Source organism: Diceros bicornis, chromosome 16, assembly GCF_020826845.1.
Source record: "Diceros bicornis minor isolate mBicDic1 chromosome 16, mDicBic1.mat.cur, whole genome shotgun sequence".
NCBI lineage: Eukaryota > Metazoa > Chordata > Mammalia > Perissodactyla > Rhinocerotidae > Diceros > Diceros bicornis.
In genome coordinates, this window is record NC_080755.1 from 14863405 (window position 1) to 15007583 (window position 144179).

The 144179-nt window shown below is 40.8% G+C and overlaps 1 protein-coding gene and 1 long non-coding RNA gene across 15 annotated transcripts; both read left to right on the forward strand.

Moving 5' to 3' along the window:
- The first annotated feature begins 6664 nt into the window (after positions 1 to 6664).
- On the forward strand, positions 6665 to 11550 carry ADCYAP1 (adenylate cyclase activating polypeptide 1). The gene is made up of 5 exons (XM_058556557.1): positions 6665 to 6828; positions 7159 to 7269; positions 9432 to 9563; positions 10013 to 10111; positions 11182 to 11550. Exons 2-5 carry the CDS (start codon positions 7160 to 7162, stop codon positions 11369 to 11371), a joined length of 531 nt encoding a protein of 176 aa, XP_058412540.1. The 5' UTR covers positions 6665 to 6828; position 7159; the 3' UTR covers positions 11372 to 11550.
- Positions 11551 to 36104: 24554 nt separating this feature from the next.
- Positions 36105 to 96321, forward strand: LOC131415313 (uncharacterized). Of its 14 annotated transcripts, XR_009222404.1 has the most exons (8): positions 36105 to 36265; positions 53410 to 53547; positions 56493 to 56582; positions 88606 to 88764; positions 88967 to 89237; positions 89622 to 90455; positions 91739 to 91795; positions 92639 to 96321. It is a non-coding gene; the product is annotated as an uncharacterized LOC131415313 (long non-coding RNA). The 14 variants fall into 14 exon arrangements; XR_009222403.1 differs by lacking the exon at positions 53410 to 53547; XR_009222405.1 differs by lacking the exon at positions 53410 to 53547 and having other exon boundaries at positions 56496 to 56582.
- Positions 96322 to 144179: the final 47858 nt, after the last annotated feature.

The window sequence follows — 144179 nt, forward strand, 5'->3', positions numbered from 1 at the left end:
CACAGAGCATGTCACTGCTATCAAGGAGGAGCCCAATAAATGTTAATTTTACTTCCTTTATACTGGTCTAGGATCTATTGTTTGTAAAACATTTTCATATACATCATCTCATTTGACTCACAAAAGTCATGACTCACGGCAATCATAAGGTTTCTGTGGTACTGAATTACATGATGATTTAATAAGATATGATGATGATATAATGGCTATTAAATGGTGATCTTACAAAATAATGATTTTTTTTTTACTTAAATACATCACTGAAACTTTTGCTACATTCTTAAGAAGTCATTTTAAATCATGCCTTGAGATGGCAATATTTTTTACCTTTTCAAATTGTTGAATATAAGAATATGTGCACTATTAATGCACATATTTTTAGAAGCATATCTATTCTATAAAGCAAAGCCCATAGGTATGCGATATGTTTGTAACCAGTTTCTACTGTGTTAATAGCATTTTATTCCTAGTACATTAAACATAATTTTTAATTTGAAAATTAATAAGAAAGCTATTTTCTTCTCAGTTGAATCAAATCACAGATTAAAGCTCATATTAAATTAGTAATTTGTATTTAAAACAACTCTAGAGAAAATAAATATGTAAACCAATGTAATATATGATGGTCACTAAGATTGAGTCATTGAGACTTGAATTTGAATCTCTGTATTATACTGTAGCAGCTGTGTGACTTTGAATATATTACCTAACCACTTTGAACCTCAGTTTCTCATTAGTAAAATGGAATAACGACAGTATCTAGAAAGAAGGCTGTTTGAGAGTAAAGAAAATAACTCTAGTCAAGCATTTAGCACAGTAAATTTTCAGTAAACAGTTGTTATTGCAGTTGTTATTGCTGTTATTAACTGGTGAGTAGCAAAATCATGCAGCCCTATTGGAAGGAAGAATTTAAAGAAATAATAATTGAAGTTTTCAAATAGTAAACTCATGGCAAATATAACTGTATTCCAAGTAGATGTGAACTTTTTTTTTTTAATCATGCCTGTGTATATTTGGGTAGAGGGAAAGATTAGTTAAAAAGGTTTTGCAGAGTTATTATTATTACCACAAAGTGCTAGTAATAAGGATAATGAAAAACAAAGGCTCCAAAATTATTACAAATAGACCTATATTTGCAGATAGATAAGGCTGAGTCTGAACCCAGAGGACAGAGGTCTGGGATGCTATGAACTCATAGAGCAATATCCCTTTTTGATTTGCACATAAAAACCATGTTGTATTTTGTACACAGATCTTCCAACATTTTCGGAAGCTGTCACAAAAAACTCATTTAGGATGCTCGGTTTCCTGGGTCCTCTCCAAGCTGTTCTTCCTGCATTTAAGCCTTATATGAGCAGGGGATTTAGACTCAAGTAGGGAGAAGACTTTCTTCTCCTTGGCTTTTAAGAGGGTATGTTCTGGAAATCTCAGGAGATTTTGGCAGATGCTGTGCAGGGAAGTCTGGGATATATATTTTTGTACCCAGTAAACTAATGTTCAGAGAACAAGGCCTTAGAAGAGCCATATATGTGAGGTAGTTGAAATCACTCAAACCTGCAGTCAAGGTTTAGATTCTAGTTTTCGCTTCTTGAGTGTCTGCTTTGTCTTGAAACTACCAGCAAAATTTCTTGGCTCTATGCACATGCAATTCTGTTCTTGAATTAGAGAGAGATGCTTTTGCTCATGGGGTTTGGAAAGGCTTCTTTTGCCAGTTGTTTTCAGAGTGTGTGAAGCACTAAATTCTGAAGGTCAGAGAAGTCATGATACATTATGGGTAAGCTCATCAGCTCCTCACTTCACAGTGAGTTCAGAAGGGCATGATGCAGGCAGACCAGTAAGTGATGGTCACGACGTTCTGCTGCAGAACATTTGGGTTTCCTTACAGGTGTAATCGGTATGAAGTGAGTCATTACTCATCACATTTTCTGGAAGACTCAGAAGAGAAAAAGTTTAGAGTGAAATTGAATACAGTGTTGTAATTTACTTTTGTTACTCATAGGAGAGGATGATGTTTTGCATCAAGCTTGTTCACTGAAAAAGCTTACTATAGCCTGGTTCTTATCCTAGGTACTGTACTGACTAGAAGTGAATAGGATGAGAAAATAAGACGTTTCCAATGTGATTTGGTATTATTTATACTAGGAATGTATGAAGATGATGTGTGCAAATATGTCTTTTCATAAGGTAAAAAAAAAAAATCGATGGAGGTAGGGGCTGGGGATGGTGGTGGTATGGGCAATGGTGAGAGCTATACAGCCAAAGAAAAGACAAGTGAACACATGTGTGGGATGAGTAGAGGCCAGAAGGAAAGTAGCGACATCTCCTTACCCTGGGGAACTGAGTCTTGTCTATGCCAGGTGTTTGCTAATGTTGTGAGGCCATCTGCAAATTCAAACTCTCAATAAATATACTAGACATATTCCTCATGTTTCAATTAAAAACCCACTTTTTCAAAGGCTAAAGAGTTCTTTAAATCGAGTGTTGATTGAGCGTTCAAAGCTTGAAACTTCAATGAAGACTGACGTGTCAGTGACCAGGAAAAACAATTCAGGGAAGTGCTAGTTTCACTTGTAGCTATCATTCATCATTTCAGACTAAGAGTCACGTTTTCATATCTGAAGGACAGACAGGATAAAAAGGAGTTGATACATTAGGGACTTGAAATTCAGAGTCTTTTATTATTTCCAACAAATACTTCCAAACAGCCTCTTCTGGGTAGGTCATGGCTTACCCCGGGACTGACACCTTCTGTCCTTCTGCCTCACAGAGGACATAGGCAAGACTTTCTATTCTGAAGATTTCCATGGTTTCCCTAGCTTTTCTAACTGAAGGTGATTCCACTTACATGCCATTCTTCGCTTCCATAGCCTGGAAAGAAACTTTGCTGCCTGGGAATTCTTCTACTTCCTCTGTCGAACTTTAGAGGGAAGGGGTGGGACTGTTGGAACGAAGACTTGAAATTCCTTTGCGTTTTCTGCAAACAGGAAGTTCTAACTCTCGGGTCCCTTCTTCATCCCCTCCCTCTTCTCCCCACGTCATTTTCAGTGATGTATGGGAGATCTGAACGGTTCTCTCTCGCTCTTAACCTCAGTCACTTTAGGAGGATGTAAAAATCCCTTTGGGAGAGAAACCAGGTAAGAACAGGATAAAATTGGAAGGCTCTGCTCCCTTATCCTGCCCCTCCCCAATTCTCCTCTCATTCTACCTCTTTTTCTCCCTTCTCTTCCCACAAAGGGGGCGTTGGTTCAGGGTCCTTCTGATCCTCTGCCCAGGGCCCATCCCTCGCTTTAAGCTAGGTTGGCGTCTGCATTTGTAATGAACAAGTCCGTACCGGCAGCGGTTCCCTCTGCGGCCCTGCCGAGACACCTGGTGAGTGCATTCGGGGTGGCTCTGGGCCTCTCCAGCCCAGCGTTTCCGCCTGATGCGTCCCTCCTCCTCGCCGCTCCCCAAAGGTCCCAGACACAAACGCCCTCTGAAAGCAGCGTTAACGCTCGAGTCAGAACGCACTCGAGATTAGAAGCAAATTATCACTCTCGGGGGCACTTGGGGATAGTTTTGGTCTTTGAGACATCAGTCGCCCCATATTCCCCTCCATCCAACAGGAAGCAGACGGGCCTGCGCTCACGCAGCGGGGTTTGGCGGGGCAGACAGAGGTGCAGCCCCAGATTCTCGCAGTTCTCAAGCCCCGTCCTTAGCTTCTTGTTCCTCAGCCTTCTCGGCATTTCCTGGGCCAGGGGCCAATGGCCAGAACTTTTGAGAACAGGAAAGCTTCCTTGCCCACAGGACGCCAAACTCGTCTAATCAGAGACGTCAGTGGTTTGAACGACCTGCGAGACGATCCGGTCCGGGGTTCGATTCCCCCGGGCAGCTGTGCGTCGGGGCTGGGTGGGTCTTTAGATTGTCCTGAGCAACGGATGTGTCTCGGAAGCTTGATTTTCTGGAGTTCAATGACGGAGAATCTCAAATTCAATTCTCTGCTTAGTCTTTCACTTCAGTGAATGGGCTCAGGCCTCGAGGCCAGTAATTTTGGAGCGCTGGAGTAATTTCGGAGTTCCGCGCTGAGAGTGCGTAGCCCGAGAAGAGTGGAAGTGGCACCGCCTTTGTAAGCCAGAGGCACAGTTCAGATTCCTGCGGGGCTGTGGAGCCGGCAGTTCTGTCTTCCTCCCCACCAAGTTTACGGTGTTTGTGGTTTTCCCCCTTCAATAGACCATGAAGTCAACAAACTCCCCACATGGTGGCTCCCTTTACTAAAGTTGAGTAGTGAATTTTTACAAGGAGTCTTGGAAATTCTCAAATATTTCTATAGATTGAACTCATTTCAGAATTCGCGTGGGAGGAAAGAGGAAGGATTTTAACCGGGTTCACCTTTGATGTGAAGCAAGGCGGAAGGCAGGAATGCCGCAGTCGGTAACAGCGTTGGCGCTTTAGTAAGAAAGGCATCTCTGCTTGACTATCCGGTCATGTGCACCAAGGGCTCTTTGTGCGCGAGCTTACTCCAGAGGAACACACGCATGTAAAACCCCAACACAAATCAGCGAACATATGCAGCGGAGACAAAGAGATACATCCCCACGTAGATGTGGTTTGAAGCTTTATTGCAAGCAGGCAATCTGGAGCATCCCCAGGAATAAACTAAGAGGAAGTGGGCAGTTACTGGCCATTCATGGCCAGGAATAAGCAAAACTTTGTCTTCTTGGAGGAAATATTAAATCTCAAATAATAAAGCGGGAAAGGCATTGAGAATGAGAAGCATTATAATTTTGCCTTAGAAAAAGCATGCAGAACTAATATAGCTTATTTAAATGTTAGATCCAAATCATAGTAACAGGAAACACTGCCACTAAATTGCCATTTCCTCTAATTTTTGTTTAAGATACAAATAATTGAAATGCACACTAATGGTTATTGATGGCTCTATTTCCCTTTTAAAAGAAATAGACCCGAGTTCTCTTACTGGAGTAGAAATTTATGAATCTTCTTAAATTACCCAGGGACTTGGAAGCCTCCGGATGGATGTGGTCTTCCCTTATTGCTTTCCTCTTCCCACATCATTTTCAGCTAAAAAAAACCTAACCATTCCCAACGGAGGGATTCCCGTTAGGAACCCTCAGCAAGTAAACTTGTACTGGGAATCCTCGTGCTTTCCCAGTCTGTCTGTATTTCCCCAAACAGAACTCAAGTTGTAAATAAAAGGAAAAACATATTTCTCTCTCCTAAATTCTCAAAATTTCAATTTTTGTGGAAAAGAGAATTTTACAATTTCAGTTTTTAAAATCAGTAAGACCCATAGAAAGTGTGGAGATGTCCACATAGGCCATCTGGCCACCCAAAGATCAGGACTAACGGGAGACACAGAATGCTCTTTACTCAAATCTAAGCAGGGGTCGGACTGTTCTCAGCATCAAGGGCATTCATGAACACTGCAAGGGGGGAACCTCTCTGAACAGCGGGGTGACTTGGACAATGAATTTCCATGTTAATGGCACCACTGCCAGATCTTCAGATTTAGAGGCTCTGGTGAAAAATTAAACCAGTGGCAATTTTCAATGTTGGTAGCATCTGTGACCAAACAGTTCAGCACTCAGAGCCTGAACAGCTCCACAGGCCACTCTCCGGACCAGCTTTAACTCAAATCCATCTACTCATAGCCAGACTGTCAACGACAGCCAGACTCATTAGTGATTTACTGAAAATCCTCTAAGACTTCCCTTTAAAAACAAAACGACTTCCACATTTAATTGTCTATCTGAAAGAACATACGCAAGAAATTAGGGGATCTAAATTAAATTTATTAATAGGAGAGCTTGATGGTGCTTAATTCCAGAGACCAGAGCTCAGATTGCTGGGGCTTGATGAAAAGTAAAGAGAAATAGTAGGGACATAGTTAAAAACATGACTTTTACCATCCTTCAAATTCTATGAATTCTTTACCTATCCTTGAGAAATGGGTAAAATTGAAAACCATCAAAATAATTGGACTTCTTAAAAATTGGATTGTATGAGTGAAAGGTGTTTATGAGAAGTCGATGACTCCGGATCTTATCATCCAAGAGGACAGCACAGAATAGTTAATATGTTCCTTGAGGGACTAGGATGCTGACGTCTTTTTCTGATACCCGATCATTACGTGACTGAAAAAAAAAAAAAAGGGGGAAGTCATTCCATGAATAAAAATCGGAGCGCAACAGTGCAACAAAATATTCTGTACTTAAAGGCCATAGGCAGACAGATGTTGACAAGGAAGTCTATTCTGAAACCATGTTCGGATAGATTTCTGCTAACTGCATATATAAATAGGAGCAGAGGGCCAGTCACCTCTGTAACCACCGGCAGCAGCTGAAGAAGCCGCAGCTTCAGACGCAGCCAGAGGGACCTCAGAGCAGAGAAGGCGCTGCCGACTCGCGCGGCTGCCTGACCCGGCGGCTCCCACAGAAGCCGGCTGCGCCGCGGCCCTCTCTTTCCTTCTTCGACTTTCCCTCTTTTCCTTAATCACTTACTTCTTTCTCCCAGTGGACTTAACGGCCACTTTGTCCCCCACTCCCACTTTAGCTGGTCGCCTCCCTTCTTCTTTCTACATCTCTCTCCTCACCCCCTTCTCTCGGTGTCACGCTCCCTCCTAGTTCTGTGGGTCTACAAACTTTTGAACAGAATACTGGCTTCAGCAAACAAGTCCTCCAGCTCCTCCTGCCGCTCCTGCTCGTTCCTGCGGCTTCTCCTCAGACACTAACGCCAGACGGTGATGCCTCTTGGGTTGTGACTCCAGCGCAGAAACTTGGAGAAGCCCTTTGCCCGCCGTCCTACTTGGCAGCAAACCCTCTCCTAGCAGCGGTAAGAGTTGAATGGTAAGGGGGAAAAAAATCTTACCAAACCAAACGATTCAGTTGACTGCCGATTCTTTCGCCGGCATCAGGGTACCGGTTAGCTTGTCTTCGCACCAGCCTGGCGAGTTATTGGGCTCCGGGTGTATACATACATATATTTTCCAACTATAGCGGGAGGGAAGTGGCGGGGCGCGCGCGGGCTGTCATGAAGTGGCATTCAACACTGGGAGCAGAGCTCGCTCGGGCCCTCCCCCAGCTCGGGGAGTTTCCAGGGGTTGGAGGGTGGAAGGCCAGGGGCGTTCTGACGGCTGTGTGCCCTCTTTCCCGTCCTGCGCAGAATGACCATGTGTAGCGGAGCGAGGCTGGCCCTGCTGCTCTATGGGATAATAATGCACAGCAGCGTCTACTGCTCACCTGCCACCGCCGGACTCCGGTTCCCTGGGATCAGGTAGGTGCTGGCAGCCCAGGCTGAGCTGAGGCCGGGGCTTCCCTTGCCCCGACACCTCCTGGTGGTCGCCCTCCTGCAGTTCCTCGGTCCCGGCTACGACCATCTCCCCATGTGCCCCCAGTGCGCCGCCGCCAGCCAGGGTCGGCGGCTGGTCCCTGGCTCAGCCCAAGGGCCAGGTGGCTCCACTGCGGCTCGGCGCCCCTCCCCCAGCCCGCGGCAGCCGAGGGGCCCGGGTGGAGCAAGCGCGCCTCAGCCGGCTGGAGAAACCTCCCCTCCCCCAGCCCCGCCCGCGGGAGGGGGACAGGGCTGGGCCCGAGCTTGACTTCTCCCTTTTCTTAGCTTGAGTTAGGAGAACTTCGGCTCCCGGAGCCGGGTTGGGGGCTGAGAGCGAAGCTCCGTGGACTTCGCTTTGTTACAGCTTCTTCTGGACTATCCGGGCGGGGTCTCCCTCTCTCTCCTCCGCTCTCCCTCTCACCTCAATTCGAATTCTTTCCCCTGAAGAGCTTTCTCTCAAGTGATACGTTTTCCAATTGCATTTTGAGGTTCAGGCTGTCTTAGGGAGGAGGAGTGTTGGCCGGGTACGGTTGAGGAAAAGCGATTTGAGAGAAGGAAGAACAAGAATGAGTCTGAGAGGGAAGGGGAGAAACGGATGCAAGGAAGGAGGAAGAGAAAGCAAGCAGGCAGGCAGGACTAGGAGGACAGCCCTGCCCATCCCAGGCTGGAGTAATCCTGGCTTTTTCCTTAGCCCCTGGTTTCTAATCGGTCGGCGCTGCCCGGGTTCGCTGCCGCAGCCCCAGAGTCCCGGGCGGGTCAGCCGGAGAGTGGAAGCTCGCTTTGCAGCGCAGCGTCCGCGCCCCGCGATGCACCCGGCTCCTGGCAGCGAGGAGCGCGCATTCTGCCAGCAAAGCTGCTCCTCCCAGCCGCGCCCAAGAACGTTCGCCTTGGGGGCCACTGACCATTGATTTGGCCAGTGATATGGGGTCCGGCTCCAGTATTATGATTCCAGCATCTGGGCACGGGGGAGGGATGGAAGTGGCCAGAAAGACCCGGGGATTCCAGGCAGCCGGACCAGGGCAGAGGCGCGTCGCCGAGGAAAGGCTGGGTGCGGGGCGGGCGAGGGATGTGTTTGCTTTTCCCTTACCTCTCCAGGGATGGAGAAAAGGCATGTGGAGTAACGAAGTATGACTCTAACCTCTCCTAGAGATCGCTACTTGCTCTGGCCACTTTCTGAGTATCTCCAATGGCCCACAGCGAGGGGTTTTGTGTTTTAACCCACCTCTCCCCATCCTATATCAAGGATAGAGGCGGTAGGCAAAGGCGACTGCGAGACCGCTGCGCTCCTGCTGGCTCTCGGTCCCCTGTTGACTCTTTCCCTGAGCCCCAGGGTTGAGATGTGGTCCCGCCGCCCCGCCATCGCTAACAGATCAACGCAAACTATCTATTTAGTGCACTTTAAAGCCGTATTTCACCCTCAGCTATTTTCAAAGTCCCGAGTGCCTGGCACTTTCCCCGGGCGAGAGGCACCGGAGGGCGCGGACACGCCACAGAATGAGCCGCCGCCAAACCGGCTAAGTTTAGGGGCATCTATTATTCATGTTCCTGCCAGATCCTCTCTTGCCCAAAATAGAAGCCGGAGGTTCTCCGTGACCTACATCTGCGCAGGGAAGGGCTCCCCTGGGCTTGGAAGCTGGGTGGGGGTGGCTGCCGGAGTTGGCCACCCCACCCCCCACCCACCCTCCCTTTCTGTTTCATTCCGGGCCTCCCCCATCGGGTTTTCGCGTTGGCCAGCGTGTCGTCTCCTAGGGCCTTGCTCGTCCCCGCCCGTTGCTGCTTGTGGGGGGAGGCTCAGGCCGGGAGGGGGGCGGGCCTCTCCGGTGGCCAGGCGTGGGAGGTCGGCGGAGTGCCTCGGCTTCCCAGTGCTCGTTGAGGCCACAGGCCTGCAGGGCGACTCTTACCCCACGAAAAGAGGGACGGGAATTTCTGTTGGGTTTAGTTTTCTCCTTCTTACCTCTACCCCCACCCCTGTCCGGGAAGAAGAGGTAATTCTCCGTGGGGACCCTTAGGAAGAAGGAAAATCAGTGCGAGGCCCCTTCTTTGGGTCCTCGCAGAGCCGGGGAGGGACTAGCACTGACCACTCCTTCTGCCCCCGGCTGCCCCGGCAGGCCGGAGGATGAGGCGTACGACGAGGACGGAACCCCGCTGCTGGACTTCTACGACTCGGACCCGCCGGGCGCAGGGAGCCCCGCCTCCGCGCTGCGCGACGCCTACGCGCTCTACTACCCCGCGCAGAAGAGGTACTGCCGCGCGGCCTCCGTGCCGGCCCGGGACGGACATGGCGGGAGGGGCAGGGTAGTGGCCCACCAGCAGGTTTTTTTCCATAAAAGCCCTGAAGTCTCTCTTCTCCCTGGCTGGTTCCCAAGAGAGCGACAGAAAGTAGCGGGCCGGTCCACGTGGACATGAGGGCCGTGTGGTGACCAAAAGGTCGGTGGCCCAAGGAGTGGCAGTGAGTGCGCGCCCCGGCCAGACTGCACACCTGCCATATCCGGAGGGCAGGAGGGACTCCCGTTCCTGTCATTCACTCACGAGAACATCCCAAGGGAGTTATTCGCGAGTTCTGTGACTCTGGGGGTTTCCCCGTCAGCCTCCCGAGCGTGGAGGAGCGTGCGTGCCCAGTGGGAGGCCTGGGGCGGCCACTTGGGGACACAGTCAGTGACCCTGGGCGCGCACTTTGCCTCCCCGTTAGAGATGTCGCCCACGAGATTCTTAACAAGGCGTACCGCAAAGTGCTGGACCAGCTGTCCGCCAGGAAATATCTGCAGACGCTCGTGGCCAAGGGCGTGGGGTAAGAGTTTGCTAAAGAGTTAACCGGCACGTGACGGCGCGCGTGCGCCCGGGGCGGGCGGCTTGCCTTCTGCGTCCGTGCGTGCACGTGGGGCCTTGGGTGCGTCTGCGCCGCTGCAGGCTCTGCGGGGCCAGCGGTGCGCCGCAGGCGAAGGTTCTGAGGCCGTGCCTCAAGTTGGGCGAGAGAGCTCGGGACCCGGGAGAGAAAAGGCGAGGGCAGGAATACCGGGAAGTTTGATCCGTTTTGAATGAAAAAGAGAGAAAGCGAACAAACCCCTCAGCCATTCAAAACCTTCAAGCTTTTCCGGACGACTAACTATAATTTCCTCTAAGCTTGACTTTCTTTTTTTTTTTACATTTACTGTAAATTGAAATCGAAACAAATCTTAAATTTGGACACTTAGGGAAACAGCTTTTTCTCGTGCCAGACAAACCCAGAGCACAGGGCTTTCGTGGAGCATCTCTCAGCAGAAGGCAACATTTTAATAAAGCCCATGGGAAAACAGATTACATTTTTCGCAATGAATAATTCATGCGATGAAAAATATTGCCTACAGCCTGTCGACTTATATTATTATCACGTTTTTCAACTTAGCGTGCGGAAGGAGGAGTGCTCGTGTCTGACTAGGAATTGCGGGATCGATGTAAACTCCACGGCAGCAGCCAGCATGGCACTTAGGGCTCTTTGGTTATTTTCTGTGTGCATGGGGGCGTGAGAGGGACAGTGAGGACAATTCAGCGCAAACGCATGGATGGTCATTTCTCAAAGGGCAGCGTTTGGAGAAAGGTTAGGGTTAAATCGCGTGCCCTTGGCCCAGACTTCAACCGGGCCCCTTCGGTAAGGACTTAGTGCCTGGAAATCCCGGTGGGGAGGGAGGAGTGAGGAGTGAGGGGTTTCCATCGAAGCCCTCCCTCCGGCTGCGTACGGGCAGAGCAGGGCGGCGCGGTGGGCAGTGCGAGCCCGTGCCCTCCCCGAAGGCTCCCGCGTGGGGTGGGGCCCACCTGCTCCCCGCTGCTATTGAACCTGTGTCTCCCGCCCCGCCACCCTCTTCCCGACCCCTGTCCTTGCAGTGGGAACCTGGGCGGCGGCGCGGAGGACGACTCGGAGCCGCTCTCCAAGCGCCACTCGGACGGGATCTTCACGGACAGCTACAGCCGCTACCGGAAACAAATGGCTGTCAAGAAATACTTGGCGGCTGTCCTAGGGAAAAGGTATAAACAAAGGGTTAAAAACAAAGGACGCCGAATAGCGTATTTGTAGCGATGAGTTACCAGCTACCCTATGTATACAATCCTGACACAATGAAAAGTCGTTTTCCCAACTGAGTGAACAGTCATCGCTCGTGTGTTCTATCCAAATATGTATTTATGTATGAAGTAAAGCCATTAAATGAATATTTTGATAATAATATTGTTTTTCTTTTTACAAAGCACTAGAGAATGCACAGATATACTTTGTGGACCAGTTATTGGTATATATATAAAATAAATATATATATTAAGAATACATATATAAGTATAATAGAGAGTTCATACAAAGTGTGCACAAGGATTGAAAATTTGCCTGAGCTGTTTATGTTTTTATATAAAATAAATAGAAAAATAGACAATCATTGTTTTGAATATTAGTCCTATTTTTGTAAACCAGAATTAAAAGGATAGTATTTTTATCCATGACAGGCCTGAAGATATTAATACTGACCATTTGCTACTGTACATAAACAATGATGCCCTGCTCCAGGGAGATTTGGAGGTAATGATTTGGGAGAGTTGCTGAAGGGCATTCTTTCCTAGTGAGTCTCCGGGGGCAGGCTGCTTCAGTCCCAGCCTAACTCAACGAGGCACTGTCCCCCTTGCTGGGTGGCAATTCCAATATTTCTGCTTTCTTTGATTCTACTTTTATGTGTATTTGTCTCTCTTCAGACTCTCAGCCCAGAAGGAAATTCTCCTGATAAAACAACAGCTCGATCCAAACTGTGCTTCTCCCCAGAATTCACACCACTTCCTGGGGGAAGAGTTGGGGGATTGTACCGAGAAGGGAGGCTTGCGTAGGAAGCTCCCTTTTCTGTATTTCCAGGGAACCCAATATCCCAGGTTAGGGCAATTGGAATAAAGTGAAGGAAATGTAGGTATACTGGAAGAGACAGAACATAAGGCAGTAGGAGGAGGACCCTGGTTTGGGGCTGCCCCAGGTCTGGGACACTGGGGGCAAGCCAAGTCCCACCAGAGGTCCCCTGCCCGGTTGACTTTGGGTGCTGGGTATTGGAAATGGATGCAAAGTACGATGTGTTTTTCTCCAGTGCTGTCCATGCTTCTCATCTTGTGAAATGGCCAGGATCCTCCCCTTTGAACCCTGCACTGTAAGAGCCACCCTTTTCTTTTGTGGTTTTCTGAAGACATCTCCTTCCCACTCTCTTGCACTATTTAAGTACCGTTTACCATTTTTTATTCACTTCTCTTAAACTTGTGAATGCTTCTTTTTTTGTTGTTTGATGCAAGCACTTACTGTAAAGTTTAGGAACCCCTGTGTAGTTATCACTCAGTAATTATGCACTAAATATGAACCTTTTGTTTCTTGTTTATTGAGTTTGTAGGTAAAATGTATTTTTCTACATTATGGCTTATTGCTTAGTAAAATTTATTTCATAAAACCAACCTTTGTCATATTAGAATGTGTAGTGTTCACATGTTGCTCAGATTTACTAACTGATAAATCGTTTAAACCTCGTCTTCATATGTATGAGTACTATCTTATATTTGTGGTCAAGAGTGAGGTAAGCAAGCCCCAACAGACCCTGAGAACCTTCCCTTGTATCCTTTCTTGGCTACAGAAAGCACGTCTGTCTGTTTCCTATCAATTTCTTGAACCTGTCTAGTAATCTCTATAAACAAAAGAACCTTCACCCAGCAACCAGATCAAGCAACAACAGGCAAACCAGCCAAACTCCCAAATTTCAGACACAAATTCTTTTGAAAAGAAAAAAAAAATTACAAAAAAAGATTAAACATTAGCTTGTAGGGTTTAAAGGATCTTTCCTTTTCCTTTACGGATTTGATCAGTACGAAGTCATAAATCAAAGAAAATGGAATTGGATTTGCATTCCCAGGCGGGATGGATGCTGCCAGGAGATCACATTGCAAACAGGGAAAAGCACAGAGGCATTCGATCTATGCCTGAGTCCTGTGTGCGGGATCAATCTTTCTCTAATTCTGCAGTCTCAGGCAATGTGACACGAATGCAGTTTGCAGCGTTAGTGCCTTTCTTCGCCTTTTAAATCGCCACGAATCACAGATGGCTATTTAGTGGCCCTACAATGCTGCAACACATCGGCTTGCATTTTAGTCTTAATTATTTGTTTCTTGGATAATGGGCAGAGTTTTCTGTATTTGTGTTAGCTGTTAGTGGTGAAACAGGGCTTTAGTTAACCTTTTATTTATGAAGCCTAATTTAGTGTTCCCGTGGCTAGTTGCAAGCATTTACAGTGATCACCCAGTTTAATCTTTTGTATACTTTTTAGAATTGCCAAGAGCCTTACTAACCTGGAGCAGATTTATGATATAGTGATAATTTAGGTAGATGTTAGTCTCGAAGCTCTTATTTTGTGTGCAACTGATTATAAAATCATCTTAACCAAGTATTATTACACACATGATATCTATAACTAGGACTTTGATAACTGTTACATAAAGTGTGTAAAATTTGTATGAATAAATTTTTGTAAACAATGCAACTTCGTCTAATGTTTGGAGAAAAAAAGACATTCAGGAAATAACTACTTTAAAATCTCTTAGAGTATTCTATTTTCTTTAGCAACCATAAGATTTTTCATGTCTGGAATCTATATCTAAGCATCCATGTATTTTCATAGACTGTATTGTAATATCTGCTTGATGGGTTACTGGAGTCAACTAAAAATCTAAAGTAGCTGCTCATGCGGAGATGCCTCAGAAGACATCAAGCTCATAAATAGGCACGGAAGCTGAAACATTTATAGGACGCACAGTTCAGATTAACTTCCATCCCCTAGTGTCCATATACCTTGCTTAGGATTTGGAAAGTTACCGTCCAGTGGTGGGAGACAGTACCTGGGTATTAGTTATACTTCTAAAATAGCAATCTAACATTGTTCTTTTACAAGTAACTCTGCAGACTAAATTGGTCTTGATAAAATTCTGTATAAAATAATAATTCTGATAAATAAGTAATTCAATAAAACTCTGATTTAAATAATCAGTTTTGGAAGTTTTAAAATATGTTTAGAGATCTATAAATGACTATCTCTGAAGAAAAAAGAACATGAGTAGGCAAAGAGTTTACTCTATATCTTTAAAAGAAAATGTGCTTTGAAGCCTAGGACAAAATGTGAAAAGACATTTGTTTTATTAATTCATATTAACAAACTTTAAAGCAAAGCTTTCATATGAAAGTCCCATAAATTTCGCAGTGGTGTTTATTTTGGAGCCCTTGATGATTTCTGGCTTAAAAAAATGTACTGAAAGTCACTTATATAAGTCACATACCATTTACTATAAACTGCCAGATTTTCATCCTAAAAATTAATGCAGTCAATTTGTAAATCAATAAATACATCATAGCAGTATTAGAGGACCAGCAAAGATCAGCAAGGATTCAAAAGTTATCTTCAGAACTTAGCTCAGTATTTAAGGCCTAGAATCATATAGGGAGGAGCTTATGATTTAGAGATCCCATTTGTAGTAAATTAAAAAAAAGTACAGTACAATTCATATTTATATTGGATTTTATTGGATAAGGAGTTTTTCTTCTCTATCTTGAACCCTCCCCTCCATGGAGTCACTGAGTATATATATAGTATGCTAGTGTGGTAAATGGAAGAATGAAGAAAGATAAAGATAATTTACTTGGTTGGGGGTAATGACTTGTGGAGAAAGTAGAATCACACCCCAGACTTGGCTCACTTCAAGTGAAGTTCATGTATATAACAACTTGCTATATTCTCTTATGTGGGATAACTCAAATGATGGCTTTTCCCTGGAAGGCTTGATATATTTAGGTATCCAAGAAGTCATAATATATGCCTTATTGCTGTTAGGGCTGGGAACACATTGATTCAATACAATACACCTAAAATGGATCAGGCACACTGGTTGAGAGTGTTTAACACCTGAGAGTTAAGGTAGTATTTCTGCAAAGAATATTTTCTGCAACAGGATCACTTGGGGACTTGTTAATAATGCAGATTGCAGGGCTCCACCAGAACCACTGAATCTGTGTTTTAAATGAAAACCTAGAATAATGGACACTAAAGTTTGAGACTGCCTAGATTTAGAATTTGGTGACATATGTAGCACATATGTGTACTGGGGCTGTGTGTTTTTTCCATATTAAATAAGCAACAGGTCATGCTACCTGTACACAGATAATAAATACATCGATAAGCCATATTCTCCCAGGATGGACATTAGGTTCTTCAAAAACTGCAATAGTTCCTGAAGTCACTAAGGCCATAGTTAGCATTATTTTACTTATACATTCTGGTTGGACCTCTATGTTAAAGGAACTTCGGGAAGGAGAGTGATCCTTTAGAGTAGAGTAGAGTCCAAGAAATTCAATCACGTGACTGAGAGATTAATGAAATAATAGAACCTGTGCAGCTAACTGGTAGTAATTTTGTTGACCCAGAAGTCAACTTCCTATTGCATTATATCCAGATTTGGCTTGAATGTGTCCCCCTAACTGTTTACAAGATGATTTCACTTGGATGCCCAACTGTGATCTCAAACTCAACCGTACTGTTTACACTGTTAGAAGATTGGGAACCAAGATCGTGTCTGAGCTCTTCTCTTTCATTGTGGCCTTTCTCTGGAGAAGGGAGAAGCCCGCTCCTCTTGCTGCTGCCTGTGGCCTCCCCACTGGCTTCCTACATTGGTTTGTAACTGATCAGCCTGCCTTTGGTCGTTCTCCCTTCAACCAGGTAGTTTTAGCTCCTTTTTATTATCATAACCGTCTGATCAGATGTTCCAGAGTAGGCTCCATTGTCACAGGGCTCAAAGTTCTTTGTACTCTGGACCCACTTTGTAGCCAGTCTTACCTTTCACTGTTGCCCAGAATGATCCTTCTTCTTTAGAAGGACAGGTTCTTGTCAGTCTTTGAAACACTAATGTTCATTTTCATCTCCCAAGAATCCCTCTGTGGTCAGAATGTCCTTTCTCTACCTACACAATCTGAGTATTCTCTAAGGTCCAACTGAAGCCCTCCTCTCCTAGGGATCTTCCTCATCCTCTCAGAGTAACTGTATCTTCTCCCTCCCCTCCCCCCAAATCTTTACACTGTTTTACTGTGACCCTTACTCTGTAGCATTACTACTTCTGGTCTTTAATTCCACACTGCTCTGCCCTGTTCCTTAACTATTTTGTAAGTGCATGGCTCATCTCCCCAGCTGGATGACCTCCTGGAGGATGTGGATGATACATTGCACTTTAATGCTTAACATACTTCTGGGAACATAATAAATATCTCTTTTGAGTGATTGAAATAACCAGAGGACTTGCAGAATTCACCATGAGATTTCCCCCTTATTCTAATAGGACAGCTACAGTGCATATGTAGGAAGCGAAATTAACTCTTTAATTAGGTGTTCATCATAAATCAAACTAGATCTCCCTCCAGGAAAAGCTACATAGGAAAGAATGCCAAGTTAATTAAGTGTGTTTCTGCCATAAGATAAAATGAACTTTAAATTTGCATATAAGCAAAAGGCTGCAATAGACTCAAGCCACTAGGCCTTTATTTTTTCATTCTGATAAAGAAAAGAAGGATTGTATTTTCAAACTAAAGAGAATTCACCTTATGCCTCAAGATAGTACTACCTTTTCCTAGAATAAAGGAAAAAGGATTCTGGAGATGCAGACTGGGAACTGGACTGCCCTCGAGGTGGTAATAGAGCAGTTATCTGTAGCTGCCAAAGAAACTTCAGCCTTCAACAGAAACGTGAGTTGAAACATGAGTTCATAGATAGGAAAAAGGACGTAACGAAAAATATTTCTTAACAGGGGAAGATTATAGTAGGTGATGTCATCTGGTTTAAATTTATTTTCTTCTTAGCTATATCTTTGCTGTCTATTACAGAGTCCTAATTCAGGGAGGAATATTACCTGTAAACCTAAAAGAAAACAGACAGTGTGATGTGTATCTGTGCATATTTTGCCTTTGTTAACTACCCTGAGTTTTGCTCTGTTGACCACACCTCCTTCACGCAGGACGTGGCTTTTGTGGGATGCTAACTCCACTTCTAGATATAACTGATAAGGATAATTGTGCCCCCTGACCACAGTTCAGGGCTTGGCATATGATTCATTTCAGGATAGTGGGATTAGAGAAGAATTTTTTTTTGCTGGAAGCTTCTGGAAAAGAAGTTCTTTCTTCTGAAGGATGGGGAATATAATGTAACACACCATTTGAGAAGCCAGCCTCACAGTGAAACTGACACCATGAAAGACAGAGAGGAGTGACAGGTTTCTACTTGTCCTTGACAACATCCTTGAGCCCTGGAATCAGAGCAGCCCTGAAGCCTGAGCTGCCGCTGGACTTTCCTGTCGCGTAAGCCAATAAATCCCCTTCATTGCTTAGGCGGGTTCTTGTTTGTAATATCAGTTAGGACCTGTGTTGCAAGTAATGGAAAACCCAACTGGAACTGGCTTAGTATCTTTTCTTCAGAACACAGAGGAGAGTATTGAGACTGGTCTGCAGAGGTTCCAGTGAACAGAGAGTGTTATAAATATCAATGCCCAGTGTTCCAAAGACTTCACATCCTCTGCTAAAATTTTACTTTAACGTTTTAATATTTAAATATTAAAAGACACCTAAAAGGGACCCTTAGTAACTGCTTTTAACTATAGTAAGAAATATCCTGTGAGGAGCTCTCACCATCTTTTGCCATCAACTATGCTACTTCTTTCAATTACTAGCACCTTAGAACTGCTCTGCTCTGAAATTTTTTGAAATTCTGCTCTGAGTACAAACTACTGTCGTATCACTGCTGCCTATCATCGCCTACATCCATGAAACTTGTGATAAAACTCACTAGTGTGCCATTTTGGAAGATAGTTTGGCTGTTTCTTACAAAACTACACATACTCTTATCATAAGATCCAGCAGTTGGGCTCCTTGGTATTTACTCAAAGGAGGTGAAAACTTATATCCACACAAAAACCTGCACATGGATATTTGGTGCAGCTTTATTCATAATTGCCAAAACTTGGGAGCAACCAGGATGTCCTTCAGTAGGTGAATGGATAAATAAACTGTGGTGCATCCAGACAATGGAATATTATTATTCAGCATTAGAAAGAAATGTGCTATCAAGCCATGAAAAGACATGGGGGAAACTTAAATGTATACTACTAAGTGAAAGGAGCCAATCTGAAAGGCTACACACCGTATGATTCTGACTATATGACATTCTGGAAAAGGCAAAACTATGGAGATGGTAAAAAGAGCAGTGGTTGCCAGGGGTGCTGAGGGAGGGGAGAGTTGAATAGGGAGAGCGCAGGAGATTTTTAGGGCAGTGAAAATACTCAGTATGATATTATAATGATGGATATATGTCATTACTTTTGTCCAAATGCATAGAATGTACAACGCTAAAAGTGAACCCTAAAGTAAACTATGGACTTTGGGTGTTTATTATATGTTAAAATAGGTTCATCGTTGGTAAAAAATGTACCATTCTGGTCAGTGATGTTGATATTGGGGGAGGCTATGCATGTGTGCGGGTAGGAGATATGTGGGAAATCTCTGTAACTTCCTCTCAATTTTGTTGTAAACCTAAAACTGCTCTAAAAAAATAAAGTCTTAGAAAAACAAGATAAAACTCAATGGAGACTCACTCCAGTCTTCTGGCACCTTGTCCTCCATTCTCCCAGGCTACTGCCTCCTTTCTCCCTTCACTGTTTCCTCACTCATCTTGCATCAGTTTAATGACCCTCCCTGGTTCCCCAAATGCTTTCATTCCCTGACTACTTTTGCCCCCATACTCACCTTAACACTCTCAAACGTGGATCAACCCAACCGTGTGTTTTCTCCCAGTTGCTGAAGGCTATTGGAAAAATCTTGGATCTGTTTTGATCCAGCTCTAGTATAAATTTATGATTACCTATGTCTGTTGGGTCTGTATTGCATTCACTTCTAATAATGCACGCACTTCTAATCAGTTCTCTTTTCCGTTTGCTATCCTTGTTCTCTTCACTCTTCAGGATCCTCAGCCCATCCTGACATCTAACTTCATTGTTGACTTTGCCTCCCGTTTTCTGAAAACAAAAACAAAACAAAGCTCCCTCAGTTTCTTTCCTCCACCGCCACGCATTTTTTCACTTTAAATTCCCATCTCAATTCCTTGCTGTCTTTCCTCTAAAACTTTACTGAAATTTCTTCATATTCAATTGTCCTATGTTTTCTCAAACCAATATCTTCTCAGTCCCCATCCTATGTTATCTCATTATAGCATCTCTTTCATTCCTAAAACTTTCTTTTCACTTCCAGGGACTCGATTCTACTGGCATTTTTTTTCATACCTTTCTGCTTCTTTTTCCAGTCTTTTACATTGCCGCCTCTTCCTTCTTAAATGTAGATGGACTCAAGTTCTGTCCTTCCCCCTTTCTCCTAGGGCTGTACTTTTACCTTGGATGATCTCATCTATGATAGTCTGATGATTCCCAGTCTCACAGCCCTGTGAATGAGTTCAAATGTCCGATTGACATATTCACCTGGATATCCAAAATGTACCTCAAGCTCAACATGTTCCCAAATGAAATCATTATCCACATTTATTCCTCCTCTGGGTTACTGGCATCGCTATCCACCATGCTACCCAATCTAAATACTTCAGAGTATTCTTCCCTTTCTTCTTCTTTACTCCATTCATTTAATCAGCCACTAAGTCTTATGGATTTTCCAATCCTATTTTCTGCAGAACTCCACATTCACATAATCTTTTGCTGTTTTTGCAATAGCCTCCTAGCACTTGGGCTCTAGTTCCTCTCTCCTAGGCATTCTCCTCTGCCTCCAGAATGATCTATCTAAAATAAGACTCGGGTCATGTTACTTCCCTGTGCTGGGTTGAAAAATTTTTTATGACTTCCTGTGGCCTTTTGGCTGGAGTCCAAAGTCTTTAGCCTGTCTTTAATAATTTCCCTCCAATCTACCCTTCTCTTCTAATCTAATACCTTCTATTTGTGGCTCTCTCTCTCTAGAGTGCTCTTCTATCCTTTTTTTTTCCCTGGTGAAATGCTACTGATCTTTCAAGGAAAGACCAGCTCCTTTTTCTGTTTTCCTGTTGCATTTATTCATACTACTAGTTTAGTACTTAGTTGCATACATGTCTTTTGCTGATAGGTTGAGAACCTAAGGACCATAACTATTCAACTTTCAATCCTTAGGGTCTGTAGTTTCTGGCGCATAATGGGCACTCAGTCACTATTTGTTGAACTGAAATTAATCCCATGGAAGTTGGTGAACAATTATTCTCCATATAGACAATAGGAGAAAAATAATTTAAGTTATAACATGAAGGATTTACTTAGATATTAGGAAGGATTTGGGCAGCAACAGGTATCTTTTGAACGATTGAGTTGAAGCTTATTCCTTTAAGTACCCAAAGTGTTTGTGTGCTGAGGTTGTTTTTCTCTCTCTGTTTTTCGTTTTCTTTTTTGATCCAAGCAGATCATAAATCTTATACTCTCAGGTGACAGCTGGGAATGGTAACATAGAACTTACACATAGTTAAGTGCTCACTACAGGTTGTAAGTAGACTAAATAAATTTGTTTTCTAAGAAAACTAGGCCACCAGTTTAGAGCCCAAATTCCTTCGAGTTACTTAAAGGCCCCAAGTATATTTGACCTTGTGCATTGACTTGTGTGTTTCCAAAATTTAACCTTTGATGAGAAATGAAAAAAGAAGCCATTCAAACAATAGACACAAGACTTTCTTGAGTGGTTGGAATTTTCCATCTTGCTTGTAGATGCAAGCAACATCCAAGATGTTGTTGGATGATCCCCTGCTAAGATCTCTTCTGGCTATTACACTTTGAGTATAAATAGGGATCATCAGAGAAAGACAGTCTGACTTCTTTGCTTTCATATACTTTCTTGCCTGTGGAAACCAGATGCCCAAACCTGCAGTGAGCTGGGGAAATAAATGATGCTCTTAGCATTAATTAGATGGAAGCTATCTTGGGATTGTGATTTTGCAGGGGGCATATCTTGTTCACATAACTTTTGTAATTATGGAAGGATCTGATGATCCTATTTACAGATTCTGTCTTCTGCTCACGAGATTATTTATTGTGCTTCAGTTAGAGAGAGGGAAGGAGAAGAAACAAAAATGTGAACCAGTTCAATTTGCTGATTGCTAGACATCCTGGTGGAAAGGCTGGTGAAAAAGGATATTGAAACTGCCAAAGCAAGGCCTCTGGATTTCCCATAAATCTAATCAGTGCATGCTTCCCTCTATTATCATCAGTAATGGAGAGAGGATCCTGTCTTTTCTTACTAGGATCTTTGTTTGAGATGGAGTAAGGGAGAACTCCCTTTTTTTGTGTGTGTGTGTGTGAGGAAGATCGGCACTCAGCTAACATCTGCCAATCCTCCTCTTTTTGCTGAGGAAGACTGGCCCTGGGCTAACATCCATGCCCATCTTCCTCTATTTTATATGGGATGCTGCCACAGCATGGCTTGCCAAGCAGTGAGTTGGTGCGCACCCGGGATCCGAACCGGCGAACCCTGGGCCGCCGCAGCGGAGCGCGCGCACTTAACCGCTTGCGCCACCGGGACGGCCTCTCCCCCGACTCCCGGTCTTTTTTTTTTTTTTAACAGTTTAAAGTTGACAATTTGTCTATCTTCCTGAGTAGCTTATGTCCCTGACACTACTATGAAAGGCATCCTCTCATAGCAGGGGAAAAATAAGCAAATTTATGGAGTAAGAGTTTGTCTGACTATACCTTGAAATAAATAATTTTTAGTCCTTTTTAATACATTATTTCTGTGTAGACTAAAGCTAGGTAGACTTTAGGTTCAGTTTTGCTTTTCAATCAAATTATCTAAAAACTGTAGGCAACTTGATCACCTGATTGTTGCAAGGATACTCAACTCAAGTCTCTGAAAGTATCTATTCTTTCTGGTTCCTTTAGATGACCCTGAAGAAATCCTTCAGAGAACTGAGCTAGAGACTTGATGAAAATGAGCACTTGGACACCTGCATATCTAGCAGTTACTGTTACTGTGATAAACACAAAGGATCCATTTTTAGCAAAGGATATCAGACGATATCAGGCTGGAGGAGGTTTGATGAGCATGGCTTCCCACGTCTTCCCAGTTTCTCAGGGATGTGCTCAGGTGGGTAGCAGTGGTAATTTGCCTGCCCAAGGGTGGGTCCTGTCAGGTAGAGGGAAGCCCAAAGTCAGGGATTTCCAAATCTCTTTTAGTCCCAACTACAATGCCCCCAACGCCCAGCTTAATTACTTTATATGGTTACAACAACTGTCTTCAGCAAGCCATCTGTGTCTAACATCCTGATAAATTTTCGTATTTTACAACCCTTTGCCCCATTGTGCACAAATTGTATAATAATGGTTGGATACCACTAATTTACAGTCACATGCAATGAACTATGTAAGGATGACCAGTCTGTGAACAGACACAATCAGTTCTGGGCAGAACCAACTGCATAATTTTTGGGACCCAGTGCAAAATGAAAATGTGGGGCCCTTTCTAAAGAAATTATTAAGAATCTCTAGGCAACAAGAGCAGAGTATTAAACCAAGTACAGGTTTGTTCTGAGCTCGGGGCCCAATGCGACTGTTCAGGTTGTATGGCCGTGAAGCTGGCCCTGGTTCTAGATCTAGGAGTGCTGAGTATAGTAAACCTGGCCAGAGCCTACCCCAAAACCTTGTATTCACTTGTTCTTAAATGCTCTATCCTTATTGTGTGTGTGTATGTGTGTGAGTGTTTTGATATGCACATTATTTTATTGTCAATTCAGTTTGCCATATATAGTGAAGTAGAGGAGAATAGCTTTTTTTATTGTGGTAAAAAACACAACATGAGATCTACTCTTTTAACAAATTTTTAAGTGTACACTACAGTATTGCTTACTATAAGCACAATGTTATACAGCAGATCTCTAGAACTTTCATCTTGTATGACTGAGAATTTAAACTCATTGAATGGTGACTCACCATTTGCCCCTCCCGCCAGCCCAGGGCGACCACTATTCTGCTCTCTGCTTTGGTGTTTTGACTATTTTAGATACCACATATAAGGAATCACAGTATTTGTCCTTCTGTGATGGGCTTATTCACTTAGTATAATGTCTTCAAGGTCCATACATCTTGTAGCATGTGACAGGATTTCCTTCCTCTTTTTATGGCTGAATAATATTTCATTGTAGGTATATACCACATTTTCTTTATCTGTTTATCCATCAATGCACATTTAGGTTGTTTCCACCTCTTGGCTATTTTGGATAATGCTGCAGTGAACATGGAAGTGCAGATATCTCTTATCTTCATTGTGTTTTAATTGGCCTAAGTATCACTAATAAATAACAGTACATTCTTTTGGAAGTAGACAGAGTTCAGCTATTAAATGAATATAATAGAATAATCTTACTGGTTTTGCAGACTCTCTATTGAAATGACCACCTTAGATTACCCAGCTGGCAATTCAGACATCAAGCTAACAACATTCCAGAGAGCTAAACTCATTCTAGGAGAGTGTGACATGGCCCAGGCCCCGTGCTGGACATTCTCTGAGGGTCAGTGGCACATGGTGCTACCTCACTGGCCCTCAGGGGCTGTGTTTCATCAGCAGAGTAAAGAAAAATACCACTCTGAAAAGGATGCTCTGAGACTGAGTAATATTTGCCAGCACGGCCTCAGCCCCTCCGGGCAGAAAGGCCTGGGGTATTCAGCTGTGAGGACGTTTCTATTAAGAGCTAAGGCTTGAGGTATAAGAGCTAAGGCTTGAGGTACGTGCGCTAGCAATGCCTCCAGGAGCGTCAGAAGGGTCTTTGCTGATTCTGGAATCTGTTTTCTTGTTTGCCTAAATCTTAGTTGTTGGAGGTTTAGTTCTCATTCTTGATTAGAATGTTTCTGGGGCTTTTACTTACACAATCTTGTTTTGCTTCAGGGAGAAAAATGGGAAAGTTCAGGTTGCAGCAGTTACGCTTTGTGAGGAACAAATAACTTGGTTTAATATGCAGACGGAAAAGGACAAGAGGAGAGGAAACCGGCTAAGTGACTGCAGGCCCTGTGTGATGAATTTTCTAACAAGCTCCAGGTACTTCTAGCTTTCTCAGGTTTGGTCTCTTTGCTGATCAAACCTGTGAGCTGGTGAATGAGGGTAATACTTCCCTTTATACAGACAGACTTAAGTGTGTAAATCAGCTACAAATGCTCTTAGGCTATTTGTACCTGTAGAGGCTTCATTGAGCACCTGTACGTATTGTGCTGCCTTCTCTCCTGTTGTGGTGCTGGATTGAACATTCCTTTTGTTCTAAAATTCTGTGACTTGCCAGTCACCTCTGAGAATGAGACGTGGCTTCTCTTATCGTATTTTAAACTTGTGAGCACCTGTGGGTTTCTCCTCTCTAGAGGTGCTGCTCAGGAAGGGGCAGGATAAAGTGTGTACAGGAGCACTCAACCTGGACTCCAGGGGTACAGCTGAAGCGGGAGGGCATGGCACCAGGCAGGGGGCGACATGTGGAGCACACGGTGAACGAATCAGCAGGGCGGTGCTATTGTTTATGAGTGATATTTGGGCATGAACGTGACCCTGGCTTTTATTGTGTGATCGTCTTTCAGGAGCTAGGAAACCAGCCTTTTATTGGTCTGTTCCTTAGAGTACTGCATCCAGGGTACTGTGTTTTGGTCTTCACAGTTTAGTGTGCATGTGATAAAATTGGAAAGGAACCACAGATGAGCAATGGAATTGATTAAAGGCATAAAAAATAGGACTTATGCCTTGTGAAGAGATATCAAAGGAGTTATGGCTGTTTTCCTGGAGAAGAAATACTGAACGGATTCTTAGTAGGCTTTAAAATATTAAATATATTATTTAAATAACACTGATGATCTCTTCTTGAGCAGACCTACGAAAGCTGATGGAAAACATTTAAATTAGGTACAAAAGAGCTCCTTTTTAATAGGAAAGATGACTGAACATGGGAATGGGTCTCTTAAGGAAATTGAAGAATTCCTCTTTTTCACTATTATGGATAGGCTGGATGACCACATGGGTTTGACAGTTGAGGTGTGGGCCTGCCCAGAGGCAGGATGAACCCTCGAGACCTCTCCACAACTTATATTCTGTGGTCTCAGGTCTTCCTTTGACCCCAAAGAAGATGTTAACAACATACTCTGCTGGATTAGGGAGGGTGGGATACCTTCCTTACCTATCTTAATATTTGCCTCCCTCTTAAGTTTTTCTTTTAGCCATTTTTCCCATGTTTAGAGTATGCTGGGTCCCCTGATATGAGCAGGCTGTTGATTCTTGCGAGGGAGCTTGGGTTAGTTCTGGCCACAGTAAGTGGAAACCCCGTAGTGGAGTATAACCACATCTGTGTGTATTGGAGGGGACAGAATCATTTGGCACAGTCACTGCTTGACCTGACACCTAGACAGGAAGGTGTAACATGGAGACTTGCTTGATTTTGAAGACCATGGTTTGCAGCCCAGTTCTGCCATTTACTAGCTGAGTGACCTTGGGTGAGCCACTCAGTTTTTCTGAATCTCACAACCTTCTATAAAATGAGGATGAAAATCACAATACTTAATTCACTGGGATTTTTTGAGATTCAAATGAGATGAGGAAGTTGTCTGTAAACTGAGTTTCCATGCAGCAGTCAGCCTTGGTCACTGGCCAGAGTTAGCCTGTTGCTCATGCTTACCTGTCTTCTGGTGTCCCTGTTACTCTCCTCTGCTACTTGCTCCCTTGTGCCTAGGATCCTTGTGTGACTGTTGGACTGTCCAGGTTTCTGACTTCCTTCTCCCAAGCAAGGGCTGCTTAAGTATCTCTGAATGTCACCTTCCTTTTCCTCATTCTTTCAGGATCCTAATCTCAAAGAAGTGACAATAAGTGGGCAGTACTGGGTTGATCAGATAAACTAGCCTCTCAGGTCACTCACATTTTAAATGCATAGCCTTTGCCAGATAACACAGTGTCCTGATCCAGGTAAAATGCATGAGCTCTTCAAGAAGGCCCTTAAAGAAGGAAGGAAATGCTGGTGATGGTTGGAACCTCAGGCTTCTCCGAGAAGCCTGTGGGCGAGTATTTCTGGTAGAGAGACCCTATTAATCCCCAGATTATACCATGTGGCATCTGCCTGCGTGGCTCAGTGTGAATCGCATTGTCTGAGGAGAAGCTGGGGACGGGGGAGGGCAGGTCTTCCTGTCATCCTCCCAACACGCACACTTACATACTCATGCACAGCCTCTCTGAGGAGAGTAGTCAACTCATAGAGGTTAGGCTGGGGGCAAGTCAGAGAGCTCAATTCTGAACATATGTCAGTAAAATAATGCTTTCTGTTAAAATAGCTCAAGGATGTTTCTGTGCAAGGTGCTTTCTGTGGATATTTGCATATATATTAATATATATAAAATCTATATCTGTGCATAAGGTATATCTTTAGCTACAGTATGTACAAAAACACATATTCAAGCACATGCCCAAATATAAGTCATGATATAAAAATGATTGAACTCACATAAGTTACAGTATTTAGGTCCTAAGGATGGCTAAACTTAGCTACAACATCTAATTTGCAGTGACGTCTTTCTTTAACAAGTTTTATAAGAAGGATGATTTAAGTCAAGCAAGAGCAGTGACTCATTCACATGGTGGGCCAGTGGCTGAGCTAAGTTTAGACTAGAAGGGATGCTAGGATCTTCTGGGGCTTAGAGTTTTATTGTGAAGTCATTTTGCTTTTCCACACTGTTTTTTTTTTTTATCATTCATTTAGGTAAAACCAGAAACTTGTAATGCAATAGCAAAATTCTCATTTTCCTTATTTAATTAGTTCACTTAATATGGCTCTCCATTTTAGGTTCTATTTTGGGATGCCATTCAAGTAGTTTGGGTTTAGTTTGGTTGTTTTGCAATTCATGGTATAAAATGTTACCAACTTGATTTTTACCTTTAAATTATGACAAGGTAAAGGCCTTCAGCAATTAGATATGGAAATAGAGAGACAATTGGGAAGAGTAAGAAATTCTTTTGCCCAAAAGGGTGGAGATTAATCTGATTAATACATTATTGTTCAATATTCATTCAAAAACCTTTCATTTAATACCTGGGCTAGGTACTAGGGCCATAAGGTAGAGAAATTACCTTCAAGAAGCTTACATTATTCTGGGAGGAAAATGGAAATGCAAACAAGTAATTGTGATACAGGGAGAGAAATGTAATAGGAGAGGTGTAGTTCAAAACATTACTGTGGGAACTGGAAGGAGGGACTGAGATGTTAAAGAGCTGGAGGGGCTGGGATCTAGAAAGCTTTAGAGAGGGGCAGATTGGAGCCTTATGGAGGAGTGGCCATTCCAGGTAGTCACAACATGGGCAGAGGCTTGGAAACAAGATGTTTGTGGAGTAGCAAGGCCTAAGTGAGTCTCCTTTGGATTGTAGTGGCTGGGGCTGTTTAAATGCAGAAAGGTTCCCTCCGACTGGAATTGCTCCAAGGGTGTCTGAGTGGATCTTAGTGCCCAGACTGTGATCTAGACCAGTTAATCAGAATGAGGATTAATCAGGGTGGGGAAGAACCTAGACCTCAGCATTTTTAAAGCTCTCCAGATGATTTCAAAGTGGAGCCAAGATTAGGGCATCCGTTAGGGTAAAGTGTGGTCCCGGGACCCGCAGCATCAGCATCACTTGGCACTTGTTAGAAATGCAAATTTCCAGTGTTCACCTGAGATCTACTAAGAACTTCTGGATGGGGCCCAACCATCTGTGTTTTAACAAGCTCTCCAAGTGAGCACACCAAAATTTGAGAATCATTGATTTGAGGAGACCATTTGTTTCAGGAACTTCGCTTTGTTAATTGACTCAGCAACTCCAGGCTTCACTGATTTTCTACCTGGGACTGACTGCTGCTACCATTACCTCACCTGGCCACAAAAAGCCTCTTCTTTTCTTGGCTCCCTGGTGTGGATAAGAGTCAACAATTCCTCACTTGTTCCAGCCTGGTCAGATTGGAATTTTCAAAGGGACCTTTACTGAGGGAAAGCAAAAAAGGGAACAAATGATATTCAAAAGCATGAAGGCCGTTGCTTGTTTAGTATACTGATAACTAAAAGTTAACTAAAGTCTATACGCTTATTTGTTTAACACATCTGCATTGAATATCAGAGACACAAAGATAAATTAGAAATGTCTCTAACATGAAGGGGCTCAGGGTTTTAGAGAAAGACAGATATGCAAATAAATGTGTGTAATGAAGTGTGAGAGGTACCATCATAGAAATCTGGTCTTCTTCATGGAACTCATCAACAGAGGTGGGACCAGGTTTGTGGGACACAAAGCTTGTACATTTTTGGGGGCCCATTTAAAGAAAAGAATTCAAATTATGCAAAAACATTAGATATAGACCTTGAAATGCAGACTGAAGCTGCACCTTCATTCACCTTCTGGAAAGTGTACTTCTCCTCATCACAGTGTAGGTGACACTGTCTTCAGGGCCGGGCCTGTGTTTGTCTTTCTCACTGACATCCTCTGAGTAGCACAGTGCTTCATAGGGGCTCAATAACTATTTGTTGAAAGAAAGAATTAATCTATACAGGAGGCACAAAGTAGTTCTGTCTTTACCCAGCCTGAGTAGCCCCCAACTGCAATAATTTTGTTTTGACCTTGGTCCTGTGGAAGGCCTGGAAAGATCTTTTTCATCCAGAGCCCACTGTTTCCTGTGAAGCCTGGAATGTCTATACTGATATTATTACCTAGTTCTCTCATTTTCCTCTGAAGCCTGGACCAGTGGGTGAGAATGGTCCACCCTATCCTAGTTTTAAAAGCCCTACTGTTGAGTAGTGGGTGTGTTTGTGGGAATGTTATTGATACATCTTTCATCTATCTAGAAGCTTCTTTGCTCTGTCCTCTGAAACTGTTCCACTTGTTTGTGATCTATATCTCAAGGTCATGCTTAATTTAGCTATGCTTGTTCATAAACCAGATGGTAATAGCTAGTTACACCGTTGGTTAAGCTTGGCCTTCTCGTTAGTGTCTTTGGCTATAAGCTGGTGTCATATTAATGTTCACTGTATGATTCAAAATGGTGGATTCCATCTTTTCTCAGCATGGAGGACTTATTTCTATATTTTCTATCCTCAGTCAGACTGCCACCCATATCTGCATCTCCCCTCTGTGAATGCCTACTCACTTTTAGCGTTGGGTTTATGGAGCACATCAATTTAGACCTCATTTGCATAACCACGACGCATGACCCAAACCGAATTTTTACTCAGTGCCTTTGCTGCTATGATTCTGCTAGTTATTCCTCATAAAGGTAAGTTGGCACAATTTCCCATTGGCTTGGCCACACCTCCAGTAATATACCTCTTGGAAGTCTGTAACTGTGGTCCAGAGGGATCTTCATATTTACTGCTTTGTCTCGTTGCCTATGGGACTTCTAGATGGCTTTGCTTAAATTGCTTAAAATTAGCCTAGTTTGTCCTATTTAAATTTTTCTCTATTGTTGGACATTAATTTGTTTCTGCTTTAAAAATCTATTATACTCCGGGGTGCTGATTATAATCTGCCTCTTTATTTGGGCGATGGTTACATGGGTAGTTCATTTTGTGAAAATATATTGAACTCTAGCCTTCTCTGTAAGTATGATATACTTTAATAAAAAGTAGAAAACCTATTAAATATTATCAAAGTGTGCATATTTGTACACAAAACTTTTTATTTATTTCAGTTTTATAAGCATAAAACTACTGGATTACAAACTTTTTAAAGGCTCTTGCTAAATTACTTTCAAAGAAATTTATGAGTTTACATTCTCACCATCGGCTGTAAGTCTTCTTTCTTAAAAAAATACTTTGATAATATATAAGCAAAACTGTTTCATTATTCTAATTTAAATTTCTTTGTGTCCATACAGTTGAACATGGTCCAATTTAGAAACTTCAAATTATAAAAGTAATCTCTTTGTATATTTACACATATATACATATATATTATATGCATGCATAAAGCACATATGGATATGCATATCTGTATACACACATATGTAAATATATATGTTATATATGTCCATATACCCATGTGGGAAAACTGGAAATGTAGAACACTAGAAAGAAAAAATTGGTCTAGATGATCTCTAAAGTCTGGATGCTATTACCATAATACTAGAAATTTTACGTCTAAGGCCATATAGCAAAAGTCATGATAAAGGAGGCTGGTCTCAAAAATCATTTCTAATTAGAGCTCCCTTATTTTTCATTCTTAAATAAAAACCCAAGTACATTTTATTCTCATTGAAAGTCACCCTGAAATAGTGGACACCATTGTTGCATGTCTACAAGTCGTATCTGCAAACAATTAAGCTCTAAGGATAGAGAGATTCTCTGAGATAGAATTTCATTAAGCATTCAAATGATGAGTATTTCACTCCTACTTAATTGTATTTCATTTAAAAGGTTACAATTTTTTTGTAATTTTGAGCACCTAAGAAAGCCTTGCTTATTCTGGCACATTCTGAATTTTGTTTAGGAAACATTTCATTTGGGAACAAGCAACAATGAAAAGTCTGATTACTCTAACTCAGGAGTGATTGCTGCCCAGAAGGTGCATCTTGTTCCAAAATGCATCACTGTGTTTACACTTCTCAACTCTAATAGTCCTCCATCTTTCATACTGAAGGACAAAATGCCTATTGCTACTCTCTTGAATTCTCAGAGAATACTAAAGCTTGTGTGTCAAGCCTTGCTAAGACTGAAACATTTCTTACCCAAGTGTTGTACTTCTAACCACGCTTTTAAAGCAAGTACTTGGGCCGGTTAACACTAGCCTGTCTTATGTTGGTTCCCCAGAAGCAGATACTGAGAAGAGGATTCTCGTGAAAGCGATTTATTTATTAGGAAGTGTCCCCTGGTAGAGGGTTGGAAAGTGTGACTTGGAAGGGGAAGAGGCCAAGCAAGGGTCTAGTATGAAGCAAAGTCCTGCAAAGGGGAGCACTCACTCAAGTTGTCTCCTTTAGGTTGCAGAGAAGCAAGGTTTTATCCTCTGCACCTGTCAGTCATGCATGGGTTAAGGCTGTCCCCGGGGCAGAAATTCGGGTTCAGGAAGCTGGAGGGCAGGCTGCCAGAAAAGAGACAGGTGTTTGCAGTTGGCAGTGAACGTGCACTGGGAGCCAGTGAGTATGAAAGTGGTGAAGGGATTCGAGGACATGCGAGTGGGTCATTGATAGTGTTTGCTGAGTCAGCCCATAGGTAACACATGAGAGAAAGGAGCTGGGTCAGCGTGGGAGGAAGAGGTAGACGTTTTTATTCAGTTGAGCTGACATGGCTTTAGTTCCATAATCTTTAGAGGCCACCATTTCCCATTGCCATCACAGGCCACGTCTGGGAGGACTTTTGGGTGTGGGTGGGAGGGAAATAATGACAATAGTAACGTGATTGAGAAAACTCATATTTATGTTACGTGCTGGTTCGACTACATGCTTTACACATATTTCTGCATTTGGTGAGGCCCATAGAATTTTAATCACTCATCCTAGGGCGCACAATTAGGTTGTAGCAGAACTGGGCCTTAAATGGTGAACTGAGAGCTGGTTCATGTGCTTGGTCACTGTGCAAAGATGTTCTCGAGCACATTATCTCAGGCCTGTGGATTAAGGCTCTGCCTTTGCTTTGCAAGAGAGAGAGTTCCAGAGGGCAGAATTTTTCATAAGGATGAGGACACAATTCTTTCTTAGGGCACTGTTTCCTTAACAACACTTATCAAGACTTGTAATTATATACATTTTCGCTTGTCTATGGTCTGAATGCCTCAGTGTGTAAGCTACATGGGAGCAAGGACCAAGCTGTTGGTTCACCGATGACTAGTGTGTCGTGAATCAATGAGTGGGCTGTTTAGCATTCCCTCCACTTCCTGCACTGTGGTGGACCACAAGGACGGGCTCCTTTTTTTACCTAACTGAATTTGAAGATTAGATTTTCCTTGATGACTGTGTGAACCTGGACCCGATATTAAACCTCTTCGAGCATTGATTTTCCTAGGGAAAAGTGGGGATAATTGCACCTACTTCAAAAAATGTTGAGATGACTAGATCTAATAATTATACAGAGGGTCTAGCATACAACAGGACTCAAAAATATTGAATAGGATCAGGTGCAAAATACAACTGCTGTGAGGGTGGCTGGGAGAGGGGCTTTGTTATTTTCTCTTTGAGTTGTACCGGGGATTCAGACTCTACAAAGGGTTCTTGGCTGTGTTTCCAACAAGCCTTGATTGTGGCCATGCCTAAGGTAGGCTGTGCACATGTCTGAGCCCATGCAGAGCCAAGGCCTTATGTGTCCTGGCTGCTGTTGAGAGGTGACAGAGGGCTCCCTGTGAGCCCCACCTGCTGCCTTCCACCAGGTAGAATTGGATTGAATGTGTTGTCCGTTAGCCACATAGCTTAGATCCTGGAGAGAATCAGGTTCCTGAAGATACTTCCTTTAACTGCCTAATACGCTTGGGAGCCAGTAACACTGGAAGCATCATGCCATCAACAAGAAAGTATTTTTCAAGTAGGTCGAAACATATTTGTTTCCCTACTCTTCCTGTCCATTCAGAGCAGATGCCTGTTGTCATGGTAACAGAAACAAGAGCAAGTAAGAGTTTCTGAGTGCCCTAGATGCTTTTGTATGGGAAGGAGGGTGAGGTTGAACTGAAATGTAGACTTAAAATGAAATATCATTTTCATCTCTTTCTGTCTATAGAGGGCAGATGTCATGATTGCACCTCAATGTGTTCCCCAAAAGTAAGCATATTCAGTTAGTGCATTTGAAGATGAAAGAAAAGAGAGAAAGGGAGATGGAGAGAAAAGAGGCTCTCCTCTTGTTACCCTGCTCCTTCCCAAACTATTTCATCTGGTGAAATGCTTCTGGGAACATTTTGCCTCTCTCTTGGGCTCACGGACTGTAACCCAAACACATACCAGTTTTGAGGAAATTTATAACTTTACCCCATCTGTGATCTCTATATTTCAAAAACACAAAGGTTAGGTTCTATTTTTTTAAATATAGATTTGATTTAACTAAACCAACAAATGAGTGGATTTGGTTTGGAATTTAATGAAGAAGAGTGAATTTCACTTATTTGTTCTGTCTGACCCAGACTGTGCTTTCTACTCCAGAGACACTCCTTCAGTGTAGATACGCTTTTCCACTTCAGCACTGAGGCTTGTGTCTGCACCCCTTCTCGGTTCTGTCCTTTTCTGTCCCTTCCTTTTCAAGGTGCAGCAGACACAGCAGACACTCCCTCACAGTACACTCCTGGCACCCGGGTGCACCATACATGCCCCATGCTCCAACTTACCACAACTCCCTTTGCAATCTCCGTGACTCAGCTCCAGTTCCCCCATCCCATCACGGGGCATAGCCTGCCTGATTCCCAGGTACCTCCTAACTCTAGGGTGTCTTTCCTTGCCTGTGTGCGTGTTGACAGTCATCAGTCCCTCAAAGTAATCTCTATGTTCAACACAATAAGCAATTATAACTAGAAACCTGAGGTTGGAGGCCTGAGGCCTGAGGCCTGGGTGGGACTGGGGAAAAGTGAGAATGAGAGGGCCGCAGGAAAAGAAGAGGCAGAGACCGAGAGAGGGTCATGCTGCTGGAGGCAGTGGAGTCAGTGGCAGGGAGCAGGCGCTCTGCCGGCTGCTGAGCCAAGCTGGCATCCAGGATATTGTCCGTTCTGGCTGTGGAAACTTGGACAAGTTATTGAACTTCTCTACACCATAGTTTCTGCATCTGTAAAATAAAATAATATAAAAAATACAATATTTACAATAATATAAAAAACCTTAGAGTTTTGAGGATAGAATGGAATAATGTATGCAAATTACTTGGAGCTATACCTGGCAGATGCTAAACACTCAGTAAACTTTATTATTATTTGTGAATATCGTTACCACCAGACATGGACTTAGTTCTTGTTCCCGGGCTGCCTCAAGAGAGCCCACTCATCTGGACCAAGCGCCTCTGTTGGTAAGTTTGAGAACATAAAAAATCTCAAAGGTTTAAGTGGGCAAGGTCTCACTTGTGGTACTTAGTTCAGCATATTCAGTATATTTGGATATTTGAAGTTCAAGAAGAGTTTGAAGAAAGCACTCCTAACATTTGCAAAGGTAGGGGCAGGAGTATAAATAGAGGTCCACAAACCATATGTCTAAATTCTGAAAGTTATACATCAAGCTACTGAACTGTAACTGCATACACTTTCATGGCAACCTGGAAGGCTGCTTTGTTTTAAAAACTGGATTTTAAAATAGGTTTTATTGTCTGTGTTCCTGGTTACACAATTAGTATACGTGTGTAATAATAATTATAGTTACAATTATTTTATTGAACATTTATCTTATGTCGGGTGCTTCAGACTTTACATGCATTATCTCATTTAGTCTTTATAAGTCATTTGATGAGGGATGTCCTATTATTATGTCCATTTTACCAACATGAAAACTGACACAGAAAAGTAAAGAACAGATAGAAAAAAATCACCCACAATTTCACTCTCTAAAGTTAACCAACATCCTGATGCAGATTTTTCCGGTAATTTTGGAAGGCAACTTTGAATTTAGAATTCTTGGCCTCCTTGGTGGTCTGTGCTGAAATATGGTGACACAGGGCAAGCAAGCCTTAGTCCCTAGCCTGAGGCCAGCTCTGTCTCTCCCCATCCCTGGCGCTATCCTGCATGCACTCATGTGGGCACCCCTACCTACTGTGTACCCCCGCCCCCCGCCCCAGGCTGAGGGGCGAGGACTCTAGGTGTGGTCCAGCCTCTGAAGGAGGCACCCTGGGAAGTGGTGTTGCACAGGTTCTGGAAGGAGGCTTGGGGTTGTTTGACCTGGGAACTCTGGGGTCCTAGATACTCAGAGTGTGTTCTAGAAGAGGGGGCGTGGGCTCTGGGTGTGCATATCCCTTTGGTCCTACAGACTCCCCCATTGCCAGGAGCGGGGGATGCAGCTGGACAAGTGCCAGAGAGGGGATCCAGGATGAGTCCCCTCTTGCCTGGGCTTAAGGGAGGTACATCCTACGGCTACTGAGGAAAGAGAAATCTGGTAGCTTAAACATATTAAAATTTCTGCACGACTTAATGAAGGGCTGTTTAAAGTATATTAATATCTGTATTTAACAAATAAGTCTAATAAGGCATTATTATAATTATATTCCGGTAGCAGAGTTACCTTTGTAGTGTCAGTATCTCAGTGCTTGCTTATATCTTAATGAAACACATTTAGAATCAATACCATATGTTGCTGAATTAATTAAAAATACCATTTGTATTTTTGCTGACTAAAATATGAGTCATAGATCTCAACAGTTCATTCATTCATGCAACAGATATTTATTGAATGCCTACTCAATAGATCCTTGCCAGGTACTTCACTAGGCACTCTAGATATTATTAAAAATTAAATAAAGAATGACTGGATCTGCATTTTTGCAAATGATTAACACAAGGCAGTAAATTGGAAATTCAGGCTGTGGAAATTAATAAACAGAAACCTCATTAAAATGGAGTCAGAGGCCAAAAGGGGGAGCTCTCATGCCCTAGACGATTGTAGAGCCCAACAGGAAGAAGAAAGGCTTCCTCTTCTTGACCGGCAAGAAGCTCAGCCAATGAGAGTCTGTCACAACTCAGCCAATGAAAAGCCACTACACTTTGAACTCCCAGTCTCCTCCAATGGACTCTTTGTTTACAATAGCCCTTCCAACTTCCCCTTCCCCTCTATAGAAGGGTTTCTCCTCCCCTTGCTGCTCTGGACTTGCAGGTGGCTCGCCATGGTTGCAGACCTTGAGTTGCAATTCTTTGCTGATCCTGAATACACCCATTTTTGTTGGAGAAATAACTGGCTGTCTATTTGTTTGAAGTCAACAAGGCTCAGAGGGGGAAAAGTCTAGGAGTTTTCTGGAGAGGATGGAGGTGAGTATCTGGTTAGAAAATGTTTCTTGATTCATAATATGCTCTTGTTTTCCAACACCACTACTCCATTTCCACTTGCTTAAAAAATGTTAGTTATGGAATTTAGAAGCATTCCTCTTAAAAATAGCTCTTCTTTGCGAATACCAAATCCTGCTTATCACTTATCTTATGTCTCTCTGGAGTCGTGTTTTAAACAGATAGACCTAGGTTGACTCTCCTATTTGTTCCACGACTAGACTGTGTGATGCTGCGGTCTAAGGGAAGATGTATAATGGCAGCCTGATTAAAGGCATTTAGGTGAATGCCAGCATCTCTCTCCAGGGATGAAGGAACTGGGACATGGCAGTAATTCTGAGGGTGGGTCTCAATGCTCTCCACTTAGTAGATGCTTAATAAAAGTTGGTTGGGTATTGTAATCCCACACTGTGCCAGAGATTCAATCATCAAGTTTTGGACCTCTATTAACAGTGGTACCAGACCACCAATGTTCTAATGACCGTAAACCTAGCTCCTGCTTTGTTTTTACTTTGTGGTTGTATGTATATATATGAGGCAATGGAAATGGAAAGCAAGAAGTGGTCTTAAAGAGAATGAGTATGTGGAGCCGGGAAGACTGTGAATGACAGGCTGTCATTTAGAGATCACGGCCATATATTCCAGCTAAGTTAGAATTCTTTCACCATTTATTTGAACATCAGTTTCTGGACGTTATTTTGGTATGACATTTGAAATACTGTCTGCATAAATACATACTTGTAATTTATTGGGATCTTGTCAATTTAGAAATAGGGAAAAAAGACATGATGATCAAACCACTCAGGGATCAAGGAGGGTGACTCACGGCCACCATCCTTAAAGCATCTTCTAGGTGCCATGAGGAGTCAAACAGTGAAGCTCCTGGCATCATGGGCAGTAGCCACCTTCTTCAAGAAGTGATAATAACATCCCTCTTTTTCCCACAGTACCGGAATTCTTTAATTTCCTTGGGCACACAGGCTGAAATCTGTATTTCATCTACTAGAAATTTATGTGGATAAGTAAGCTCTACTTTTAAAATATGACTACCTTGGAAAACTGATCTTAGAATGAATGCTTTTAGTCCTATTGCTTTCTTTCTGTTACCTCACTGAAGTCAGCCATGCTGAGAGTTTGGTGAGAGGAAGAGAGGAATGTTGGTCCTCTTGGTGAGAGGAGGGCAGGCCCGGGAAGGTCCTGAGTGCAGTCTTCTGGGAGGGACCAGGACAACTTCAGTGAGATGAAGGGAGAGAGGGTAGGAAAAAGGGAGAGAAGAGGGCACTAAAATTTTCATTTTGTTTCAAAGTGAATTGTCTGAAGAGGTCTAAATCCACTTAATACTTTGTTTTCCTGGTAGAGAAAGCACATGAATTAAACAGATGTTTATATATATATATATATATATATATATGTTTATATAATATAAATGTTAATATATTATCAGAAGCAATCAAATGACTCTGTGTGTGTATGTGTGTTTAACTTTTTCTGACTACGGGTGGCAGTAGTCTTATTTATTTATTTATTTTCCAGCTTTATTGAGAAATAATTGACATAACGTTGTGTAAGTTTAAAGTGTACAATGTGATGGTTTGATACACATATATGTTATGAAATGATTACCACAATAGGATCAGTTAACACATCCATTGCCTTATGTAATTACCATTTATTTTTGTGGTGAGAACATTTAAGATCTACTCCCTTAGCAACTTTCAAATATATAATACAGTGTTTTAAACTATAGTCACCACGCTGTACCTCAGATCCCTGGAACTTATTACCTTGTAACTGGAAGTTTGTACCCTTTGACCAGCATCTCCCTGTTTCCCCCATCCCAGCCCCTGGCAACCACCATTCTACTCTGTTTCCATGAGTTCAGTTTTTTTAGATTCCACATAGTATAAATGAGATCATACAGTATTTGTCTTTTTCTGTTTGGCTTATGTCACTTAGCATAATGCCCTCAAGTTGCATCCATGTTGATGCAAATAGCAGGATTTCTTTCTTTCTCGTGACTGAGTAATATTCCATTGTATGTATATACCACACCTTCTTTATCCATCAGTCAGTGGACACTTAGGTAGTTTCCATATCTTGGCTATTGTGAATAATGCTGCAAATCCATATAGTGCAGATATCTTTTTGATATCTTGTTTTCATATCCTTTGGCTATATACCCAGAAGTGAAGTTGCTGGATTACATAGTAGTTCTATTTTTAATTTTTTGAGGATCCCCCATACTGTTTTCCATAATGGCTGTACCAATTTATATTCCCACTATCAGTGCACAAGGGTTCTGATTTCTCCACATCCTCACCAACACTTGTTATCTTTTGTCTTTTTGATAATAGCCATCCTGACAGGTGTGAGGTGATATCTTATTGTGGTTTTGATTTGCATTTCTCTGATGATTAGTGGTGTTGAGCATCTTTTCATGTACCTGTTGTCCATCTGTATGTCTTCTTTGGAAAATGTCTGTTCAGGTCCTCTGCCCATTTTAAATCAGATTGTTTGTTTTTTTGCTATGGAGTTGTATGAGTTCCTTGTATATTTTGGATGTTAACCCCTTATCAGATAGATAGTTTCCAAATATTTTCTCCCATTCTGTAGGTTGCCTTTTCATTTCATTGATGGTTTCTTTCTTTGCCGTTTAAATGGGTTTCCTGGAAGGAGCAAGGTCAGGGTTTGTGAGTCCTGCGTGTGTGTTTAAGGCAGCGGCTAATGCACTCTCTTATGATTGAAGAGAATCTTTCAGACACTGAGAATTATTTTAAATCTTTGAGAGGGAGCGGTTCATAAGGAGAGATTTTATTTTCAAACACACATGGTGTGATGATCCAAGATGGGCCAAGTGCCTCTATTTACCTCCTACTAAACGAGTAACTTCCAGGAACTGCTGCAAATGTTTAACCTTGAAGAGGATTTCGAACTTTGGGGAAGTAATTTTCTAGCTTTCCCAAACTATTTTTGTGTGTAAGACCTCAGGACTAAAGGTTTTTTATAAACCCTAAATTGCAGTGATTTGCAGCAAGACATAATGGAAAGAACATTACAGCCCAGGGCAGACAGACCTGGGCTCCGTTGCTTGCTTGCTGCATGAGCTTAGGCACGTCTCTTACACTCTCGGAGCCTTAGCTTTCTCGTCGGTAAACGTGGATGGGAATCGCTACCCCACAGCCTTGTTGTAAGAATAGAGATGAAGTATGTGTAACGGACTGTGCGTTTGTGTCCCCCCAGATTCATATGTTGAAATCCTAACCAAGGTGATGATTTAGGAGGTGAGGCCTTTGGGAGGTAATTAGGTCATTCATGAGGGTGGAACCCTCTTGAATGGATTAGTGCCCTTATAAAAGGGACCCCAGAGAGCTCTCTCACCCTTTTTCTGCCTTGTGAGGTTATAACAAGAAGTCAGCAGTCTGCAAGCCGAAAGAGGGCTCACGAGAACCTGACCATGCTGGTATCCTGATCTTGGACTTCCAGCCTCTAAAACTGTGAGAAATAAATTTCTGTAGTTTATAAGTCATTTGGTCTATGGTACTTTGTGATAGCAGCCAGGACTGCTCAAGGCAGAGATGTAACTTATAGAGCAAGTGCCTGTTGCATAGGACGTACTGAACAAGCATTCACCAACGTCCCTCCCTTCCCTCTCTCTCCCCACAAAGATGCAGCACAGAGCACAAGAGAGAGTTTGCAGTTACTCATGAATTTGAGAATTGCACCATGGATTGGAACTGCTGAACATTTTTTAAAAAACAACTTTTTAATGAAGCATAACGTACATACAGAAAAGTGTGCAAATCATAATTGGAGAATTCAGTGAATTGTCACCAAATATTCACACTCATTTAGCCAGTACCAAGATAAAGAAATTACCACCACCAGAGGCCTTCTGCCACTACCTTCTTGCAAAGGTAACACTATCTGACTTCTAGCAAGATAGGTTGTCTGTTTTTTTAATATATATAAATAGAACCACACAGAATAAGCTCATTTGTGTCCATTTTCCTTCACTCAACATTGAGTTTGTGAGTTTAATTCACGTTGTTGCCTGCAGCAATGGTTTGTTCTGAATCATGGAATTTTCAAGCCGGTAGAGATCATAGAGATTCTCTCATTTACCAGAAAAGGGAAGTAAGGGCCAGAGATGATATATGATGTGCCCAAATTTACAAAACTAGCTAATAGCAGAGATGCAATTAGAGCCCAGGTCTCCCAATATCCAGCCCAATGCCCCTTCCTGAAGTGTCTGTAGCAGTAGCCTACACAGTTCAAATTCACAGCTCAATCACAAGAGGAGCGGGAAAACCAGCCTCAGCACTGATGGGTGTGTCCTAATCCTAGCGTTGGTGATTCTGCCATCATCTTTGGAACTGATCCTCTAGATGTGCTTCCTTTACATGAGAATGTCTAGACTGATCTTTGTTTGCCTGGGTATTCTTAAGGTATGAACCAAATGTACATCTTAGAGTGTCAGGGCCAGGGAGGAACACGTGAAATGTCTACACCTAAACTTTCCTATATTAATAAGACATTATCCTAATTTCAAAAGTTTCTAGAGAAGATTATAACTTCTCCTACTTTTGATAGTCATGAATTGGATCTGCCCATCTAATTCTGAATCTTCAGTGTACATTTTAAGGTTAGTTTACTTTTATTTAAGCCTAAAAATTCATTGGTGTTACTTTATAATATCATATATTTGCATCCATATATTACATAGTGCACACAACTCAGTATCATTCAGGATGCCCTTAATTAGATGAATTCCTCCACAGACCCTCTGTTCTTAATGCAGCTCCCCAAACCTGCCATGGTGCCTGCAATTCTGTAATTACAGTTGTCCCATTAGGTTCAAGCAGTATTCGAAGGTCTCTGTTAAAATGCACATGCGTTGGCTGTGAGCGGCATGATTTGCGTCATCAGTATACTTTGCTGCTGTAACTCAGAGAGAGGACAGATCCATTTGACTGGGATGGAAAAGGGAGGGGACTGCCTGGAGGGAAGCTGCAGTGGGGCGGGGGTAGGACAGTTTTCCCTGAGCAATAAAATACACTAGACTGCGTCTCCTATAACATAGAATCCTATTCAAAACCAGTATCCCTTCTTTAATCATGTCGTCCCTTAACAGAGGAAAGGGTTAAGAGTCCTTGTGCTGTGGAGGGGTGGGGGTGAGAATAAAAGCCAGGAGGACCTTAATTCCCCCTAATTCTTAGTAGTTCAGCGCCCAGACTCTGGAGTTTGAATGTTGGTTCTTCCATTTGCTCAGTGTGACCTTGGGCAAGTTCTGTGATTCTTTGTGCCTTAGTTTCTTCACCCATAAAATGGAGATGATCATAGTATCCTCATAGGATTGTTATGAGGATTAAATAAGTTACTTTATATAAAGTGCTTACAATAGTACATTAAATAATGATAACAATTATGCTTATTACAACTTCTCCTATTACTACTTTACTTCTTCCATCAAATAGTGGCTTCTCTGTAATTCTTACATCCCTTTAACACCCAAATATTATACTTTTCACATAAAGAAATTCCATGTAAATAAAACTACCCCCAAAAAAGATTGGGGCAGAGGAAAAGAATAGCCCCTACCAGGCTGTTAATATGTAATTTGATTTACTTGATTACATAGTCAAGTAAAATTGGGTGTCAGTTCTATTTTATCTTCAGGTCTAGTAGGGTGCAAATATGCCTTTTGCCAGAATCATGAAATGCAATTTTACTATAACAAAATAATAGGGAAGCTCCTTCCAGTGGGATTTTCGTTGGTTTGGGCCTTTCTGTATCTGTGTGCTTTATTCAAGAGGCACTTAGTAGCCATGTGCCCTTGGGCAAGTTACTTAACCCCTCTGAATCTCAGTTTCCTCATTTGCAAAATGGCAGTAGCAGTATTTACCTTGAAGACTTCTTATTGGGAATAAGTGGAATGATTTATGCAAAGCACTTAATCTAGTTTCAGACACATAGGAGGTGCTCCTCATATATGAGTTTCCCTAGTAAATTCTTAACAAATGGATGACATTTTCCTTTATGCATAGATGATGACAGTGTTATTTGTATACGTAATAATTAGTCTTCTCAGCTCCTGGAATTTAGGGAGTCTGTTTGATAACTGTGTTACTTTCAAGTCTATAAAATCACAAACTCGTCAGTTACCAAGTATCTGTTGAGCTTAAACTACGAGCACAGACTCACTTCAGCGATTTTACTGATGATGTTGAACATGTAAACGTGTGGATGTCTTTAAAATACATCTGTGGATGTATGTAAACATATATTCTAGGTTTGAGTGCAGCTCTAATATTTACATATTCTGCCCCTGTCTAACTCTAAGGCATCCTTATTTTAAATTTAAAAACCTATTTTACCGTGTATGAATTGCTGCTTCATCAAATGACACCTTTATGCTCTCCTCCAGTAATTAGCGCAAACTGTGCTGGGTACATCCTGAACTCGGGAGATTGGGCTGGGAACAAGAGGCTACTGAGATAACCACCCAGACTATGGAAATGACCCCTGAAGAAATAGCAAGTAAAATATGTATATATGTAAACACACACACACACACACACACACACACACACACACACTCAAGAGTTATGTAACTGCTTAGAGGAGAGAGTGTTTGGGATACTCCAGCCCATCTGGAATTTGCTTTATGGCTCTGGATAATTCTAGCTATAGTCCTGGGTTAGTTCCCTATCTATAATTCAGGAAGGAGAATAGAGTTGTTGTGAGGATAAGTCCGTAAAATAAGTGGAGGGCTTTATGAATTCAGAGGGAAAAAAATAGTAAAGCTCAGAGCCCATTTTTAAAAATTATCTTAAGGAGGCCGGCCCGGTGGCGCAAGTGGTTAAGTGCGCGTGGTCCGCTGTGGCAGGCGGCCTGGGGTTCGCCGGTTCGGAACCCCAGGCGCACACCGACGCACCGCTTGTCAAGCCGTGCTGTGGCGGCGTCCCATATAAAGTGGAGGAAGATAGGCACGGATGTTAGCCCAGGGCCAATCTTCCTCAGCAAAAAAAAGAGAAGGATTGGCAGATGTTAGCTCAGGGCTGATCTTCCTCACACACATACACAAATTATCGTAAGAATGCTTTGGAGGTCAGAAAGAATTTGGACTTTAGGTCTCACCCTAGGAATTATCAGATAAACAGTAGACTTGAGAAACTAGAAACATTTTGTCACCGTAGGCCATAAGCAGCAAATCACACACTGCCTTGCCCTGCTTCCCAAGTGCCGATGGCTGTGCAAAATGGTTGATGCTGAGCCTGGGTCCCCGGCTTCTGCCAGGGCTGTCGTGCGGCTCTGAGGGGGAAGAGAAAGCCCCTTCAGTTAGTCAGGCTAATTAGGCAGGCACGTCACTGGACAAGTAAAGCAATGCAGTCAACTGCTTCCACAAACACTTAAGGGGTGGTTCCGATGTGTGTGTGTGTGTGTGTGTGTGTGTGTGTGTGTATACGTGTCCCCGTTCACTTTGGTTCTCTGCCTGGCTCCTCTGCTTCTACTAGGGGTGAACAAGGATATTTTCAGAGCTGGAAACTCAGAGATCTTTTCTGTTTCCTACATCTTCACCCCTGGATGCTTGTAAACCTGGGCTGTAGCCCCCTGCATCCAGTTTTGTGTGCTTCTGAGATGGGCCCTGTATTAGTTTCCTGTTGCTTCGTAACAAATTGCCCCAAGCTTAGTGGCTTAAAACAACATGCATTTATTATCTCGCAGTTTCCTTGGGTTAGGAGTCCAGGCACAGCTTAGATGGTCCTCTGCTCAGGACCTCACGAGGCTGTAATCAGGGTGTAGTCCAGGCTGTGTTTTCATCTGGAGGCTCAGTCCTATTCTAAGCTCACTGACTGGGGGCAGAATTCAGTTTCTGGAGGTTGTAAAGCTGAGGACTCCAAGAGACTGCCCGCTCTTCCTTGCCACATAGTGCTCTCCACAACACAGCAGTTTACTTCTTCAAAGCCAGTGGGAAGTGTCTGCTGCAGCTTTGATTCTCTCTGATTTTTAAAAACGGCTCACCGGATTAGGTCAGGCCCACCAAGGATAATCTCCCTAGTTGACAGTCAACTCTTAGGGAATTTAATAACATCTGTAAAATCCTTTCACAGAAATACTTAGAAGGTGTTTACATCAGGAGGCAGGAATCTTGGGGCCTTCTTAGAATCTGGCATATCACAGGCACCTTGTTGAAATCTGCTCCACCCACAATGAACCCATTTCTCTGAGGACTGCTCTGTCACCAGTAGCTATGTTGGTGGCGTCCTTGGCCTCAGGTGATTGGATTCCAGACAGTCCAAAGGGTGATTTGCCTGTTGAGGAGGTAGGGGAAGGTGACAGGTCTTCACTTTTCTAGGATTGCTCCTGTTTCTCTTTACATTTCTTTAAATGCTCATTTAAAAATGTGTGGCTCTCTTTGCATGTGAGCACTTACATTGTTAATTCCATAGTTTGAAAAGCTGGAAGAGTCCTTTCAGGGTTATTTTGTATTTAAAAGCAGCAGTTTACTACCAAGTGGCACCCCAGCAACACAGAGCATTAGCATCCTTTCTCCAACAGGCTACTTTATTCCTGGGAGTAGGTTATACACCAGGAAAATCTGGTATATCCTCCAAAGCAGCCCAAAGTTCTTTAAAGAAAGAGCTGAAGCGTAGTTTGTGGCCTCTTTAAATTTCCCTTCAAGGTCCAGGTGACTGAGCAATTTCTAGACTAGTGGCTGAGAATGTTGGCTCTGGAGTCAGCTGACCTCGGTTTCAGCCCTGTCTCCTCTGCTTATTTGCTTTGTATCCTTGGACAAGTTTTATTTCTTTGGCTCTGTTCCGTGTTTATTAAATGGGGATAATAATACCAGTCGCACTGGATTATTGTAAGAATTAAACGAGATAATATACATAAGTGATTTAATTAACACCCAATAAATGGTGGCCATTATTATTCTCTCATTCAGAAAGAATTTTTTATTTTATAATGAGATATCGGGAGTTGGAAGTTGATAAAGTTTTCTGTGTTATTGATAGTGTCACATCAGAACGACTTTTGTGTGTGAAGTTAGGTCTTGACAGGAGCTTTCATCTGAAGTGTAATAATAGGCATGTGGCTAAATCAGCGACATATTTGTCTAATGTCAAAGTCATCTCTCTTCAAAGAAACAGAATTATTGGTTCTTAAAAATGAGCCTGGGTTTCCTTTTATCCTTACATCTAGCTTTGGGGATGCTTTCTAAAGAATATTGAGGGGCCGCCCCACGGCTTAGCGGTTAAGTGCGCACGCTCCGCTGCTGGGGGCCCGGGTTCGGATCCCGGGCGCGCACCGACACACGGCTTCTCCGGCCATGCTGAGGCCACGTCCCACATACAGCAACTAGAAGGATGTGCAACTAGGACATACAGCTATCTACTGGGGCTTTGGGGGAAAAAAAGAAAAAGGAGGAGGATTGGCAATAGATGTTAGCTCAGAGCCGGTCTTCCTCAGCAAAAAGAGGAGGACTAGCATGGATGTTAGCTCAGGGCTGATCTTCCTTACAAAAAAAAAGAATATTGAGAATTCTCATTCCAGGTTGTCAGACAGAATTCCCCAGTACAGGAGAGGACTATTTCTCCTTCCTCCAAAAGGAAAAGGGCTGGATCCCGTAGAGAGGCCTGGATGAGCCACTGCTGCCCTGGAGGTTGTTTGAACTTGTCTGTAGTCTACGACACCTTAAGTAGGTAAACCCAAATAATTACTCACTCCCACTGATCAATTTGATGATTTTTCATTCACTTTTGTGTGTGAAAACTTTGGATGATTTCTGTGTGCCTTGTCCTGTCTTAAGATATTTCTTAAGAGTGAAGGAAAGGAACAACAGACAGAAATGTCTGGCCATCATCCCAGTGATGAACCTCAGGGGGGATGTATAAAGGACTTGATATAGTGCCTGTTTGTATGCACGTAAGTGATAGCGGTCACCGTGTTGGTATTGACTTACTAATCTGAAGAAGAACAAATGATCTTCTAGGAAAACCGTGCATGGGTAGTAGGGTGCGTCTGGGCCCCTTCCCTTGAGTTCTGGGGAGGAATCAGTAGCCCTCTATCTCACTCAGATGGAGTTGCCTAGGAGACTTGTCTATGAGAGAGAATATTGTGTTGAGGTCACAAAGACCCCCAGGTTCAATGATTCACAAGGAGGATGCGCAGGACTCTGTATAGCTGTACTTAGGGTGATGATTTATCATAGTGAAGGATAGAAAGCCAAATCAGTGAAGAGAAAAGGCACATGGGGCAGGGTCCTGGGGAAACCAGGGGCAAGCTTCCGAGGGTCTTTTGCAGAGTCACACAGGATGCGTCTTAATTTCTTTAGTAAAGAGTTGTGACAACACGTGTGAAAATGCCAACCAGGGAAGCTCATTAGAGACTCAGCACCCAGGGTTTTACTGGGTCGTATAGGCAGCCTCTGCTTGTCACATACCAAAATTGCAGACTTCAGAACGAAAGCAGATGTTCAGCATAAGCTATTTTGTTTGTGCAAACAATTTAGGCTTAAAAAGCCACTCTTATCAGTTCTAGGAATGGTGGGAACCTTCCCGAAATCCAAGTTCCTAGACACCAGCCGAGGGCCGACATTGCAAGCAGGTCTTTCAAAGGTTAACATCAGGCCTGCCATGTTAACTTTTAAAAAATTTTTTTTTGTGAGGAAGATCAGCCCTGAGCTAACATCCATGCTAATCCTCCTCTTTTTGCTGAGGAAGACCGGCTCTGAGCTAACATCTATTGCCGATCCTTCTCCTTTTTTTCCCCAAAGCCCCAGTAGATAGTTGTATGTCATAGTTGCATATCCTTCTAGTTGCTGTATGTGGGACGCGGCCTCAGCATGGCCGGAGAAGCTGTGCGTTGGTGCGCGCCTGGGATCCGAACCTGGGCCGCCAGTAGCGGAGCACGGGCGCTTAACCGCTAAGCCACGGGGCCAGCCCCGACTACGTTAACTTTTTTCTGCACAGTGTTCCATAGGCTGCCACCTCCGGACAACTATTGTCTGTAATGTGAAAACAGTAGTTCTACTGCGTTATCCTCTCCACACAATTCATGAACTCTTCCTCAGGGTCATGCATATCAGAAAACTGACCTCACTTCCTTCTTAACAACATCTCTCACAGATATAATTGGGGGCCTGTCTGTTCAGACAGGTAGGCTATCCATTTGCACGGAGCCTGAGTTGTGGGTTGAGTTATATTAATGGGCTGGTGGCTCTGGTCTCAGTAACTCAGTGGTGAAGAGGAATTGCAAGTGAATTATCATTAAAGAGACTCTTCTTGTTCCACAGGAGTATGGAGACCATTTATTAGTGATTAGTTTAAAAGCAGTAATCTTAAGTGTCTATATAGGGAAAAAAGTTTTTCATTTTATACCAATGCTACCCAATAGAACATTTTGGCAATGATGGAAATGTTCACATTCTGTGCTGTCCAATATGGTAGCCACTAACCACACGTGGCTACTGATCATTTGAAACATGGCTAGTGTGACTGAGGAACGGAATGTTTAACTTTTTGAATTTAGTTAATTTTAAATAGACATATGTGGCTGGCTAGTGGCTACTAGAGTTCTAGTGTGTCCATTTTGTGATTAAATGATCTGTTGATAAAAAGGATAAGGGGTGATCATCAAGGTGATAGTACCAACTGAGGTCTTTTTCCACAAAATGTCCTGTATTTCCCCAAATCCTGCATCTCCTCCTGGGCTTAAATTCCTCCTCTCCCCACGGTTTAGTCCTCCAACCAGCAGCTTCCACATTCAGAGCAAGGATGTTTTCCTCAAGTCTTTTCATGGCCTAAATATCAATAACAGAATATCAGTAATCAATAAGAGGGACAGGAGGTTTCTTATAGCATATCATGCTTCAACATTACAGGCCAGGTGGGGGCATTTGGAACTTTTAATTATAGACTATCAGGTAAAACAAGTTCCTTGCTACAGAGAAATCTTGAGAATAGAATTTGTTGTGATAGTAGGTTATGGTAGATGTTGTGTTTCAGCTTCCCTGGGAAGCAGGATTTGAGATGGATTTGTGTGCAGGTGGTTATTGGGGCGTGGTCTTAGGAACAAGCTTACAAGGAACTGCACAAAGCAGGACTTGGCAAAGGGGAAGATGAACTGGGATGCAGTTGAAACAGAGGCCTCAGCTGATCCCATGGTACGCTCTGAAGCTGGGATAGCTTTTCAAAGTTGAGGCAAAAGGACCAGCCCTTTACATCATCAGCCGGTCACTGGTGCTGGCTGCAGCCCCTGCTTTGGCTGAGGGACAAAGCTGTGAGCTCTCAACAGACCTCACTCCTGGCAGCCCCGGAAAGGAGCGCGTCAGCTGTATCACAGCATCCACTGTGATGGATTTCGTTTTCACCTGGAAAGGAAACCTGCCTGCTTTCCTCAGGCTTTTGGGCTTTGCAGAAGGCAGAACAATGTCGTGGTTAAAAGCAGGGCTTTGGAGCTGGTTCAAGCCCTGCGCTCTGTGACCTCCGGCAAGTTACTGACTCTCTTTAGGTCTCCATTTCTTGGACTAGAAATCGAGGATGATGCCACCTATTTGTAAGGTTGCTGTGGGAATGGACTAACATGATGTGTGGAAAGTACTTAGTGCGAGGCCTGATGCTTGGTAAACACTCAATAAATGGTTGCTATTGTTATGATTCTAGGAATTTCATAAGACACAAATTTTGGGTACAGGCATTTCCCACGGGAAGGATAGCAGAGTCGAGTGACAGCTTTTGGCAACAGAGAATGAGAAAGAGCTGTGCCTCACTCCTCGCTGTACAGGCCCTTCACTTCTCCTGCCTTCTCCTTTGCTCTGGCAGAAGGGCCCAGAACTTGGAAAAGCTGAGTTGGAAAATTCAACAATAGGAACAAGGCCGCTGCTGTTCCTGGGTCCAGAGGAGAGGGAGAGAAGCTACTCCGAGAGCTCTTGATCTGTTGCTCAGGAGGAAATATACCCAGGAAATTACAAAAGGCTTGCTCATTGATGTTTAGGTTAATGACATAACCCTTAGAGATTTCTTGAAATGCTTTCTCTGCAGATACACATCCCCCTCGGTTCTAATCACATTTCCTTAATCTTGATGGTATGTGGCATGAACATAACCCTTTACCACTTTCAAGCACTCCACAAATATTAACTAATTAATTCATCTCATAAAGGAAGAGTTTTTTGGCTCAGTCTTGGCAGCCCAACTCTCCAGCCTCAATAACAGTTAGTCACAGAGCCAGGAGACACACTTTATTCACTTCATTAACATGCTTTTTCAAGCTGGAGTTCCAGATATAGGAAGAAATAGCTGCTAAACCCAGCCCACTTCAACTGACCCCAGTTGGGGGCTTCCTGCCTTTACTTTTGTAATGTTCTTAGACCTCTTCATCTGCTAATCCTGTGAGAGGGTGTTGTGGTGTAAAGGAGAGCATCCTGGACTTGGATTTCGTAAATCAGTACATTTTATTTTTTTGTGAGGAAGATCAGCCCTGTGCTAACATCTGCCAATCCTCCTCTTTTTGCTGAGGAATACTGGCCTTGGGCTAACATCCGTGCCCATCTTCCTCCAGTTTATAAGGGATGCCGCCACAGCATGCCTTACCAAGCAGTGTGTCGGTGCGTGCCCAGGATCTCAACCGCGCACTTAGCCACTTGTGCCACTGGGCTGGCCCCATAAATCAGTACATTTTAAAAAGAAAAATCAGTTTTCCAAATGAGGACATAAGAAAGTCCCTACTATCTTTTGTCCCCATCATTTCATAAAAGGAAGGAAATTAAACAGAACAAAAGAAGGAAGAGAGTCTTGGGATAAAGGACATCTTTTAGAGTTGAGTATGTCCAGCTTCATGGAAGCCTACACTCTGTATTTTTTACCTTTTGCCTCTAGCAGGTGCAAACCTCCCACTGGCCTGGGCCTGGTCCCAGGGCCAGGAGCAGACCACCAGAGGAGGTACACACCCTCGTGGTCCTCGTAGCCAGAGTCCCTGAAGGGCAGTGGCTGGGACTGTTTAGTTTCTCACTATACCTGGTGTTTAAGACAATGCTTAGCACATAGTGGGGACACAATACATATTTGTTGAATAAAGAAATGAATATGATTGTCTGGCTGTGACCTTGGCTAAGTCACAGCGTTGCTGGGGCTCAGATCTGTACACTTAGATCTATGCAATCACAGCTCTATGATCTGTACAATTGGAAAGTCACGTTGGATGCCTGCCAAGTTCTCTTCCATTTAACAAACAAAAACCAAAAGCTGGGACTGGAAAGGAATGGGAGAGTGTTTTCTGTTCCTTTCCTTTTTTTTAAGGATAATTAAACTTTTTGGGCCACAATGACTTTTTCAGAGGTTTGTTGCAATGTTTATCTCCTGAATGAACATGTTGATTCTTTATAGGTAAACCCTGCTTCTCAGGGCCCCCAGATGAGGAAAGGACCCTTGCAGAATGAATTATTAATTTAAAAACCAAGTGTTGGGGAGTGGAGAACCTTGCTACAATTTTTATTTAGAGCCCCAGATATTAACTTTAAACAACCGTTCTCTGTTTTTTTCTTTTCTTAGAGAGCATTTTAAAAAAAAGACCTATTTTTTATACATTTTGTTATTATTATGGTTAATTTAAAATGTCCTGTGGTCACTATGTGTAATTGATTTTAAAGGTCTGATAGATCTTTGATGAATAATACAGCAGTCACTCTAGCTTATACATATTTCAAAGCCAGTTAAATCCCAAGAGCTGGCAGCAGGCAGAGGGTTGAATACACATTATGTCTCTCTTTCCACATTCCTACTCAACCCACTTGCTTTAGGGAAAAGCTTCTTTTTGTCATGATCAGCCAGAGGTGAGGAATGAAGGAGAGACGGATTTTCATTAAGAATAGAGGCTTTGTGTGAAATTTCATCATCTGTCTGAGCATCTGATAGGAGCAGGGCTGTAAAAATGATCTCAGATTGGATTGTACATGCATTTTGATTTCGAATGATCCTGAGTTACATAAACATTTCCTTGACTTATGGCAAATGTTTAACTGAAAAAAGGATTCGTAAGACAACATATTAATATGGATTGTCTGCTTCTTAAAACAATAACCATAGTCTGCATCCTGTGTGTTCCTTTGGGAATATGGAGGATTCATTTTTCAATTAGGAAGTTTCATATGGGTTTAAAGGTTTTTTTTCATTAAACTTTCATTGCCTTGTTTCTAGCTCAAACATGGCTAGAACATAAGGATACTATTATTTGGCACTAGAAAAGCTAACTGGATATTATGTTATCTTCATCCTGTTGTTTCTTGTGGAGGAGATGTTTATTGAAACACTGACAAATTATGTTTAAAATGTGATCTGTCATTTACGAGTGCTATTTCTTTAAAATCGAGTGAGGCTTCTGGTCTGCTAAGAATGCCTAGGCTGTCTCCTGTGTCACCCTACTGCAAGAGAAGTCTGGCTCTACCCTCTGTTGCCCTCCCTTTGCCTGGAGCTAGACTACTCTTGGACACATTTTTCCAGAGCTAGGATGACAATCCCACCTCTATTGACGTCACCATAGACACTGATCTTTGGGGTGTTTGTGAATGGGGGGAAGTTAGGAAATCATCACTAGCCTTCCCTTTCTCTCTGCTCAGCTCACCTACCTCTCACACCTTCCCCTCTGCTCTCAGCTTTGTGAGATGATTTGTGAAAGTGAATGTGAAGACTAGGGTGTTTACTGTTGGGGGGGGGTGCGTTGTAGGTAACAGAGGATCTCTTTGGTTCATTTCCCAAAGTTGGCCACACTCTTTGCTAGCTATGTGGACTCAAACAAATTACTTACCTGTTTTTAGCCTCAGTTTTATCATCTGTAAAATGGAGATAAACATACACATTTCATAGGATGGAGATTAGATGAGATAATGTATACAAAGTAACTTCCATAGCACTGGGCACATAGTTTCTTTTTCACACATCTGCTTATTTCTATATTCTGGTGTCTGAATTAGAAACAGAATCATCTCTGTGTTCATTATGCTAAGAAATTCCTTTTCTCACACAGTTAAACTAACCTTCAGCTGAAGGTCAGCCTGAGGAATGTGATTAGCCTGCTCTTAGGGGCCTTGCCTCTGAGAGGACCTGAGGACCAGTAGGACTGCATGCTAGAATGAAGATAGCCCAGTAGGAGGATGGAGTTTTAAAAATGCCCATGTCTAGGTCACCCTAATTTCATTTATAGACTGCTCGAGCAGTCTCGGGCTTGGAGAAACCTCCTCTTTACAAAAGACTTCCACGTTCAGTCCACTCTAAAGCAGCAGGAAGGTTCTGCATAATTTTTCCCTTGCTGCTGTGAAGTGGAGCACAGTGGGAATAGACTGCAGAAACGAGAGCAGGAAAACGCTCTTCTTATGAGTGTATAGGCACTGTTATGTTTCCTGCATCCCAGCTCTGCCACCTGCCCTGCCACCTCCCTGCCTACTCCCCACCCTCCTTCACCCTCTTGCTGAGCCAGGGAGAAAGTCCTGAAGGTGTTGAAGCAGACAGGTAAGAGAAATAACTTTTTTTTTTTTTTTTAAAGGAAAACACAAACTAGCTCCAGGTCAGATTTTAAGGCTATGAAATAATTAATTGAAAAGTCTTTGGAATTCCTTTTGGTATTTTATGAAAAAATGATTAAAAGGCAAACTTTTCTTCACACATGACCACTTAGACATAGTATTTGTGTTTACTTTTGAACCCACACTGGCCATTACTACACAGAACAAAATATCATGGTACTAACCCCACGTCCCCATCCTACACCCTCTGTCTGGGAGGCTCTGGCTGGAGATGGAGCTCTAGCCATCTCTCGATTGTTCAGGCAGATTCGGTGTTTGAGTCACCAGGGGTTTTAATAGGCTGGTGGCTTAATGAGGGAAAATAGCTATTTGATCTTTATGGCATGCTGGGTGTTGTCTTCTGAGATAAAGTTATTTAGACCATAGTCTATTTTTGTGTGTAATAAACAACAATAATAACTACCAGTTTCAATGGCAAACATAGTAATAGCTAATAGAGCTTACTTTGTACCAGGCATCGTGCTAAGTGCTGTATAATCCATTTATAATAATTTGTTATAATGATTCATTTAATTTTTCTAGTAACTCTGCTTTTATCCCCATTTCACAGACGAGGAACCTTAGGCTTGGAGAGGCTAAGTAATTGACCCATGACTACACAGCCAATGAGGGACCAAGATTTGAGCCCCTGCAGCCTGATGTCAGGCTCACTTTCTCTGCCTACTACTTACGTTTCCAGCTGTTTGATGTAAGCTTAGTCTTGAATTAATTTTCCCTAAATTTGTTTTAATAACTTTTGGACTTGCAGCTAAATTCTACTGCATATTCACGATATTTTTCCAATGTTCAACCCCCTAGACTGAAATGTTATTGATATGGGTAGAAGAGTGGATCAATACTGATTCAGTCATCCCATTAGACATGGGATTTTAAAAAATGTTTCATCTTGATTCATAGTAAGCATTACATTTTTACATTATGATCTGGTACACAGATACATATATGTGTAATTAAAACATGGCATAGGGCTTGACCTTTGTGACATGGGACATATTCTGATATTGTCCTATTCTATTCTATTCTGTTCTGTTCTATTCTGTTTCATTCCATCCCATTCCTTTGTTCTCTTTTACTAAAAACAAGCCTCTTGAGATCAACTAAATTTCACTTCTCACTAGTGGGTCAGAGCCCACATTTTGGGGGCAGTCCTTTGGCTGGATGACTTTTGCTATTCTTTGGAAATACTCTGCACAGTGTTATATATTTCTGCATCCCTCTAGAGGATTTTTCTGATTGTGAGGAATAGCCAAGGTGAAGTTGGCGTTAGAGGACCCTGAAAAAGGTGGCGTTCTCTCTCTGAAAGAGGTCAAGACTATAAATCCGGCTTGTTTTGGGACACTGAGAACTTGAGCCTTAGAAGCCGGGACCCAGCAGGATAATACCCAGCATGGAACAAAGTCCAGCTAGCCAGTGAATAAAGACTTGAAAGCCTGGCCAGCTTGGGGCAAGGCTTCTTCAAGAGTATTCAAGGGCGAAAGTAATCTTGGATTTTTAATAGTTCCTCAAGCAGAAACATACCTCTCACCTTTCAGCAGCACGTTGAAGAGAACTCGAGTGGCTCCTGAAGTTAGCCCGGGTGCGTTTGAAGACTAAGAAATGCTGTGGTGTTGACTTGCTGCTTGTCCTGGTGTCACGGGCTACTGCCATTAGCAAACATGATGAAAGTGAGGAATAAAAGTGAAAGTTAGGGAAAAAAATACAACAGGCACAATCTGTCTATTTTGACATTCTCAGGCACTAGTTGTTGTTTTATTTCTTAGCCCCCTTTGTGGGTGTGACTGATGGGAAAGGGCTTAATGCTAATAATAGTTAACATCTATCTAGTGTCAGCTCTAGCCTAGGTGCTTGCTCAGTGTCATATGTGGACCAACTCATTTAGTCCTTACAAAAACCTACTGAGGTAAGCGATTATCTCCCGTGTTTTACTGATGTGAACACTGGGGTTAGGAAGGCCAAGTAACCTTTCAAAGATTATATAGCTAGTAAGTGGTGGACATGGGATGGAACCAAGGCAATCTGAATCCAAAGTCTGTGCTGTGAGCCACCACACCACAATCTGATGATTCATCTTCTCTTCTTTGGCGCCTGGCGGTGAATTTCACAGCGAGGGGGCAGAGGTTGGGGTGGGAGGTATGAGTGTGTAGTAACGAGCACTCAGTCATTCTTTCAATATGTATATATTGAGCATCTTCTCTGCACTTGGCACTGTGGGTATGTACTGTCTGGCTAGTAAAACTTTCAGATTCTCAGTGTCTTTGGAACAGTTGAACATTCTGGATGCTTGTACTCAAGTCCCTGGAACTTAGTACTTTGATGGACTGTCAAGGTGGCTGAGGAAGGTACTGGAGAGTAGGCATGGCATTCAGGGTGGCCAGGTCTTTGAGGAGCATGCCTGGCGGCCAGTGACAGAATATGGTCTGGTTGATCTGGCAGAGCACAGGGACAGGAGCGGTGGGTGACAGGTGATGGAAATACAGGGAAATCATGAAGACAATGGGTGGCGTCTGGGAGGGCGGAGCAGCCAAAAGCTGAGTCCAGCCTTGGCCTGAGATTCTGGAACTAAACTTTAGTTGCCAGGAGGCCTCAAAAGGCAGAAGAGCACCAGTGATGGAGGAACTGAGCATTAAACCTAGCATCAAACCTCAGTCTATGAACCCTTAAATTCCCTTTGAATAGTAACAGAATTGGCCAAGAATTAGCCTAAGCTTAGAGATGAGGACTCAGTGGTTAGGTGTGGAGATGGAGAGCTTCAGAGATAGTGAGCCAGGTTGTTATTACGTTAAGAGTGGAGACACAAATGACTTTGTCCAAATAAGTATTCTGCTGGGCAAAATGCACCAGAAGGCAAGGTTAAATGTTAAAAATTAAAATGTTATAGGGCCGGCCCCGTGGCTTGGTGGTTAAGTGCGCGTGCTTGGCTGCTGGCGGCCCGGGTTCGGATCCCAGGCATGCACCGACGTACCGCTTCTCTGGCCATGCTGAGGTCGTGTCCCACATACAGCAACTAGAAGGATGTGCATCTATGACATACAACTATCTACTGGGGCTTTGGGGGAAAATAAAGAGAAAAAAATTAAAATGTTACAAAAGAAAAAACCCAACAGTTTCTGTTTTTGATTTTTTCAATGTCCTGGCAGGGACTGGAAGGTAATTGTGGGTGTGTGTGTAGGAGGATGTAAGGAACTGGGAAAGCTATTAGGAAGCTTTTCCTTAAATGATAGCCTCCAAACCATTTGAAAGTGAGAATAACAATAACTGATTTAATAATCATTAATTCTTTTAAGCATATTCAATGGATGCAGAAGATTCAATTATTTTAAGAGATTTAAAATTATTTCAACTGATTTGACTGTTTTGTATTTTACTTTGTGGCATAGGGCAAATGACTTTGCAAACCATGGTGTAGCTCTTGAAAAGGAAGTAGATGGCCATGAGTTAATGATTTATTCTGAGCTCTTTGGCTCACCGTTAGAATTATGTCTCCAAGTGCTCTCTCCTCCCGCCTGGAGGGAATTGCTCCTTAGCTTCTTGTTCAGAATCCTTGCAGGAGAGATACTTGATCAAACATTTCTATTATGGAGAAGATTCCATCTATAGTACTTTCACTTGTTCTTTATTTTATTTTTTCCCAAGGAGATGGCCACACACAGAGAGAACTATACTTTTAATTCATAGAGGAACATTGCCATCTGGATGAAAGATTATATTCTGAAGCCTCAATAAGTGAGTTTTATTTCCAACTTTGCTTGTGACTCAGTCTCTCTGAGATGCCTTTTCTACATCTGCAAAGTGGAACAATTAATCTCCACCTGTGTCACAGTAGTGTTATGAAAATGAGTTACAAAATGCTTGCAGAATACTTTCAGTTCCTCTTGGGGAAATATAAAATATTACTACTGTGTGATAAATGATAAAGCATAGTACATGAGTGTACATTTTTATGGCACTAGAACATGATGAATGGAAATGAAATCGACAAACTTGAATTATAATATATACTGACATAACTTCTCTGGATAATAAGATGGTCTCCCAAAGGAAATTTCAAAAATCAAGAACAAAATAAAAATAAATATTTATATACAGCATTAAAAAATTCTTAAGTCTACTTGGTGCTAACTAAAACCCTAAGTCAGCATTTTCCAAACTTCTTATTTTTATTGTTTATTATGATAAATTTCCTGAGAAATTAAAAGGTAGTCAATGAATACTATGTTCAGTAGTCAAATGAAGTAATGCTAGATTAAACAGCTGGGTTAAATCCTAAGTCACACAGCTCTCTTTCTGTCCATTGTGCTTCTACAAAAGAGGGAAGTGGTTGGTAGCATTTCTAAACTACTTTGACCAGGGAATGTAGTTTGGGAAAAGTTGTCATGGGCCAGAAAAACATTTAAATAAGCATATGTTTAAAACGACTGCTCAGTTTTTGGTTGCTTAAGTGTCCTTGGTAATTAGTGATACTGAGATAAATTATTTTGCTACTTTTATATACTTGCTAAGTTAAAGGAATTTAAAAATAATACATTAATATCCTTTCTGTGGGATTTTAACAGCTTGCTTATTATATCACATATGTAAGTATACTGAATATATAAATCATGATTCTGTTCTTATGTACATGAATATTTTATATATATACATATGCATATATAAACAGAGTCTAATGCTTCTATTTTAGTTGTTTTCTGGACCTTTTTCCTGTCCATGTCTGCATTCATCCTTCCTTTTTTATGTGTTTGTAAACTGTACAGAAATGGAAATTAGATTTTAGAGGAAGAAACAATAAGTATTATTAATGAGTGCTTTGTGAGTCATACAAGTTATGTGGATCTCTTAGCTATGAGATGTTAAAAGAATCACTTTTTGGCTCCTTGAAAGAAAATTTTGTAAAAAGCCGTGATTTGGCTAAAATAAGTTGTTTCAAAAAACAGTAATAGATATGTCAAGGAATGTCAGGTCCTAAAATATTCTGTCAATAGGTGTTATCTATAATTTGGCAAGAGTTTTGAAAATTCTGGCTGGAGAAGAATTTTTTTTGACTTGGATCCCTGGAAATTTGCTGGTTGAAGCAGCTACAACATTTAATAGTGACCCTGGGAGGCTAGAGTGTGGAATGTCACTGGCATAATTTTATTGTTGTTTTAAACTTTTCAGTTAAAGAAAAAAGCATTCTTTGGCTGTCTCTTTGCCAGAGGCACCGGGTACAGCGGCTCTTGGTACAGCCCCCAGTTATCTGCTGCTGACTGAGGTTCTGTCATTTCTTCTTTCCATCGTGTCTTCTCAGGCACCAGGGACACCACCAAAATGGTTTCATTTGATGATTGTGTTGCTCGACTCTCTTGGGCCATGTAGTGGTTGTTTTGAAGAGGGTAAAAACTCTCCCTTTCGAACAAACACTGCTTCTCTAATGAGAAAGTGATCAACATTTGAAATCTCTCTTGGGGCAGGAACTGGGAACAAAACATTTTTCTCTGGAGTTTTCTGACTTATCCCAGGAAGCTACAAGGATGTAAAGTGTGGGAGACACTCAGACGTATCACTCCAAAAGCCGTGTCTGAGGTTCCTGTTTTGGAGAGACGCTTCCCGCCTGTCAGTTTTGGGCTCCTCCTGTCTTTTCATTTTGCGGTATGAGGTGACAGATGGTTTGCATAAGAGCCGCTGCCACTCGCCCCGCACAGAACCCTTAACGAAAAAGAGTCATGCTACTTTTGGAAACATTTTGGACTCTATTTAAAGGAGATAAATAATAAATTATTTCTCTCCAAACATAATATGTCTCTATTAAAGCCAAGCATCATTTATCCCAAGAAGAATATGAAGGAAAAAACAATAAAAGTTTTAAACTTATGTGGTTTTTATTATTGGTTTGGGATTTAGATCCTTATAATGGTTGCCCTCTTCTCAGAGTGTAATGGGCGAGGTGCATGGGGGCCTTGCCTGGCTCTGTCACTTATAGTCTGGTAGGCTTGAGGGAATCGTTGTGCTCTCTGTGATCTGTAAAATGGGGAAAAATAGCTGTCCAAACCGCATTACAGAATTCCAATATTGTTAAAACAATGGATGAGATAAATCTTATGTACTTGGAATATGATAAGGGGCAAAAACACTGTGAGGTGACGTTGTTATTTTTCTGAGGCTTTGTGTAGTGTGGCAGGCGACTTGTTTTCTGGTGTCTTTGGCAACAGCAGTAAGTCAAGTACTGAAAAAGGAGGATTTATACTTTTGGAGATGAGCGTGCAGGTAGCGTGGAGCTGTGGCCAGAGGGAACTGCCTTTGCTGATGAAGGGAGAGTTTGCGTCAGGCGAGAGAGAAGGATTGGGGGCTAGAGGACTATTTTAAAGACCCCCCTGACCACTTGCTGGAGGCTGGCACCTTGCTTGAGACGTGCAGATGGACAGAGTTAGATTCCCACCTGGGCAGCCATTGCTGACAGAGCACAGGTATTTGTTTTCAGATGAGTTCGGCAGGGAGATGGAGGGGGGCTAGTGGCCTTAGGGTGGTCAGAGGGTAGCAGGCTGAGGGTATGAGGGGAAGCCTGCTCTATGAGAAGCATTGTGATAGAACTAGTCTCTCCTTTTGCCTCCCAAGTACAAGACTGCAAGTGACCAAAAACTGGCTATATTTAAACAATTGTCCTTTCCACGGTACAAAGCATCTTTGGACTTATAGGGGAAGTAAAAGAAAGGAGATTTAAACAATAGCAACAAGTAGCTAGATTTCATTGTCTATACTGAATGTCTAGTGATGCTGCCTAAGCGAGACACAATTCAATTCAATTGGACGAGAAGTAGGCAGCTATATAGTAGCTGATTCCTTCCTTGCCTGGCAACATACTTTACAAAAGAGTTTTGTCTTACTGGCAGTGTGAGGAGCTTAGTGCAACCCTTGGTACATATTGACACCCAGTACACGCTCATCAGCAATATTATATTATAGGTATTCCTTGTCATCATCAGTGCCTGTAATCCCAAGTGGAAAGGGCAGGCTGGAGCTGGCTTTAGGGACAACTAGATCCAGCATAGCAACACCATCTCTCTCGTTTCTGCATCTTTGCCTGGAAGCCTCATTCTCTCTTACCAGCTGCTTCTCTGCTCAGCTGGGGACATGGCAGCAGGCAGCTCTGTCCTCCTACCTTGGTAGCTTGTGACCAGAGAGATGAAGACACACTTCCCCAGAGCTCAAATTTAAAAAATCCTAATGGAAGGATCCTGATTTGTGTGGTGCAGCTCATGTGCCTACATTTTGGACCAGTTAGTAATCAGCTTTTATTAAACAAGGTAATTGATATCGCAACATTTTGTAAATTGTAAAGACATATGGAAACACATGGTATTATAATTATAAACAATTGCTGTTTTCATCATTTTCTCCCTCCCTTCTTTATCTGGCTCACTTCTACTTGTTCTTCAAAACTTGGTACAGATGTGGCCTTTCGAAGAGACCTCCTTTGGCCCCCTCAGGGTGGGTTTATGTCCCTTCCTTGTGTTCCATAGTACCTGGTGCTATCCCTTGTCCCTGCACTTCCTATGCTAAATTCACTCCTAGACTGTGAGCTCTGAGAGAAGCCGTATCCTATGTCTCTGTCTTCTAGCACACAATGGGTGCTTAATAAATATTTGTTGAATAAATTATTATTCTATGGGTGATGAAGAATTGAACTAAATGCATAACAAACCCAGGATGTCACTTAGAAGTTGTTTAAAATAAATCCATGTACAGGGTTTGTTGTCCTGTGATTTGTCTCTGCCATGCTTATGACCCTAAATTAACTGCACTGAAGCAAATTATTTGAAGATGATAGCGAAAGTTAACTTTTGTTGAGCACTTACTGTGTGTCAGACACTATTCTAAGTGTTTTACATGTATTAACGCATAGTCTTCACAAGAATGAAACTGAGGCACAGAGAAATTAAGTCACATGCTTAAGGTCACACAGCTAATAAGTAAATGGTGAGAATGGCTTTCAAATGGAGATAGGCCGGCTCAAGAGCCTGTACTCTGAATTATAGGTTAGTAGTTTGTAGTGCTTTGCTTAAACGAGTGTTAGTTATATAATATATTCCTACAAACACACCTTTTTGTTAGTATTGAGGGAACAAACAAATTCTCTCTAACCCTTGTGCTTCTCTATTCAGTACCAGACACAATCACTCTCCCACACACACACCACCACCAACAGGATCGGGAAACACCTACCAGCCAGCCCATTAAGTGCAGGATACAGTGCTAGGTACAGGGACACGAAGGGTTCATGACACATAGCCTTTGCCTTCAAATAGCTGAAAATCCAGTTAGAAATATAGCCCATACACTTAGGAAGAGAACTCTCATTCCAGATAGTCTGGGCTACGTCTCAAACAAACAGTACAAACAATAAGTGCTTTGGAGTAATTAGGGTATTTTAAAAAGTAGTGGAACAATCCAGATTTGAAACCCATGAGATGAGGCACACCCCAGTGGACTGTCCACTCCTTAAGTGTGGCGCAATGTCTCAGTCATCTTGGATAAACACAGTGCCTGGTGCAGAGTAGACCCTCGTCTGTGCTGTGAAGTGACTTGGATCCTAGCTCTGTTAACTTACAACCTGGATGTGGGCAAGTCAGCTACCTCATCTGTGCCTGAGTACTCATCTTACCTCCCTCGCTGTGTTACTTAGGAAGGGTCACCAGATGACCTTGGAAAGTTGGAAGCAGGGTTTCTAGCGCTCAGGATTTGGTGCCCTCACTAAGTGTTTGTTTGGGAAGGGGAGATAGCTGCGTACTGGTTCGGATGGTTTTGTGAAGTAATCCTGTAGCCATTTAGAGAGGAGCACACTATTTGGGATTTTGCTTTGGGAGCTGAAATATGGCTTAACGGAGTGTGATGTCTCCAGTCACAACTTCTCCACGGGAGCCTCGAGGATGCAGTTGCCGCCTCAGCTGGGCGTCGCAGGGCCCTGGAGATGTAAACTGCTGGGATGAACCCAGACTGAAACTCAAAACAAGCCATCACAAGTCAGCTGCCGGTTCTTCACACTTCTCCAGACTGAGCAAAGCATTTCACTGAAAAGTTGGCCCACAAAAAATTTCTGATGAATCCCAACTGGTTCATAATTTGTGTATGTGACTGAAACGAGGAACGTTTCATGTCCTCTGACATTCTGTTCTCCAGTCTCCTGCAGATCTGTTTTGCTTTTTCTCACATGTTGAAGCTGTGACACCCACCTCTTTTTACCGCCTGGGATCCTATCTCATGGCGTCCACGGCAGTCTGCAGTCATGATTAGTGACAGAAAACAGACTCAACTGCGTCTTGCACTTTCCTGCCTCTGGTGGGGAGGCTGCAGGGGGGAGGAGTGCTTTCTCTTTGTGAGCCAGAGCCCTCAGGTGATAATTCCAGCACCATGGACCTTAACGCCATTTCCACGATCAGCTTCACAGAGAGTCTGGAGCAGCCTCTCCAGGCATACTCTGAAAATGAAGCGACCCAAAGGCCCTTAACCCTCATGTTCCTGCTGAAGCTCACGACCTAATTTCTGACATTGCTATTCCGTGCTTGGCAGACTTGCTATCTTTTCTGCCTCCTCTGTTGCTTGGGTTGCAGATAAGAGGTAAAGATGGAGAGGACCAAGAATCAGTTTTCAATCTTGGCAAACCGGGCCACTACTGCCAAATTGCATCTAAACACTTCAGGTCTTGTCTTCTGGGAAGCACCATTGCATAATGGTCAAACACTAGGGCCACGGAGCCTGAGGATGGGTGGGTTTGAATCCCACCTCCACTCATTAGCAGTACCTCTGTGCCTCAGTTTCCTTATATATAAAATGGTAATATGCTAAAATATATATCTGGTAAGACTTTAGTAAGAATTATATGATATAAGCATTTAAAGAATGCAGTAAAATGCCTGGAATGTAGTAAGCGTTGGTATTATTACCTGGTGACAGTACTGAGCCAACAAAATTGAGTTAGAAGTTGGTAAATGGATCACAGTGTTCTTGTATCTCCCTTAGGGGGGTCTGAGCAGACTGATAAAGATGTAGGCTATTGTTAACGTCCTCAACTGGATTCTGACTCCTAACGACCCTGTGGGCAGCAGAGCAGAACCCTGCCCTGTTTCTTCGCACCATTCTCTCACCTTCCAGTGCTATATCAGTCAATGCTCCACTGCTATTCATAGTGTTTTCATGGCCAATTTTTTAGGAAGTTGGTGGCCAGGTCCTTCTTCCTAGTCTGTCTTAGTCTGGAAGCTCTGCTGAAACCTGTCCGGAATGGGTGATCCTGCTGGTGTTTGAAGTCCTAGTGCCATAGCTTTCAGCATCACAGCAACACACAGCTGCTACAGTATGACAACTGACAGACGGGCGATATGGTTCCCTGACTAGGAAACAAACTAGGGCCCAGGGGTGAGAGCGCCGAATCTCAACCACTAACCCACCAGGGCTGGCTAAAGATGTAGGAGAAGGATCCAAAGTGGTGGCTGCTGGAAAGTCACCACTTGGGCTTCTTGCTCCAGCTGTTCCCTTTGACCTTTCTTAGTCTATGTCCTTGGCCCAGACCACCATCCTACCTCCATCTTTCTTGAAAGGACACACCTGGAGCCTCATCAACACAACAGGCTTACTATAAGAAAGTGATCAGATGCAGGGAATTATTGACAATCTGTGGAACACTGCAACAAGCAGCTGCCTCTTTCCTCTTGAAATACTGAAATATTAAAATGAGTTTAGAAACATTTTAAAGAAAAGCTGTTTTGAGTGTGTGGATTACAGTCTCCTAGAAGAGTGGAGGTTGGGTTTTGGGGCCCTAAGGCTGCTCTGTTTGTGGAGTGGTTGGCATGTTTTGCAGGTACACAGCATGATGATGATGGATTTAATTGGAGTGGTTTGGCCTCATCTGTGTCTACACCCTTTCCATTGTCAGGCCTGGATCTATGTGTGCATGGGCTCATTGGCCTGACCTCACCGACTTCTGATGAGTAGGCAGAAGCTTCTGATTCTCCCACTGTCATTCTAGGATTAACATCAGACAAGGAGACCTTGCTAGGTTGGCAGACTGTGACACATATCACAATCATGGGACACCTTTGTAGCTTCTAGCACTTGTTAATTGGAATAGGAATGACCTGATAGCTGATTGAATAAGTGAACTAGAGAAACTTTGGGATTATAGTCATTTTCCTGAGAAGCAGAGACCTTCTGTGGGTTTGTAATGGGGAGTGATTGACCCATGTGTGGAAGCATTCTAACATGACATGCATGTCTTCTGAATCAGGCCAGCCTTAAGTCTCAGATTCATAAGTTGCCATTTTAGGTTCAAGACATCATTGTGGACCAAGCTACCCTGGTTTGAGTGGTGGGCTCTTAACTTAGCCCTTCTACATTTATTTATTTTTAATACCAAGATATTTCAAGATTGAAAATTGGGGAAGAGCAGGAGAGGAGTTCATAGTAAAGAAGAACCAGTTTTCCTCTGTCCTTGTGCCCTGGAGAAGATATGAAGACTAAATCCTGAGAGCTGGAGAATTCCATGCCAATGTGAAATTGCTTTGCTCTCTCCAGGCCTGAGGCCTCTCCTAAAACCAAGACCAAGACCTAAAGGAACAGAGTGCGTGTTTAGTCCACCCTAGCTTCCATTACTTTATCATCACTCCATAGAATAATGGTTCTCCAAGAATCCTCTGGATATGAAAGAAGCATTGCATCCTGCCAATATAGTATGCCCTCAAGAACATTTCAAAAACTGTAATTTTTCCTTTAGGTTATGGCTTCAGCTCTGCCATTTATAAGATATATGACCAATGCAAGTTACTTTAACTCTGTCTAAGCTTCAGTTTCCTCATCTGTAAAATGGGAATAATAATAGCTAATGGTTTTTGTAAAGTAATGTATAAAATGTTCTTACCACAGGGTTGGCACTCACAACGTTTGTAGTTTTTGTTATTATATATTCCTTGAGGTGCTCTTGGATAGAGGCTATTTTCTCAGATTTGATTTATCAGGGTCGGACAGTGGGGTAGTTGTCCTCCTTCCTCCCTCATGACACTTTTAGACCCTATAACTACTCTGTCCTTTTACAAAAATTTCTGTCCTTTGAGGCTCAAACCATCCAGCTGTACCACTTTCTCCCTATCCTCTTTGTTGTAATTTACTTCTTCTTTAGTAAATCTCTTTGGTATTTTCTCTCACTAAAGACTTTAGCACCGTGGCTCTCAATCTTTCTGTCCACTTCAACTTCCGCCCTCATCCTAGGTAACTTAAATATCCACCATTAAATTTATTCCACATTCCAAAGTTTCAGTTTTTGATCACTTCATCTACTATGGCTTTCTCCTCCGCTCTGATGTTAAGCAACCCTCTCCCGTGGCTACACTCTAGCAGCTGTCATCACCACAGGCTCCCACAACTGCAGAATATCTAAATTGCACACCCTGCCCCTGAGAGCCATTGTTTGTATCTTCCCTGCTCACTTGCTTCCGTCCCCCCTGCATCTCCAGTCCATTGGCCCTTTTGCTTTCTCTTTTTCCATCAGCTCCTCTTGGGTTCACATTCCCTTGGTCCAGCTTAGACTTCATTGTCTATCACGACCATTCCTCTGTTGCAAATACCCTCATGTTTCTTTCTCTTTCTGTCCTACCCACTTGACGAAACTCCAGCTCTGGATGAATCCAGCCGTCAACCTTCTTCAGGCCAACTGCCAAATGTCTTGGCATTGTTGGAGAACATCACACAACCTGGCAGATGGCAGCGCTATTTATTTACAATAACCAAACTTAACTCATTTCTCCCCACTGCATGGCAGACTTAGTACTACTCTTTCTAGTAAGGTCCATCCTACTTTCCTCAAGGTCTAGTTTTTCCATTCCTTTTCCATTCTCTTTAAAATTCCCCACTCTCCCTTAGGCTCAGAAGATGACCTTGGCTCAGAAAATGATTTAAAAGGGAAGGTAGAAACTCTCAGATGAAACTCCTTCACGTTCATTTTGCATGATTTACACAGCAGCCTATGTCTGCGCTCTCTTTTCACAAGTTACAATGAAGGACGTGCCCCTCTTCTTATCCAAGGCCGCTTGCTCCATATGTGGGTTTGAATCTCATTCCCTCTAGCCTTTTCCATCTATCTGGATCTATTTGATCAATACTAATATATATTGTAGTATTTCCCACCAGAAACAACCACACAACACCAACAACAAAGACGATGATGACAAATAGCAATAACTGCCACCCTTCTTTGACCCCAGTCTCTTTCCTGTTACTGTACTTTCATGGCCACCGCCTTGTCCACTCATGTCCTGTGTATTTCCTCACCTTTGTCCTTTCAATCCACTCCAGCCTGGCTTCTGTCCTCAAAATTCCATTATATCGGGAATTCCTAAGTTTACTTGCATGTGTTAGATCCAATGGACTCATTTTAGTTCTCATTTTACTTTATTTGCAGCAACATGCAACATTCCTTTATTGAAATGCTTTCTTCTCTTGACCTCCCCGGCCCCAAGCACTCTTGGTTTCCTCCCATCACATGGCTTCTCCTTCCCAGTCTTCTTGACTGACCTTGAAATGCTGAGCCCTCTTCTCTTCTTCTTCTGTACTTGCCATGGGCAATCTCAGCCACTCCTGTGATTTTAATTACTGTGTGTGTATGCCTGTGTCTTCCCAATTTATAGCTTCAGCTCTGATTTCTCGTTTGAGCTCTAGGCATTTATATATGATTGCATTATAGACACATCCACTTTGGTGGTTGCAGACATTTTAAACTTGAATTGTCCAAAATTAAATTCTTGCTCTTTTCCAACTGCTCCCTCCCCCTGGACTGCTCTTCTTCTGGTAGACTCCATTTAGTGGGTAGTACCACTATCTATCTTGTTGCCTAGGCCACAGCTATTGATTTCAAGTTTGTCAATTCTACTTTAAAAATACATATTACGTAATACAAAATTACATATTACATAATGCAAAAATACGTAATAAATCCATCTCTACATCCTACAGCATAAGTTGACATTCTCTCTTGTTAGGGTTACTGCAATAGCTTCTTAATAGTATCCGCACATCCACTTTTATATTTCTGATTCATTCAGTAGGCTATGGTCAGAGTGATATTTTAAAAGCAAAGATTTGATCAAGTCATTGTTTTTCATTGCATTTAGGATAAATTATAAAGTAAATAACACAGCCAGCAAGACTCTGCCTGGTTTGGTTCCTGCCAACTCTTGCCAGTGTTCCCTTTGCTTACAGTATTCCAGCCATTGAGGCCTTGTTCCAGTTCTCAGAACGCCAGTTCTCTCCTGCCTCAGGAAATTCCCACGCACTTTTCCCTCTGCCGGGAACTCTCTTTCCCCAACTCTACCTGGTGAATTCCTGTACATACCTCAGGCCTCAGAAATTAGGTTCTTAAGGTTTAAATACTCTCTCATAGTATTTTGTACTTTTCCATCATAGCACTTATCAAAATTCTTATCTTTATTTACGTGATTATTTGTCTGTCTCCCTACTAGACTGTCAGCTCCAGGAAGGCAAGGACCCCACCTGTCTTCGCACCCCTGTGTCATCAGCGCCTGGCACATGGTATGGGCCCAATACTATATGCTGGATCAATAAATGGTTCACAAAAAACCCTGGACCACCTGGAGGTGATTATGTCAGGACGTGTTTGTTCATTTGTTCATTCGTTCATTTATTCATTCATTTATTCAACAAATACCTAGGTATTTTTAAATCTAAAGGAAGAAATTGCTCTCTTCAACTTTCCCTTGAGTCTTTCATGTCTTAATATGCTTTCGCAAGTTTCTTCTAGCTCCTTGGGGACCCAGTCCTGGCAGTGGCCACGTTTGTCATAACTGCCTGGCTTACTGTTTATATCAGGTTCCAGGAAGGCATTTTCTTCTCTCTCTATACTGCACTGCTCTGTTCCTAAATGCCCTGACTGCTCTTAATTCTGCCGCATATAATATAAATTCATCTGCCAAAGGTGAGATCAGGTGTGTCCAGAGGGTCACTTATATCATCTATGTGTTTTTTTAAACAAACATTTATTGGACAACAACTATGTGCTAGGCTTTCATAGACATTCTTATTTAATTCTCACAATGACCTCTTTTAGTGGGTTTTACTCTTCCTACTTTATAGATGAGGCTCAGGGAATTAAACTGCTCCAAATCACAGAGATGAAAATGCTTTCTTTTTGTTGTGGTATAATGTTTGCATTTTTCAAAATCATGAATTCATGTTTAAAAATGAGCACAGCCAAATGTTGAATTATGCCTGGTAATTCTTTCAGAGGGCTTGAATACAGATTTTCAGGGATTCTATTTTATAAGAGTAAGATTCTAATGACCCAGAGGTTCTGCAAATTGTACAGAATTTGGCTGTGCCCTGTGCTGGGGAACTGGGGCTGGGGGAATACACTTGATTCACTTTGAACAAGTCAGGCAGAAATATGGTACCGCCCTTCTAGACAGACATCTGTTCAAATATAAATTTCCTGTTTATTGAGGCTTCTGCTCTATTGAAGTAAAGGTCTCGATACGGCTGAACAAGTCAATCATTATAAACCTTGTTAGTGTGACAGCCCCCTGTGTATTGTTGAACTGGAAATGAAACACAAATACACCAAACCCCTGCAGTATCCGCTTCACGGTGCATAAATCTACCGGGCATCATGTCACTTGAAATTTGATGGCAATTTACCAAATGGCAGCAAAGACTTCATCCTCGGAGGGCTATGCAGATGAGTCCAAGCTCTGAACAATAAGGTGAAAGGACACAGCCTGTCCTCTGCTCCCCTCCCCCATATCCTTCCCAGAAAGCATTCCCTAGGGTAATTTCTTAGTGGCAACTGGTGAATTATCCAAATACAAATGACCAGTGTTCATTCAATTCCACATGCAGATCTGGCTTTAGATGTCCTAAGTAGGATTGAAACGTTCTTCCTGCTTTCCACTATCCAAGCTGTATTATTGCTTGCAGCAAAACCTTCTTAGACCCTTATTAAGCCGTCTTAATTGCTTTCCTCAGCTTTCTTTCTCTTTTATTCAAACCTCAGAGGTGAGGGATAATCTGCTCTTAGTTAGGCAAAGATAAAGATGCTCAGCTCATTCCCCTGCTCATTTGCCCCCCTCCCCTAGTGTATCACACATCCATGCTGTAGAAAAGCCTGCATTTTGGAAAGATCTAAACCTGTCTGCTAGTCCGCTGATGAGAATAGTTCCGGACTGAAGTTTAATTATTTTACTACCAGTCATATTTTCTCTGTTTGGGTTTTAAATGAATAGGACATTTCTCTACCCAGCTCTACTGGGAAGATTTATTCATAAATTGTTAGAATGGAAACTGGAAGTCTCAAGGTATCATCCATTCCAGCTGCTAGTCTTGAGCAGATGAAATCATTCAAAACGAGCAGTTGGCTGTTGGACTCAGCCCGTCTGGGTCATGGCGAAACCGTGTCGGGGCTGCCCCTGAAGGTAGGGGCTGGGTGTAGGGAGGCCGGGACAAGCCAGTGCGGGTCCGTTAGCAGTTCATGCGAGGAGCAAGCTGGCTGAAGTCTGGAAAGGTTTGACCCTGTGAAAGCACATAAATGGACATGCCAAGCTGAGCGAGCAGAGCAGCAGAAGGCTGGAGAATGAAGCAGGAGTTAGGAATGGTGGCCAGATTATGGAAGGTCTGTTCCTCATAAAGCCATTGTCTACCTCATCAATTCTTTTGGGAGCATCTGAGGGGAGCTATGAGCCTCTCGAAGGGGCTGAATGTGTGTGACAATCTCTTCTATGTTCAATGACTTTCTTTGAAACATTTAATGGTCTTTGTTTCCTTAGTCAAATATAACCTCCCCTTTATCATTAAGTACCTCATTTTTGAGGAAAGGAAGAATTTATTGAATTTTATAACATAATGTATTCCTGTTCTTCCCTAAGAAGATATCAATGTACCTTTTGAAGGGATAAAACATGGAAAACCATATTCCATACAACGATTTGATTATATTTTAAAATGTGTTTTTATGATAAGCTCTTGAAATATCCAAGCAATGTCTGAAAACATTCTTGAACCATTTTAGGTCAGATGTGCCTTATGAGTTAAAAGCAGTAGGCTCTCTCTTGTTCATGAAGGGAGAAAATAGCCTCTCTTTGGAAGGCAAATGATTTTTGTCTTGGAGAACATTTTGTTCCTTAAGAAAGCTGTTGATTTCTCAGAAGAAACACTTGATTTTCTCATCTCAGGATGAGAAAATTGTTTGAAAAATATTTTATGTGATTCAGGAATAGGTAAGTCTCTGTGGATTTCAAAATTGTAGTATTCTGTAGGAACATACACATGCTGTGTAAACTTACATAATGCCAAGATATTCTATAGACTTAATAGTCTTTTCATTGCTTCTGGGGCCAGAGAATGTGTTGTTTCAAGTGTAAACTGGTTTTCATTAAAGAGAGTGAAGAACAACACTTGAAGCTTTCTATTTTGGGACTAGAGCAAGACACCCCAATCACGGTAATCATTAGTTTACAAGTCTTGCCTCTGATGTTACCCCGTTAATTCTTTCTGAGTAGCATCATAACCTATAATTCTCAACTATGCGGTTTTCTGGCATTTTTCTTACAGGTAGTCTAGGACACTGGTGTGGGAACTCAGGCAGCCATCATTGTGCTACAAACAGTTGTAGGATACAAGAGAAAAAGAAGACATTGTTTCTGTTCTTAAGAATATTCGCCTTGCGTGTGTGTGGTGATGGATTGTAATTAGTATTTGGGTGGGTGAACATGATGTAATCTATGCAGAAATACAAGTATAATGATGTACACTTGAAATTTATACAATGTTATAAACCAGTTACTGCAATTAAAAAAAAAAGTAAAAAAGAAAAAAGTAAAAAAAATAAGTTAAAAAAAAAAGAATATTCGCCTCTAGCTGGGAAGGCAGAGTATAAGCTTGTGAAAGACATTTAAAGACAACTCTACAGGGACAATGTGTTTATTAGCGTCTATGCATTAGCATATAATAATTATAGCTACCATTTTCAAGTAATTACTATGTACTAGAAACGTTATAGAACATTCTATAGGACATATTACTATCTCTGTTTTACAGATGAGGAAGCTGAGGCTCAGAGAGGTCATATGACCTCCCCAGGACCACCCAGCTAATAAAGATGGATTCAAGATTGGAGTCTAGCTGGGTCTGACTCCCATGCCTGATCTCTTGCCCACCGCTGTATCTCCATAGGCAGCAGCTGTGTCTGTCTCTTTCCCTGCCTTGTCTAAGCGCCTCACACAAGGTTTGGCATATAGTAGGCACTCAAGGGTGATTTACAGATTGACTGACCACTGCTAAAGCACACAAAGGAATTATCTTGTTCTAAAGCTGTAAACTTGTCATTGAACTAAATCTGTTTTCTTTGAAATACACTTTGTATGGTTTGGTGTAAGACTTTTTCTCTCCGTATGGCATATGGTTCTGCTTTCTCTGGTTAGCTTCTTCATCTGCCTCTGGTTTTAGCAAACCGTGAGGCTGACTTTGGGCTGAGGGAGGGCAGTACTTGGGTGGTACTGGCTGGAGCACCGCCCCCACAGCTCTGTTGACCCCCCAGTTCCTGGCTATGTGGCCAGGAGCTTGGGTGCAGCTGGGGTCGGGGTGCCACTCTCTGAGCGGCTGACCTCAGAGGCTCTAGCATGGGGGGAAGAGAGCAGAAGGGCCCTTTTCTCTGAGCCAGAGAGTTTGCTCTGCTTGTGGCTTCCTAAGTGCAGGCTGGGAAATGCGACTTATTATCCTTGATTAGAAGATCACTCTAATTTACAGACCCTAGAATGAAGTTATGTGCATGATGCACTTTTGAACTCATTACTGAGTATATGAAATCATAGCAAAACGCTGTTCCTGCAGCAGGTGTCCTGGTGACTGGGAGCTCAGACAGGGCTTTGGGTATGAAATGCCAGTCTGGCAACATTCTTCTCTCTTCTTCTATTGCCACATTCCTTCCACAGTTTGGAACATCTGTTCATATTTGTATACTGAGCCCTTGGGGCTCACTTATTCAAAATCGTGCTTAACTTCATGAAATTGCCATTTTAAGGACAGTTTTTTTCCCCTCTGCTAAAGGTGAGTGACATGTCATAAAAAAGAACGAGGCTGGGAGGGATCGTGACATTTTAGCCCCTTCACTTGCTGTAGGTGATTAGAGGACACAGAGGACAAATGGTCTTGGACACTTGTGAGCTCGGGTGCTCCCTGGGGACTGGCTGGACTTTCAAGTGGGTTTTAAACTTAGATCCTGGGGAGGGGAAGTCAGGAGCAGACAATGACAAGGTGGGGAGTGCTGCTGCTGCTGCTGGGGGTTGGGCTGGATCAGTCTGCTGAGGCTGCTGTAACGAAGTGAAACAGGCTGGGTGACTTAAACAACAGAAATGCATTGTCTCCTGGTTCTGGAGACTATGAGTCTGAGATCAAGGTGTCAGCAGGGTTGGCTCCCTCTGAGGGCTGTGACAGAAAATCTGTGATGGAGAATCTGTCTCCTCGTTTCTGGTGGTGTGCTGGCAATCTTCGGTGTTGGTTGACTTCTGCTGCATCACCATGGTCTCTACCTTCACGTCCGCATGGTGTTCTCCCTGTGTATGTGTGTGCCCGTGTCCAAATGTCCCCTCTTACTAAGGATGCCAGTCATCCTGGATTAGGGGCCCACCCTCATGACCTCACTTTAACTTGATTACCTCTGTAAAGACTTATTTTCAAATAGGGTCACATTCCAAGATACTGGAGTTAAGACTCCAATGTATCTTTTTTGGAGGGATACAATTTAACCCGTAACCTAGGGGTAGGGGAATGTAAAAACAACAACAACAACAACATTTTTTTGAGAGAGAGAGAGAAAAAAAATATAAAATGAGTGCCTACTTTCTGCCCAGTACTGGGTTAGGTCTATAAATGGAGTGAAGTGCCCTCCATAGACTTTGTTGACATTATTCTGATCTCTGGGGAATGCTGTTCTGATGATGACGTCTTCCTGTTCTTCCAAGATCTGAAAACTAACACAGACCCCTGGCTGTCCCCTCCACTGGTGCTGCATGTCTTCCATCAGCCGGGTGCATGAGCAGCGTTGGCTGGCACTGTTTATATTCGCTCAGCTGGGCAGTTGGAGTTTATCAGCCATTGTTGGTTTTCTTCTAAATAACTTCCCTAGCAGCTGATAAAACCCAGTGCGAAATATGTGAAGTTCGTTTCTCTGCCTATCAGGGACAGATTGGCTTCTATCCACAGTAAGCTTGCAATGAAAAGGTTGGCATTTGCTGATTAGCACAGCATCATGTGCAAAGATGTGCTTAATAAATGCTTTGTGAGGATTTGTTTGTTAACTTATTTACCAGGCATTTGTTGACATTTATTTATTTATAATTGAGTGCCTGCTTTGCATAGGGCACTAGGGGGTGCCTAACATGATATGGAATTTATAAGGTAGTCCAATCTCAAGTGCGGTGCAAGAATTCCTCCTGTAGCACTCCTGACAAGCTTATCTTGAATAATTCTTCAGATAGGCAGCTCACTACCTGAATGAGGAATTTATTTCAATAGGTAAGCATGTCTATTTCTACAAATAGAAAGTACTTTTTAAAAAATTGAACCAAAATCAACTTTGTAATTTATACTTTGTAATAACATAATGTCCACCAAATAGTCTTAATTATTTTTAGGGGCACTTAAAAAATTGAGGTATAATTCATGTACCATGAAATTCACGTTTTTACAGTGTACAATTCAGTGGTTTTTAGTATGTTCACAAAGTTGTGCAACCATGACTGTTATCTAATCCATTAGCCCAAAAAGAAACCCTGTATCTATTGGCAGTTACTCCCCATTACCCCCTTCTCCCAGCCCCTGAAAACCACTACTTTCTGTCTCTGTAGATTTGCCTGTTCTGAACATTTCCTATAAATGGAATCATATAATATATGTCCTTTTGTGTCTGGCTTCTTGGACTTAGCATGGGATTTCAAGGTTCATCCATCTCGTAGCATGTAGCAGTACTTCATTTCTTTTTATGGCTGGATAATATTCTGTTGTGTGGATATACCATATTTTGTTTATCCATTCATTACTTGATGGACATTTGGGTTATTTCTACTTTTTGGCTATTATAGATAATGCTGCTATGAATATTAGTGTACTACAAGTTGTTGTGTGAATGTATGTTTTCAATTCTCTTGGGTGTATACCTAGGAGTGGAATTTCTGGGTCATGTGGTAATTCTATGTTTAACTTTTTGAGGAACTGCCAGTGAAACGTGGCATCATTTTACATTCCATGAGCAAAATGTGAGGGTTCCGATTTCTCTACATTCTCGCCAACACTTGTTATTGTTCATCTTTTTGATCATAGCCATCCCAATGAATGTGAAGTAGTTTCTCATTGTGGTTTTGATTTTCATTTTCCTAATGACTAATGATATTGGGAATCTTTTCAGTGTGCTTATTGGCCATTTGTATGTCTTCTTTGGAGAAATGCAACTATTTTAATTTTTCATGTTGAAAAACATTTCCTTATTCATTCATTTAGTAAACATTTATTGAGAACACATTTATATGCTAGGCATGTGCTACACACTGGGGGCACATAGAGGCATAGAAGAAATTTCAGACTGAAAGGTGGAGTTATCAAGTGTCTATTTGCATGAGGGATTCATCCTAAAGGCAGATTGTCAAGGCCTGTGAAGCCTCAAGTGAGAAAGGCTGATCTGAGGAGAGGAGGATGTCTAGGATTCATTTGGCCTCTGGTTTAACCGTCCATGGGTTTGGGTTCTCACAGAGGTCAGGAAGCCACAAATAAGACTTAGAATAATTTTTCCAAAATTTCAGTGATGAGCTCACAGAAATACTGCCTCTGTAAAACAAATGACAATGAAGAGTTCAGTTCTGTTTACTTTTGGAGCTCATTGGACAAAGCCTAGAGCAAATGTTGAGGCTCGAGCAGAGGGCTGGGCCAGCAGGGGGCTATGACTGGGTTGATGCAAGGGCAAGTATGTCAGCCTTGGCTCCTGCTGTGGATTCTAGAGGTAATGTGTGGTAGCATCTCTGAACAGTGCTGACGCTGTCAACAGCCTCACTGAGGGACTGAACAGTCAAAGAAGGCACCACTCCTTGAACTGGGGCTGGATCAAAAGAGAAGGAAAATGGCAGAGAGCACGTGGTGACTGGCTGGACTAGCTGAGTGCCCCTAGGGGACTCCTGAGTGGGGGTGAATTTGAAGGGATTTGGAGGATCCCCAAAGAGTGTGTAGGGACAGAGACAGAGAAATACTTTTGACTGTTAATTTGACTCTACTTTTATTCCTACACTGGTGTGGCTTGGGAAATTATAGGTTACAGATACGTAAGACGTGGTCTCTTCCTTACCCAAGCATACAGAATAGAAGGAGAGACCAATAGCAGTACATAATTTCAGTACAATGAGATAATTACCAAGTGAGGAATTAATGAAGTGTTCATTAGTTAGTGCCTTGAGTAGCTGCCCCTCTACACATATCCTAGTCTACGGTCACTCTCAAAATTGGCTCAGCTAATTAATCCAGACTCTGTTCCTGCTCTATTTCAGATATTTGTTATCTCCTGGTTTCTCCCATTTCCATCCTGTTGATTTTTATCTGAATTCTATCTTTCTGTCTGGTTCCATGGGAGCGAAGTTGCATTTACATCGAGTTTATCTGATTTTTCGAATCTGGCTTCTGCATCCTCCTGGGTGGTCCCCTCTACTGCAGCCCATGTTTTCCTTGTTCTCTTGCCTGACCTAGGGTGTTGGAACACTTTAGATATGTCACAGTAGGCTGGTGTCCTTCAGTCTTTTCCATCTGGGACAGGAGAGCTTTAGGGACTCATAGGATGGAGGAGACTTTTGAGCAGAAGTTTGAAGGGAACGTTGGGGTTTTTCACATGGTTATGGAGTAAGAAGATAGAGAGATGCAGAAGCTTGAAACAGTTGGGCATGTTTTAAAGAGCCTGCAAGTAGTTTGGTATAAGCACAGGGTACTTGTGGGAAAGTAATGAGCTAAGGGTGGAAAGAATGGGCATGGGCCAAACTATGAAGGGTTAAGAATATTGGATTTTACTCTGAAGGATTTTAAGTAGGGGAGCAGTTAGGTCAAATTTGTTTTTTGAGAAAGCTCATTTTGGAAGCTATACTAGGGAGCAGTGAGACTAGGGGGAGGAAGACCTACCAGGAGGCCATTGCAGTGGTCCAAGTGAGAGATGACGGTGGCCAAAAATGTGACACTGGATATGGAGAGAGTTAGAGGAATTTGAGAGACTGTAATAAGATAGAGCCAGAAACCTTTGTAATTTACTGGATATGGGTTTAGGAGGGAAGGGAGGAGTGAAAAATGACTCAGTTTCCTGACACTGGCAATTGGGTACATGGTGTAATTATAGAGATAGAGAATGCAGGAGGAGGAATTTTGTGGCAAAGTAGTGTAGAACATTTTGTTCTCTTGTCTATACTGTATCAAAAACCTTCAAATGTTTGAATTAGCCATCATGATTCCTTTTGTCTTTTATTAAGCCTAAAAATAATTCAGCCTAAAATAATTCATCTATTTCCCTAAGATGTATCTTTGTTTACAGTCCTCATTATTTTAATTGCTACTTATATTTGACTTTTCCACTGTGCCTCCTAAAATATGATACCCTGACCTGAAGAACACTTACTAAATAGGGTTGAACCAAAAGACTACAGTGTTACTACTATTCTCCATGGTACCCCAGTGATACATGATTTACATAATACATAAATATGTACACCAAGACTTTTTTCACCAGGTTTAGAAGCTTCACCAAACTTTTTTGCCAACTGCAAATTCTTAGGTCATTTTCTTATTTCTTTAGTGTTTACAATTGTATCAGTTAGGATGTCCTTAGCTAATAGTGATTTAAACCATAAGGAGATTTATTGTTTACCTAATAAGACTGGAAGAATGTGATTTCAGGCTTGTTTGTCATAAATGATGTCATCAAGGATCCAGGTTCTTTTCTTTTTCCTACTCTATTATTTTTCAGAGGATTAGTTTCATCTTCATGTTTGTAACCTCATGGTTTCAAAATGGCTGCCACAGCTCCAAGCATCAGGTTCTCACATCAAAATATTCACAGCAGGAATGAAGGGGCAAAAAGAACCTTCTCTTTGCACATCTTTCTTCTTTCAGGGAGGAAAATCTTTCCCAGAAGTGCCCAGCAGACTTCTTTCTATGTCCTGTTGGCCAAACACCAGGCCAAATGGATTGAGATTGCTACACTTGGTGTAGACCAATCAAGATTCATTGCCTGGAAAATGAAATATTACTGCCTAAACAAAATCGCTGTTTTGTTACCAAGGAAAAGGAGGACATGGCCATGGAATGGGCAATCAACGGTGTCTGCCTAGAGGAAACCAAAGAAATGTTTGATCAAGTATAGGAACAGAATGTATCAGTTTGGAGTGGTCTTAAATCTTTATATCTATCTATCTATCTATCTATCTATCTATCTATCTATCTATCTATCTATCTATCAGTCTAGAGACCTGGTTTCTAGTTCTACTAGCTTAAATTCTTATAATTCTATTATCATACAACTTGCATTTTTCCATCTTATCCAGAAATATTATAGGAGAATTTGTCATATGCTTTATTTATTTATTTATTTTTAATTTTTTGTTTATTGCAGTAACATTAGTTTATAACATTGTATAAATTTCAGGTGTACATCATTATACTTCTATTTCTGCTTTATTAAGAAAGAAAATGAGAATAACCTGCCATAATACTATTAATGACCTAGCAATGTTTTTTTCCCCCAAGTTTTATTGAGAAATAATTGACATACATCACTGTATAAGTTTAAGGTGTACAGCATAATGGTTTGGCTTAGGTATATTGTGAAATGATTACCATAATAAGTTTAGTTAACATCCATCATCTTGTATAGATGCAGTAAAAAGAAAAAGCAAAAAAAGAAAAAATATTTTTCCTTTTTAGGATCTGCTCTAACAACTTTTGTATATGTAATACAGCAGTGTTAATTATAGTCATCATATTGTACACTACATCCCTAGTACTTATTTATCTTATAACTGCAAGTTTGTACATTTTGACCACCTTCCTCCAATTCTTCCACTCTCCACCTCCTGCCTCTGGTAACCACAAATCTGATCTCTTTTTCTATGAACTTGGGTTTTCTTTTTATTTTAGATGCCACATATAAATGAGATAATACAGTATTTCTCTTTCTCTGTCTGACTTATTTCACTTAGCATAATGCCCTCAAGATCTATTCATATTGTTGCAAATGGCAAGATTTCCTCTTTTTTTTTATGGCTGAATAATATCCATTGTATATATATAAAACTTTATCCATTCATCTATTGAAGGACACTTGGGTTGTTACCATGTCTTGGCTATTATGTATAATGCTGCTATGAACATGGCGTGCAAATATCTTTTCGAGTTAGTGTTTTCATTTCCTTTGGATGTGTTCCCAAAAGTGGAATTACTAGATCAAATGGTAATTCTATTTTTAAATTTTGAGGATCCTCCATCTTGTTTTTCACAGTGACTGCAGCAGTTTACAGTGCACAAGGGTTCTCTTTTCTCCACTTCCTTGCCAGCATTTCTCCCTTGTCTTTTTATCTTTGTTAGATTGATGGCCAATCTAACAGGCATGAAGTGATATCTCATTGTGGTTTTGATTTGCATTTTCCTAATGACTAGTGATGCTGAGCATGTGCCTGTCGGCCATTTGTATATCGTTTTTGGAAAAATATCTGTTCAGGTCTTTTGCCCATTTTTAATTGGATTATTGGTTTTTTTTTTTTTTTTTTGCTATCGAGTTGTAAGAGTTCTATATATATTTTGGAATTAACCCCTTATCAGATACATGATTTGTGAATATTTTTTCCCGTTCTATATGTTTTTCACTTTGTTGACGGTTTCTTTTGCTGCGCAGAAGCTTTTTAGTTTGATGTGGTCTCGCTTGTTTATTTTTGATTTTATTGCTTGTGCTTTAGGTGTCAGATCCAAAAAATCATCCTAGCAATGGTTTTAGACATCAGTACACATTATTTTCTTTATAGTCACGAATCTGTTGTCTCATAAATTGGTCTAAAACTTTTCCGGTGTTTCTGGGATCCATCCTTTTCTCCTTTTTGGTAAATTGGAGCAATGGTCTTTTTTTCTAATTATTCCTCAAAAGATATCTTCAGTGGTTCAGAGATAAAATCTGGGCATTCTTCCACCTTCTTGGAGTGGAATTTGTTTGGTCCTGTAGGCTTGAACTTATTTAAAGTAATAAGTTAACTAGATTTATACAATATATGCAAATGTGGAATCATTATATTCTACACCTGAAACTAATATGATGTTGTATGTCAATTATATCTCAAAAAAATTGTTAAAAAAAAGGACAGTGAAAAGAGCAGGAGATATTTGTAATACATATAACCAACAAAGACATATTTGGAATCTGTAAAGAACAGCTAATAAGAAAAAGACAGAAAACTGAATAGAAAAATGAGCAAAAGACTTGAGCTAGCGCTTTAGAAAAGAGGCTATCCAAATGGCCAGTAAATATAAAAAGCGGGGGGCCGACCTGGTGGCGCAAGAGGTTAAGTGTGCACGCTCCGCTGCGGCGGCCTGGGGTTCGCAGGTTCGGATCCTGGGCATGCACGGGCACACTGCTTGGCAAGCCATGCTGTGGCAGTGTCCCATATAAAGTGGAGGAAGAAGATGGGCATGGATGTTAGCCCAGGGCCAGTCTTCCTCAGCAAAAAAAGAGGAGGATTGGCAGATGTTAGCACAGGGCTGATCTCCTCACACACACACAAAATATATATATATATATATATATATATATATATATATATATATATAAAGGGGCTCATGAGGCATTAGGGAAATTTATTAAAACCACAGTGAGATACCAGTACGCACTTATCAGACAGACGAAAATTGATAAGTCTGATAATACCAAGTACTGGCAAGACATGAGGAACAGTGGAAACGCATACACTGCTGTAGGATTTGTACAAGGAGACCACTTTGGGAAAGAGTTTGGCAATGCCTAAGGAAAAAACGGTGATCTGATCCTGTCTTACTTGCTTGTTTCCCTTGAGATGCTTGATCATTCCCCTTCCTGCTAGCTTCTCTCTCTCTCTTTTTCTTTCTCTCTGTCTCATACATCTGTCTCTCCAAACACACACACATACACAGAATTGTGTACAATAGTTTCTTATGTTACTTATTAATATACACTGTTGCTTTCTAAGGTATGGACCTATCTTCACCTTGTTCCTCTTGTTTCAGAAGAATTAGCCCGTCCCTGGTGCGCTCTCTACGACTATGCCTGCTTTTTCCTGATTGCTGTAATCTATATTGCACTGAAGGGAGGATCAAGAGGATTAGAATGGATGTATTTGCTCACTGGGGGATGGTAATATTTGAGTTAGAAGACTTCCTGACCCTGCTAGGTAAAATTCCTTGTTTGCATATAGACTGGGTGGAGATATTTCCCTTGGTTTCCACCTCAAATCATTATTAAGTCTGTTTTTATTTGTACAATTTTAAATAATAAGTGCAGTCATATCCTAAAGTTTTGTGTAAGGCAAACCTGTTCAAGCTGAGTTAAAGGAATGACACTGTCATGCTTATTTTTATTTCAAAGCACCTGACTTTTCCCCTTAAAACGATTACTCTACAGACACTAGATTCAAGATAGTGCTTACCTCTGGGTGGGGATGGGGGTGGGGGTAAGAGAGGAAGCTACAAGCAACTTTCCAACTGTGTTGGTAATGTTTTGTTTCTTAAGAAAGGGGTGATTAGGCACATGTGTGTGGTGAGGGGTGGTAGTTAGCCTTTGGGTGGTGAATGTGATGTAATCTATATAGAAATCGACATATAATGATGTACACCTGAAATTTATATAATGTTATAAGCCAATGTTACTGCAATAAAAAAACACAAAAAAAGAAGACACCAAAAATGTTAGCAATAAAGAAAAAGATTCACAAGCTTGGAAAAAAAAAAGAAAGATGGCGCCCTATTGTTCATTGTGCTAGTCTTTATATGTTTTTGTGTATATTTAATATTGTATAATTAAACATGATCATCTGTAAACATAAAATATTAAAAATGAAAGTAATAAATTGGCTGAGCAATTTTAGTTATTATATTAAAAAGGTAAAGTTTTAATTGGCTAATCTTGACAGATTCCTGCATTCTTTTATTCACCTATTCATTCAACACTTACTGAGTACTTACTGTGCTATGCAATGGAGCTATGAAGTTCACACTGGGAGCTATGTGAACTATTTATCCTGAGGCCCCAAGGGTTGATGGGAGAGGAGACCTTAAATAGCATAGGGGGCTGTCCTGTTTTCGAGTGCCTGTCTGTGTGCCTCTGAAGCTTCTTTTTTGATGCATCCTTTGGTAAAATTTTTCTCCAGTCCAGGACCAATCGATGCTCTGCCTTAAGGAGGAGGGCTTTATTCAAGTCATATTGGAAGACCAAGAGAGAGCAGGAACTGCTGATCAGGGTCATGTGAAGAGAGAATATGGGCTTCAGTGATTGATTCCTACCTTGCCAGGTTTCTATTTTTTCTCCTTTAGTTTAGAAATATAGGAGGGTGGAGGGAAGGGGAAATCAGTTTAGGAATTCAGTTAGACATATCATGCAATTTGGACATGACTTGCCTCCAAAACATCATTTGGAACATTTTCACTGGAAGAGGTAACGCTTGTTTGTTTTTTTTTCAGTGAGGAAGATTAGCCTTGAGCTAACATCTGTTGTCAATCCTCCTCTTTTTGTTGAGGAAGGTTGGCCCTGGGCTAACATCCTTGCCCATCTTCCTCTACTTTATATGTGGGATGCCTGCCGCAGCATGGCTTAATAAGCGGTGCCTAGGTCCGCGCCCGCGATCCGAACCTGTGAACCCTGGGCCGCCGAAGTGGAGCACGTGAACTTAACCACTACGCCACCAGGCCGGCCCCACACTTGGGTTTTTATAAATTGAATTGGTGCTGATGAAAGACCTGACTTGGAATCTTGGTGTTAGTTTGTTCCCTAGAGGCAGATCTGGCCAAAGGGCAGGAGTGAAGGGATAAGCTAAATGGATGAGCGCCCTGGGCCCAAGGTCCCAAGAATTTAATGAGTGTCTTCTGTGTGTTCTTCGTAGTTGGGGATTGCATTACAGAATTCGCTTCCAAGGAGACAGGGGTACAGAGGTGAGCTGATCAGAGACTGAATCAGAAAATGTTCTCTCTTACTCCCCCAACACTGTTGGCTTTCATTAGGCTGCTGTGCTTGTCTACCTACCTGCCGCTAGAAACATTCCTCCTTCCCTTTCCAGTGGTCTCCAGGTTAGAGAGTGGTTTGGGGACCTCATTAAGTGTCTGAGATTGAAGTATGTGAGGCACTTGACTAGAATAGTTATGTGGAAGTAAAGCTGATGCTAATTCAAAACTTTTCCACTGCATAATACTCAGGGCTGGGATCTCATTCCTGGAGAGTATTCCAAACATTTCTTAGCTTCTGTTGTTCTTGATCTACTAATAATTTTCCAGGAAGGACTATCAAGACTACCAATTTTACTTGACATCTTATAACGTCATGGAAGTAACAAGTGATAATTCTTAACAATTTAATTTCATAAGTAGATAACTTTTCTCCTCTAAAATTGATGAACTTGAGCAGCAGCCCCAAATTATACCTTCACAGTCGAAGTGCAATAAAGTTAAGGGGAAATATCTAGGTATTTGAGCAAAAGCAATAATGAGAAAAATGCCTCATTGCTTTTCTCTGCTTTTATTCATCCCTTCATTCATTCATCCATTAAAGAAACATTTATTGGGTGTCTATTATGTGCTTAGCACCGAGTGAAGTGTCAGGGGTAAAATGTTGAAAAAACAGAAGTCTTAGATCCGGTAGGAAAGACATATTGAGTAAATAACCACCTACATTCATCATTACAAATTATAATAAGTGCTATAAAGAAAATGTATGAGGTATTATAAGAACTTGTAACAGAAGGACTTGGTTTGGCCTATAAGTCAGAGAAGGGTTCCCTGAGAAAGTGTTTTTTTTTTTCGGTGAGGAAGATTGGTCCTGAGCTAACATCTGTTGCCAATCTTCCTCTTTTTGCTTGAGGAAGATTGTCCCTGAGCTAACATCAGTGCCAATCTTCCTCTATTTCGTATATGGGATGCCACCAGAGCATGGCTTGATGAGCGGTGTGGGTCCACACCCGGGATCCGAGCCTGTGAACCTGGGATGCCACAACAAAACGTGCCGGACTTAACCACTATGCCACCAGGCCAGCTGCAAGAAAGTGTTATATATATATATTTTTTGGTGAGGAACATTCACCTTGAGCTAGCATCTGTCCCAGTCTTCTTCTGTTTTGTATGTGGGATGCCTCCACAGCATGGCTGATGAGTGGAGTAGATCCATGCCCGGGATCTGAACCCCGCGAACCTGGGCCACCAAAGCGGAGCGCGCGGAACCTTAACTGCCTGGCCGCGGGGCCAGCCCCCAAGAAAGTGTTTTTTGAGCTTAGGCTTGAAGGAAAAGTAGGAGTTAACTAGGCAAAGAAAATGAAGTGCATCTTAGTCAACTCGGGTTACTGTAACAAATACCACAGACTGGGTGGCTTAAATAACAAACATTTTTTCCTCACAGTTCTGGAGGCTGGAAAGTCCAAGATCAAGGTGCTGGCGGATTTGGGGCTGGTGAGGGCCCACTTCCAGATCATCCAGGGCCTTGGAGTGAGAGTTAAAGATTTTGTGATTATTCCAAGAGAATAGGGAAATCATTCGAGGATTTTAAGCAGGGAAATAGCATGATCATATTTGCATTTTGAAACGTCACTTACTGTAGTGTGAAGAATGGATATGGGGCAAGAGAAGATGTTGGGGGGCCAGTGAGGAGGCTATTGCCTAGTGCAGGTGAGAGGTCATCATAGCTTGGATTAGGTGGTGGAAGTGGAGATGGAGACCAGTGGATGGTCTGAGTTTTTTAGTGGTAAATTGAGAGGGCTTGATGATAGATTGGAAATAGAAGGTGAAGGAGGCAGAGGGTGTCAAGCCTTACTCCAGTCACCTGGTTTGCTGTACTTATTAGGTGGATAGTGCTTGTGAGTGTGATAAAGATCACTGGAAGAGAATCAAATTTGGGGCAAAAGTCCTGAAGCTTGCTTTCCATTTGAGGGGAGCATTTGGGGTGCCTTTGAAATATCCAAATGGATATATGGAGCAGACTGGTGTGTATAGAAGTCTGGAGCTCAGAGGAGAAATATGGCTGAGGTAAATTTGAATGTTTTTGGTGTATAGATTGTTATTGAAGGCATATTTTGGGTGAAATATGGGTTGGGGTTGATGATACAATTTAGCTCTACATGACTACGTGGAGGTTCATAAAATGTCAGCATTAGATGGAAACTTAGAAATTACCTTTCAAGTTTCTTTTTCAAATAGTAAAACACTTTTTATTATTTCCACTATAAAGTAACATAAGCTTATTATAAAATATTTTTGGAAAAGCCAGCCCTACCCCTCCCGTCCCTGTTTTCGTAAGCAGATGATGAAAAGGAGACCTCAGGAGATGAAGGTGGCTCAACTTTAGCAGCAGATCTAGGCCAAGAACCCTAAACTCCTCAAGTATGGTTATTTTATATCATGATCATAAATTATTTTTAATCCGGGCATTTCTTTGATATGGAGGGGTAAGATCTTGGGAAACAGAGTAGCCACCTATTACTATTATTTGGATTATGAGCAAGACCGTTTCTTAACGTAGGGTCTTCAATGCCAGGACGTTTGTAGGTCCTGGGTGAGGTAGTGTTATAGCACACCGAGCCATCCTTTTATCTTCCCTTCTCTTCTCCCTTAAATTTACTCAGTTACCTAATTTCCTTGACACCGTTTTGATATGGAGAGGGCCAGGTCACACCTGGAACTTTCTGTTATTTTGTACAGATATGTAGTTTCATATCTAGTTGAAAACTGTTTTTCTACCTGAAATTAATTGACTTATATAAATTCGTGAAATTCTGGAGTTGGAAAAGACAGCAGTATTTTCCATCTCAGTGCCGTGTCAGGGGAACAGGGAAGAGAAGAGTTAGAGGCAATAGTTCTCTTGCCCTTCCCTAGAAATTAAAGGGTGGGGAGCACTTATGTGAGCTGCTGACAGTAGCTGGAAGGAAAAAACGAAAGAGGAGGTAGAAGAGAGTTCTGTGCCTTCTATTTTCCTAGGACGTTCAAAATGGGAGGTCTTAAAGCAAGGAACTTCAAGAAATCACAAGTGATGATCTGACCCCAAATATTGCTGCTGAAAATCGGAGCGCAACCTGGTAATGGAAAGGGCTAGCCCACTGGAAGTGTAATTAATCTTTTTGGCAGTTACTTTCAAAACAAGAATGAATCAGGGATTTTATCTGAGGTTGATAGTGAGTCATCTTTGAAGAAAAGTCATCTTTGAAGAAAAAGGTGGACATCTGGGGCCACCTTGGAAGATGGGATTCTTACCCCTTACAGTAAATTGTGTCTCATCAATAGTTATATTTAATAAAAAGAAACTGTGATCAATTCAGTTTTATTTTTGCTTGTCTGTTAGTAGATGTAGGCAAGTTGGACAGTGAATGTATTGGTGTTTATCAAGTACCATTCAAAGGAGAGAACTTATCTGGCAGACACAAATATTTTTGGTGCCTGTGTTTTGGTGCATATCATAGGTTGAGTTCCCTGGGAAGCAGACTCTGAGATGAAGATGAACATTCAGAGATTTATTAGGAAGTGCCCTTGAGATCGACATCTGCAGAAGGGAAGGAAGCAGGATTGGGCAGAAGAAGATGAGCTGTGATGCAGTCTTAGCAGAGGCCTCAGCCAACTCGATGGGGAGCTCTGAACCTGGGATGACCCTTCAGAGTTCTCTTGAGTTGAGCCAGGGACCAGGCCGTTATTCTCCCGTGTCCATCAGTCATTAGATTCTGGCCATCCTAGGAAGGAGGCGTGATCTTGGGTGAGGTGATTCTCTTCAACTGAGGCAGTCCAGGTAGAGGCCTGATAGTTGAGAGCTTCTGCTTTCAGCACTCCCAAAAGCTGAGAGTAAGTTGTTCATTCCCAAAGGGGGTTCTGGGTAGCACATCCCAGCAGTCACCACAGCCCATCCCTTGGGCCATTTTGATCCACTTCTTTGTATAAGTTCCAGAAGCAACTCTTCTAGGATTCCAGTGGGTTTTTCTCTCATTGATGCAAACTTAGAAGAGTACAGCTATAGCCCCTGCATTTGCAGCTTGCGTTGGGGCTACAACTGATACTCAGTCACCCTCCTCTACTCTTCATTTTAGATTCATTCATTCATTAACACTTCTGCTGGTCTTAGTGGCTTGCTTGTTGGTGTGACCCAGACCCTTGTTTGTGGGGTGTCTAAGCCCTTGGTGTGAGGAGCCTATGGTGCTCAGGTGGAAGCAGCAGCTTGCTGTTCAATAAGGCTCCTGCTGTGTCCCCTGGAGAAAGCATTCCCTCCTTGAGTACCAGGACCAGTAAAACTACAGAGCCTCAAGTTGCATGGGCAGGAAGTACAACTTCTCCAAGTGGGACCCTGGGAATAATCTTATGTGGAGCCACTCCTGCTTCTACTTCTTGATTCTCAGACCCGTTATGTTCTACCTGCTGGGGACACAGTACTCATATAAACGTCATTGATTTAAAATGTACACTGCATCCCACTTGCATGGCCCTCTATCCTTGCGAGGTAATATTTCTGAGTTGGCACTTCAGTTGTGCTTTCAACAGGCTGTTCCATCATTCTGTCAGCTGTCAGCTTCTGGGTGTTGCAGTACATTATATGAGAAATAGATCCTATGGTCAATGCCCTCTCCCACATCCTCTTTGCTGTAATATGCATTCCTCGGTCTGAGGTGATATTCTGTGGGGTACTTTGCAGTGCATAGAATATTCTGTAAGCGTTGGGACAGTAATACTGGCTGAGGTCCTATGGTAGGAAAGGCAAACCTTTCCTAGGATGTATTTCCCAGAGTATATGTCTGTTCCTATGAAAATGAATAACTATCCCTTCTGTGGAGGAGGGGGTCCAATGTAATCAACTTGCCACCATTGGGTGGTTGGCCCCTCCAAGGATGGTGCTGTACTGGGGACTCAGCATTATTCTTTGCTGTTGGCAAGTTAGACATTCAGCAGTCACAATAGCTAGATCACCCTTGGTAGGTGAAAGGTCATCCTTTGAACCCATGCATAGCCTCCATCCCTGCCACCATGACTGTTCCTTTCATGTGTCCATTGTGTCTGCCATGGGGTGGCTGTTGACAGAGGCTGGCTGACATCAACTGGCTGAGTCATTCTGTCTACTTGGTTGTTTAGTGCCTCTTCTGTGATGGGTTATCTCTGATGGGTATTGACATGTGATATAAAGATCTTCATACTTTATCCCCTCTCCTATATGTCCATTCACATGCCTCTACCTTAGATCTCCTTGGCTCTGATCTTATATTCTTTCTTCTTCCAGGATCCTGACTAACCAGCCAAGCCATTTGCTATTACCCATGAGTCCATGTATAGTTTATCCTTGGGCCACTTCTCTTTTCACAAAGCGGCTACCACCCAAAGCTCTGCTTGTTGGGAGGATCTTCCCTCACCACTGTATTTCAAGACCAATCCTGAGTAGGGTTGTAGTACAGCCACCATCCATTTTTGGCTTTCACCACATACTGAGTTGACTCATCTATGAACCCAGCTCAGGCTTTTTTCCTCCTCTATCAGGGGGTCAAAAGGGATCACTCATATGACCATGGGTGTGTGTTGTGGGAGAGGCTCTGGCGCAGCAGTGGTGGATGACATGTGTGTCAGGGCTACTTGCTTGTGCAGCTGGCTTGTGTTCTCTGGCCCTGCTTGTGTTCAGTATCCGTAGACCATTTCCATCTTTCAGCTGGACCAGTTCAACCTATGGCTTGGTGGTCCTGACATGTCTAGTTCACAAGGGGCAGATCTAACTTTGTGTCCCAGGGTCAGACACTCCAGCTCTACCAAGGCTCAGTAACGTGTTAGGAATCATTTCCGAAAAGGTGTATAATTCTCTGTTACAGGTGGCATGCCCCAGAACCCAGTGGATCTGGGTTATGATTCTTCTATCGGTGCTTGCTGTACATTGTACATGGTATTTTTTCTCACTGCTGAAACCTCTATTGCATGGGGTCTGCTGGGATGTATGGTCTAAAAGACAGGGATGCTTGAACTGCATCCTGGACCTGCTACATAGCCCTTTTGTGCTCTAATCCCAATTAAAAGCTGACAATTTTCCTGCTCTGGACGCCCATTAGAAGCTGGAAACTTGGTGTTGAAGCAATACCCCAGGTCTGGAATATGCTGCTTTCATAACCCAAAGAAGCTTCTCAGGGCTTGAGCTTCCTTCTTCATAGTGGGAAATGCATATTATAGTATTTGTTCTTTGCTTTGGACGAGAAGCCTGGCTTGCCCTAGTCCATTAGACATCTAAAATTTTTACTGATATGTTGGGATCCTAACTCCTCAGAGGGTGTATCTCCCATTACTCCATGTGTGGTATTATGGCTTCCAGTGCACCAGCCACATCTTGCTTATCTGCTCTGGTTAGCATAGTGTCATCAATATAGTGGGCCAGTGTGATGTTTTTCAAGATGTCCAGTTAGTCTAGGTCTTGATGGATTATATTATGACAGAGGGTGGAGAATTAACGTAGTCCTGGGGCAAGACTATAAATGTTTCCTGTTGTTCATTTCAGGTGAATGCAATCTGCTTCTGATCTTCTTTTCTGGTATAGATGGAAAAGAATGCATATGTCAGATCAATGTGACGTACCATGCACCCAAACCTGCTCCAGCAAAGATTTCACATGTGGCCAAGCAGCTGCAAGTGGGGCTGCTACTTGGCTGAATTTGTGGTAATCTATGTCTACTTTGGGATACTTCTAGTGTTTGCAGGGACCAGAATAGTCAATTAAATGAATAGAATTTAATTCTTTACATATGGTCTTAATCTCTGCCACTTTCCCTGGGAGGCAGTATTATTTCTGATTTTCCATCTTGGTGGTGGGGGCGTGGTTTGAATTTCAGAGGTTGCTACTTGCCCTTCTCACCCCACAGACCAAGAAACCAGGAGTTTCCGGCAACTAGAAGTGTGTCCATTTCAATTATACATTTGGGGACCAGGAAAATAGCTGCCAGGTGGATCACTGGACCTACTGTACCCACTGTGAACTGGATCTTGGTCAGGACTCCGATTATTTCCTGGCTACATGTGCCTCTACTCTAACAAGGAGCCATGATGATACTTCAGTTTCCGGATTTCTGTGTGAACTTGGACCCACTCAGGGGGAGTGGATCTTTACACCTCATGGGATGCCACAGGAAGGAGGTGTGTGCCTTGGATGAGCGGCTTTCTTCAGCTGAGGCAATCCCTGTAGGGGCTGGCAGCTGAGGGCGTTCTCCTTGCAGGACTCCTAGCAGCTGGGGAGTAGGTTCTTCGTTCCTGAAGGGGGATCTAGGGAGTGCATTACCGTGTTCATGACAGTGCCCATCTCCTACTACACCTGCTCACCCCATCCCACCCTCATTCCTGTACTCTGTCGGAGGCATATTGACTGAAGCTAGTGAAGCGTAAGCTTTAGGGCCCCTCGCTTGCATGGGCCCCTTCCAAGACCCTGAACCTAATTGTGTATTCTTTTTCTCGGAAAGAGGCCCCCCACACCTCCGTGTAGAAACGTCACAAAACTTAAGTCTTTCTTTGATTCTGCTTCAGTTACTCTGAGTTGGGAAGGAGAAGAGAAAGGAAGTCGACATTTGAGTGCCTACTCTGTCCGCAGCATCATGCTTGGTGTTTTGTATGTGTTATAGCATTTCAGTTTGGGAACCTTGTTTGCATTTCTCCAACGTTCACAATCTTTGATTTCTCAATGTCTTCTTTGCTTACGCTTGTCCTTTTGTCTGGAAGGTCTTTCCTTAATTTGTCTGTCTGTGGAAGCCTTTCTCATCCATTTAGATTTAACTCAGGTACTGTCTCCTTTTGGAGTCCTTGATCCCTGAAAAAGGGCTGCTGCTTCTCCCAGCACTTTGTGGTTGTCCCTCAAAGCTCTGCTCACAGATCACACCTGCTGTTTACACTGGAGTCTCCCTTGCTCCTCTCCGAGTTCTGAAATGGCAGGTTCTGTGCTGTTCCCCTTTGCATCCTCAGGGTCTGACACAGTCCGTGTCGCCGAGTGGGAGTGCAGTAAATGTCAGATGAGGATTCTCCAGTCTGGAAACAAGTCTCAAGAGCATCAAATTCCCTTTCTTTGAGGACTGAGCTCATGAACCAACTTCTGATAAAGAAACTCGATTTCCTAGTTTCTTAATAACAAGGTGAAAATGTTCTTAGAGAAAAGCAACAGGCATTCCTAGTAGCAAAATTTCACTAGGTAGTTTTCCCTGTATATTTTCACTGCAAAAGAATAAATCAGCTTTCTATTTTGTCACTCAGACTGTCGAGAATATTTTTTCGAGAGTCAATCGCTCAGATCTTGAATGCTTCTACGTGAATGGACACAATCGAATTTTAGAAGCTGTAATAAAAGGTGGAGAATCTGGACTCTACATAGTGAGTCACCAATTTATATATTTACCAGATATCTTTGTTACAAAAATGGGCTTTTCCTGTATATCCTACTTTATAAATTCCATAACAATCAATCAATCAACATTTATAGCATCATTCTTGATTTGCAAACAGTATTTCGTTATTTGAATGTGTCAGAATTTATTTAACCAATCTGCCTAAATATTTTTTAGGTTTCTAATTTTTTTGGCCGTCATAAACAAAATGTCAGTGAACATCTTTGTGCATGTATCTTTGCCCACGTATCTAATTATTTACTTCAGATAAATTTTGAAAAATGGAATTGCTTCATCAAAGAGTATAACTTTAAAAATTTTATGTATATATGTATATGTATATACATATATACACACATACTTTATACTATTGATTTATTTAGCTACCTTGACAGAGCCAATCTCATGCCCTCCATCCATAGTGTAGATTGGTTGCTGGGAAGCAGCTGCTTCCAGCCCCTTTGCATCTCAGTGGGTCCACGTGCCTGATTCTCAGCTGTGGACTCTGAGCAGCAGTAACTTGTGTCACTTCCTGGCCAAGTTAAAAAGTAGGTGTGCCTTCTCCATGGCCTCCCTCTTCTCCTGTCTCTTGGCTGTGTGTCTATCCTGGGGTGACCCTGAAAGCCACACGGAAGGTGGTAGAGGCTCTGTCGATCAGGCTCTGTCATCCTTTCTATCTGTGAGAGGATGAGAGGCCCCTACCAGTGATCAGGATTACCGGTTTCAGAGCCTAGGTAAGTAAGAACTACTTATTGTGTGAAGCGCTGACATTAGGGGTTCATCTGTTACAGTGCCTAGTGCTTCCTTATCTGTTACAGCCGGCTTGTCCTCCAGAAGCATTGTTCCTCCACCAACAGTGTAGGAGAGTGCCCCTCCTTATTCCTTTCAGTCTAACGTCACTTCTATAGCGCTTAAAAAATTGCCAGTTTCATAGCTGTAAGGTAGTAGGTTATGTCATTGTCGTTTGATCTTGCCATTCTTTTTTATTTTATTTTGTTGAGGTCATGTCGGTTTATAACATTATATAAATTTCAGGTGTACATCATATTTCAGCTTCTGTATAGACTGCCTCGTGTTCACCACCAAAAGTCTAGTTTCCACTGGTCACCGTACACACGTGCCCCTTTACCCCTTTTGCCCTCCCCCCGCCCCCTCCCCCTCTGGTAACCACCAATCTGTTCTCCTTATCTGTGTTTGTTTGTTAATCTTGCAATTCTTTGAATCCTTGTAAATTTGACATGCTGATTGACTACTTGTATTTCTTCTTAGCCCAGAGATCTGTGATTTCAAAAAATTCCTGGAAGGCCAAAAAAAACAAAAATCTAAGTTTTAAAAGTTCACTACATGCATATTTATGAACACTTGGAGATACTATCTTTAAGCCAAAAAAAAAGGCTGAATTAACAGAAATATGAGAATAATTTCAATATGGTTTTTTTGGAGCTGCTAACAGCCTCTCAGTGGGGCTGTGAGCCAATCTGATGGGGTGTGTATGAGTAGAAGGAAAAAAAACTCAGTGGAAGTTGTTCAGTTGTTTTAATGAGTCTCGAATCCAGTGGACTAAGTGAAGATTCATCTGATTTAATTGAGTGACACTAATTGGTGAAGAGAAGGCAATCAAACAGGCTGTGCAGTGTAGTTATTCAAAGTTCATTTTTTGTAATTTAGCTCTGATATTTTACCCTTCTTCCTGTGTGCTCTGTGGGCAGATTCCAAAAATAGTTTAGTATTTATTGAAATGCACCACAACAGATTAGAGAATGCTCTGTGTATTTGGGTTTGCTTTTATGTTTTCAAACCAAGGGTTAAGATATTTTGTTCTTTGAGTCGGATCACTGCACACAGAAATAGCCTGTGATGCATCATTATGTTTGTTGCTAAAAACCTAAGTCCATAAAAGGATGAGATGGTTTGCAGAGGTAATAGAAGGGAGAGGAGAATGTTTATAGGAAGAAGCAGGCAGAAACATGGGCTTCTACCAGACTGAAGACATGATTCTTCCAGCTGGGCCTTGTGGGTCCAGAAGCAGTGAGGACCCAGGCCCATCTTCATGCTGGTAACTGGTGAGGCAGCAAGATCCCAAAGAGAGTGGCTGCATGGTACATAGGAGTGGGCCTGACCTCAGGCTTGGGGTTCCCAGCCTTACACATATCTCTCTATCTCCAGCAGAGCACAGGAGCCACAAGAAATTTCTGGATCTGAAGAGACCGTGTAATCCGGGACAGTGGGTATCTCAGCAATAATTTATGAAGACAGATGACCTCAACATGACCCTGGAGAGAGGGGCATCCCTCACCAAGCTGCAGGATGGGGACTGAGCCAGAAATTAAATTTATTTATTAAAAAATGGATTATTTTGCACACCTGAGTCAGTGGACAGAGATTAATGTCCACTCTATCCACATTTCCTGGGGCCAAACATCTCAGATCATTATGTGCTCATGAGGAGCCATAGTTTTATTTAATTGCATTTGTTCATTTACTATAATTTGATAATATTTCCTATGAGCACACATTTAAATAATTATTCAACTAAAACAATGTTTTCAGAGTTGGCCTGGCAAAGGGGCTTTGAAATCAGAAGACTCCAGTAATATATGATCCCTCAGCACGAGGTTTAGATTTGAATTTCATCATGACTTAGCAGAAATCAGAGCAGATTTATTGTGTGTTTTTAACTGTGGGTAAAATTATGTGCAGAAAATGCTTCTTAAAATCATGAAAAGTAGTACAAAGTGTCATTGAGCTCCGGTCATAGGACACTGGATCCCAAATTTTAGAAGAGGACCCCAGAGTTTCCCCTGTGTTTATATCTTTGCTTAGGGGTATTTGAGATTTCAGTCATTGTATTAAGCATTGAGCTACCTTGAAGAGGAGAAGTTAGAGGGCTGTTCCTGGGAACCGGGACTGTGGCCGGCCCTGGCCTCAAGGCCAAAGCCTTGATTTCGGAAGGCTGGACTCCTTGTCATATGAGCACGGACCTTCCCACCAAGTCATGAACTTTCTTGGTTTGACTCAAGATCTGGAGCCACACTGGTGATGCCTGGCCCCTGGGTACTCACTCTGGGCTCTGAGTTGCTGCTTTCTTGCCCATGTAGGTGCATTTTAGTTAGTATTTGGGAATCGATTTTACTAATGCAGGTCACACTGCAGGCCAGGACAAACCAATCTCTGGTTTGTTCCCTGTCAACACTCTGCAACATTTTAGTCAGAGTTGGCATAGATGTTGTCTGTGAGTGGCTAAAAAAACCTCTGTGATTTCTGTCCATTGAGACTTGCAGCTGCTTGTGAGCCTACCTTGACCAAGGTCCTTCTGCTGCTATTGCTGTTTTTTTTTTTTTCTTGCTGAGGAAGATTTGCCCTCAGCTAACATCTGTTGCCAATCTTCCTCTTTTTGTATGTGAGCCGCCACCATACAACGTGGCCACTGAGAGGTGAGTGGTGGAGGTCCGCACCTGAGAACTGGGCCCGGGCTGCCAAAGTGGAGGGGGGCTGAACTTAATCACTAGGCCACCGGGGCTGACAGCTCTTGCTGTTTTTATCAGATCATGGTTATGCCGAGGTGCTTGAAGCCCTGCGTTAGTAGGTTTTTCTTGCTTGTGTGAACCATAGTTCCTTCGCTTAGACAACTACACAGTGACTGCAGGGGCGTCGTCCACCTTCCATGCAGGTTTTGCTGGCGGGGCTGGTTGTAGCACACACCCCAGGCCACACAGAAGGTCACCTTGTTGGTGTGGCTTTGTAAGGAGATCTACATGTCTAACGCCTGTTTTCTGAGTCCTATAAAGGCCACTTCTAAGGTAGGCATGGGTCTGGGAGTTCACCTTTGTGCAGGGAAACAGTGGGAATTCTGTTAATCACCAATGTGAAGGGAGAGACTTAGCTGATATTGTTTTAATTCTGTCTTTGCAGCTGCCTGAAATTAAGGATTTTGAACAGACCCGGGGACCGGGGACCTGGAGCCTCTACTCTGCTGATTGAACCATGCATTTTTTTTTTTTTTTAGACAATCACTGTTGCTTCAGAACCTGAATCCATAATATTGGGACTTCAGAGGGACTTCTGTCTCTTTTACATTCTCGTTTCTTTGACCTACAGATTAAGTTAAAACAGGTGTTTAGTCTTAATTTTTTCCAACCTTGTCTTGGTAGATAACATCACATAGCAGACGATCCAATAATATTTCAGATTCCTTTTTTTTTTTTTTTTGGTGAGGAAGATTAGCCCTGAACCAGCATCTGTTGCCACTCCTCCTCTTTTTGCTGAGCAAGATCGGCCCTGGGTTAACATCTGTGCCCATCTTCCTCTACTTTTTATGTGGGATGCCTGCCATAGCATGGCTTGATAAGCGGTGCATAGGTCCATGCCTGGGATCCAAACCTGTGAACCCTGCGCTGCCAAACCTGGGCATGCACTTAACCGCTATGCCACCGGGCTGACCCCCAGACTCCACTTTTTAAAGAGGGTGTTGGAGGGAGCTGGCCAATGAGAACGAAGCCTATGTTCCTGATGTAACAGTCTTGGCAAAATGCATGGGTAGGAGCGATCCCTTTTCTAGCAATCAGGAGCAGGGAGTGGTAGGGTTGGGGTGAGGAGGAGGTGAGTCAGGACAGGCTAAATAATGCCTGGAAACAAATTTACATCACAATCTCAGTGGCTTATGAAGTGAAGAATTATTTCTTGATCATGCCCTGTGTATTGAGACCCTGATGCTCTGTGGGGCAGCCCTGTCCCAAGCAGTGATTTAGGAATCCCACCTGCTTCTTTCTAATGTTTCTGTGTGTCAACACATGGATTCCAGTCCACCGTGACAGGGGAAGATAGAGGTGGAGGGTCATGCTGGAGATTTTCCCTGCCTTTGCCCAGAAGGGACACATGGCACCTCTACGTAGAGTTCATTGGCCAAAATTAGTCACCTGACCCTGCCTAACTGCAAGGAGGCTGGGAAGAGTAGTCTCCTCCCAGGCATGGGAGTAGGCCCTGCTATTTGTGACGGATAGTAATGTCTACCCAGTGGAAGAATTGCAGTAAAAGGACTAAAGCTCTTGTCATGAGGTGGGGCTGCTGTGGCTGGCACTTTCCTACAGTTTTCTCCCTTTCTCCCCAACAGGGACCATATTGCAAGTTTAGCATTGCCAACACGTGACATCCACCTTGCATGCATGATCAGCTACATCTCTCCCTGAGAATTTCTGCCATGGGGCTCATATTGAGAGAGTGGGGAGCAGAGGGGAACAGAGGGGGACAGTTGGGGCAATTCTTCATCTGTCTCATGCACCCAATAAGGTCTTTTCCTATTTCTAAGACTCATTTAAAGTCCTGATTTTGCTTAGACCACATGGGTGGGTATGTAGGATTTTGAAAAGCTGCTGCCGATTCCTCCAGCTCATTTAGGAGCCATCTGGAAGAGGCCTTAGGGCCAAGGCGGACGTGCTGTTTCCCCAGCCGCTGAGAGCTGTCTCTAGAGAGCAAATACACACACATTTAGGCTATAAATCACTTCTCTCATTGGTGCTAAATTAACTTTTAAGCCTTCTAAACTCCTGAACCAGCTGATAGCAGGATCCTGGGTGGCAGGATGCTTAGCCCTCTGCTTGATTAAATAAAAATTGTATTTATTGCAAGATTTAATGCATGCATTAATAGAGGCAGCAGTGGTTCCCAAATGCTGGCCTGTGGACTGGCTGAATCAGAATCACCTGGGACACGAGGTGAAATACAGATTCCCAGGCCCCACTTCAGATCCACTGAATTGGAATCGCCTGGACTGAGGCACAGGAGTCCTTATTTGAATAAGCTCTTGAGGTCATTTAGATGCACAGCCAGGTTTGGGAGTCACTGCTGATGTGGAAAGAGCTCGGGAAGTTTGAGGGGCTAGCTGGGTTGCGGTCCTGTTCTGTGGACTGCTCTGTGGCTGTGTGGACTCGACAAGTCACTTAACCTTTGGGGTCTCAGTTTTGTTATCTGCATCGTGATGGGACTGAAATGGGACTAGTTTTTCAAATGAAGTGTTACCCAGAGCCTCAGTATGTAAAGTAGATAAAAGTAGAGTGGCTCTGGTGGAAGCAGTGGTCAGGTTATCCTTTGATTCCCCAAATGGCCCCAAAGGCTGCCCAAGAATTCTAGGGATTTCCAGGACACAGTTCTGAACAGCTGCGGGTGAGTGATCAGTGTTTCTTTTCAGTCCTGGAAGTCTTTGAATCTTGACCATAGGCGTGGGGGTGGGGGGGCATGAAAATCAGTGAAAAAGAAAAATCTAGGGAGGATTCATACTCTTTCTCTGCTTCTTTCTCTGTCTCTGTCTCTTTGTTTCTTTCTCTCTCTTTCTGTCTCTCTCTCTCCCTCTCCGAGAACAGATGACAGCTGAGAGTATATATATTTTTTCCAAGTTCTCAGGTGAAATGTGGTGGGAATTGGAGGGGAGAATATCTGAAACTCATTTGAAGGTGCAAAGTTTTTCTTGCCTGTAGATTTATTTTTTACCTTTCATGGAGTTTTCAGATTTTGATCATGATTTTTTGTTTTTCTGGGAAAGATTCGCCCTGAGCTGACATCCGTTGCCAATCTTCCTCTCTCTTTCTTTTTTTTTTCCCCCTCCCCAAAGCTCCAATACATAGCTGTATATTCTAGTTGTAAGTCTCTCTGGTTCTTCCACGTGAGCTGCCACCACAGCATGGCTACTGACAGACGAGTGGTGTGGTTCTGCGCCCGGGAAAGGAACCCAGGCCACAGAAGCGGAGTGCGGCGAACATTAACTGCTAGGCGATCTGGGCTGGCTCCAGATGACGACTTTTTGAAGGTGCATTTATCAACTTACAGGTTTTAACATTTCCTAATATATTTGACAAAACTCCTGACAGACAAATCAGGCAAATAGTCAATAAAAATGTAGGCTATATGGTATAGACTGTAAAAGCAGGCTTTTGTTCTGTTATTACATTTAACCACTCAAACACCTTCCAGAATCCTATTTTTGGTTTGGGGATGTCAGGTGTTTGTTGTATTAGAATTATATGAGATTAGGCATGACAGAACTCCTTTAGGAGTTGGAAGCCTTAATTAGTTTCCAAAATTGTCTTGGTTTAGCACAGGACTGGCTCTTACAAAATCTGAATTTAGCACATTATTTAACAGTTTTATTTTAAAAATAAAGTCATTATTTCCAGCATCAACAATAATGATAACTACCATGTGACTTCTGGATTTCTTAATATTTTTACTCCTAGATACTGTATCACATAGTTTCTAAGAACAAGGACATTCTAACACACAACCACATAACATTCTAACATATAACAATGATAAAATTTAGAAAAGTTAATATTAATATAATACTATTCAAATTTCGTTGTCATTCATTTTTGATAATATCAATATGAATTTTCATATTCATTTTCAAACTTGAATGTAATAGCCATATAGTAATAGGATGAATAAAATGCTATAGGACAATTAATCTATATATTCATTTATTCATTCAACATTATTAAATAGGGATGTAGAGAAGTAATTTCTAGGGTATAAAGAATTACCCTCAAGATCTCACAGTCCAGTGGTGCCCGTGGAAGTAGGCAGAAGATCCCAAATAGAAGAATATGTTCTGAGAGAGAAAACCACAGGGTAATATAAAATGAATGGGCACCATTAACAGAAATGGGGAAATCAGAAAAAGGAGATGGTTTGTGGATGCTGAATTAGAGCATGTTTTGGTAGTACAAGATACAGGTGGAGACTTCCTGTGGGCACTTGGATCTGTAGACCTGTAGAGAGATTAAGATTAGAGCCATAGTTTGGGAAATGTCAGAGAGAGAAGAAAGTTGAAATCTTGAAGTGGATACATTTTTTAAAGGAGAGAATATAAAAAATTGAGGACAGAGAATTGGAAGGAAGATGAAGACGATCCAGAAAGTCCCAACACATAGTCTCATATAAGAACCACTTTTTTCATCAAATATTTTTGTTAGGTTATTTATTTATTAGAGGATTAGGTCATTGCAATTCATGTTTTGGTATAAACTCTAAAACTCTGTAATCTATCTTCTGCCTTGGATTAGAGGATTTGAAGAAAACAGTCCACATGTAAGTTTAAATAGGAAGTTAAAAACTCACATTGGCCTTTTTCTGTTGAAATTGTGTTATGAATCACTATTATTCGAGAAGCTTTTTGCCTGAAATAGGTAACATCCTGTAGCATTGCCTCTAACTATTCTATTAATTGAACTGCTGGCATGTTCATGTTTTAAGACCTATTCTAGCACTATTAGATTCACCAGATAAAAAACACAAAGACCAGTTCAACCTAGGAGATAATCAATTTTTCATGCTCATTATCATTTAGATGAGTCTCTTATAAGGGAACGGTTGCAGCATGATGCATTTTAATGCTGAGTAACACCTCATTCCTCTAGGTAGCTTATATGCTCCAAGTGAAAACGTAAAGATCTTAAATTTCAGAGTAAAAGAGAAAATCAAAGGAAATGTGTGAAAACGAGAGCCAGAGAACCGATAAAATTTATTGCCGGAAAACTTTTTTCCGGCAATATTTTTATCGTTGCTTAACTTTCGTCATTCTTCGTGTGCCGTCTGACTGTCCTGAAGGAAAAAGAAAAGCCTTCAAAACTTAAGTATTTTATTAAATCTTTTATATTTTGATACCATTTTGGAACCATTTTAATACTTCATATTGAAAAAAGAGACATCTCATGTGTCTCTGAAAAATTAAAATGAAAACTGAGCCCCAGTTACACTGTTGAGCAGTGTCGGCTAAATGTCGAGTGTTTGACAGCCTCACAACGAAGGCCTTTCACCTGTGTAACCAGGGGTGACCTCAGAGACTTGATTATTGGTAGAGGAGAGAGTCCCATGATTCTGGATTTTTTTGTCAATTTACTGACATTTCCTAGATCTTACATTTAAAAATGGGAATATTCCAAGTAACTTCCCCTTCTTTTATTCCAAAATATTTAAAAAAGGTGTTAACACTGCACAGGCCTTCCCCCTAAAGAGTATGATTTACAAAGCTACTCCATAGTTGTGCTTTCTTATTTTTAAAATGGCTTTTGGCCTTTGGATCTGGCTACCAGGCCTACAAGCTTAAACTCATTCTGCCTCCATTGAACCCATGCTACCCCTTCTCCCAGGGAATTACCCAGGGAAGTGTGCATGTGTGTGTGTGCAGATGCACGCACTCACATCAGATATATATGCCAATGCAAGGGAATATGCAGGAGTAGAAATGAGCATTTAGAAATGTGAGGACTGGAATGGGGCCAAGAAACACTGCTGCCTTCCCCTAATATCAGATTGCATTTTTTTTTTAAGTATAGAAACTTTATTCTTTTCACCATAAAAGCCTCTGGCAATGATAAGCGTGATTTCCAAGACTGTACATAGCACCAGAAGAGCTCCAACTAATGTGCCCAGCTTCCATTTCAGCATAGCTCATTAGAACAACAATGCAAACCAGCTGTCCCCTGGTGTTTGGAGAAGAAAGATCCAATTAACTGGCTGTCATCCACCTGGTTCCAGATTTCACCATCTCCTCATGAGCCTGTAAGAGCAGCCAGTTTGCATGAATTCTAGTCATTAAATGCAAGCCGGGGGGTCAGGGGAGATGGAGAGAATGGGTATGCTTTGAATTGCTGTGGGGGGAGAAGGTGAAAGGCCATCTAGAGCCTGGATATCTGGAAAGCCAGCAATGAATTAATTTAGCAGGTATTGACTTTAAAGCTGTTCCTTATTCTGTGTACATTGATGTAAAGGCTAGAAGTACATGATGTTTCTATGAATGCAAATTAGAACCATTTTTAATGCATTTGTTTGGATTTTTCTCTTTAGCAATAGTGACATTTAAAGGGTGAACCACACATCTATATTGTAATTAACCATACACCTATATTGAAATATTTAAATTTCACTGGAATGCATCATTGAGGCTCTCCTTTGTGGATTTGTCAAAACGTCATGATTAACTCAGAAATAAAAGCGGTGACGGGAGCCCTTAAGTCATTATTATTTTATCTTTTGGAATAAAGCACATAATTGGTATCTGACCATTAAGACCCTAGAATAAAACATCTGATGATATGGCCCCTGGAAATTTTACAGGTCTACATCTTTTTGGAGTAATATCACATTCTCAATAGAGCCGTCAATAAAACAATCATTTCTCAGCACTGAAGACTGAAAAATCTGTTGTATTACACTCTCCAATCTCTTCAAAATCACATTTTAAAAATCCATTTTGTTGCAAGATGACCAATCTCATCTGATTTATAAGCCATGGCCTCAGAGGAAATATGGAATGCTTGGAATTGAAGCCACGTAACAAATGTGCCAGGCTGGCAGCAGACACTTCCTGCATTTCGAGCAGTTTCCAAGATGTGCTTCAGAATGTGTCAGTTTAGGATTTTTAAGTCATGTGGCAGATGATCATTTACCCAGTAGCCTGAGTGCGATGTTTATTTTCCATTAAAGGCTTATATTTTGAATTTACGTAGACCTACCCTTTCTACCTGGTTAAGAAAGCGTATATGCAAATGATTATTTTCTAGAAATCTCCTTTCTTACCATTCCATATTTTAAAAGAATTTTGTGTATTTTCACTTATCAAACTATCTTATGATATTAAAATGGTCTCATTTCAGTTGGGCTTTTTGCCTTCTCTCTCCTAACTCTGAGTAATGATGCAGTATGTTTTAGAAAAATATCAAGATTTCTGTGATTTAAAAGTCATTGCAGGGGCCAACCTGGTGGTGTAGTGGTTAAGTTCACCCGCTCTGCTTCGGTGGCCAGGGTTCGCCGGTTTGGATCCTGGGCACAGACCTATGCACTGCTCATCAAGCCATGCTGATGTGGCATCCCACATAGAGCAACTAGACGGATATACAACTATGATATACAACTATCGACTGGGTCTTTGGGGAGAAAAAAGGAGGAAGATTGGCAACATAAGTTAGCTCAGAGCCAATCTTCCTCAAAAAAAAAAAAACAAAACAAAAAAGTCATTGCAGCTTGTAATGCACAAGAGATACAGTGCTTCAGGAAGTACACTTAGTGGAATTCCTTTAGATCACTTGAGGGGGGTGTATTTTAATCCCTGTAACTTTTTAAAGTTAGATATTTATATCCTACACACGATTAAAACAAATAAATAACTTGTTGATCTTGGATTTCTATAACCTTGAATAAGAAACTGAATAAAGAAAACAAAGCTCCCCAAACTATAGTCACAGTCTTTTTTTATGTTAATATTTAAGAGTTATTCTTCTAGGAGGGGTTGTTTATTTGTCATTGTGAATCGATTGGCTAATACTTGATTTGAGAAGGTCTGATCAATATCTTGAATACTTTTTGGTAATCCTCAAGTTTCCCTTTCCATCTTTTATGACTCGGACCTCCTGTTCTTCAAGATATTCTAATCACATCACTTAGTGACTTTACTATCTGTCTGAAACTTATCCTCTTCTTTCTTTCCTTGGTCTTCTTCAGTGGTCCTGATTTCTGTGGTGTCAACCCTTCTAGAACTATGGCTTCTTATTTATTTTCTTGATGTTCTTAACTCTAGTCACCTTCATATCCACTTTGAGCTTCTCAATAAAAATTACTCTGAACTTGGGCCTTAAAGTCTGAAATTTTCCTTTGTGGTAATAGTTTCCTTAACTTTGCAACCACATTTGCTCACTCCTGTTTATTGAATTATTTCTGCTCATTGTTCAGTATTTTTATCTGCTGTTACCTGCTCCTACAGACTTCATTTGTTTCCCTACGGGCCCTGATCCCGTGGTTAGCCATGATAAATACATGAAAAGCAATAGGAGATATTGCAGTATACGAGGAAGCCATTTCGTGTAAAACTAATTTGGCCTGAACTTGTTTTTCCAAAAGGACCTGACGTGGCCTGTTGAGCATGCATTGTATATCTGCTTTAAATGTTTACTATGTCCCAAAGACAAGAACGATGCCTTTAAAGACAGGTAGGGATGTAACTCCCCCCCATATCTGCATTTCTTTAAGGATAAGCATCTCTTCCCGGAAACTAAAGATTAATTACTGACCTGCTGTGCTCACCTTGTGACCACTGGCCTGCTGACCACCCACCTGCTGTGCCAGCTAAGCATCTCGTGACAGTAGTAAAAGATATTCCTGTCACATGTGATATATGCTCTTTGTTCCAAGATGGTATGTAACCACTCTGTACACCCTACTTCTTCGATGCCCTTCCTTCCTTGGGGAAGGAAGGCCCTGGGCTAGTCCTCAGATCTGGCTCATAATAAACTCACCTCAATTTTGATTTATAGATTGATTATGGATTACTTGCATGACAGTCATTACAACGAAGTCCTCACCAGACTTAAAATTCCTCAGCTCACTGTACCAACCTGCTGTGTCCTTGTTTCTGCTTGCTGCTTACCAAAAAGTACTAGAAAAAGTCAGGATGTTACACTGAGTAAATCCATACTATTCATGTTAGGATAAAGATCCAAATCCTTAATGAGATCTACAAGTCCCTTTGTGAGCTGGCCCCGTCTAGGCTCCCTCTGTCCTTGTCTTAGGCTTCTGTTCCAGCCACACTGGCCTTCTTGTAGTTCCTTAAACACATCACTCTTCCCCTTGGTTAGGGACCTTTGCTTAAAACGGTCTCCCCTTTATCTTCTCTTAGTTAACTCTTAACTAGTCATTAGATGTCAACTTAAATATCACTTTTTTAGGGAAAGTGGTAGTTTAGATTAAGCCTCCTCACCCCTCTATCATATCATAGACCATGTACCTCTGTCACAGTTACAATTTTGCATTTATTTTTGGGATTATACATTTGCTGTCACTTTGATGAGCACACAGACTAGAAGCATTTCTGCTTTTCCCTGTATACTCAACAACTGTTCAATAAATATCTTCCATGGAGTAAGCACAGCAAATACTTAATAAGTAGAATTTTTATTAGTAGTAACTCCTGAAGCAAATGATGTTTAGACATCTCCAACAATTACAAATGTTTTCTTTATATTGAGGTGAAATCTCTTCTCCTAATTTTGTTCCTTGGAGTCATACAAAATAAATCAATTTCTAGCATGGTGTTGTCAAATACAGAGTTGTGTTGTGGATAGAGCATTGCTCTGGAGTAAGATTTAGTTAAAGCTGCCATAATTGGGGGCTTACTATGTGCTTGGCACCAGGCTCATCTTTAAAGTGGGAATAATAATAATTGCTTACCCGGTTCAGTTTAAAAAGCATTTGTCGAGTATCTGTTGTGTTCCACACAGTGCATTGATATTTGGGATAAAAGATGAATAACACATGAGCTATATTTGAGGAGTTTACAGTTTATTCGAGAAGTGAAAGAAAATATTTCAGGTGGAGTTTTATTAGTAATCTGGTTTACTGAGGAATTGACTTGATTTTTCCCCTTCTCACAGTAATAATAAACACCCAGGAATGTATTGAGATTCAGATTATTTCCAATTGTCTGCCCAAGGTGAGCAGGCAGGTATTTAGCCAGACCTTCCGGAACAGTTGTGACCCGGGAACGTATAAAGATCCCCTGAGGATGGGGTAGGTGGATGGAATTCTTGGAAGAATCTCAAGTTGTATCATTGACCACTGGGGGCTTTGTTGGGGCTCATGGCCATGGAAACCTGCCTGTTTCTCCCTCCCCCTACTGGGACTGCACTGTGCCTTTGTTCTGTGTAGTCTGTGTACAGGTGATTATTTTACTTCACATAAACAGACTAATTTTTATCCTTTGCCTGTGTCTGATGGCATCATTCCCTTCATCCTTGTATCAACCACATAAGGAGATGCACATGTACATTTATCATTTAACTATATGAGGTAGGTGATATAATAGGGAACTCTTGTGCACTGCAGTGGGAGTATAAATTGGTACAGGCTTTTTTGAAAACTGGCATTATCTACTAAAGTTGAAGATATGCATTCCTATGACTCTGCATTTTCATACTTGGCTATATACCCAATAGAAGTGTGTCCATATGTGCACCAAAAGATATATTTTAGAATATTCATAGCAGCACTAGTTGTTATAGCACCAAACTGGAAACTACACAAATGCCTATCAGCAGTAGACTTGATAAATTTCTGTTGTATTCATATACTATACAGCAATGAAAATGAACAATTTACAACAACAAACTACAATATGGGTGACTGTCACTTGTGTAAAATACAGAACAGTCAGAACAAGCCTAGGCGTTAGAAGTCAGGATAGTGACTACTGTTCTTGGGACTAGTTCTTAGAAGAGAGCACAGTGTGGCATTCCTGGAGGTGTTGAAACCTGTTTCTTGATCTGAGTGCTAGGTAGTTTGTGAAAATTCATTGAGGTTTATACTTATGACCTGTGCACTTACTTGTATGTGAGTTTATATTTCAATATAATGTTTTAAAAGAGTTGGTTCTATTTTTTTCTTCTTATTGAATTCAGGTCTCTTAAAAGCAGCTTGAGTTATAGAAGTAAAATATGGAAAATTACCATCTAGGAAATGTGCTGTCCTGTTATACATTTCAAATTGGCACTTGGTCTGAAAAGCAATTGTCAAGCTAGTAGGGGGTGTCTTTGAACTCATGTTCTACAGATGATGATAATTGTCCCAGTAATTGCAGAGCCCCTTGAGATGAACTGACTCGGACTCTACTTCCTTATTTTACTCTGGTTATAGTTGCTATTTTTCCTTTAAAATGGATCTGATAGTCTTAAATATTATATATTTCTACTTTTATTTTGTAATGTGCTCTTGAAAAATGACAGGTTAGCCACAGAATTGGTATCCCCGAAGAAAATTGCTAGCTGCTCCTTGAAAATCCTGTAAAATGAAACTTTTTTTTAATTTTAAGAGTTTATTTGAGCAAAAATCAATTCGAATCAGGCAGAGCCAAATTGGAAGTGTTTATTTATTTATTTATTTTCCTTTCAGTTTTATTGAGGTATAATTGACATACAACACTGTATATGTTTAAGGTGTACAGCATAATGACATATGTATATATTGTGAAATGATTACCATAGGCAGTTTAGTTAATATCCATCACCTCATATGGTTACAAAAAATTTTTTTTTCCTTGTGATGAGATCTTTTAGGATATACTCTCTTAGCGACTTTAAGATATTGTTGGGGAAGAGGGAGAATCCCCCTCTGCCCTTTCCTTCAAGGTTCTTATGGCTGGTTTAATAACATGTATACATGGGAGATACCAGGGAAACTGAGTTTCTCAACACAATAGCAGAGATTCTCATCTTAAATACTATCTTCAGCTAAAGACAAAGGAGGATGTTGGGGGTGGGGGATTTGGGATTTCAGAGGGGAAGAAGACAATTTACATGGAGAGGGAAATGTAAATGTTTGTCAGACAATTCTTTGCAGGGCCACCTATAGAGAATGTGGCTGGAGAGACAGAAATCACAGTAATCAAAAGTATGTAGATTTAAGTTCTTTCCTTCCATACTGATAAGAGTTTCTACGGAGACAAGGCCATCCCCCCCTTCCCAATACAGAGAGGGAGATACCTTTACAAATGTAAATGTTTGGTAAATAGAACTTTGTTAAGAATGGGCTTAGCGAGGACCCTGCCAGTCTGTCTACACCCAGAGTTAAATTCCTTTAGGCAGTTTGGGGGAGGTACAGTGTCCGTCAGAGAAAATAATCAAGGTAAAGAGACATATTTCAGGGTGGCCAAATCTTGATCTCCCACAATATACCATATTGCATTGTTAATACAGACATCATGTTGTACACTACATCCCCAGTACTTATTTATCTCATAACTAGAAGTTTGTACTTTTTGACCACCTTCCTCCAATTCTCCCACACCATGCCCCCTTGCCTCTGGAAACCACCAAGTCTGATCTCTTTTTCTATGAATTGGTTTTTTCTTTTTTTTTTTTTTTTTTTGTGAGGCAGATTGGCCCTGAGCTAACAAGTGCCAATCCTCCTCTTTTTCTGAGGAAGACTGGCCCTGGGCTAACATCCATGCCCGTCTTCTTCCACTTTATATGGGTCACTGCCACAGCATGGCTTGCCAAGCAGTGCATCGGTGTGTACCCGGGATCTGAACCAGCAAACCCCGGGCCGCCGCAGTGGAGTGTGCGCACTTAACCACTTGGGCCACCTGGCCGGCCCCTGGTTTTTTCTTTAGATTCCACAAGTAAGTGAGATCATACAGTATTTGTCTTTCCCTGTCTGACTTATTTCACTGAGTTAACTTTTAACATAAGAGCTACATATTAAACTCTAAAGATTTTGTACTCTCACATTTTTAGGAGATGGAATATTTAAAAGGTCTGTGTAAAATTATGAAATAACAGATATTAAAGACAGGTTTTAAAAACAAATGCATTGATGTTTTATCACACACTTTCTAAGTCACTGATCTACAGCAGTTTCTTAAAATCTTGTCATAATAACCATCTCCAGTAGTCATCACAGGTACTGGATTAATATAGTGATATAAGCGTGAAATGAAAACTATGGAGTCTTAGGGAGGTTCAGTATTTCAGTATTTTATCTTATTTGGAAATAATCTAGATATTCAATGACTATTCATTATTTAACTTATCTCAGTATGACTGTAAGGTTTCAAGTTACCAAAAAGATTTTGGAAACTATTTTTAAGTTGACATGCCATAAAGCATAATTATTGTTGAAAAGTTTGTTTATAAACTTTTATCTTACTTACATCTATTTAATTTACTTGTTCTTAACAATTATGTTTAGATTAGTCATGAAAGTTTCACAAGACATTAAACAGCTAAGTATCATCTTAAGTTATCTTTCTCACTGACAGATTCTGTAACAGAGATAACATGAGTTTTTGGCTTTTAGGAAACCTAGGTAGAATAAAAGTATTATATTTAATGCTGATAATTTTAAAGACATGTCTGTTTTAATTAAACAACAAACTTAAACTAGCTTTTATTTACCAACAATTATCCTAGATCACGTGAACTTGAAAAACATTTGGATTAGTTTCTATATTTCTGACAGTCTACTTGATTTATATAAATGTTTAATTTCCTTGAAGCCAATTAAATAGAGCTCTCTACAATTAATTTTGGCCATACCATCTGGAGGTAGAAAAATATCACACATCTATAACTTACATACATAGACACACATAAACATACAGACAGATGCAGAGATCTTATAGCTTTCATTTTAAAATTTTAGTCATGAGACAGGTACAATAGTGTAAAACTCACTAGTTTATAAAAGAACAGTTGGATACAAATTGTATTTCGGGCAGATGGAATAAGTTAAAGTTACCTGCTCAGATGGCTAAAGCTTTTTGCTAATATTTGTGGAAGAGAATTTTAAGATTTTTCATAGGCTTAGTTTTCAAAATAATCTTTCCTTTTTTACCCCTTTTCCTTCTGATAAGAATTACCTTGGTTCCCAGAGAAGACCAGGTAGAATACTTACATCTCAAAAGGCACAGAGAAAGAACACAAGTTCCACCAAGAGGACTTTTGTTCTTGAAGTCCAGATCTTTTCCAACATCTATATAAGTGTTTTGAAATGAATAGGGGAGGTTTTGGGATTGGTAAAATGTGTAGGTGGGATTTGAATTGTTTGTAGAGCTGCATTTGTGTTCTTGTGCAGACTGATTTTGTAAGACAAGGACTCAATTTGTAAGACAAGTTGTTTTTAATTGCTCAAAGAATTGGGTGGCAACTGGAATGATATTAAGGCACTGACCCACCCACCCGTCCAACTACATTATCCTCAGTTTGCTTCTTTTATATCCAGGAGAAGAGCTTCAACTAAGATGGACACCAAAAGATTCCTATGTTCTAGGTTGAGAGGTGTGTGTCTTTGGAACGTTTTAGTAAATCCTTTCACAAAGGCTTCAGAATGTTTTTCTTTCCCTCTGAGTACATAGTTTAATTTTAGCTTAGGGGAGAAGGCCTAAAAAAAAATTCCTATCAGGCTCTGAATATCAGCTTCCAATTTGGCCAACTTCTGACCATAGAGCTATTAAAAAAAATCCTTTCAAATATTTTGTTAGGTTTCATCTGAGACAAACAGTAAATATTCCTGGCAGTATTGAACAACCCCCATGGATATGAGGCATCCTCAAAGAGGATGCCCTCTCAAGATCCAGAGCCACTCCCAAAGATAACCAAAAGGAAGAAAGACTTAGACAATTCTTCTGAGAGCTGGCAATAGTTGGTAGGATCCTAGCTGCAAAAGGAGTGCAGTCCACATTTCTGTCCAGTTTTATTTTTGGGGCCCCCAATCTGATGGATTCCAAGCCCAGTTCCAAGGACACAAAATGAGACAAATAAGAAGGCAATCCCTGGGAAGGATTGACAACCAACAGGTACCCAAGAGCAAATTCACAAGTCACAACTCAAAGATCTAATTCTTACAAATATTTTTTGCTTGCCAATCTGAATTTGGAAGGAAGGGGACAACATGAAATTTTACCCTCCTCTCTCAACCAGGCACCAGTGATAGAGACCTGGGAGAGCTGGCTTTGGTAAGAATTCTGATCCTTTGCTGGCTTCTTCCAGTTCTCCCAGGATCACAACTGCAGGCTCTGGAGTGAGTGGGGTGTCCTGGAGGGTCTCATCCTGGTCACTAGAAACTGTAGAGGAGGAAAAATAATTTTCCCTCCACCCTTTATGGTGAGTGTCTGGCTCAGACCCTTTTTTCTCTAGGGCATCTCATAAATGGATAAGCTTACCTAGGTTAAAAGTTCTCCACTGTGGCCACTGTAATTCAAGGCTATCTTCAATAAGTTTAACCTGCTTGTTCCACCTTAAAAGAAAATGTTATTCACCCAAGGCCTCACACTAGATCCAGTCCAGCTTAAGTTAGACCCAGTCTGACTCCAGACCCAGTCCCATTTCTAAGTCAGACCCAGTCCAACTCCAGCCAGTTTCCAGACCCAGTACAGAAAAAAGAAATGCTCAAATGAAGTCTGAAAGCTCAAAATCTGCAGAGCCAGGATCCGAGAGGGACTTACCCACCACCTCCAGAGGCAGTGAGAAAGCAGCGAGCTCAAGGGGTTCAACAGGTACCTACATCTGGTTGCTTATTGCTCCTGGGGGTTGTGACGGGTCTCCTTAGGTTATCTCTTCTCACACTAGAACTGTTAAAAGATAAACTGAGGCATATTAAAAATTTTAAGAGTTTATTTGAGCAAACATCAATTTGAATCAGGGAGCATCCAATCTAGCAGATAAAAGGGAGCTCTGAGGAGCTGTACAAAATGAAAGACTGTTATAGGCAGAAAGGAGTGGGAACAAGGAAGCTATAGTAGCAAAAAAGCGGGTTGGTTATTTGTTACAGAGGAACTTTCCTTCAGGGGATGGCAGGGGTCCATCAGGCAGATAATGTAACTAGTGCTGATCAGGCAATTCCTGATTGACTGGTTTAAGATTCCATTTCTGGGAGGGCTGAAACTGCAATTAGGTTAAGTCTCAGTTTGGTGATGTGGGGCTTAGTATAAGTGATTCCATTTTGGCCTGTTGTCTTCTTTTTAACATACTCTTATCCTGGACCTGACTCATGAACTAAAGGAGAAACACTTTCAAAATCCACACTCAATTGTGAATTTTCACAACAAATGTCTATCCTATTTTAATAACTTAGGGAATTTTAATGATTCTAAATGTGCATCTCTGTTGAACTGGTCAATTGAGGTTGCAATCTTTGATGGTAGAACTTGGAACAAACAGAACTAACTTCTGGAAATAGATCTTCATTAGATAACATAAAGCCTCATACCAAAGGCTTTTCAAGTTAGAGCTGGAAGGATCTGTCACTCATTGATTTCATTTCATTCATGTAATCCTCATTCAGCAAATATATTGAATGGTTACTCCATACCGGGCACTGGAATCCAATGATGAACAGAACCTCTGGCCTCAAAATGCTCTCAGTCTGATGGGGGAGGTTGTCTAGTGAACAGCATGCTGATTGCAGTGATGAGAGTAGACACATCAGGCCAGGAGAGTGTTCACTAATTGCTGTGGCTGTACATGCTTCGGAGTATTATGTTCTATGCATCATTCACAAGACTGAGGACACAATATGAAAATTCTGTGTTGACAACTTGTTAGAGCAGCAGTTTTAATTTAAAGTCCACGTTCTGTTTCTTTGGGAACTTCTAGTTCCACATCAATTAGGCCTTTAATTTGGATCTTATTCTCCATTTCACCAAAAGTAGTGTTGGGTAATATAATGTTGGGGAAATGCATCCCTTTTTCCACTAATTTCACCTTGTGGTTAAGATACTTGAATGGTCAGAACAAACAGATTGCCTCTTTCAGTTTATCAGTGCTTACATTAATTTCTTAATCTGGAATAATGCTTTTAGTTCATCAGTGCTTAAATTAATACTTTTGGTTTATCAGTTTGTTATTGTTAGTGTCATTGAGTTGATTCTGACTCCTAGCAACCCTGTGTACAGAAGAGCGGAACCTTGCCCGGTCTTGTTGTGCCATCCTCTCACCTTCTGGCGCTGTATAAGACAACGCTTCGCTACAACGCTTCACAGGGTTTTCATGGCCAATTTCATGGAAGTGGGTGGCTGGGTCCTTCTTCCTAGTCTATCTTAACCTGGAAGCTCTGCTGAAACCTATCCACCATCGGTGACCCTTCTGGTATTTGAAATACCGGTGGTGTAGCTTTCAGCATCACAACACGCAGCCACCACAGTATGACAACCAACAGGTGGGTGGTGTAGTTTCCTGACTGGCAAATGAACTAGGCTGTGGCGATGAGAGCACTGAATCTTAACCTCTAGACCACCACTTAATACTTATAGACCCTATCCTATCTTTTAAATATATAGGTGACAGATTTGTTACTTTTTACTTGGACATAATGCAGAGAAAAGTGCACATATCCTAAGTGTACAGTTTGAGGAATTCTCACAAACTGAACACTTCTGTATAACCAGGATCCAGACAGAACATTACCACCACCCTGTATTCACTCCCAGTCCTTCCCACCACTTTTCCAAGGATAACTGCCATCTTGATTTTAACAATATAAATTAGTTTCACACGTTTTTATACTTTATATAGAAAGTCACCGTTATGTACTCTTTGGTGTTTGGCTTCTTTCACCCAACACTTTGTATGATTTATCTGTATTGTTGAGGGTATTTGTAGATTGTTTATTTCTATTACTGTTTTGTATTGCAATGTAAGGATATGATGCTATTTATCCATTTTATTGCTGGTGGACATTTACCTATTATGAAAGATGTCTCTACATGTATTCTATTACACATCTTTTGGTGAACATTATATGCAGTTCAGTTGAGTGTATATCCAGGAGTAGAATTTATGGGTTATAGGTGATGTACATGTTCGGTGTTACTGGATACTGCCAAAGAGTTTTCCATAGACATACCAACTTACACTCTCATCTACAGAGTTCCGGTTGCTGTATATCTTCAACAATCCCAAAGTATTTTCTCTTTTTAATTTTTTTTGAGTGTTATCTCATTCTATCTTTTTAGTTTCTGGTGCGTGTTTTCTTATAGTGATTTTAATTTTCATTTTCTTGATGATTAATGATATTGGGAACATTGTCATATGGTTACAAGCCATGAAGATACCTTCTTCTATGAAGTGGCTATTCAAGTCTTTTGCCCATTTTTTCTATTGGCTTGTATGCCTTTTATTTATTAACTTGTAGAAGTTCTTTGTGCATTCTGAATATGAGTCTTGTGGCAGTTATCCATATTTTGAATATCTTGGTCTGTGGGTTAGTTTTCAGTCTTAATCGTGCTTTTTTGTTAATAGAAATTCTCAATTTTAATATATGCCAATATATCAATTTTTTCTTATGCTTTAGTGCTTTCTGTATCTTCTTTAAGAAGTCTTTTCCTCCAAAGTCATGATGATCTATGTTTCCTTTAAAAGTTTATTTTTTAACTTTTCATATTTAGATCTGCAATTTTTCTTCTCATATTTTGACACAACATTTTGTTGGCATATATAAATAATTAGAAAGTGCTCCCTATTTTTCTATTCTTTGGACGAACTTTTGCTAAATTGGCGTTTTGTTTCTTGAATATTTGGAAGAATTCACCAGCAAAACCTTTTAGGCTTAGGTATTGTGTGTGTGTGAAAGTTTAAATAATGGATTCAGTTTTGTTAATGAATATCAAACTAGTCAGATTTTTCTCTTTCTTCTTCTGATAGCTTTGATAAATTGTATTTTTTGAGGAATTTTTCTTTCATCCAAATTGTCAAATTTATTGGCCTGAAGGTTTAATACCATCTTTTATTAGTTTTTATGTCTGTTAGGCTCTGTGATGCTGCTTCTTTTTTATTCCTGATATCAGTAATTGATGTTTTCTTATTTTCTTCCTTGATCAGTCTTAAGGGTTTTCCAATATTATTGTTATTATTATTATTATTTTTTATAATTTTATTTATTTATTTTTCCCCCAAAGCCTGAGTAGATAGTTGTATGTCATAGTTGCACATCCTTCTAGTTGCTGTATGTGGGACGCGGCCCCAGCATGGCCGGAGAAGTGGTGCGTTGGTGCACGCCCGGGACACGAACCTGGGCCACCAGCAGCGGAGCGTGTGCACTTAACCACTAAGCCACGGGGCCGGCCCTCCAATATTGTTAATGTTTTCCGAGAACTAACTATTGGCTTTGACGATTATCCATCTTATGCATTTGTTTTTAATTTTTTTCAAATTAATTTCACTAATTTCTGCTCTTATCTTTATTATTTCTTCCCTTCTACTTTCCTTAAGTTTGATTTGCTGTGAGATTATATATTTTTGATGCAAGTTTTACATTTTTGTGAAAATATTTACACTATATTCCATTTTTGTGTGTATGTATGTGTGTGTGTGTGTGTATATATATATATATATATATATTTCTCTTTCCAAAGTTGGTGACAGTGAATTTCTTTCACAACCTAGAGGTCAATGAGGGAGATGAACAAAATGGAATATTTTCTAAGGTCACCACTGAAGAGTCCAGCTCACGGCCAAAAACCTATGTATGATCTTTCAGGCCCGACCATTGACAATTTTTATAATTGTAATTACATGGCAGGCCTCATGGGGAAAAGCTGCCCAGCCCACACCAGACTTGGTGCACAGTCAGTGCACTACAGTCTGTGAAAGGAGTGATCATCAAGACTCAGGCCCCCCTGGCTGGCCATGCTCTTACACACATCTGCATTCGTAGCCCAGGTGTCTCTCTTTGGAGGCCTCCTTATCTTGGGATTTCAGCAGAGGCTTCCTTATGGTGGGGGGTGGGGAAGACCTTAAAGATGTTTTCCTCCACTCTGACTCAGTACTTAGTATTTTTCTGCTCCTAGTACTTCCCACTTCCTTCCTCTATCCCCTAAGTCCATAAAACTGCAGAAAACTTTTGTTTGGGCTCCTTTGGCAGTGAAATGACCCTGCCTGTGCTGATTCACCTGACTCTTGACTGGTGACTGGCGATGTTCCATGGGGGGAAAATGGAATGGGGGAGGGTGGGACGGGAACTGGAGTTGACGCTTTCTCTGGTTTCGCCTTTTGCTTATATAGTCATGCATTGCTTAACCGTAGGGATATATTCTGAGATGTGTCGTTAGACGATTTTGTTGTGCAAACATCATAGAGTGTACTTCTGCAAACCTAGATGGTATAGCCTTCTACACACCTACGCTGTATGGTTTATCCTATTGCTCCTAGACTACAAACCTCTACAGCATGTTACTGTACTGAATACTGTAGGCAATTGTAGCACAATGGTAAGTATTCGTGTATCTAAACATATCTAAACATAGAGAAGATATAGTAAAAATACAGTATAAAAGATAAAAAAATAGTACACCTATTGGTGTAGTGGTGTAGAGGTGAGTGAATGTGAAGGCCTAGGATATTATTGTACACTACTGTAGTCTTTATAAACACTGTACACTTAGGCTACACTAAATGTATAAAAAATATTTTTATTTCTTCAGTAATAAATTAACCTTAGCTTACTGTCACTTTTTTATTTATAAACTCTTGAATTTTTTTAATTTTTTGACTCTTGTGATAACACTTAGCTAAAAACGCAAACACATTTGTACAGCTGTACAAAAATATTTTCTTTATATCTTTATTCTATAAGCTCTTTTCTATTTTTAAAATTTTTCTTTTTTTTACTTTTTAAACTTTTTTGTTAAAAACTGAGAGACAAGCACACATATTAGCCTAGGCCCACACAGGGTCAGGATCATCAGTATCACTGGCTTCCACCTCCACATCTTGTCCCACTGGAAGGTCTTCGGGGGCAATAACACGCATGGAGTTGTCATCTCCTATGATCCCTTCTTCTGGAATACCTCCTGAAGGACCTGCCTGAGGCTCTTCTTAAGCAGATGTCACTCTTTTTAGAAATATGCCCATGGTGGTTTGTTTCTTTTTTTCATCACAGATTTGCTTGTAAGCAGATAATGCACCATGAACATTCTTCTCTATTTATGAAAACCTTTTGGTGTTGGGGTCCATGTTTTTAAACTTTTTAAGGAGCTTATTGAGGTCTGCGAAAGCTTCTGCTAAACCCTTCACTGTGAATTTTCTTGGGGGTTCTTATTCTTTTTCTTCTCCTACAGTTTCCTTTTCTCTTGCCTCTTCTTTAGCTATGCGTTCCTGTTCAGTTCCAACAACTTGTTGTTAGTCAATTCCTCAGGAACCACCTCTAGGAGCTCCTCAGTGTCATCTCATCCACATCCAGCTTAAAGTTGTTTGCCATCTCAACCACAGCCTTGTTGGGTTTTTGCAACCTCTTTATCCTTGTCAAATCCTTTGAAGTCATGCACGAACCTCTTGAGTGTCTTCTTCCAGGTGCCGTTGATATATCACTCCAATCCCAAGCAAGGTTCTTGATGCAGTCATAGATGTTGTAATCCTTCCAGAATTGCTTTTGTGTCTTCCTCAGTTGCAACAATAGCCTGGGAAAGCTCCTCCTCAGGTAATAGGCCTTAAAAGCTGCTATAACTCCTTGATCCGTTGGTTGGATCAAAGAGGTGGTGTTTGGAGGGAGAAACACCACTTTGATATTGAGATGAAGATCACCAATATAAGGAGGATATCCAGGAGCATTATCGACAATAAACAAAATCTGGAAAGGTATGTTATTCTCCAAACAGTGCTTCTCTATTTTATTGGCATAAACAGTTTAGGAGGACATCTTGGAAGAGGAGCTTGGCCATCCATGACTTCTTACTGCTCCCAAGTACACTGTCAGTGTGTGTTTATCGATATGCTTGAAGCCCCTGGGGATCTCACTGTTCCAGATCACAAAGGGTTTCAATTTGTAGCCTGCAATATTGCCCCCAAGCAAGGCTGCTATCCTGTCCTTAAAAGCCTTGAAACCTGGCATTGACTTGGGCCTCTTTATGGATAAAAGTCCTTTCAGGCATCCATTTCCAAAAGAGGGAGGTGTCATCCATATTGAATATTTGCTCTGGTAAGTAATTTTCCTCCACAATCAGTTTATCTAGCGTTTCCAAAAATTCTTCAGCTGCCTTCACATCAGCTCTTGCAGACTCACCGCTCACTTTCACATTATGTAACAAATAAAGATTCTTGAATTGTTTAAACCACCCAGAGCTAGCAGTAAATTCAACATCATAGTTGGATCTAGCCTTTTCTTTCAACATTGCAAACAAACTTTTTGCTTTGGCGGTGATCGTCATGGTGCTGAGAGGGATACGCTCCTGTGTCTGGTCTTCAATCTAGGTCATTGTAAGTTTCTCCATGTCTGATATGGGCCCTTCTTGAATTTTTGTTAGTCTTGTTGTCTTCGATGAAGGAGATCCTTAAACAGCTTTCCTCACTTTTTCTTCTTATTTTTCATGATCATAGCTATGGTTGAATGAGACATGCCTGATTAGCGATCAATGACCATCACTGATTTTCCACCTTCATAGTCCTTAATCACTTTTCATTTTATTTCCAGTTCAGCCACTTAACATGGCCTCTTACTGGCAACATTAGCATTGGATTTTGTATGCTTAGGGGCCATGATGAACAAAACAACATGAGATTTAAAAAAGCACAAGAGAAAATGATGTAATCAAGAGATGTGATAAACATGAATTGTATGAGGCTGCTGCCAACAACAAGGCATGTTGTTTTACAGATAACTTTTTTAATAAGTAGAAAGAATACACTCTAAAATAATGATAAAAATTATAGTATAGTGAATATATAAACTACTAACATAGTCATTTATTATCATAATGAAGTATTATGTACCATATGTGATTGTATGTGCTATACTTTTATGCGGCTGGCAGCACAGTAGAGTTGTTTACACCAGCATCACCACAGACGTGTGTAATACATTGGGCTACAGCTTTATCATGGCTATGACGTCACTAGGCGGTAGGAATTTTTCAGCTCCACTATAATCTTATGGAACCACTGTTGTATATGTGTTTTGTCGTTGACTGAAACCATGTTATGCAGCACATGACTGTACTATTGCAGTAAATGATTAAAGGCTTGACTGCTACTTTCATTTTGGTTTGTTGTCTTAATTGGCTACCCTGACACCTGACAGCTCAGCTCTGTCCAGCTCAGGTCAGGCCTTAACAATCACACTGAACGCTTTGAAATTTTTTGAAACTTTTCATAGCAGACAATCTGAGGTCATATTTTGCATGTTGAAAAGTAAGAAGCTGAATAAAGCAGAATTTGGTAGAGAGTTACAATATTCATCTTATTCCTTGGATGCAAATATCAAATTTCCCTCCAGAAGATTTTCCCCCCCAAATCAAAATATCTCCAGAATCTTTTAGCATTCAGGCAAAGAATTAAGAATTTTCATTAACTTCTCTTTTCCCCTAAGGAATAAAAGTAAAAAAATTTTTTTTCCTGTATATTGATTTGGAGTTTTGCTTGAAGTGGAAAAATGTCCTGACTCTCAAACTGCTTAAGATTTAGGTGAGGGGCCGGCCCGGTGGCACAAGTGGTTAAGTGTGTGCGCTCCACTGCGGTGGCCGGGGTTCGCTGGTTTGGATCCCAGGCGCGCACCAATGCACCGCTTGTCAAGCCATGCTGTGGTGGCATCCCATATCAAGTAGAGGAAGATGGGCGTGGATGTTAGCCCAGGGCCAGTCTTCCTCAGCAAAAAGAAAAGGATTGGCAGATGTTAGCTCAGGGCTGATCTTCCTCACACACAAAAAAAAGATTTAGGTGAAAGAAGTGTGATGCTATGCAGACTTCTGAAGATATCAGGAGAAATATTTGACTAATCTCCTTTACAATGTTTGAGCATTTACACTGTGTTTACATGTTTTACATGTTTTATGTAGTATAACTGGTCTTTTTAGATTTTCAAGATATATGTCTTTAAGTTGGTTGTTAAGAACATCATATATACTTTTCTGCCACCCTTTGTTTTGTTTCCACCTTTGTTTTGTCATCACAAAATCTCAGAATGATAAATGTCAGTAAAAAAATCTGATTTGCCTATTATTCAAGATTTTACACAGAATTACTATAAATTTGGGATGAAAAATACTGATGGAAAAGGGCACTCCTCTCTTGCCATTCACCTCTGTGACTTTGCTTCGTTGTTTGGAAACTTGCCTTATGAACCAGCATATTGCTGTTCCATCCTGTTCCATTCAACTTCACTCAGGAGGGGCTGGGGAAGTGTTTAGGTGAAAAACAGAGGAAAATACCAACACTGCTTTTTGTTCTCTCTGCACAAAGTCTAAAGAGAGTAACACAAGAGAATGAATAGTCACAGACCAGAATTGTGATTATGGCTGGTATTTGTTTCTCCTTTCATCTTCTCCCTCTTCTCCTCCTGCATTTAGACTTTCTAAATTGGGTTACCTTTAGCTTTGGAGTGATCTTTATTTTAGAGACCTAAGAGAAGAGATAGTGCGACTGTTGTTTTAGAAGAAATTGCAGCTCTCGGGAGAGGCAGGTCAGCAGCCTTTTAGGTTCACTTGTGGTCTCTCCATCAGGGTAGAAAAGGAGGATTCTGGGAGAATCTGTAAGAGTTATGATTGTATGTGTGGTTAAGTGATTCTTTGCTCCAGAGTGCAAGTTAATACCACATGAATAACACTGAGTTATTGAAAGTAGTACAGCAAACTCATATGACCACTTTTCCTTAGTAAATTCTTAAAAGCTCTTTTAAAAAAATTGAAATAGAATGTATTACAGTAAACTACACAGCTCAATGAATTATCTGTCTCTCTCTCTCTCTCTTTCTCTCTCTCTCTCTCTCTCTATCTATCTATCTATCTAATCTATCATCTATCATCTTACAGTATTAAGAAACAGAACAAGAAGTCAGTCAAGGCACAGCATTTCCGGCTCTGCAGAAGGCTTTCTCATGACATTTCCCAATCAATATTTTCCCACTCCGAGGTTTCCACTATTCGAACTTCTGTCCACACAGATTATTTCACTATTCCTGACCTTTATGTAATTGGAATCATAAAATAAGTACTCTTTTGCTGTTTGACTTCTTTCACTTAATGTTATATCTATGATATTCAACCAAATTTTCCCCTAGTACATTCTTTTTCCCCCAATATTTTATTTAAAAAAATTTCAAACATACCAAGACATTGAAAGAATTGTGCAGTGAGCACACGCGTACTGTATACCTTCTACATTGCCGTCACTTGGCTACATCATCTATCCACCCATCAATCCAATTTTTTTTTTAAAGAAACCCAAGCTTTTTTTTTTTTTTTTTTTGTGAGAAAGATCAGCCCTGAGCTAACATCCGTGCTAATCCTCCTCTTTTTACTGAGGAAGCCCGGCTCTGAGCTAACATCTATTGCCAATCCTCCTCCTTTTTTTTTTTCCCCAAAGCCCCAGTAGATAGTTGTATGTCATAGTTGCACATCCTTCTAGTTGCTGTATGTGGGACGCGGCCTCAGCATGGCCGGAGAAGCAGTGCGTCTGTGCGTGCCCGGGATCCGAACCCGGGCTGCCAATAGCGGAGCGCGGGCACTTAACCGCTAAGCCACGGGGCCAGCCCCATCAATCCAATTTTTGATTCAAAGTGTGTTGCCAGCATCGGTGCCCTTTGTCCCAGACCACTTCAATATGCATGTCTTTCCCTTAGTATATTCTTGATTTCTGAAAAGTTTAGAGGACTGTATTAGGAAAATCTGTGTGTATTTCTGAGAGACAAGGTGAAAATTCTTGGAACATAATGCTCGAATTTCAGATTGTCTGTTCTAACATTGCATAGTTTGGGCTTCTCCGTTTTTGTCCATGGGGCAAGAGTTGAGGGAGGAAGCAGTCTTGACTTGTAACTCGTTTTTCTTTTGGGGCTGGGAGAGCACCAAGGGCCATGCAGATCTCACAGGGAGGAAGTGGGAGGGATTCAGAATTCAGAAAAGAGGAGGATGAGTTGCAGCAACACAGAGAAAAAGGAATGAGGTCTGAGTTGTACCTTCTGATTTCAGAAAAAAAAAAAAAGGGAGCTGCTTCTTTCATTTAACCTTTAAGGTTGCTCTGGCTAAGTGCATTTTGTGTAGAGGAAACTGCTGAAAATAGCAAATGTTTCGTCAAAGCAAAGCAAATGCGTATACAGAGAATTATTGAGGGGGCAATGCTTTCTCTCAATTTTTACTTTTAAGGTGAGTAGGCAAGGTCATGGAAAACATCTCAAGGGAGGAAAATACACAATGTATTTCTAAAATGAAGGACGATTGAAAGGGACTTGAGAGATCATCTCGTCTCAATTCTAATTAGAACGCCTTGGGGAGCTTTTAAAAAGCCGCCACAGAGATTCTGATCTAATCGATCTAGGAGAGGCCTGGACATTTGTATTTTTAAAAAGTTCCCCAGGTGATTCTAATGTGCAGCTGATTTGGGAACTCCTGCAGCAGTTCAAACTTTTGGTATTTACCTTTTGCTGATACTTGTAAAGTTCAGATGTAGGAAGATAAAGTGACACTTGATGCATATTTCTTGTCTAACCAATACGCAATTAAGGTCAAGCACAAAGTCAAAAATGTTAGTCACCAGGGTGTAACCATTAAGTTCATGCGCTCCGCTTCAGTGGCCCAAGTTCACCGGTTCGGATCCTAGGCGCGGACCTATGCATTGCTCATCAAGTCATGCTGAGGGGCATCCCACATAGAGGAGCTACAGCTCTACAACTATGATACACAACTATGTACTGGGGCTTTGGGGAGAAAAAAGAAAACAAAACAGAGGAAGATTGGCAACAGATGTTAGCACAGGGCCAATCTTAAAAAAAAAAAAAACACCCTATCTTCCCCTTATTAAAAAAAAAAATGTTAGTCACAAGTTACCACCTGAAGAGGAACTTCTCCACAAATATTCTGTGCTTAGAGGAATTCTTTCTATAAATGGCTTGTTTTCTGATGTCAGCAAACATGACTGATTTGGAACTTCTTTTCCACATGAACTGAGATGATCATATATAGACGCCATGGAGATGGATTATACAGAATCCAATAATAGCTGGAGAGGTCCATCTTCTTCCATTTATGCAAGCTGCTGTCTGTGGTGATATGCTGATATCGTGGCATTAGACAAAAAACAGCACTGTATGGAGGGGACAGTTGACATATATTTAGTGCCTGGTTTGAGAGCTTTAAACTCCACAGAAACGCCCATGCAGTCAGTCACATGGATCATCTCAGGGTCCTTGTGAATCTCTTCTGTAAGCAAGGTGATATTTAAGAAGTATGTTTTTAAGTGTTTGCATTTAAATTCCCAAATCAGTTGTGAACATATATTATGAACTGAGTTGGCTTGACATCTATTTGTATGAAAAAGGTTTGAGTTGACCACAGCTAATAGATTCCAGATGTATAGTGATCCTTCTGGTCCATCCCTTACCAAATAACAATGTGTGGGAGCAGGAAGTCATGCCATATGAGAATGGTAATAAAAACAGGAACGTTCTGAAGAACTTCATTGCCATATAAGAATTATCTTGTGTTTTTCCAGAAAGCCAGACTAAGGTGAATGAATGGGTACCAGTTGACGAGTGAAGCTAATTTTACTCTCTGCAATAATTATAGCTAACATTTATTAAACACTTAGTATGTGCCAGCACTGTGCTAAACATGTTATGTAGTTTATTTCCTTAAATTCTAACAATAACTCTGTGATAGATACTCTAATCTGCTTTATAGATAAATAGGGAGACTGAGGCTTAGAGAGAAACTTTCTTGAGGTCACACATTGATAGAGATGAGACTCAAACTCAGGCTGTCTGATTCCAAACTTGAGCTTTTCCACTACTGCCTCCCAAGGAAAAACCTTCCACCAAATTTTGTTGATTGCCTCAAGATTTACTGCCTCTCTCTCCTGTTGGTGGGAGCTTGTGCTACTGAAACCCTTCCAACTGTAAGATCCAAAGCTATACCAGAAATGGACTCTGGGAGGTCAGGTTATAGTGTACATCATGGAGTAGGAGTGTGGATTTTGGAGTCAGGAGATTTGGGTTCAATTCCCAGCTTTATCCCCTCCTGGCAGCCTAGCCTTGAACAACTTAATACATTTTCAAGTTTTTCTCTCCTCATTTATGAAATAAAGATAAAAATTTCTACCTTTCATTATTGTTGTGGCTGTTAGAGATAGCTCATATGAAGGGCTATTTGATGAACAGTTATCATTATTTTTCAACCTAATTTGACATGTGTGTGATCAGGGACGACCATCACAGGTCTGATTATTGTGATTGGGGGAGGGCTAGTAAGGAAGAAAGAATTTGCCTTTTTATTAGGCTTTTGCTAAGGTGAGCCCTGAATGAAGTTTTACTAGGTTTTCATATCCCTAAATAAACACGAATGGTTGTTTTGGTTTGGGAAAACTGATAAAAAAAATCAATCTAGTTATTTTGAAAGCTCCTCTTATTTTTATCAAGGAGAGTATACTTATCATTATTTGTAACAGAGGTCTTATCCTTTCAGAAAGGGAGCCTGTTAGTCTGCAGATTTCATTCTTTAAAATTGCCTTTCGGTCAGGAAGCTTGTTCATGAATGCACACTGTTTTGGCCACTTTAGGAAAAATAGAAATGTAGTGTGTCCCTTAGGTTAGTTTCTAATCATCTGTTAACTTCTTTAAAATCTTCTGTGCATAGACAGGGGCCCGGCCTCCTGCTTTGTAGGTGTAAATGAGGAGCTTCCTAATTATCCCAGGGAAAGGAGGTTGCTTAAAGGGTAATTGGTAGAGTTTATACCACTGAATTTTTTACCTTTCAAAATGAATTTTCAATAAGAAGGTTGGATAAATTAGACAATTTTTTTTTTGCATGCCATATGGTTATATAAAGTGACAGAAGACTTGCTGGCACTTCTGCCAAGGGTGATCTGTTTCTTTTGAAGGCATTTTTTTCTATTTGTCTCCATTGAGTGTTACTGATTCTTGGGGGAAAAAAAAAACAATTGAAAAGCTTTTAAATAGAAGAAAGCAATTTTAGCAGGGTTTCAAAAAGAGACCAAGGGACAACAAGAGAAGAAAGAGAGTTGAATAAATGGAGGAAACATGTCAGGCTTGGAGGCAGGTGTCTGTGTGACTTGCTAACTGTTGAGTTCCATCATAAGTGAGCATTTCAGTCTGGGGAACTATTAGCCTTACAACTGAAATATCCAAATTTTATTCTGTGGAGAGGGGACGTGCTACATACCTCCAGACCTGTAATGTAGGGCCTTAGCATTCAAGGTAGCACCACGGATGAATTCATAATTCATTAAAGATAAAAAATAAACTCAACCCCACAGCCTGGCCTATAGCCTGTACCTACGCGTTTCACGATGGATGGCTCACTTTCTTCCCTTTCACCCAGGTGTAGGTCCTCTTTTATTCTTGCTCTATAATGCTGTGAAATATCCCTTTCACTATCTACATATATTTCATACCCATCTACTTCTCACCGTTGTCACTGCTACTACTCTAGACATCACATGTCGCCTGGATTACTGTAATTGCTTCCTATCAGGTCCTACTCAATTGCATGTGTCCTTCTCCAATCAGTTCCTCTCACTTTGTCTGGAGTAATCCCTTCTAAACACAAATATTAATTCATAACACCCTTTGCTAAGAAAGTTCCAGTGGTAAGCTCCAAGATAAAACTGTGGTCTACGCACCCTTGTGTTATCTGTTTATCTAACTGCCTCTTTAGCTCCATCTCCTACCATGCTCCCCTTCACCCTTTCACTCTAGTCACACTAACTTTTTTCCAGTCTCTCTCAAGCACCCTTGTTTCCTCCTGTCCCAGGGCATTTGCATGTGCTGTCTCTGCCTGGAATGTTCTTATCTTTCCTTTCTTTACCTGGTTAATTCCTGGTAATCATTCCTGACTCTGCTCAAGAGTCCCTATCACAGGGAAACCTTTCTTAATTGACATCCCCACAAGCTCAATCTCCAGCTTAAATGTTCTCCTAACACCAGGCAGCTCTCCTTCATTTCACATTACTGTGCAATTTTACATCTCTTTTATTCAAATAGTGTGTACCTCCCCACTAGATTGTGAGAACTCACAAGGCTAGGGACTTTGTTCTTGCTCACCATTATATTTCTTGCACCCAGCACAGTGCCTGGCACAGGACAGGTTTTCAAATATCATTTGAATAAATGAAAACTGTCTTATCCTGGTATCATACTCTAGTTCAAGGAAGTGTGTCCTGCAAAACTTATGACTGAGCCACCAACTTGTAGCCCAAGCTCTGTAAGCAAGTTTGCCTTTAGCCTCTGTGCTTAAATCCTTGTCTTAGTTCTCTGTCTGGTATCCCCATCTGTTCCTGTTTCTCCATCTGGTCATTGCAAGGTCTTAAATCTTGCCTCTTGAAATCCAGTTCCCATGTTTGCTTGCTATCTTCTCTGTACTTGAGGGGTTAGCTGTTAATGTTTTCTCCATTCAACCTCGTCTGTCTGTCCAGCTCCCAAGCTCCCACTGCCTTTCTTGTGACATTTACTTTTTTTTTAACAACTCTTTAAAATTGTGATTAAATATGTGTAAATAACTGTCATTCCCTGCTCTTTAATTAAAAAAAAAATCATTTGTAACTTTACTAGTCAAGTATTAAAAACTGACTCAAACTGAGTTAAAACATAAAAGAATACTGTCTCACATACCCGGTAGTCCAGAGGTCGTCCACAGCACAGGCGTGATAACGTCATGGGCTCAGTAATGATACCAACATCCAGGGTTCTTTAGTGTCTGTTCTCTGCCATCCTCAGTGTTTTCTTCATCCTAAGCTCGATATCCCTTGTGATTGCAAGACGGCCACCAGTGTCAATCAGAGTCATGTATTTCCTGGTTCATGTCTAGCAAAATCAAGAGAAAAAGACTTTTTTTTTTCCTCAAGCAAAGAATACAAGACTTTTCCTTCAGTTTGATTGTACCAACTTTGGTTACATTCCCACTCCAGACCAATAATAATTAATACAATGCATTGATTGACTTAGAAATTAATCAAGATGCCCTCTGGAGTTGCCTGAATAAAGTCAGGATTCTGTTAGGATGGAGGAAAGAGGGAGTGGGTGTTGGATGGGCAACGACATATCCACTGCAAATAACTGCCATGGGCAAAGGGCTGGGCAAGAGGACAAAGAGAACTTCTGACAAGTAAGTAAATAAGTAGAGTAAGAAGTTATGAATGTCAAATAGAAGTATAAACCATGGGAAGCCCTTTCCTTTTGGGAGCATGGGGGTGAGAGGGGGAGGGAAATCAGTTTTGCTGGTTGTCTTGTAGAGTCCTATTCTGTGGTTTACATACATTTCTGCTCAGTGGTCCTCAGGGAGGAGGCCGATTAGATGACCACAGTGAGGGTATTTAACCTTCCCTATCTCGGATACTGCCTCCCCTGCCTTCCCTAATAAACTTGGATGCAAACTGCATCTGTAAACCTGGATGAAAATTTTAAGCAGTTCTCTACTGAATGGTCCAGGCAGTTTTCTCGAGTTATACTGAGTTAGGGAGAAATTGAGCTCTAGCTACATCATTCCCTTGCATCCTACAAAAGGAGGCCCCACTGCCTAAACCTTGAGGACTGTCCCACGTGGAGCTCCCTGTTTCCTAGCTCTTCCTCTTCTTGTTTGCTTTCTCTTTAACATGTTCCCTGTAGGTGTCCTCAGTGCCCTTCTGTCCTCCCAGATATATCTCGGGATATTGTATGCTTCTCCCTTCTATCCTCTCAAATATTTGAGTCTCGATTCACTCATTCTTTCCTTGTGTTTTGCTGATTTCACTGCCTCTATCATCTAACAGATGCTAGAACTTTGTTTTCTGCTCAGCTCTGCTGGCCCTGCAGAGGGGAGGGGTGAACATGAGCTCATGAACTGGTACAGCACGGGCATAGGTAGAGGAACCATAAAGGGTTGTTACTCTGGCAACTGGCTTTCTCCCTTAGCCTGAAATTGGTGCCTCTTTATCAGAGAATTGATTTTTTCTTCCACATTAAATAGGGAATTAATATTTTAATTTTAATTAATTATTAGTATTTTAAATATTAACAAAATATTTTAAATATTTCTTCCTAAAATTTCTCAGGAATGACTTGGCTTTATTATGCTAAGGCAGCATTTCCTTCTCTGGTTTATAAGGCACCCTCACAGAAGGTCTTAATGAATGAAATCACACCCAAATTACTTCTCTCAAATCTTGAGGTTTAGTCCATGACCAGTGAGGGGAAGGATAGGAGTGGGAATGAGAAGGAATGACCTGTGATCTGGCGATACAAGAAGTTTCCAGGAAGGAAGTGGCATTTGGACTGGGCTTTAAAGAATGAGATGAGTGGTTAATAAGAATAGGGGTGAAGATGGGAAGTTCTGGGGCTGAGGGACAAGTTGGATATAAAACATGGAGGCATAAAATTATATATCCTGTGCAGGAAAAGTTATCCTTGAAAGGCTGAAATTGTATTTTTACAATTTGGTGATTGTATCCTTAAATCTTTCCTTTTTTATCTTGTATAAAACAACTTCCTCATGAAAATATTTTTAACTGACTCTAGTAGGGCAGTGTTCCCCTAATCTTTTTTAATTCTTGACTTGCCTCTGTAGGTAGGTGTGACAAATACAATTGGGTTTAATTACATTAATTCTTCCAGTTTAAGAATAAAAGTGGGTGATAACGTCATATTGTGAATCAATCTCAGAGTGGAAAGAGGGATTGGTGGGCAGGAGTACAAAGTAATTTTTGCTAAGGAGAGTTACGGCTAATAAAGGATATTTGATTTTAGTTGTGTCTGAATTCCTCATATGACAAATTAAAGTTCCAAGCTAAGAAATTAATTTCATATCCTGATGATTTCCCCAAAGTATCAATCATTATGTGGTAATTCTCTTAAAGTCTGGGAATATAAAACTACAAGTCATCCAAATTCTACGTATTAAAATCTGACTGTGGTTCTTTGCTGTCTTTTACGGTTTCTCATCTTCTCTCTCTCCTGTTTACTGCTTTACTGCTACATGAGATCAAAGGAGCTAACAGACACCTTACTCTTCCATTTCATGGAAAGATCGATTAAAACGCCTGTGGAAAATTTGTTACAACCCTTGGGTAGGTTTGGGGACAGCTGAAAATGTGTTCCTCCAGCCTGCCTTTTGATGACAATAGAAAATTTGAAAGAAACGTACCTAAAATAAAAGAGGGCACGTCCTGAGCTCAGGATAGTTTCTTGATTCTGTGTTGTGTGCCTGAAGCATATAGTTGAAGAGGGAGATACTAGAAATAATGTGAAGCCTATAGGCGGTTGTGGTCAGTCAAAGACTGGCCATTATCGGCTTCATGTTCTCTGAGATCTTCAAAGGAAACGTTACCAAATTATAACAGGGGTCATTTGTTATTCTCTTCACCTCTCAGCTTAAGTCTTGTAAAAATGTCTTTATATCCTAGCTTCCTTGCTGATTACATTAAATGCCTGGTCCATCACATATTATATTTGGAAGGGATCTCAAACATCACTTAGTCCAGCTTCTTCAGTTTGCTCATGGAACAGGCTTAGAGAGTTGGAAGGGAATTCCGATTGTTTGTTGAGGAATGGATTTAGAAGTTAGGAAATAGAATCGTTGTTATAATTTTTCGATGTAAAGCACCGTTCTCCTCCAGAGAGGCTTAGATTTGAAAAGTCAAAAGAGCAGTGAATAGACCTGTAGGCTAAGGAAGCCTAAAGGAACATCACTGAAGCTAGTAAAAGGTAAATTTCAATGTGGAACATGGCCTTAGAGGTGTCAGGTTGGGTAGCCGATGTCCTAATATGGATGGCTCCAAGGGCTGGCTAGGAGAAAATGGCCAACCATAGTAAATGGGACAAGGGTAAAAGTTAGTTTTCAGAAATATTTCCCTTTCCTATTAAGCTGCTCCACTACTGAAATTCAAGAATGCTCAATTCTTGAACCCTAAACATAACCCTAAACTTAGCCTGACTCTAACCCTAACCCTAACCTGATCCCGAACCTGAACCCTAATCCTAATTCGAACACTAGCCCTAACACTAAAACTAAACATTACCCTAACCCGAACCCTATTACTAACCCTAACCGTAACGTGAACTCTAACCATATTTCTAACCCTAATGCTAACCCTAACTCTAATCCAAACCCAACGCTAACCCTAACCCTAGGCCTAACTCTAGACCTAAATCGAACCCTAACACAAACCATAACCCTAATCCGAAACCAAAACCTAAACCCAACACTAATCATAACCCGAACCCAACCCTAATCCTAACCCACCCTAGCCCTAACCCTAACCCTAACCCTAACAACAACAACAAAAAGACTGCTCAATTCTTTACTTTTTTTTTGTGAGAAAGATCAGCCCTGTGCTAATATCTGCCAATCCTCCTCTTTTTTTTTTTTGGCTGAGGAAGACTGGCCCTGGGCTAACATCCATGCCCATCTTCCTCCACTTTATATGGGACACCGCCACAGCATGGCTTGCCAAGCGGTGCGTTGGTGTGTGCCTGGGACCCGAACTGGCGAACCCCCGGCCACTGCAGCGGAGTGCAAGCACTTAACCGCTTGCGCTACAGGGCCGGCCCCTCAATTCTTCATTTTTAGAAAAGAAGGCCCTATTCAGATGTCTGTCTTAATGCTATTGGTTTGTTTTCCCCCAAAACTGGCTGTAAAACAAATTTCAGATCATGAAATTATTTTCACCTTGACTGATGTAATGGATGGGAAATATTCTTTCAGGGAAATATTTTAGTCTCAATGAAATGCAAAACCAAACAAAAACTCTTTACATAATATATTCTATTGCCTTTTGGAAACTTCTATACATAGAACTAAAATCATGTAAAATGTTAATGACTTCAAGTCTCAAAATGCAAACATCCTGCCAGAAATTTTGTTCTCATAGGACTAAATTTATTTGAAGGAAATGTTCATTCAAATGACCCTGCCTGGAAGTAAGTCTTTAGTGACAGAACAGTATAAAGGGATGTTGCCACTTAACAAATTGCTATAAATTTAGCAGCTTTGAACAACACCCATTCATTATCTCACAGTTTTGTGGTCAGCAGTGGGATGGGCTTCTTCTCTGCTCAGGGTCTCACAAGACTAAGATCAAGATATCGGCTGGACTGGGCTCCTATCTGGAGGCTCTGGGGAAAAATTTGCTTCTAATCTCATTCAGGTTGTTGGTAGGATCCAGGTCCTTGAGACTAGGTCTGAGGCCCTTGCTGGATGTCAGCCCTGAGCCGCTCCCTGCTCCTAAAGGCCACCTGCATTCCTTCTAAGTTGCTCCCCTCCATCTTCAAGGCCACAAGGGTATATCAAGTCTGTCTCACACTGGGCTTTCTGTAACTTCCCCTTCTGCCGTCATCTGGAGGAAACTCTCCACATTTAAAGGGATCATTTGATTAGGTTGGGCCCACCAGATTAATCTCTCTTTTGCTATGCAAGGTAACGTAATCAGGAGTTATATCTTACTATATTCATGAGTTCCACCCACTCTCAAAGGAGAGGAGATTATAAAAGATGAGGGTCATTGGAAGCTATTCTTAGAGTTCTGTCCACCAGGAGGGATAAACTGGGATCTCTGTAGTAATCCAAATAAATATTTTCCTTTAAAATCCCAAGGCATGAACTAAAAATTGGACAAATGTTAGTCCAATTTTTTGGACTGTATTTTTCCTATAGCTTAGGCATTTTTAGTAGATTCGTGCTTAAAGAGGTTTAAGCTTTTTAATTTTTAGCACAATTTAATTTTTATTTTAATATATATTTCTTTCTGATTATGAAATGCCTATAGTCATATATAATATAAATACTTAGATAAGGAACAGAAACAACCACCTTAATGTTTTTGACATATTTTATTTCAATCTTTTTTCTGTGCACATGTGTTTATTACATTTAATTTTTAGTCATATTTGTGGTTACACTACCGATATTTTTGCATCTTTAGTTTTCATTTTTATATCGTAACCATTCTTGATACTATTTAAAACTTTTCATGGTCATACTATTAATAGTTGCATAAGAAATACCTGTTAGTCTGTTTAATTTTTACTTTTCTTTTTCTAGAGCAATATTAACTTAATATTCCATAAAATGGAAAATATCCACTGTATTTTAAAAATTCATGCTCCTAAATTACTATTTCCATGACAGTGAATTTTTGCATAGTGAGTTTTCTTTAAGTGGGTGCATACAACTTTTTAGTCAATCACACGTCAGTACAGAAGGTAGGAAACTCCCAAGTGAAGATTTAAACTCTTTCAAGTTTTTTATTATATTTTTTAGAATGTTATGCTTAAAATTTTAATCAACCTTTGATTTGTCCTTGAATGAAACAGATCCATCCAATAATAGCACATTGAAATATATGGTTTAAAGTAATCTCTACTTCTTATTGCAAACAGAAAAGAAATAAAGGGTCTCCAGGAACAAAATTAACTGCTCTGCATGAAGTTGCATTGCCATTTAAAGCAAATTTAGCTTTATATTATGATTGTATTCTCTATTATTTGAAAATTTCAAGCATATTTCAATTCCAGAATTGAAGAGTTTCTATTGTCAAGCTGACTATTTGTTATTTGTTGAATCTTAACTTCATTAACCTTGAATAAATGCGTTTTCGCTGAAAAAGACTTACTCCTTGTAATATCCCTGGGCTTTTATTTTTTTTAAAAAGAATTTCTTATGCCCCACATTTAATGTTGAAAATACTATAATGATATGGCTAATATTACTGATTATTTTATTAAACTGTTAGTGTTCCAAATTTGGTAGTTGAAACATCGTGAATCATAGTTCATTCAGAAAATTTTGTGGAATCACAATTTTAATTCGACTGCCTACTCTTTTTTTAAATTGAGGTATAACTGACATATAATATTATATTAGTTTCAGGTGTACAGCATAATGATTCGATATTTGTATATATTGTGAAATGACCACAATGAGTATAGTTAACATCTGTCACCATACATAGTTACAGAATTCTTTTTTCTTTTGATGAGAACTTGTAAGATCTACTCTCTTAGCAACTTTCAAATATGCAATACAGTATTATTAACTATGGTTGCCATGCTGTACATTACATCCTCTTGACTTATTTACTTTATAACTGGGCATTTGTACCTTTTGACCCCCTTCATCCAAAGGGGGTACCTTTGGATTGCCTACTCTAATGAATTCCATTTTCACTTCAGATTCTACTTGCTCTGATCTTAAATCAGTAGATTATGAGAACACAAATATATTTCCAATCCACAATGACCTCGTTCCTCAATATAGATTTCCAATGAAAAAGAGAGAGAATGCTATGTTTTTTTCATATCTATCTCCTAATTGCTTTTAGGCTCTGCAAAGATTCTGTTTCGTCCAGGTGGTTGTTTTCAAGCATATTGTGCTTTCAGAATCTCTTGAAATATTTACAGATGATGAATCTGCAGCCAAAACACTCAATAAACAGCACCTGCAGAACTTAGACTGTCTAAATTTGGAAGTCAGAACTGAGGACTGGTGGTTTGGATAGGTCTAGGGAACATGACTTTTGGAAGAGAACTTCAGAAATTTGACATGAAAGCTTGAATCATATTTACAACCTAAATAGATGGTAGATTTCTAAATAGATTTCCTAGATTTCTTTTTATAGCATATTTTGTCATTTTATTATAGTTACAATTGTTTTTTGAATTTAACATGTCGGTTTACCAATCTTTTTGGTAATTAAGAGAATTTGTAGATGTTACAGATTTGCAGAACTGCACATTTATGTAAACTTGGGACTGAAAGTAAGGGTCCCTTGTATTTATTACACAGCAAAGTCGGTCTTTGTCTCTACTCTTGTCCTCTATCCAGTGGTGTGCTGGTCAATATTACAGCTGGCCCACCAAAAATAAAGAAAGAAAGAAAAGCCCTGATTTGTAGCATTTGCTGATTTCCACATAAATACACCCTTCATGGCCGATTTCAAGGTACCAAACTGCTGGCTTGCAAAATTTCTGAAAATTTAATGATTGGCAGATGAGCTGGAATAATGATGAACTGGTATAAGCCTGCTATAGCACGCCGCTGCTGGAACCTCTGTTATGTGCTGATACGCGCTGGCTTGTCTTGGGCATCCACAATTCAAGAATTTTCATCTATATTTGTATATATCTTGGTATTTTTTTCCATGTTGTTATTGTGTTAGAGTCATGGAAAAGTTGAAACTTTAAGAAGGTTTTTACTCTTCTAATTTTCATGCAACAAAATTGCCAGTAGCAATTGCCTGCAAATGGTTACTTTGCATTGTGAACAAGGAATCCTATTTATAGGGTGAAAATAAAGTTTATTATCCGTCCACCATCCCCCACCCCTGAAGAAGTAAATGAATGTGTGTGTGAGAGAAAAGGGAAGAGGAATTTTAAAGATAAAGTTTAGTCTAATGCTATTTATTTCTCTTTATAGCATTTATATTAACTTCTGAAGTGTAGGCACTTTGTTCCTGGCAAAGAATAGGTTCTCAAAAAAGTTGCTGGAGGAATAAGAAGGCTGCTTGCTTAATCTAAAGATGGAGAGTCACTTACGCTCTTCTAGAAGTTACTGGAGCTTTCTGAGGATGAGAGGTCCTAAGATCTTACTGAGAGGTCTTAAGACAGTGAAGCAGAATTAGAGAAAGGAAATGATGTGAAAATGGCATTATCATCTCTCTCACCGCTCTTATAATGAAATCGACCTCTAAGAATTTTGGGTTTCAGTCCTTAACTGCAGTTAATTAGGCCACATCAGCAAAGGAAGTGATGAGTGAGATGTTCTGAGCCTTTTGGTCACTACTGATTAGGTCAACTAGCAAACTACCCAAGTTTCCATTCTCTTGGCTTTACCAATGTGTCATTTATTTACTAGTAAGTGGGTGACTGTGATTTAATTCACCTGGGCTGCCAGAGTTACGTGATTGTATTGCAATGACGTCTCTAGGAACATTGAGGGATCTCAATAATCATCAAAGCCATGGCTAACATTTAAAACAGTGGAAACACGAGCCTCTCTATATTCTCTTTAGAAATATAAAAAAAGTTATTCTTGAGAGTACAGGTGGGTGTGATGCTTGCTTAAGTTGTGCTTTCACCATGATTATCTAGTTTCTTTTGGTGAATTAAAATTCAAGGAAAGTGGATTTTTGGGGTGCATTTAGTATAAATGGACTTGAAAGTCCAACTTGAAAAACTTGAAGTTATGTTGGCATGAAAAATTTTAGAAATTCTTATTATTTCCTTGTATACAGAAACAGTTGCAGATACTATCAGAATTGGATTGATTCTTGGTTACTGAAACATGAAAATAGTCTGTGTTAATTTCTCTATTCCTTAGGCATGACTATAGAGTCATCAATTCAAGCCAAAGCTAAGGTATTCTAATGAAATCTGAGGGAATAATTAGGTTGAATTGTGACTGAGTAAAGGTTGGGAACAGATGGAGCTTGAACAGAAACCAAATTTAATCATATGGGAGATTGAAGTTGTCAATATGCATAAAATATTCCTAAACTTAGAATAAATTTCATATATTTAAAATTCACAAAAATGGATAGTCACTTTTTAACAGCTTTATTGAGGTATAATTGACATGTGATAAAGCACACATATTTAAAGTATAAAATGTCGTACAACTCAGGCGCCACCCAACCCCCACCTCCATGCACTATCCTCAGGCAAGTATTGAGGTTTGAATATTCTTGAATTTTATATAAATCAAATCATATAGTATGTAGTCTTTTTGCTTGCATTCTTTCACCCAGCATGGTAATTTTGAAACTGATTCATGTTTTTTTGTGTGTATCATAGTTTACCACCTTTTATTGCTAAGTAGTACTTCCTTGTATGGATATGCACAGTTTGTTTTTCCATTCATTTGTTGATGGATGTTTGAATTGTTTCCGGTGTTTGGTTATTACAAAACCTGCTATGAAATTTTGTGGACAACTTTAGGAATGGAATGGTTAGGTCATATGATAGGTATATGTTGAACTGTTAAAAACTGTTTTTCAAAGTGGCTGTACTATTTTACCTTCCTGCTAGTAGAGTGTAAGGTTTCAGTTACTCCACATTCTTCTTAACACTTGGTATGGTCAATCTTTAATTTTAGTCATTCAAATAGATGAGTAATGGTACTTATTGTGGTTTTAATTTGCGTTTTCCTAATGACTATTGACGTTGAACATCTTTTTGTGTGCTTATTTGCCATCCTTATATTTTCTTTGATGGAATGTCTGTTAAAATATTTTACTTTTTTTTTTAGATTGAAATGTTTGTTTTCTCATTATTGAGTTTTGAGAGTTCTTTATATATTCTTGATATAACTCTTTTATCAGATATGTGACTTGCAAATATTTTCTCCCAGTTTGTGGCTTGTCTTTTCATTCTTTTAACAGTGTCTTTCAGAGCAGAAGTCCTTAATTTTGAGGAAGCTGAATTTATCAGTTTTTTCCTTTTATGGACCATAATTTCAGTGAATTATTCAATAAATCTTTGCCTAACTCTAGGTCAAAAAGATTTTCTTCTATAATTTCTTCTAGAAAGTTTATAATTTTACATTTACATTAGGTCTATGAATCATTTGAGTTATATTTTTATCATGTGAAGTACAGGTTCATTTTTTTTTTTTTTTTTGCATGTGGACATTCAATTGTTACAATACTGTTTGTTGAAAAATAATATCTTTCTCCACTGAATTGCTTTTGCACTTTCTCAAAAATAAGTTGACCAAATATGTGTGAATCTCTTTCTGGACTCTCCATTCTGTTTCATTGATCTATTTGTCTATATACTAATACTACATTATCTTAATTACTGTAGCTTTATACTAAGTCTTGAAGTCAGGGATTATAAGTCCTCCAATTTTATTCTTCATTTTCAAAGTTGTTTTGACTATTCTGGATTCTTTATGTTTACATATGAATTTATTTTTTTCCCAGTTTTATTGAGGTATAATTGGTATGTAAAGTCAAGTGTAGCTTAATGAGGCGGCTACATTTTGAGAAATGTGTCAGTGTGCGAATATCATAGAGTGTACTTACAAAAACCTAGATGGTATAGCCTACTACACACCTAGGCTATATGGTACTAATTTTATGGGGCCACTGTTGTATATGCGGTCCATCATTGACTGAAACGTTATGTGGTGCATGACTGTATATGAATTTAGAAACTTCTCAATTTCTACAAAAAAACCTAAGATTTTGATTGTAATTGCATTGAATCCGTAGAGCAATTTGAGGAGAACTGATATCTTAAAAATATTAACTTTGTGGACCCATGATCATGGTATTTGTTTAGATCTTCTTTAATTTCCCTCAGCAATGTTTTGTAGTTTTCAGTGAACAGGTCTTAAGTGTCTTCTGTTGGGTTTATCCCTAAGTATTTCACATTTTTGAAGTTTTTGTAAGTGGTAGTTAAAAAAATTTCTGATTATTCATTTCTAGTATATGAAGAATAATTGATTTTTGAATATTGTCTTGTATTCTGTAACCTTGCTAAACACACTTATTAGATATAGTATTTTTTTTGTAGTTGTCATTGAATTGTCTATATAGATGACCTTTTCTCTGTGAGTAAAGAGAGCTTTACCCTTTCCTTTCCAATCTAGGTGTCTTTTATTTCATTTTATTGCCTTAATTTACTAGCTAAAACTTCCTGTACAATGTTTAAGAGAGAGCAAGTTCCATTTACAATTGCAACAAAAAGAATAAAATACCTAGGAATAAATTTAACAAAAGAGGTGAAAGACCCGTACACTGAAAACTATAAAACATTGTTGAAAGAAATCAAAGAAGACACAAAGAAATGGAAAATATTCCATGCTCATGGATTGGAAGAATTAACATAGTTAAAATGTCCATACTTCTAAAGCAATCTACATATTCAATGCAATCCCTATAAAAATCCCAATGACATTTTTCACAGAAAGAGAACAAGGAATCCTAAAATTTATGTGGAACAACAAAAGACCCTGAATAGCCAAAGGAATCCTGAGAAAAAAGAACAAAGCTGGAGGCATCACACACCCTGATTTCAAAATATACTACAAAGCTATAGTTACTGAAACAGCATGGTACTGGCACAAAAAAAGAAACACAGATCAATGGAACAGAATTGAAAGCCCAGAAATAAACCCACACATCGACAGACAGCTAATTTTTGACAAAGGAGCCAAGAACATACAATGGAAAAGGGAAAGTCCCTCCAATAAATTGTGTTGGGAAAACTGGACAGCCACATGCAAAAGAATGAAAGTAGACCATTACCTTACACCACACACAAAAATTAACTCAAAATGGATTAAAGAATTGAATGTGAGACCTGAAGCCATAATACTTCTAGAAGAAAACATAAGCAGTATGCTCTTCGACATTGGTCTTAGCAGCATCTTTTTGAATACCTTGTCTGACCAGGCAAGGGAAACAAAAGAAAAAATAAACAAATTGGATTACATCAAACTAATAAGTTTTCTACATAGCAAAGGAAACCATCAACGAAATGAAAAGACAACTTAACAATTGGGAGAAGATATTTGCAAACCATATATCTGATAAGGGGTTAATATCCTCATACATTTCAACAACAAAGAAACAAACAACCCAATTAAAAAATGGGCAGAGGATCTGAACAGACATGTTTCCAAAGAGGATATACAAATAGCCAACAGGCACATGAAAAGATGTTCAACATCACTTATTATCAGGGAAATGCAAACCCCCAAACTACAATGAGATATCATCTTATGTCTGTCAGAATGGCTATAATTAATAAGACAGGAAACAACAAGTGTTGGAGAGGATGTAGAGAAAAAGGAACTCTCATACACTGCTGTTGGGAATGTAAACTGGTGCAGCCACTATGGAAAACAGTATGGAGATTCCTCAAAAAATTAAGAATAGAACTACCATATGATCCAGCTATTCCACTGCTGGCTATTTATCCAAAGAACGTGAAAACACGAATGCGTAAAGACATTTGCATGCCTATGTTCATTGCAGCGTTATTCACAATAGCCAAGACTTGGAAACAACCTAAGTGTCCATCAATGGATAAATAGATGAAGATGTGGTATATATACACAATGGAATACTACTCAACCATAAGAAACGATGATTTCTTGTCATTTGTGATGACACAGGTGGACCTTGAGGGTATTATGCTAAGCGAAATAAGTCAGGGCCGCCCCGTGGCTTAGCAGTTAAGTGCGTGTGCTCCACTACTGGCGGCCAGGGTTTGGATCCCGGCGCGCACCGATGCACCGCTTCTCTGGCAGTGCTGAGGCCGCGTCCCACATACAGCAACTAGAAGGATGTGCAACTATGACATACAACTATCTACTGGGGCTTTGGGGAAAAAAAAAAAAGGAGGAGGATTGGGGATAGATGTTAGCTCAGAGCTGGCTTTCTTCAGCAAAGAGAGGAGGATTCAGCATGGATGTTGGCTCAGGGCTGATCTTCCTCACAAACAAACAAACAAACAAACAAACAAAACAGAAAGAAGTCAGAGGGAGAAAGTCAAATACCGTATGATTTCGCTAATAAGTAGAAGATAAAAACAACAACAAACAAACATTTAGATACAGAGATTAGATTGGTGGTTACCAGATGGCAAATGGGGAGGGATGAGGGCAAAAGGGGTGATAGGGCATATGTGTATGGTGACTGACGGTAATTTGTTTTTGGGTGGTGTACATGATGTAATCTACACAGAATTCGATTTATAATGATGTACACCTGAAATGTATATAAAGTTATAGACCAACGTTGCCTCAAAAAAAAAAAAAACCAACAATGCTAAAAAAAAAAAAGAGAGAGAGAACAATCATCCTTCCATTGTTCCTGATTTTAGATGGAAAGCTTAAAAAGTCTTTCACCTAGTTTTCCGAGAGTTTTTTTTTTTTTGGGTGAGGAAGATCGGCCCTGAGCCAACATCTGCCAATCCTCCCCTTTTGGCTGAGGAAGACCGGCCCTGGGCCAACATCCATGCCCATCTTCCTCCACCCCACATGGGACGCCGCCACAGCATGGCTCGACAAGCAGTGCATCAGTGCGTGCCCAGGATCCGAATTGGCGAACCCCGGGCGACTGCAGCGGAGCAAGCACACCCAACCGCCCGTGCCACTGGGCCGCCCCGAGAGTTTTTATTAGGAATGGTTATTGATTTTTTCAAATGCTTTCCCCTGCATCTATGAAATAATTACATGATTTTTCTTTTTTAGCCTGTTGTTATGGTAAATTATATTAATTGATTTTAAAAGGTTAAAGCAACTTTGCATTCTAGAGATAAACTCCACTGAGTCATGAGGTATTATCCTTTTTATATATTGTTGGATTCAATTTGCTCAAATTTTAAGAAATTTTGCAGCTTTGTCATGAAGGATATTGGTAGGTAGTTTTGTTTTCTGTAATGTCTGTCTAGTTCTTCGATAAGAATAATGTTGGCATTATAGAATGAGTTGGGAAGTATTCCTTGGCCTTCAATTTTCTGGAAGAATTTGTGTAGGATTAGTAACATTTCTTTCTTAAATGCTAGTTAGAGTTCACCAGTGAAGTAATCTGGGCCTGGAGTTTTTCTTGTGGGAAGATTTTTAATTAAAAATGCAATTGCTTTAAGAGATAGGGCTATCCAGATTATTCCTTTTTGAATGAAATTTAGTAATTTGTGTTAAAGGAATTTTTTATCATTCCTTTAACATTCCATATCACAATTTTATCAAAGTTGTCAAATTTATAGGCATAAAGTTGTGTATAATATTTGCTTATTATCCTTTTAATAACTGCTGAATCTGTAGTGATGTCACCTCTCTCATTCCTGGTATTGGTATTTTGCCTCTTGTCTTTTTTTTTCCTGATTATTCTGGCTAGAGGTTTATCAATTTTATTGATCTTCTCTACAAAGCAACTTATAGTTTCCTTGATTTTTCTCTATTATTTTTCTGTGCTTATGTCATTGATTTCCACTGTGATCATTTTTATCTTCTTTCTTCTTACTTTGGTTTTAATTTTTTCTTCTTTTTCTAGCTTCTTAAGCTGAGGTACCTGATTTTTACCTTTGTTTTTAATATAGTCATTTATTGCTATAGATTTCCTTCCAAGCACTACTGTAGTTGAATTCCAGAAACTTTGATGTATGCTTTTATTCATTCACTTTAGAATACTTTTTGATTTATCTTTTTGTTTTTTTCTATTCTATTCTTTTCTATTCTCTTCTTTCCTATTCTTGTTTAATTTCCACGTATTTGGCAATTTTCCAGATATCTTTCTGTTACTGATTTTTGATTTAATTCCATTGTGGTCAAAGAAACCAGTATTGGTATATTACTACTAACCAGACTCTAGAATTTATTTGGATTGCACTAGTTTTTCTATTAATATCATTTTTCTGTTCTAGGATCCAATCCAGGGTATCACATTGCATTTATTTATCATTTCTCTTTTGTCTCCTCTCATCTGTGACAGTTTCTCAATCTTTTGTTTTTCATGATCTTGACACTTTTGAGGAATATTGATCAGATATTTTGTAGATGTTGTTCAGTTGGAGTTGTCTGACATTTTTCTCCTTATTAGACTAGAGTTATGAGTTTTTGGAGAGACTACCATAAAAGTGAAATGCTCTTCTCATCACATCACATCAGGTGGCACATGATAGCCACATCACTATACAGGTGATGTTAACCCTCCTCACTTGGTTAAGATACTGTTTGCCAGGTTTCTTTACTGTAGAGTTTCCATTTTCCCTTTCCATATTCTACTTTTCTGAAGTGAGTCATTAAATCTAGCCTACCTCAAAGTGGCAAGTGGTTAAACACCACCCCCCAGAGGGGGCAATATCTACATATATTATTTGGAATTCCTCCGTAAAGAAGATTTGTCTCTTTATATCAATACAGGCTCATGGATATTTATTTTATACTTTGGGTTATAATCCAGTACCACATTATTTATTTTGTTGTTCAAATTGTTCCAGCTTTGACCATTGGGGGCTCTTTCAGGTTGGCCCCTGTGTCCCTTTGACATGCTTTTTAAAAAAAAGCACTTTCTTTTTTCTTTTCTCTCTCTCTCTCTGGGATAAGGATTGCATTGGATCTTTAGAACGTGTTGGGTAGTATAGACATTTTAACAATATTAATTCTTCCTATTCATGAATGTGGAATATCTTTCCATTTATTTATATATTCTTCAATTTATTTCATCAATGTTTTATAATTTTCAGTGTACAGATATTTCACCTTGGTTAAGTTTATTCCTAGGTATTTTATTCTTTTTGATGCAGTTATTAATGGGATTGTTTTTTGTATTTCTTTTTCAGATATTTTGTTGTTAGTGTATAGAAAGGCAACTCTTTCTATATGTTGAATTTGTTTATTCAAATATTCTAATAGTTTTTTTGTGGAGTCTTTAGAGTTTTCTATATATAATATGTCATCTGCAAATAGAGAAAATTTTTCTTCTTCCTTTCTGATTTGGATGCCTTTTATTACTTTTTCTTACCTAATTGCTCTAGATAGGAATTTCAGTACTATGTTGGATAAAAGTAGTGAGAATGGGTTTTGCTTCTAATCTTAGAGGAAAACCTTTCAGCTTTTCATCATTGAGTATACTGTTAGCTGTGGGCTTGTTATATATGGCCTTTATTTTGTTGAGGTATGTTCCTTCTATATCCAATTTGTTGAGAGTTTTTATCATGAAAGGATGTTGAATTTTGTCAAATGCTTTTTTCTTAGCTTTATTGAGGTATAATTGACAAATAAAATTGTAATTAAATATATTTAAAGTGTACATGACGATCTGATATATATAGATAAAATATGTCTATATATCTATATCTATATACATATGTGAAAGGATTCCCACCATTGAGTTAACACTTCCATCACCTCACATGTTTACCTTTTTTTTTTGGTGTGAACACTTAAGTTCTACTCTCTTAGCAAATTCAGTTATACAATGCAGTATTATCAACTATAATCACCATGTTAAACACTATGTCATCAGACCTAGTCATCATGTTATACATTAGATCCTCAGATCTTATTCCTTTTATAATCAAAAGTTTGTAAGTTTGTACACTTTTACCAACTTCTCCTATTTTTCCCAACCCAACTCTTGACAGCTACCATTCTATTCTCTGTTTCTATGAGGTTGACTTATTTTTTTAGATTCCACATATAAGTGATAGCCTAACAGGTATGAGGTGATATCTCATTGTGATTTTGATTTGCATTTCCCTGATGATAAGTGATGTTGAACAGTTTTTCATGTACCTGTTGGCCATTTGTAGGTCTTCTTTGGAAAAATGTCTATTCAGGTCCTTCGCCCAGTTTTTAATTGGGTTATTAATATTATTTTGCTATTGGATTGTATGAGTTCCTTGTATATTTTGGATAGCAATTCCTTACTGGATATATGGTTTGTAAATATATTCTCCCAGTCCATAGATTGCCTTTTAATTTTGTTGACATTTCCTTTGCTGTGCAGAAGCTTTTTAGTTTGATGTAGTTTTACATTTTTTTTTTTTTTTTGCTTTTGTTGCCTTTACTTTTGGTGTCAATTCCAAAAAATCATTGTCAAGACCAATGTCAAGGAGCTTACCCTCTATGTTTTCTTCTAGGAGTTTTATGGTTTCAAGTCTTACATTAAAGTCTTAATTCCATTTTGAGTTGATTTTTGTGTATAGTGTAAGATAAGGGTCTAGTTTTGTTCTTTTACATGTAGATATCTAGTTTTCCCAACACTATTTATTGAAGAGACTGTCATAAGACTTAAATAAAACATCTTATAGTTGTAATTGCCTATTTTAAGCTGTTAGCAACTTAACTTCAAATGCATACAAAAGCTCTACATTTTTGCATTCACCCTCACATTTTATGCTTTTGATATTAAAAATTACATATTTTATATTGTATATCCATTAACAAATTATTGTAGTTATAGTTATTTCTAATACTTTTTATTTTAATCTTTATATTAGAGTTATAAGTGATTTACCCACCACATTACAATATTTAATTATTATATTGCTCAGTGTGGATCTCTTTGGCTTCATCTTTTTGGTATTTTTTGAGCTTCCTGGATCTGGATGTCTGTTTCTTTCCCCAGGGTTGGGAAGTTTTCAGCCGTTATTTCTTTAAGTAAGCTTTCTGCCCTTTTCTCTCTCTCTTCTTCTCTGGGGCCCCTATAATACATATATTGGCCTGCTTGATGTTGTCCCATGAGTCCATTAAGCTTTCTTTACCATTTTTTATTCTTTTTTGCTCCTCTGACTAGATAAATTCCACTGGCCTGTCTTTGAGTTTGCTGATCCTTTCTTCCACTTGACCTAGTCTGCTGTTGAAACTCTCTGTTTAATTTTTCCATTCAATTATTGTATTCTTTAGCTCTGTGATTTCTGTTTGGTACTTTTTAAAATTTTCTGTATCTTTGTTAAAATCCTCACTTTGTTCATGCCTTACTCTCCTGACCTGATTAAGCATCTTTATGACCTTAGTTTTGAACTCTGTATCAGATAAATCACTTATTTCTGTTTTCTTAAGGTTGATTTCTGAAGATTTATCTTGTTCTTTTGTTTGGAACATATTCCCCTGTTTATTCTTTTTCTTTTACTTTCTGTGTTGGTTTGTGTGCATTTGGTAAAACAGCCACCTCTCCAAGTCTTGACAGACTGACCTCATGTAGGAGATGAACCTTGTCAGCTTGGACTGAGCTCCTGGTCGCCTCTCAAACCTTTGTGATTGTCCAAGCTGCTGTCTTTGTTCTTAGTTGCTCCAGTAGTTTAAGGCACGCCAAGATCTGTCAGTGTTCCAAAGATGTGGGAAATGCCCATATATCTATTCGGGCTTCTGGAGGACTACTAATTACCTGCCTCTTCAGCTCACTGATGAAGGCTAATTGGAAGCCAGGCCTTCAGGAAACAGCTGGAAAGTCAGGACATTAGATATGCTGTCTAGCCCCTATCAGGGAGAAATAAGGAGCTGGGTATTTTTGCCTACTCACTCTATACTGAGCCAGAGGCAATAATTGTTAGCAGACTAAAGTGAGCTTGCCCCTTGGTGAGCTGAAATCAACGACTTCACCAAAAGTAGTTGTCACACAAAGCAAAATTTTATTTGCAGCATGCAGCAAACAACAGGAGACCACAGGGAATAATTTCACAAAACTATGGTCACCTGAGCAAGGGTGCCATATTTGGGGTAGTGAATGAATATTCAAAAAGGGAAGTTTCATCATCTCATGTAGAGATGGGTATAAGCTTGTGCATGTGTAGTTTGAAAATGCACCTTCATATACATACATTGCATGTTATGCTAATAAGGCTAATAAGGCTTAAGCTCCTCCTGGGGTGGTGATTTTGGCATTATAATGAGGCAAAGGTTACTTTAGTACTATTCTCTGCTCATCTGTGCAAGTGTCACTCCTGTGGTTGTGGTTGGGACCAGTTCAGGGTGGTTGGCGTTTAGATCTTCTTCCTGGAACATAGCTGAAAGCAAAGGACATTAGAGAATGGAACACCTGCACCCTTCAACAAGACAAAGAAATAGGTCAGAGTCCTTGGCTGGTGACATAATCACTGGGAGAGCTTATGCTCCCAAATAGAACAACCTCTTTGTGTGATCCCAGGCAACTTGTGAATGCTGAGCCCCAACAGCTCCCAGAGATAGGTGATTTGGAAGCCAGTCCCTTGAGTGGCAGCTGTAACAATTGGGGTGCTATATATATGGACAGATTCCTTCTAAGGAGAAGTTGGAGACTTGGTTATGCTGTTTGGGTGAGCTGGTGAAGACAGTGGGGGATGTGCTCATCAGCTCTTTTGGGCTCCCAGTAGGATCCCAGTCAGTTCCCATATGCAGCTTGATTTGAAGTTGTAACATCAGACAGCAGTTGGGAAAATTTGTAGTTAAATCCCTTCCAGGGAGAAACTGGGAGAGGGCATTTTTGCCTGCTCCCTCTGCACTGTGCCTGGAGGGAAGGGGGATAGCTGCAGGAAGTGCTTATGTACCCATTTGAAAAGTGCTTTTTAAACTTAATATGGTCCTGTGGGACTCGTGAATGTTGAACCCTCCAGGCATTCAGAATTAGCTATCAGAATTATGTGATTTGGGGGCCCATCTCTTGGGTAGCAGCCACAAAAGTTGGGGAGTTAGATGTGTGGACAAGCACCTTCCAGGGAGATACTGTGATTTTGTTTTATTGTTGGAGTAAGCCAGAGGGAGAAGGCAGGGGAAGTGCCCTCCATCTCTTTTGGGCTCTGGGGAGGATTGCATTCAGCACCTAGATGCCAGCTAGTTGGAAGC

Bases quoted from the DNA above. Each gene is read 5' to 3' on its own strand.
- ADCYAP1 (XM_058556557.1), top strand. From the start codon at position 7,160: ATGACCATGTGTAGCGGAGCGAGGCTGGCCCTGCTGCTCTATGGGATA. The intron at 9,564-10,012 runs GTACTGCCGCGC...CCTCCCCGTTAG, and splicing joins TACTACCCCGCGCAGAAGAG to AGATGTCGCCCACGAGATTC. The intron at 10,112-11,181 runs GTAAGAGTTTGC...CTGTCCTTGCAG, and splicing joins CTCGTGGCCAAGGGCGTGGG to TGGGAACCTGGGCGGCGGCG.